Below are 144,179 nucleotides of genomic sequence, written 5' to 3' on the forward strand. Positions count from 1 at the left end.
CTGACCAAACAGTCCATTTTGTGGTGACGTGATGCAGTCATGGATTCTTTGTCTTAACCCTGTATCCTGTCACCTGAAAAAGAAGATGCTTTTTACCCAGTCCTTTTCAAAGGACTCTACCAGGCAGCGACTATTCCAGGAAAGCTGAGGATCAAAACTGGTACATTGGCTCCATTTTTTTCCTTACTAAGCTCCTCCCACTGTGTTAGCTCATCTTCCCATGGAGGGGTGGGCACTAACATCCAAGTGTTTCCTTTTTGCTCAACATCAGCCCCTATCTTGCGAGTGATGGATGATAAAGTTCTATAAATAGGAGACGATGTTGCATCTTGAAGAAAAAGCTGTTTCATATTTTAATTCCTCCGGTGGTACGTTTCTTTCCTTAAAACCCCAGCTCATCAGCTGAAGATATAGCTCTGCGGGCAGAGCGCTTGCCTGGATGAGGAATACAGACAGATAGCAAAGGGAGGGGAGTTAACTGTCACAGTGAAACTTAAAGAGTAATTGGGAATGGCGTAGTCTGTCAAAAGAATGCATGTAATTGCTACAAAAGATAAATATAGAAACAAAAGAATGGGGTTCATTATGACACTTAGTGCAAACACATCGTTGTACTTTGCTCTTATTCATCCACCTTCCCCCTTCTCTAATCTTCCCTCTCTGTTCTGCTGGTCCCCTTCACCCATCTCCACAAGAAGCCCCACTCCCCACCCCCCACCTCCCGCTTCTGCTTTTCAAGGCTTGGTCTGTTAAGAGTCAAATTGCTGTTCCACCTCGGGAGTTATCCAAGTCTGGGATACCCACCCGGTGGCATACCGTGTGTGTTGTGAACCAATGACCAATAGATGGCACTGTTTCTCCCATAGTCAGGAGGCCTTAGCTGAATTCCACCACAGCCCTCGTAAAGACCCTACTGACATGTTTGTAGCTCATTACTGGAGTGTTTGGTCTTCCTGACTCTGTGCTCGGAACACCTGTTCTTCCTGGTGGAAATCTGCAGGGATGTCATCCATGCCATGAAGAGTCAGGGCATGTCTCATCATCTCATAGAAAAATCCCTTACATTCTAGCAAATAGCATGCCACCACCATCACGGCCTCTGCCACCTCAACCTGGAACCTTCTTTCTTAATGGACCACTATGATAATGGAGCTCTTCCTATAGAAAAATACACAAGCTTCTCAGTGCCAGGCTGTTTTAGTCTTCTAGATATTTCCAGACGCTGTCTGAACAACCAGTTTTTCTGTGTCTAGAAATCTAGATCTACTAACCTTGAGGTCACATGATGTTTTGCAGTCCCCTCAGATAGAGGTAAAAGGCAGAAAGAAAGCCATTGGTTCTGTGGGAATCTGGGTTTAAATAAAGGCAATCCCTCCTTCTGGAGAAAGCAGTACCCACCCCCCACACACACACACATACACTCTAATTTCCAAGCTATTCATAATTCACCATGAGCAGCCAGGGTCATTCAGGGACTAACCTTGTTCTTCCCGTAACTGTTCTTAAAAGGATTTCACTACCGGGACACACAGAAATGAAGCCACTGCATAAGGAGGCATTGGTCATTTTGGATTCGTCATTGCACCGGACAGAAAAAGCACAAAGGATGTTGGCTGTGCTGGTTGGAACACTGTCTCCGAGTGCTCAGTGACAGGTATGTCTGTCAAGAGCACAAGTGTCAGCCTTAGTTCCCAGCAGGATCGTAGCTGGGACGAAGACTGCTTTGCAGGTGATTTATTTCGGGAGTGGAAGCCTAGGAACAAAATTGGGAAAGAGGGTAAATTAATCCAAGGAATCACTATTGAGCAGAAGCAACTGTGACAAGCCTTTCAGAAGAGCTGTATGGAATGTGCCCCAAAACTGTCCACCCAACACAACAACAGAAGGGGGCGCCTACGCACCAGCTCCTACCTCCATCAGTCAGACAGAGCAGCCTTTTCTCCCTGCCACTGGTTTTTCTTTAAAGATTTTATTGTGTATACAGTGTTCTGCCTGCATGTATTCCTGCATGCCAGAAGAGGGCACCAGATCTCATTACAGGTGGTTGTGAGCCAACACGTGATGCTTGGAATTGAACTCAGGACCTCTGGAAGAGCAGCCAGTGCTCTTAACCCCTCAACCATCTCTCCAGCCCCTCCTCCTCCTGTTTTAATATTTAAACTTCACAGTCTAAGCCGTTATCCATGGGATGTCGGGTAGAGGAAAATTGAAACTGCTCAGAAATGATGTTCTTGGAATAGGAGTGTTCCTGGCCCTTATCATGAAGAGGAAGAAGGCTCATGTTCATTTTTGGAGGGAGAGTAGCTATATTACATTACATGGGAATATTGGGTACTTGGAGGAATCTTAAATATGGAGTAAGAATGGATGTTGATATTGGGTATCCAAAGAGCATAAGGAATTAGTAAGTTATGTTTTCAAGTTACCTGGGACTCGTTAACACGTTTCCAGTACTGAGGGTATTTCCCACCATTTGAGTCCCACCCCTCTAAGAAAGAAATCAAAGGGCCAGCTTTTCCAACTGCGATTCTAGTGACACGTTGGCCAGCCTCTGGTACATGATCATTTAATCCAGTAGGAGCTTTGTTGGGGAAGCAGACCATGCCTGAACACTGTCCAGGAGAGGGATAGCAGAAGCATCAGACTTCTGAAACCAGCAGCCACAGAATGTGCTCATGGTGTCAGCGGTACAAGCTGAAAGGTGGGCAAGGGGCTGCAGTGGATCCTGACGACAGCTCTCCTGGTCCATGCTTTAGGTGGTACTTCTGCTTGACTAGCTCCCAAGACTCATTTTTCTAATCTTAAGCATCCAGTATGGTTTTTTGTTTGTTTCAATAAACTTGCTTTCTGCTAACTTAGAGTAGATTATGTTGAGGGTTTCTGGGAGGCTTGTCCCACCTATAAGGTCACACTGACCACACTGTAGCTCATCCTTAGAGGACTGCCTCTTAGTTCTTGCCTGGTTTTTGTTGTTGTTGTTTATTTATTTTTAAAACAATCTTATTTTACATACCAATCCCAGTTCCCTCTCCCTCCTCCCACTCCTCCCACCATCTCCCCTCTCCAGCCCCTATCCACTCCTCAGAGAGGGTGAGGCCTCCCATGGGGAGTCAACAAAGACTAGCACATCACTTGAGGCAGGATCAAGGCCCTCACCCCTGTATCTAAGCTGAGCAAGGAATCCCTCCATAGGGAATGGGCTCCAAAGAACCAGTTCATGCACTAGGGAAAAATATTGGTTCTACTGCTAGTGCCCCACAAACTGCCCAAAGCACACAACTGTCACCCACATTCAGAGGGCCTAGTTTGATCCCATACTGGTTCCCCTGCTGTCAGGCCAGAGTCAGTGATCTCCCCACTCGCTCAGGTCAGCTGTTTCTGTGGGTATCCCTGTCATGGTCTTGGCCCCTTTGCTCATAATGGTTGTTTGGGTTTTTTGTTTGTTTGTTTGGTTGGTTGGTTGGTTGGTTTTTTCGAGACAGGGTTTCCCTGTAGTTTCTAGAGCCTGTCCTGGAACTAGCTCTTGTAGACCAGGCTGGCCTCTAACTCAGAGATCCACCTGCCTCTGTCTCCCAAGTCCTGGGATTAAAGGTGTGCGCCACCACCGCCCAGCGGTTGTTTGGTTTTTTTGAGGCAGGGTTTCTCTGTGTAGCCCTGGTTGTCCTGGAACTCTTTGTAGACCAGGCTGGTCTCGAACTCACAGAGATCCGCCCACCTCTGCCTCCCAAGTGCTGGGATTAAAGGCGTGCTCTGTCAGCCAGTGCCGCCTGGGCTTGCTTTGCTTTCTACTTGCAGGTGTCATTCACTGTTGTGTGAAGCCATCTTCCCGGGTTCCGGTTGCAGAAGCCTTACTTACTTTCTTTGGGGGAAAAAAATAAACAATGTATGGTGTAGTTATCTTCATGTATGTGTCTAAGACCCAGCAAGGGACAGATAAGAAATGTGTGTCTTCTCGTTTCTTCATTGACTTGTGTGACATAATATTGATCAGGACAGGCAGCAGTCTGGATCATCTCTGTGTATGTCACAGAAATTAAATCATGGTTTTAGGTTCCACTGGATTGGATTTAATAGAAAATACACACAACTCCAAAGTTTTCTCAATTCTTTCCCCAATATCGATGATATCCTCTAGTTGTAATATTTTTATGCAGCTTTTTCCCCTCCTCCAGAACGTAGCTCTGTGTTCAGCCCACAAACAATAGAACATCTAATGTTTCGTATATTGAGCTAGCTCTTGTTTGAGGTAAATAAATACTCACCTGTGGGTGTGAGAAGGGTGAAAAAGACATGGAAAGTCGTGTTAGGAACAGACAGCTATAGGGGGAGATATGGGCTTCCTGTGTAACCAAAGCTCATTAAGGATTCCAAATAACCCGCACTTAAAGAGCAACTGCTCTCATCGCTATTAGATGATGTGACTGATCAGGGAGCCATGCGTGAGCACCTTTGCACTAAATGTGTAAGGTGCAGTCTTAACAGAGAGACCCTGCTAATTAAGAGATACCAAGTGATCAGAGAGGCTTCCCCTGCAGCTGATAGAAACAGAGGCAGATCCACAGCCAAACATTAGGCAGAGCTCAGGGAATCCTATGGAAGAGTTGGAGGGAAGGATACCACAAGGAAACCCACAGAACCAACTAACCTGAGCGTATAGAGGCGTATAGAACCGACAACCAGGAAGCCTCCATGGGACCAACCTAGGCACTCTGAATAGATGTTACAGTTGTGTAACTTGTCTTCTTGTGGGACTCCTAACAGTGAGAGCAGGGGCTGTCTCTGACTCTGTTGCCTGCTTGTGGGACCCTTTCCTCCTGCTGGATTGCCTCATCCGGCCTAAATAGAAGAGGAGGTGCTAGATTCACTGCAACTCTATATGCCATGGCTGGCTGGTATCTATAAAGGCCTGCCAGTATCTGAAGAGAAACATCGGAGGAGGAGTAAGTGGAGGAGAGAAAGGTGTGGGGAGGAACTGGAAGGAGAGGAGAGAGGAGACAATTTGTTTGGGATATAAAAACAAGCAAGCAAAAAAACCAAACAAACAAACTCAATTAGCTTTCAAAGTATAACCCCCCCCCAAAAAAAAAGAGAAAGGAAGGAATAAAAAAAGAAGGAAGGAAAGAAGGAAAGAAAGAAAGAAAGAAAGAAAGAAAGAAAGAAAGAAAGAAAGGAAGGAAGGAAGGAAGGAAGGAATATCAAGTGAGTGCTTTTATGCATCCTTACGTTTTGCTTGTAAATGTGTATTAACCCTTTCAAATCTCCTATTCATCCAGTCATTCATTTGCTCCTTCATTCATTCAGCTGCCAGGCATTTGCTGAGTAGTCATTTGGCAATGGACCCTGGGATGTTCCTGGGTAAACCAGCCTCTCCTTAGTTGCTGTCATAAGGTTCTCTGAAAGAAAGCCAGGCTGAGGGCTGGTTTAGGTTGAAGAGGAATATTACTAGCTGTGGAAAATGAAGGAATGAAGGTCATTCCATAAAATTTTGACCCAGAGAGAAGGATGGACAGGTCCAGAAAATCCCTGAAGGGTGACAAAGTAACAAAGAAACATGCTTGCATACACACACACCTGCATACACACACGCCTGCATACACACACATGCCTGCATACACACACCTGCATACACACATGCCTGCATACACACACACGCTTGCATACACACATGCTTGCATACACACATACCTGCATACACACATGCCTGCATACACACATGCTTGCATACACACACGCCTGCATACACACATGCATATGTACACACACGCCTGAATACACACATGCCTGCATACACACACGCCTGCATACACACATGCCCGCAAACACACATGCCCGCATACACACATGCCTGCATACACACAAGCCTGCATACATGAAGAGCTCAGCTTTGTCTTTAGGTTAAATTCCAAACATTTATTATGTGAAACAGAATGAAGGGACTTGAAGCCTAATCTCTGAATGCCACAATTATTAAACATTGTCATTCTCCATCAAACCTCTTCCTCAGCCGCTCACTTCTGAAGGATGGAGTGAATGAGAACGGCCACTCCAGGCGAATCTCCCCATCCCCACCCACTTGCACACCCCTCTAGTTGCCCTCTTGTGACTCCTTCCCTCCATCCTTCTACACAGGCTTCACCTTGAAGGAATTTGTTTATTTACCATGGATTAAGCCTAGTACTGGTCTAGTGAGGATGAACACGGAAATGAGAAGAATTTATTTACTGAGCCAAGAGGTTTCTGTCTTTGCTTCCTATGACTCAGACTATATTCCTCGTCTGCCAGCATCTTCTGATGACTGCATTGCACTGAGAATAAAGCCTTGCCAATGTCTTCGACTGGCCCTCCTGCTCTTGCTTCACCCCAAACATTCTTTCATTCATCCTGCCCCTTACTGGCCCTGGGTCTCTGTCCTTGCTTCTCCATCTCGGAGATATTTCTCCCAGATACCTGCCTCGCTCCAAGTCTCTCCTTCAGTGTCTCCTTAGAGAAGCAGTCTGTAGCCTCCCTGTCCAAAGTAACCACTATGTTGCCTTTCGTCCTTGATTTTCCTGGCCACCCTGTGCTCACAGCACACATCTCTACTATGGATGGCCTGCCTGATTATCATCTCCCTTATACGGTCACAAGGCTGCTCTTTGCAATGAAAGCGGCAGCTTTGGTTTGTGCCTTGTTTCCCCTCCCACTTAAATCAGTCTCTGGCACACACTGTGCACTTAATATAGATTTGACGTGAGTGACCCCACAAATGAATAAACATGTGTGGAGCACTGGTCTCTCATTCTGGGACCATGTTCATCTTGGTCCCAGAATGTAGAGACGTCCTCCTTCACACTCAGGCCCAGAGCCTTTTTCATGTTGTTGCCTTGCTCTTAAAGCATCCACAGAAATCTCGACCATGAAGGGAGAAGTGGGCTTCTGAATAACCCAAGTTTGACAAGCAGAGGCCATGAGACAGCAAGTGTTCCCCCAAGTTCAGGAAGGCACACCTCCCCCAGTACTTCAGCCACGCGTTCCCTCATTCCTTCAGCACACAATCTAGCACTTTCTCCACACTCCACTGACCCCTGCCCACTCACCACCAAGTTACTTACTTCTCGTGCTCCACTGCCCGTAACGTGAACAGAAGGGCCCAAGATCCTAAACCAAGTCCCCATTCGCTTTGGCCAAATCCATGGATTCTAATGACACCTGGGAGGAAGGTCTTTCCCCATGGGAACAACCCTCTTACCCTTTGTGACCCTGCAATACATGGAATGATGCAGCAGAGAGCCAGCTGTACCCGCACTGCTAGGGGAAAGCCTGGCATCTCCTGCCACACCCTTTATGGTTATGTAGGTGAATCACACATTCGCAGCTGATTAAATGCAGTCTTACTGTGTTCTTAACCTAGCACATTCTTCCCTGGCTCCCCACGGTAACTGGTTTGTGTTTTACCTGCTTTGCTTTGTTGTTACTCTTTTGGGCAGCCTTGTGCAGACAGGACTGTTCGCCGGTGCCTCTGTGCACCGCATATGGTTCTCCCTCCAGCTCTCCCTCACCAGCTTCTCTTGAAATCCATTCCCCACTGCTGTGAGCACTATTTAAACTGCTGCTTTATTTGGAGGATTCCTTATTTAAGAACTGGTTCATCCCTCGCAGTCGATACTGCATTAATCACGTCTGTTATCTCCTCAGATCACCTTCCACAGTTGGTTTAGTTTCAATTCCCAAGTTCATTTTATCTGAGAAACATGTCGGCACGACAGCGACTTACTGTAGCCACAGCAGAGGCACATAAAGCGGGGGGCTGAGGCTGTGCTGCTGCGCGGGCAGACAGATGCTTGCTCCGATATGTCCACCTCACCGCCCAGCTCACTCCTTTGTAGGCGTTCGACTTATGCTCTGGGTCTCGGTTTTTCCAATTGCCAACAAGGACAACAGTCGTTGCCTCTCTTTACCGCCAAGGCTACTTCAAGGTTTGACTTGTCATGTTTGAGGAAGATTCCCCACCCCCCCACATCACCACACAGTGACCCAACTGCAGAAAGGAAACATATAGCATGAACTGCCCTCCTTAGTATTCAATGTTTAAAAAAAAATCACTTGGAAGATACCTTCATGCTGACAACATCAGATTGCTTTATTTTACTGCTGAGTAACTTAACATGTGATGCTTTGTAAATTAGTTCACATTCAACGTGGATAAAGAGAATGAAAATTGACACTGTCTTCACAATGCGGGGGAGGGGCTCTCTTTAACATGAGACTACTGCCAACATTTCTGGAAAGTACATCAGCTTGTGGACACCTCCTGAGAGGATCAGCGGTGGTGACTGACTTTCAAGGCCACATAGCAAGACAGTCACGAGGCAAGGACTGACTGTAATTCCCCAGCCTCTGAGACGCTAGCCTGTCATTTACTATGAAGCTCAGTAGCCTCTTTTCCCAAATAATTGCTCCCATTTAATAATTTTTTAAAAAGCCATCAGGGATGCTTTCACAGGACAAAATAGGGAGGATTCGACCACTTGGATATTAATCTTCAGGCAGTCCTAGTGACATGGGACTTTCTCGTAATGTGCTATGGGGGGAGTGCCAAGAAGGTAATTAAAATTGCTGTCATACCTTTAGGCGACTACAGACAGACTCCAGAGTCCCCTGAAGGTCAGTCATGTAAAGCGAGCCTGTGCTTATAAAAACAAGCCCGGCATTCTTTGCAGAGTCACGAAGGGCAATGTGGATTCTGGTTTGGAAATACGGTGCCTTGATGAGAACCTACGGAGCAATTACTTCCAGGGGGAGCTGTCAGAATCGCGAGTGGATGAGAATCTATCTAGAAGCACAAAACGCTGATGAGGTCTCATACGGCTGGAGATAGGTTACTGGTGTGTGCAGGGTCTGGGGCACAAACATGGATGCTATGTAGGGAGATACAGAGTCTGTGGGAGGTTGTGAGGCAGGTCTCTTACTAATGCCCAGAGGCAACAGTGAGGAGGACCCTGAGGACCAGAACTTTCTTCTCTACCTCTGTGTTCATCTAACCAGAATGGAGAAAAATCTAACCATTGGTGCGAAAGTGACTCTGGGATCAGTATCTTAAGTACAAGAGTGAGGTCTAATGGTGGCTGCTCCTAGTCTGTTTTCTTCTCTCAGCACCCCGTGGAGAGATGAGAAAACTCAACTGTGTCTTTGGGTGCACTTTAAACACTTAGGTTTAACGGACTGGAGCAGTTTGACAAGGTGAGGTGTAATGTGTTCGGCTTGTAGGGAATGTGTTTGAAGCCCACTAAAGGCATGGCTGAGTGAAGCTCAATTTAGGCATGGCCAAGCTTCTAAAGCAAGTATTTATGTGCTCATCACAGTCAACCTGACAGGCAGGCAAAGCCATAAAGGTCAAAGCAGAAGATATTCTGTGATTTAAGGATGAGCCGCCCTATGCTTCACATCTGGCCTTGATGGTGTGGCACCTGCTCTGTTTTAGGGAACTGTTCAACAGAGAACCCTGACTGACCTAGAGGAACAAGGGTCTAGTGGTACCTCTAGGAATCTTGCAAGGCTCTGTGCACTTTCGAGAATCCCCAGAGGGTGTCACTCCACACGAACACATGAACAGAGCAGAATGCACAGAGGTCCTATATGGACCTAAAGATTCCTTTTGGAGAAACCTGAAGCTGCATCTCATCTAGTCTGCAACAGTCAGGGAGCTCAGAGTCTTGGCTATCTTCACAGTGGCCCGTGCACTTCATAAACATCAGCCCTGCATCACTCAGGAGCTCAATCTCCCAGTTTTAGTAAGCGCTGGGGAAGGGAAAGACTTGGCCAAAGACCGACAGCCTAGCAGGTGGACCTGATGCTGAGGTCACCACCGAGGGGCTTTGCCTCTCCCACTCACAGCCATTTACCCACAATCCTCACAAGTGTTTTCCTTGAGCCTGAAATGAAGTCTTGCTGGTCCCACAAACTGAGCAATGATTAGAGCCAGCTTCTGGAGAACATCTGGAAATGAAGTTCAATAAAGAAAGTGCTGGGACCACCCAGCCACATGCTCAGCCACATGCTCAGGCCCATGGTTTATCAAATTCAGGGCATTCCATCCCGTGTGGCATAGAATTTACAATGAAACTTATTTTATTATCTATTTTTGCCTTTTCTCTTTTTCTTCAAATTATTTTATCTTCCCCATTCCTTTTATTTTTGGAACAAGAACCACAGTTTTTCAGGCTGGGAATGTAGCTCAGTTGGTAGATCGCTTGCCTAGCATATGCAAAGCCCTAGATAGTGATATTTTATTTGTGTTTTAATAAATAAAGCTTGCCTGAAGATCAGAATGCAAAGCTAGCCACACTAGTCAGCCATTGAGGCCAGGCGGTGGTGGTTCACACCTTTAATCCCAGCAGCCACACTAGTTAGCCTTAGAGGCTGGACAGTGGTGGTGTACAACTTTAATCCCAGCACTAGAGAGGAATTTAAGGCGGGATGAGACAGAAACTTACTCTCTTTTCAGTCTGAAGATTTCATAGAGGCTCTTTAGAGGCTTGGCTACTATGCCTCTCTGATCTTTCAGCTTGAACTCCAATATCTGTTTCTACAGATATTTGTGCTACAGCCCTGGGTTCAATCCCTAGTACTTTGCAAACCACACGTGGTGGCATGTGCCGGTAATCCTGTCACTTAGAAGGGTGAGGCAGGAGGATCAGATTTAAAACAAAAGCAACAAAACAGGGGTGGGGGGGGGCTAATTTTTTGTTTTGTTTACTTTTTTTTTCTTTCTTGAGACAGGGTCTCAGCAACCCCAGCTGATCTTTCCAATTTGCCATGTAGCCAAAGATGACCTTGATCCTCCCAAGTGTTGGCCTGCAGTGTGTGCCACCTGTCAACTACCTAGTTCTAAAATCTTACGAAGGACTCATTCTTGGTCATCTTTCCTATCCTTCCCCACGTCCAGCTTACTGGCCAGTCCTGCCAATGCCAGCTCTGAGACATAGCCGCCCACTCCTCTCCGTTTTCCTAGCCATCTCCCTAGTCCAGGCCATTGTCTCATCTCAGTGACATCTCTGCAGACCCCCTCTCTAGCCAATGGAAGTGAGAACACATCCTTCTCCTTTGTTAAGCCCTTTAATTCCTTCCCACTGCCAGAACAAAGTGCTGCATCGACTAATGGCAGCCAGCAAGGCTCTGCTTGCCTAGGGTCCTCAGCTCTGCCACTGCCCCTTTGTTTTCTCTTCTCCAGACCTTTGATCTTCTGTTTCCTACCTGCAGCAATTCACTTAGAGATCCAAAGGAGAACAATGGGAGTCCAAGCATGTGGGCACTGTTCTAACAAGGAGTGCTGAAGGAGGCAAAGAGAACACACACACACACACACAGAGAGAGAGAGAGAGAGAGAGAGAGAGAGAGAGACATACACACACACACACACACAGATACACACACAGATACACACACAGACACATGCACACACACAGATACACAGACACACATAGAGATACAGAGACAGACAGACAGACCCACACACACACAGAGGCAATAAAGATGAAGGGATCTGCGGGGGGGGGGGATGACTCAGTGGGTAAAGACTTTGCTGTGCAGGATGGAGACCCAACTTTGAACCCCAGGTACCCAGACATGGCCTCACACAACTGTAACCCAGCCTTGGAGGACTGAGACAAGCAGATCCCAGGAGCTTAAATGAGCTTCAGGTTCAGGGAGAAACCTCAAGGGAATAGGAAGACAGCAATAAAGGAAAATGTTCAATGCCGTCCTCTGGCCTTTCCTTGCATGCACATGGAGGTGTGTGTCCACGCCCATGCATGTGATATGTACATATGCACGCACAAACACACAAAGAAAGAATCTTAATTTATAGGTAACCAATTTGTTTTCCTTTTACAGGCACTCCAGGCGGACACACTCAGATGGAACAGTTGAGAACAATTAAAAAGCTTGCTTTGAAGGTTTGTGAAAATATAGGTTGCATACAAAGAGGAAATATATTGAATAGCTGTATTCCCAGGATGCAGTTGGGTACCCTAAGCATCTTCAAGCATTTGTGGTTGTTCTGCAGAACAGAGAACTCCCACTCCTTCCGGTCAAAGGACAAAGCCCTGGAGAAATACAAATGCAATTTAAAAGAGCTCTTGGTCAGTATAGCCATTTGCATTCAAAAGAAATTATTTCCGAAGGAACCCTCTCAGAATTCCAATTAGAGATGTAAAATGCCCGCACATAAATGGGAAGGTTTAAATTGAGGTGTAGAATCATATTGAGGTTACTAACTTAATAATGTTTGAGCCATCAAATAAATGTCCCATCCTGCTTTGTTCGTAACACATGCAAGTTATATCCAGGTTAGTTTGGGTTAATAGTCCCTTTAATTATCCTAATGAGCCTTCCTGGCTTGCCAAGCTATATTCTCCTTCCATTTGGCCTCATCATACACTGTCTATTTTTAACAGCTTCCCTAAAATGGGTGTCAAGGGAGTCAGGGGTGTCTAGGGAAGGAGAGTTTATATCTGTGACTCTGAATTCATGCACTGATTCTTCAGAGATTTAAGAGTGCCTCCTGTGCACCAGTCACCAGCAGTGGAGACAAAACAGGAACAAGACAGTTGGCCCCTTGCAAGAGTCTAAAGTCTGGTTAAATGCTGGTTTGCATGCAATCAGCCTGTGGAGAAGAACAGGGGAGGAGAGAGGTTATGGCATCGCAACCTATACAAAGATGGTGTCTAGGAGGGTTGTGATTTGGTTGGTGTTCCCAGCAGGAGGACCAGCCCGAGGCACCTAGAGGCAGCATCCAGGTACTGAGCACCCTGGCACTTGGCCCTCATCACTGTCCTGGGAGCACACGGGCCTTCCGTTACCTGTCCTCAGGACCGCAGGTATCTCTTCAACCCCGTTTAGTTCACCTGTTTCAGACCCTGTTATCGCTCTGATTTCAGTTTCAGCTGGGAGATCCTCAAAAAGGCACCTCCCCACCTCCAGAAATGTCATGTGACCTGTAAGAACGAGGCGAAGGGAAATAAATGCACACTAACCACCTTGAGATGGTCACCCAAGACAACCTTGTGGCAACAGCAGGTTCCCATGCACCCAGCAGAGCTCTTGGCTCATGTTAAGCATTCCAGAAATATTTATTGAAATATTAAATTCATTTTATAGCAGATAGTATGTCTGACAATCTTGACTCTCAAGAGCTCGGGGGTCCAAAGAAAACGGCAGTGTTTCCTCAGAGTGGGTGGTCAAGACTCTAACAAACCAAGTGAACCACAGACAGGACCGTTCAAAAGAGGGGCAACGTGGACCCTTGACTTTCTCCTCCGTGCTTTGGCTAAAGCCTGCTTCGCTAAATGTTATCTCTTTGCGGCAGGTAGATGAGATTTTTTTTTCAGCCTGCAATCTCAGATGCTCTGTAAATCCGCTCATCATTCAGAGACTGGGGCGGGGGTGGGGGAGGTGGGAACCTTTTTGGGTCACTACTAAAAAGACATAAACACAGATAGGCCAATGTCCCTAGACTTTCTAAGGCTAAGACCAGCCCACTGCTGAGGAGTCCCTGACCAAGGCTTGGCTCTCCCCAGGCCTTTGAATCAGCGCTTGGGTTATGGGAGTGTTTGTACCAAGAGCCCCAGTATCTCTGGACACCCTGATACTGCTGGATGGGTACAGATAACCACGCGGTCACCATCTTCTTCCCTTTGCTGTCTCTGGGCTGCCCTTGCGTTCTCCCAGCCTAGGAAGTTCCTCCAGTGACTCTCCCACCCCCAGAGCGGCTGTCTCCTCACTTCAATGAGCACAGCTACCTCTACTTACGGCCCATCAAAATCCCCCGAGGCAAAGAAGTCTCTCCACCGGCACGCAGTGAAAAGCAGGGCAGAGAACGAGCCTAGAATATCAAGACATTTTCATCCCACACACAGTTCTGCTCAGCTATTTCAACTGGTCTTGTTCAAATGCCAGTTAAAGAAATACCCTTAGGAGGTCCCCAAGATGGGGGCCAAATGCCCGATATTGACAACATTTGATAGCTCCCTGGATGGTAAACAGAAGTAAAGGAAATCTTGGCCGAGCTCCTTCCCCATGTTCCCAGCTCCCACAATCAGAAAGCTCTTGCCAGCTTCCGTTTAAATTCTGTCAACTCCCCCAGCTTCCTAGGAAACTGTCTGGTGCGGAAGCCTTTCCACCTTCTGCCTCTGAGAATCTTTCTTCCGCTCTCACCTCAAACCTCTAGGAAGAGTCCCTGAAACTTCAAAGGGAACTCACTCAGACACTGCGCTAGTGGGTAGAATATAGATGTTCAGGAGTCCCGACATCTTCTACGGGAGACCTTTCAAAACAGACTTCAAAGAAAGTGCTCTCCTGCTTTGAGACTTTCCCACATAAGTAATAAATGAAAATAATTGCCCCTTTCTAGATGTGTCTGACTTTATCTAGAGAGACTGGGTCTTTAAATAGGCTGGAGGACTAAGAATGAGCATGGGGCCTCAAGGGGTGCATGAGCCCTCAGGGGAGCATTTGAGGGCCCTCTGGTATCTGCCTCCTCCCAGCAGCCTTCAGGATGGTGTGTGGGCACTGGCGGTTGGAAATAAACTCTATTCTCTTTGGGAGTAACTCCTGTTTTTCTTTTCTAAATACTGAGTTCATTAGGTATTGAGACAGGGTCTCAAGTTAGCCAAACTCACTTTGTAATAGCCAAACAGGATCTTGAATTTCTAATCCTCTGGCCTCTCCCCAAACTCTGGGATTACAGGCATGTGGCAGTGGGCCCAGTTTATGAAGTGATGGGGATTGAACCCAGGTCTTTGAGACGCTAAGCAAGCGCTCTACAACTGAGGTCTATCTTCAGCCACTAAATGGGGGTTTTAGACATTCTTCCAGTGAAATTAAAATGTGAAACAATGCCTCACTGAGGGTGTGGCATTTCCCCCTCTTTATAGAGCCTTCCGATACCTGTCACATGAGATAGGAGCTGGTGCTGAGCTGCAGGGAAAAGCTCAGGCGTCAGTGCCCACCCCTCCCGGGATGATGATTTTAAAAGGGAAAAAAAGTGAAGTAAATGTTTCCATTCTGGCCCTTGGCTTCCCTGGGAGAATCCCTGCCTGCTAGAGCTTTGAGGAGGACCGGGTAAAGTTAACAGCTAGGAAAACGCTCAGCCCACCTGGGTGCTCAAGATCAGTGCTAAGTTAGCTAGCTCAGTTAGTAGCTTAGGAGCAAGTCACATTCTGCCCCTCGACAGACTCGTCAGTCCCAGATGTGCACAGATGTGCATCAGGATCATCTGCTGTTTCTTTTTCTTCCTCTTTTGGTCTTTTTTTTTTTTTTCACTTGTCTTAAAAATCCAAGCGTATGCTCACCTGTAGACCTTGAGTTAACTGTCCTACTGAAGAACTTTCCAGGTGTTTTTGATGTGCAGGTGTGTAAAGTTGAAAGCTCAGGAGGCCAAGGGCCACACGCATCACTGAATGAATACCAGGCAAGTGGCGGAGGCAGGGGGACTTAAATATCGTTGTGAAGTTTAAAACTTGAAATTCAAAAGTTTTGAAAATGGCATCTTATGTCAATAGCAAACATATAATTGCTACGAAAAGATAAATAACAATGACCAGCTTAATCAACATAAAACAAGTAGGCTTCATACAGTTTGGGCTCAGCACTCAGAGGACCCAGACAGAAGGATTACTGCAGGCTGCAGGTTCAAGGCAAGCCTGGGCTACACAGTGAGCCACAAGCCAGACTACAAAGCAAGACCTGACCTAAAAAAAAAAAAAAAAAAAAAAAACCAAATCAAATCAAATCAAATCAACAACAAAAAAATTGAAAACAACGCAGAGTTCTTGTCTGTCCTGTGTCTAGGGAGATTTGTTGACCCAGCTAAAAAGACAGAGAAAAAACACACCTAAAATAACAAGGGGGCAGTCATTTAATGCAGAAACCCAGTTAACATAAAAAGACACAAAGCCAAACAACAGACAAGACTTCAAACGATACTGCATAGTGTTCCAAATCAGTTCTTACTCAACCATTCTATTGTTCTTATGCATTTGAATCCAGTACAAAGACAGCGCGTTGACTTCAATTCATTAAAAGTAATAATAAGGCAAAAGAAGAAGAATCCTCTGGTGACAAGAAACAGCCACAAAGAATGCACAAATATCAGGTGCTGACACAAGACACCATTAGGACACCTTCTGAAGATGCTGCATTAAAATCGAACAAGCCTGATACAGTGACAAGAAAATTATACTCGTTTTGTTACGAATCCTTTTGCAAATAGAAACGACTCTCCGGAGATCGTTATATACAAACTTTCTGAAATAAGTGGAAATTGTACAAATTTTTCCATCGCCGTTCCTCTTTTCTGATGCCTATAAATGTCCCGTGGCATTGCTCCTCCTTTCATATAGTCAAAGCATAAATAGTCATTAAAGCACTTGAACCCACAGTAGTCTTGTCCTCAGGAAGGTTGGGAGGTTCTGCATGATTTTCTATCAATCATTTGGAAAGGGCTGCAGGCAACAGGTTGGAATGTAAAAGACCTCTTTGTGCTTGGAACCCTGGTGTGAGCTGAGTTCCACTCCCTTTAGGAGTGATGGACCCCACTCGGTAGCTGGGCCTTCTCGCTTACAGACAGTTATACTGTGGAGTCCCGGCCAGACTTTAGATGTGCAATCTTGGTCCGGCTAATAAACGGATAAGCAATGCAGAGACCTCCAGCTGCCACAATGAAGCCTAAACTGCACCAGGCGCAGAAGATAGACCAGCTGTAGCCATGCTCCACACCGTGAGGCAGGCTGTAAATTAGCTTCGGGACCCGGTTCAAATCATAGGAGATGCTGGCAGCGTACGTGCAGAGCGAGATGGTGCAGAAAATTCCTGGGAGGAATACAAAGAGGACAGAACGATCAGTTGCGCTTTTACTTGTGTCCAGAAAAACGCCAGACACGGCTCAGTGAAAATCAGATCAGCCCAAATCCAGGAACACCTGGAATTCTATTACTTTTAACGAATTCATTCCGCAAGCATCGACAAATAGAAGGGGAAATTCAGATAATCTGAGCCACTCAGATTTGTTTTGCCTAGTTTAAGTAACAATGCATGTTTCAATTTAGTTTTGTTCTTATTTTTTTAATAGTTTTGTAAAAAAAGAAAAAATCTGGTCTTTGGCCGGATGGTGGTGGCACACACTTTTGATCCCAGCACTTGGGAGGCAGAGACAGGTGAATCTGTGAGTTCAAGGCCAGCCTGGTCTACAGAGCTAGTTCCAGAACTGTTACACAGAGAAACCCTGTCTTGAACGCGCCCCCCCCCCCCAAATGTCTTTGTTTTTGTTTTGGGGGTATGTGTGTGTGTGTGTGTGTGTGTGTGTGTGTGTGTGTACATGTATGAGTGTTATGTGCTGGTATCTATGCATGTGCAGCTATACATGGTGGGCAGAGGATAATTTCAGGTGCTAGTCTTAAGGGCTTCACTTTTCTTGTTTTGTTTTGAAACAGGATCTCTCATCTCTCCTAAGCCTGGAGCTTAACCAAGGTTGGGCTGGGCAGTGAACCTCTGTCTCCCAATCCTGGGGACAACCTCCAGTTCTCAGGAGGTATCTCCCAGGCCATGTGTTTTGGTGGTGGTGGTGTTTGTTTTTATTGAAAAGGGGTTTCATTTAGCCCAGGTTCTTCTTGGAACACACAGAGGATGAACTTGCATGTCTGACCCTTTGCCACGCTCTCTTTGGTGCTGTGATCGCCAGCTTGTACCACCACACTTGGCTTCAGGCAATGCTGGAGACTGAACCCTGGGCTTCCTGCATATGAGGCAAGCATTCCACCAACTGAGCGACATTCCCAGACCTTAAGATTTCTGTTTTTTTTTTTTCCAGGCGGGGGAGGGGGGGGCGAAATCTAACAGTCTTTCAAATCTAACACAATACAGCTGTCATTTCCTTTACTCTATACCAGACCTACATTTTCATAGAGTTGCAACCATTATACAAAGTCATCCTTTCTTTTCTTTTTTGTACACATCAGTTTTATTGTAGCAAGGCAACTTGTGCACTTCAGCATTTAAAATGGATTATTATATTTATCATGTTGCCTGTAAAATTAAATGAATTATTAGAAGTGGCTGTGTTTTTTGTGAAATACGGAATCTATCACACACTAGGCCTTCAACAATTTTTTTAAAAAAATAAAATAAAATAATGAATATTTCCAAATAATATAAATTATGTCTAGGAACAATTTTTTAATAAAATAAAATAATGAATATTTCCAAATAATATAAATTATGTCTTGGAATTGATATAAAAATCTTAGTAAAGGTATCGTGCACATCAATCACGCAAATAATTGTAATTAATTTGAGTGACTAATATATAATAATATTTTACCTTATCTTATCAATCACAGCATTAAGAAGGGGAAGACAGGCAGATAGACTCAGGGCTTACTAGCCAGTCAGCTTAGCTCACTGGGCTAGTAAGGAACACCGTGAAAAAGTACAACTCAGAGATTGTCACCTGAGGTTGTCACCTGACCTCCAAATTTAGGTGCGCGCGTGCGCGCGCACACACACACACACACAACTTATAAATGTATTTCTTAGTGTCCACTTGATAGTCCAAGGATGTAGGTGCTTCCTGCTCCCTGATGGACACTCAGGAATGTTTTACGGAGGGAGAATGGGGCATTTGCAGAGTCTGTGAATTAAAATGAGCAAATGAGAGCAGAAACTGTCATTCAATCAAGTGTCAGAACGTCCAAGCCCCACACAGTCTCTCATCACACCCTGGATTATTGCTGTGGGCAATGGAAGAGGCGTCTATTTGCTGGGAAATGGCTTTCCTATTCTTGGGGATACACGAGACACAGCTTTTAGAACTGAGAAGACAGAGGCAAAAGGAAGCAAAAACTCTTCCCTGTCTTAATCTGCAGCTTTGGAGATCAAGCCACCAGCAGAGAAACCAACTCAGAGCAGGCAGTTCGCGGGGAATAAAGATCACCCTACATCCTAATGGCGTTTCACAAGCTCTAGATGTCTGCTTCCATTTGGATCACCCAAAGGCACATTACCTAAGTCTTTTTCCAAATGTGCACTTGGAAAATAAATAATCCAAAATAAAAGTACTCTGTCTGAGATAATTTGGTATTTCCTGCCTTTTGTCTGGTTTTCTAAGCTCAGAAATAAATGATTTTGTTTTTCTGAAAAGAATAAAGTAGTAATATTGTCTGACTTCTTTCTGCTCTGCCCTGTTTTTTGTTTGTTTGTTTGTTTGTTCTAGAAATGGGGTATCTCTGTGTAGCCCTAGCTGTCCTGGAACTCACTCTGTAGACCAGGCTGGCCTCAAACTCAGAAATCTGCCTATCTATGCCTCTAATTATTGAGACTAAAGGCATATGCAACCACCACCGAGTTCTGCATTGCTTTTTTGTTTATTTGTTTGTTTTTAGCAGCAGACATATCACCCGAGTTGTCCAGTAGGGAAATGTGGATGGAAACCATTCTTTCGTCGAGGAAAAGACCATTTAAAAGAGTATGTCCTGCTTTAGCCAAACCCGGTGAAGAGCAAGTGCCCTTACATCTGCCCACACGACTGCACCGACAACAAAATCTATGTTTGTGAACAACAAGCCCCTAAAGGCATGCTGGTACTTGAACAATAAGGCTGTTGGGGGAAAATTGATCTCTGGAAAATCAACAGGTAAACCGTAATGACCTCTTCCCAGGGAAACAGCTTCACTCTGCACTCAGAAGTCTGCATACAGCTGACTGCCTAAAAGCCAACGTTTTTACAAGCAGCATGATGTTAATGACCTCTGAAAGCTTGAGTTCAAACTCAGTCTTTCCAAGCATCCTTTGATGTAAAACGCACTGGGCTGGGCTGCAAGAAATATTCATTGTAGTCTCAGCTCCGTGTGACCCTGATATTGCCTCGCCTTCCCTCGGGCCTTCGTGTAGAACGGGCTTGCCAACGCAAGTCCCTTATAACGCTCATAATTCTGCTAATCCCAAATAAGACACAGAATAAGTATATTCCCTAAGACCTCTCTGTGACTGTCGTATTATTAGGAAACTAAGCTTTAAAAAAAATGCAGCAGCTTACATTGCTTTCTGAATGAATTCCCTTTGATTTTATCTAAAATGTTGACTTTTCTGAGCACTCTTCCCTCCAAGAACTCCGTGAAGCTGCCTTTGGTGTGACTCATTTTACGATCACACCCTGGGTTCATGCTGAATAAGAAAGGATGCTAATCTGAAAACATGGTCAGGGCAAAGATTTCTCTCGGCCTTGTGTCCTGAATGAGGATGCGTTTCCGGGCCCTTGGTGAGTTCAGACCTCATGGACACTGTGTGGAGGGTATCTAACTGGATTTCTTTTCTTGACCAATATGCCAGGGCCTGAAGTTCCCTACAGCTTAATCTGTGCCCCTCCTGGGAGCAAAAGAGAGACGATTTTGGCATACTTTTTAGCTTCCGCCCTCACTCTTGGATCTAACGTGCCTTGTGTTTCAATTTGGAGTTTAAATGTCCATCAAAGGCTGTGAGTCTATCTTGTTTATCAGTCTGTGTTACATATAATAATAATAATTGTATGTCAGTGGTGGGTCTGAGAAAGAAAGCTGACACATAATTACCCCATGAGCATAAAGTCCGGAGGAAAGCAAAGACGGGAGGGGGGGGGGCAAGAGAGGTTAGAGTTAGCCTCCTTTTCCAGGTCACAGCACCAAATGTTTAATATAATCATAAATAGAGTGGCCAATTGGGGAAAGGCAGGTAATTATGTGTCTGCCTCTTTCCGGAGCCGACCACTCTCTTAATGTATTTCACAGTGAGCATGACTGGGAGACAGTGGGATCTTTGACAGATAGGGACTGGTAGAAGGAAATTAGGTCACAGTGGGGGATCCTTTGGGGGCTATTGGAACCCCATAGGCTTATTCTGGGCCCAAAGCAATGGAGCTAAGAGACCATGGACTGAAAGACTCTGAGACCATGAACTCCAAAACCAAACCAAACCTTTCTTCCTTTTCAATGGAAAAGGGATTTTGTCATAACTACAGAGGCTAACACATCTTACAAATTTGATTGTCCCTTTCTCTGGCTTTTTTTCCCTTTTTTACCTGTGTTTATTTTACCATGGAATACCTCATGCTTCTCCCTGCCACTCAGGTCCATTTTGGGGAAGAGATACTCATCAAACTGATGCAATTTTATCTCCTTGCAGGGCAGGGAGGGCAGGCCCACTGGCCCACTCAGGTGTCCCCTGTCTGCCCTTCCCTCTTCCCACATGCCCCTATGGTCTCCAGCGTTGTCTTCCCTCCTTCTGAAACCTCTTGGGGTTGCTCTAGATGAGACAAAAAAAAATAAACAAAAACAAACAAGGAGAGATGGAGAAGAAGAGCCATTCCATCTGGACCCTCGCATCCTGAGCAAGTCTGCAAGGGACTAGGGCTAGAGACGGTCTTGGTTCCGTGGAAGGGCTTATTCACGGTTGTACAAGGACATGTACTAAGGGAAGACAAACTTTTACAAGATCGTGTAAAAAGAAGCTTGTCACATGCAAGATTTTTTTTTAATCCTCCTGGGTATAGCATCCATTTAATCCCAGTACTTCAGAGGCAAAGGCAGGTGGGTCTCTGTGAGTTCAAGGCCAGCCTGGTCTACATAGTGAGTCTCAGGACAGCCAGGGCTACATAGAGAAACCCTGTCTCAAAACAAACAAACACATAATCCTAAATTTGATCATATCAGAAAAAAAAAACTTGTTTTGAATTACAAAGGCATGCTTACTTCAGCCAGACCCATAGTTAAGGCCAGCTTTCCTAGGAGCTCCATTTTAACCCCTCACATGCCTTACTGTGTTCACATATATGACCTTGATAGAGCTACTGTAGCAATGTACTACAGGTAGAGAGGCAGGGAACTGAACACAGCTGTTTTCTCAGAATTCCAGAGGCTGTGAGTCTAAGTTCAAGGCATTGGTATAATGGCTTGCCTCTGAAACCACCTTCCCTTGGGCACGGCTGCCTTCGCCTCACATCTTCAAAGCTCCCCCTTCTCTAAGACCAGCACCATCTCCACCGGCTTATGACACAACATGTTGCCCTAATTTCATGTGAGGTTTTCTTTAAAGTCCTTGTTTCCAAGTTAAGTCACACTTTGAGATCCTGAGGGCTGGGGAACCAACATATAAATTGTGGAAAATTCAACTTAACCCTAAGTATTGAGTGTGTTGGGTCTGCGAATTGAACAGAATATACTTCTATTTATTTTACAGGTCTTAGCAAGGCTGTGCTGTCTTTTTTTTCCGTTTTTTTTTTTTTTTTTTTTTTTTTCGAGACAGGGTTTCCCTGTAGTTTCTAGAGCCTGTCCTGGAACTAGCTCTTGTAGACCAGGCTGGCCTCGAACTCAGAGATCCGCCTGCCTCTGCCTCCCGAGTGCTGGGATTAAAGGCGTGCGCCACCGCCACCCGGCCGGCTGTGCTGTCTTAATGCACTATATTACCACCTATTTATCATCTATGTCCCAGACCTAGTTCTGCTTAGATGAGAGGTAGCTTTGTATTATCTGGAGGATCACATAGAAGCTCTGGGACCCAAAGCATTCTACCATTTCCTGACGTGCAGTGAAAGCAAAGGTACCTGCTAAATAAAACTGAGCTCTACAATTTGTTGGGAGCTGTGAACCCCAAGATCCTGAATTTCTTGTAAACAACTTGTTTTCCTCTGCTCTGAGACAGCTTGCAGCTGCTCTGAGCATGAGACCTTCAGGAGTTCCTGATGGCAGGGGAATGGTTTCTGGTGCATTTGGCTGGGGCATGGCTATCAGTTAAGGTTCCCTATATAAGCGGCTCTTTTACACAATGAAGGGGGCATTTCTGTTTCAAAGATGACCCATGTCTCTCTGTCTGTGTGTCTTTGTGTGTTTCAATCTCCAGCCCCTTGCCCAGTTCACGAACTGTAGGGTGGCGCATAGGGTGCAGACGGGTGTGGTGCGCCGCAACAATTAGCTGGTTAATACCCTTTTAAGAAGTAATTCATGGGGGCTGATAAGATGACTCAGTGGTTAGGAGCCCTTGCTGGTCTTAGAGGATCAAGGTTTGAATCCCGCCCCCCCCCCCCCCCCCCACATGTTGGCTCACACTATCTGTAACTCCATTTTCAGGTGATCCAGTGCCCTCTTCTGGTCTTCTTGGGCACTGCTTGCACATACTACACAAATTCACATGCAGGCAAAACTACTCAGACACACACAATGCAAATAAATCTTTTTTAAAAAAAAAAAAAACTTAAAAAAAAGTAGTTTGTACCAAACTGTCCCATGAAGGAACTGCCTACTCATCAAGTTACTTCAGATAATACCTCATTCTTGTCAGCAGCGGCCTAATTCATACCAGGTACAAAGAAAGAGAGGTGTTTCTGTATGCAAACATTCAAAAAAAAAAAAAAAAAAAAAACCTAAGGTCTACCTTGAGGATTCATACGGAGAGAGGTTAGCTCTCCCCTCCAGCTTTCCCTTCCCCTTTCTTCTCCCCCAGCAAGCTCATACTTCCAGCCCAGACAGTGGCCCCGGGAGAGCGAGGTCCCCTGTCCTGAGCTTGCTCCTGGCTACGTCTGGGCGTATCTTCAAAGCGTGAATAATTGCCGCTTTCCTGACAACCCACATGTGCAGCTACTTCTCTTATAAAATATTAAAGGGTTTTCTGCCGATATTCTTAATTAGAACACATCATGACATCACAGAAGAGCAGGACTGCAGGGGATATTTTTAGATCAGGACAGCAAATAACTCACGCCACTGTCCCAGATCAGCAGCCCCATTTCTTCCCTAAAACCTCAGAGGTGCCCATGGCCAGCTTGGAAGATGTAATTAGGCTAACCAGGCCCCATTCTTTTTTAATCTCCCTCCTTCGAAGTGCTTAAAAGGCTCAAGAGTAAAAGTTGCTTCCCTATGCTTAGCCTGCTTGATAAACAACCAACTACAACACCCAGAGGCATAAACATCGATTTTCTTTGCCATATGCCTTCAGAAGATAGCCTGCCCTTCATTCTGGTCTTTCTGCCCTTTCAGCAAAAAAAGACTTGCTCCTTTTCACATAGATTAACTCAAAAAGCCTCACCTCTGTCCTCTCAGCTAAATGATGTGGCGGGCCTAGTAGAGGCAGACAAAACTCATAAAAAAATAAGTAAACAAACACAATGTAGAGATCCACAATCTCCAATTCCTTAAAAAAGATCTAATCTTTTTCTGCAATATTGCATCCATTTCCTTTAGAGGCAAAGTCTGCCCTGTCCGTAAGGCTGACAGCCGTCACTGCTCCTGCTTAGTGTGAAAATCCATACATTTTGTTGCAAAAATGTTAATGTATTTGATTTTGCAACAATGCCCCAGACCCTGCTGACATGTTAGATAACACAGAACACGTGTGCCTTTTACGAAAATAAAATATTTAGGTCTTTAATTTTAAAACCCATTTAGTCCCCAGGGTTTCAGGTAATGTATCAAGAGTCTGTGGTTTAGGGTTGGAGTTGATGGGCAGCCTCGATCATTCTAGACTCAGACCCCTTTACTTAGATGTACTGAAGCAAAGGAGGGCCAGGCCAGGGTGGGTGCTGGCTGCTTCTGAGGTTTTGAAGGGGCTACCTGCACTCTGCCCTTTTCTCTACAGTCAGCATGGGGGTGTCACAAGACACACCCACGTGCGCTCTTCCAGAAGGGTTCAGTCTTTGAAGGACAATGGGTACAGTTGATCCTGAGACCTGCACCCAGGGAGGAAAATGGAACACAAGAGCTTTGGGGAAGACAAATCAGGGTGAGGTTTCAGCAGATGAAGGAAGGTGTTTGCCCAGCCCTGAGTCCAAACCTGGAAAGCCACACAATGGAGGAGAAAAATGAATCCCACAAGTTGTTCTCTGGCCTCCACAAGCACAGGGAAGCACACACCACACACACACACACACACACACACACACACACACACACACCCCACACACATACACACACAAATGCAATATAAGACAGATTAAAATTCTATAACAGATTAAAAACTAGACTAAAACCGAAAATATTGAACAAATTAACTCTCCAATGGTAACAATGACAGCTATATTAATTACTACTGTCATCTAATAGAACACTTCATTTACTTGTTTTTGTTTGGTTGGTTTTGCATGTGTCTACATGTATGTGCTTGAGTGCGTGTACACATGTCCATGAAAGTCTTCGGACAACCCTGAGGAACTTTCTCTACCTTCTTTGAGACAAGGACGCTCATTGGCTTGGAGCTCATTGAGCAGGCGTGGCTAGGGCTGGCCAGCTACACCTAGAAACCCTCCAGTCTTCACCTCCCCACCACTGAGATTACAAGCACACACCACCACATCCAGAATTATATTTTAACGTGGGTTCTGAGGATTAAATTGAGGCCCTCATGCTGTTGGGGACTGCAGAGTCACTTTGCTGAGTCAGCAATCTCACCAACCCAGAAGTTTCATTCATTCATCCTTTAATGTGGACAGAGGACTCGTTCACACTGCGTTGAAAACAGGACACTCTAGCAACAGGCAGGCGCTCAAAGCTAGAAAAAGAGGGTCTCGCTGGCTCAGTCCTCTGTGTATGTCACTGTGCCAGAGCGTGTAACTTCAGAGCATGTGATATCATAGGTCTAATGTGACACCCCCAGTCTTTCTCTGGGAACCCATGCAAGGCTGGAGAGTAGGGGTCAGGCATATGGGGTTGCAGCCCAGCTCTCAGATGCAAGCTGATAGTCTGGAAGCAGTCACTACATCCGCAGTTTAACAAGGCTGGTCCTGGGCAGCGTGGTTGAAAGAGGAAGGTTGTTCTATGCCCCTCATTTTAACAGCTCAGCTATCACATCACTGGGGTTCCCACTGAAGGGCCAGCTAATCAGTTCAGGCAGAGAATGAAGATGCCAGTGTATTAGAGGGGGCTAAGTTTAGCATCAAGAATCTGTGGGAGGGCTGCTGTCTAGAGCTGCTGAAGACAGCCTGCTTAATTAAAATCAATTCTTTGATTCTTCATTGCCTGCCACTACCTGAAAAGGGGCTTCAGCCACCTGGATTTAACCACTACCTTGGTGTCCTGGAAGGAATATGGAGGCACTGTTTGTATCAACAAAAAGGAACCTCCCTACATCCTTCTTCAAGTGACAGAAGAACACAGCACCCTGAAAACTGCCAGCCACTTCAAGACACTGGGTTTTCACATTCCTTCCTGGAACAACCATCTCCTTGGCCTCCCCAGAACTGTTAGACCTGGCGTGTGTGGCTTTGTGATTTGTTTCAATAGTAATGGCTGTTTCGTATTCTGAACATCTTTAGTTACTCATGCATAGTAAAGATGGCCTTTAAAATAAATAAATGCTTCTTCAACTTTTGGCATGGGGCCTTTCAAGAGCTTGGGGGAAGCAGCCAGACATTATAATGTATAGCTGCAATAATATAATGTATAGACTCAGAGGACAGCGGGGACAGCTGTGAGTTCAAAGCCAGCAAGTTCCAGGCTATCTAGGGCTACACAGCAAGACTCTATCTGAAGAACAAAGCAGTGCTGAGGGGGAGCGAACGGCACCGCTTTGATGCATTTTGGCTTAGAAGCCAAAAATTTGGGGAGCAGCTAACAAAGAGGAGAGAAAAGGAGGAGATTTTTGCTGACTATGAATCCCCAGCCAAGGTTTAGAAGAATCTTTAAACAATTTGGTCACTTCGTCTGGCCTGCTCATAGACACAGACCCAGAGTCTGGCTTTAAGGGTTCAAATCCTCCTTCCAAACTTAGGAACCAGCTTCAAGCCTTCCTGAATTACATCACTAGATAGCCTTCTAAACCTGGGAGAACTAACTTGGCTTTCTGTTCAGGACTATATAGAGTCCATGGTTTGTCTGGACATTTTGTTGATGGTGTTTATGACAGTCTACAGACAAAGCCACACCACTGCATGGAAAACCAGTAGAATGGAGTAAAAAGGGAGGAGAACTGTTTGTCATGTCAAAGGCCACGAGGTGTGCATGCTAGAAATGAAAGCACCCTTCGTCCGTTGGCTCTGAGAGCAATGCAGAAAAGATGACGTGGAAGTATAGGAAAATACCATGAAGAACCCCCCTGGTTAGTACACTTAGCATATGCTAATAGCGTGGAGATCCAGATAGCGTCAGTCCTGGAGGCATGCTGCTGCCAAAACACAGGTTTGATAAATCACCTATAACAGAGGGAAAGTACTGGGGGAGAAAAATCATGCCATGGTCACTTAAGTACCAAAACCACAGGAGTGGAGATGGTTGTCGTCTAGAGTAGTGTTGGCTCTTCTGCTGGGTCGACTTGGTGAGACCTAATTTGGCATTCTCTCATTAGTCACACGTCACTTTCTGTGAAGGCTGAAAAGAAAACCATTTCTTCTTTGTAGCCACCTTCCGCTAGCCACTGACCCAACTCCCACCTCCCTTTTACACAAAAATGTCTTTCACTTGTTAACCAAAAAACCCTAGCCATGTCTCCACACCCCTTATGCTTTAAGCAAAGCCATCCTTCCATGAAACCTTCTAGCTGTTTCCATCATCTTCACTTCAAATTCAAGGTCTTCTTGTCATTAAGGGATCTCTAACAATTTGGTCTCTCCTTCTCCTATTGCTCAGAACACACTCATCTAATGCTTACCCAGAGTCTGGGGCTGGTGGCTTCCTTAGCCCACAGTTCTCTCCCAACTTCTGGCTTCTCATGAGTCAACCCAGAAATTGTTGCCTCAGTATCACCCAACCAGACCACACGCTGCTCATCTTCCCTGCTTATATTGCTATCACAAATCACTTCTTATGTCTCTCCGCAATAAAGATGGGCAGCGGCATTGCCTGCTAGAGAGGCTGTGTCTCTAAGACCAAGAACACAGGAAGTCCTCCAACAGTAATGCCAAGGTCACCATCTCAGGTCCATGGATGGAGAGGGGACCTTTGCAGCTGCTGACCTTCCTCTCTTTGAGTGATCCTGAGAAAAAGTGGCCCATCTTTGTCGAGAGCCCAAGCCAGAATTCAAGGTATAGAATTAGACCATGAGACAGAAAATACCAGCACCACTGGGGGAAAAGAGGCAATGCACTGTTTCCTCCGAAAGCTGAAGGAGCGTCTTCTGCTTGCTCTCTTCACACCGGTAAAAACATAATTAATAGTGATATGACCACACTGAATCCTGGGCCGCAGAGAGGAAGTCAACAGTGTACAGTATACCTGTCATGAGGAACAGGAGTCCAGCCACGTGTTGGGTCAGGCTTTCTTCCCAGAAGAAGCTGACAGTGGCCACGATGCAGCCACACAGTAGGACAGCCACCGCCATGCCCAGGAAGCCAGCTGTTATTCTTCTTAGATCTAATCTCAAAGCAGAAACAGACCATCAAAATCAGAGTCAGGGTCGGGAAAATGACTGAAAACTACAGGACAGAGAGTTCCATACATTGTGAGAAGAAGCAGACAGGCAGGCGTGGGGTCTGCAGGGTGGAGGATTTGGGGGATTCTCAACCTGGGATGAGTAAACCAATATCACTGTACCCCTCTGTGTCCAGGAACTCAGTTACAGCTACAGAACAGAGGAGGGGACAACCCCAGGATAAACGTGAGTGACAAACAAGATCCGCAGTTAAGTGGGTGAGGAAGATTCAAGAAACACATTCTCAGCCGTCAAAGAACAACCCAGAGGAAGGTCAGCACAGCACAGCAGCTGTTATTAACCTGGCTTCTCCCTCTTTGGAAGGAAGAGCCTAGAAGCCAAGCTTGTACTAAAAGAGGATTTTGTCTGAGCATCCTAGTTGCCAATTAGTTTTGTATTTTTCATTTGTAGCTACTCTGTCTATTTCCGACAAGTGTTTAAGAGAATGTGAGAAGGTGAAGGCACCGTGGAGAAGGAAGCAGAAGCCTATGGTACACAATCGAGACAGCTAGCTGCTCAGAAACACCCTCCCAGCACCGAACACTGATCTCACAAGCGGAGTGCCTGTTTACCAGGCTAAAAAGGGACCATACCCATGGGACAGAGCAACAGTTCACCTATTTGCCCAGGCTAAAAAGAGACTATGCCCACGGGACAAGTCTCCACTGTATGTGTATGCCTAACTGACATCTGTATCGGCTGTTCTCAACCTGTGGGTCACCTCCCATTTGAGGGTTACATATCAGAGATCCTGCATATCAGATATTTACATTATAACTCACAACAGTAGCAACATTATAGTTATAAAATAGCAACAAAAATTTTTTTTTTCCATTGGGGGCCACCACACCATGAGGAACTATATTGAAAGGTGGCAGAATTAGGAAGATGGAGAACCGCTACTCTATATACCAAGGTGTCTTCCACTTGCAACATTCAGGTTGCCTGCCTTCTGGTTATTTTACTTTTACATTGTTTCTTTCTGTCTTTCCTGCTTCTGCTCCTGTCTTTGTTAGGAAAAACACAAACTGAAAAGATGTTTTTCAGTCTCTTACCTAGATGTTTGAAGTCTACCATGCATCTTAAAACCAGTGTTCCCATGAACACACCTAATGCCCTCAAGGCCAGGCAACAAGTCTGAACAAAATACTCTGCAGTAGATCTCCGCACACAGCAAGGTTTCTCTGCTGCTGTGGAAGTATCCCAGAGGCACTATGGGAAGGGAAGACTGGCTACAGTAGCTTCCAATCTTGACCATAGCATCTTAGCCACATGCAGGTTTCCCTATTTCTTGGTTTTTTTGTTTGTTGGTCGGTTGCTTGTTTTTGTTTTTTGCTGTTGTGTTTTAAGACAGGGTGTTTCTGTGTAGCCTTGACTATCCTAGAACTTACTCAGTAGACTAGGCTGGCCTCAAACTCATAGAGATCCACCTTCTTCTGCCTCTTGAGTGCTGGAATTAAAGGTGTGCATCTCCCCTGCCCAGCTAGGTTTCTCCATTTCTTCAAAAGGAGTCCTTATTTCCACCTCGGAGCTTTTACATTTTTTAATCGGAGTTAAAACAGGGCTTTTCCCTCCCTCCAAAGAGAAAATATACATCACAAAATAAGGGGTTATGGAGAATAACAATTTAAATATGCTGAATTTAGCGTTATGGGTACAAAGACTTTGGAGATGGCCGCATGTGTGGAGAGAGGCTAATAATAGCTCAATCATTTGCTACAGCATCCCAAGGCCCTGTGATGTGAAAGACCTGTCTTCTGCAACTACTACAAACCACAAAAGTGAGGCATAACCTACAGCGGCCTGCAGTCAGCTCCAGCCATGGTGGAGTCCTCACTGGGAAACGGGTACAGATCACCAAGCATGGCTTCTTAGACACAGTCAGGCATGCGTGCACTGAAAACATCTTCCTCTTAGAAACTCCCCCAAGGCTGACGCTCAAATCGTTCGTTGCCTTGCTGGGTAAAGAGGTCCAAACTTGGAGAGTTAAAGAGATGAGGTAATTTGCAGAACCCTATATATATTTTTAAAGCCTTCAAGGCTGCTGATAAGGCGTTAGGAAGGAAGACCACTCAGGTGAGACTGGATGGGACTACCATGAAATGCTTATTCAAATTGGCCAGCAAGAAAGAACTTCCGAGAAGACTATTATGCTCTCAGAAAATAAGCCAAGTTTTATCCAATGACTTTTGCTTTTGGTTTTTTTTTTGAGACAGGGTTTCTGTGTAGCCTTGGTCATCCTGGAACTCACTCTATAGACCAGGCAGGTCTTGAACTCAGTGATTCTCCTGCCTCTGCCTCCAAATGCTGGAATTAAAGGCATGTGCCACCACTGCCTAGCTTTTATCCAGTGACTTTCTAAGTCCTAAATTTGAGCCTCCCCATTTGCCATGAGGTTTGGGAGAGCGCTTTTTGCTCTACAGAGAGATTCACTGAGGCAGCGTCCAGAGTGGCTTTCTCCACCAAGCAACATGACCACAGCCCTCTTCACTTGCTCACTGGAAAAGACAGCAACGCTGACTTCTGACTGAGAGCACACTGGGAAGAACTCAGTGCCACCCACCACTAGCCAGCTAGAATCAACAACTTCCGGGTAAATAGCCATCCTTTCCAGTTTCATGTCACATGTTCTTACCTATACTTTCACACTTCCATGACAGTGAAAAAGAGCGGTTCTAAGAGACAATCTTCAGCAAAAATACAATGTTCTGAACTAAACACAGCAGCTAAAATAAACATTATATAAAGAAAAAAATGAGAGCAGTGAAGGTATAATTCCCAGGGTAAGTCCGTATAACCCACTGACTGGGAGGGTGGGGAAATGAGATGGGCTAGGAATATGGCTAGGAAGATGGCTAGGAAGATGGCTCTTGAAGATGATCTGAGCTTGGTTCCCAGCACCCATGTTGCGTGTCTCACAATCGCCTGTAACTCCAGCTTTAGGAAGATCTAGCAGTGTGTCTGGCCTCTAAGGGCCCATAATTAAAAATACAACTTAAAAAATAAGTTTCAGTCACCTGATGTTAGTTAGCAATGCCACTCAGGCAGACAGGCACACAGCCCTGTCATGTAGAGAGCATCATACCTGATTGCTCTCACTCTTGAATTATAAACATGCAGTGTTCACAGCACAGCGAACTGACACTTGGAGTGTCTGACCAAGTTCGGCTAGGACCAGAGGGTACACAGGACAAACAGCTGTCAACCCAAACTTAAGAGGGAGGCGGCATTTTTTTTGGCTGATCCTTCCCCAGAAATACTTACGGAGCAGGTGCCATTCATCTTGCTGGATTGTCTTGGTTAAATTGAAAGGAATGTTTCTTAAGCGGATGGGCTGGGAAAAGTGGTACTTGATAGCTGTGCAGCGCTGTGCAATTCCTTGAAAGAAATAAGAAATGTGATTTGCTAGCCTTTTCATTTGTAATAGAATTCTGGAGTCCAAGGCAGAATAATTTATCCTGAACCAGGGAATGAATGGGAAAAGGGTAAGGAATCTCTTGATTGCTGCCACTAACAGAGGCCACTCGTGGCAGCAAAATACAAAACCTTAAAATAGATTTTAAAACTCACATTCCATTTAAATGCATTTTTATGAGTGTGTATATATACATATATTTAAATATATATGTATATAGATATGATGCCTTTCAATACTAAATAAGTTTGTATGACTTAAATACAAAGCTATTCAGGGGGGGAATGGTTGAAGAAAACTAGCCTAGACTTTTAAATTAACATTTAAATGCCTTTTCTAAATTTGATCCAGTCTCAAACTCTCTATTAAGCTTCATCCCCAAAATTCATTAGTATATGTGTTATTTGGAAACTAGAAGACGTTTTCCCATAGTCAGCTTCTACATGGTGGTTTAGGGCCCAGCTACAATTGCCAAACAAAAGTCTGTTTAGTCCTCCAGCAGCTTGAGTCGTTCCTTAACGTTACAGCCTTGAACTATGGAACTTGAGGAAGACTTTAGTCTTGATGGAAGAGGAATTCCTCTCTTCCCCTCATCGGGTGACATGGCCAGTCTCCCATTTGATATGGTCTTGTGTAGCTATTGGGTTTTCTTCAGCCCTCTTCCTCATCCTCCTACCCAATGCGTTCATTGAATGACTTTATGTGTCTGTTCTCCTAAAGTCTTCTGAATCCTATAAACAGCGTTGTTCTCCTAAAATGCAGCAACAAACAAAACATACTTCCCTCGGTCCCGTCATCATGGCCAGTTGTTTGAGTAAACGCATCTCATTACACTGACTTTAAAAGCAGCATGAGTGCATGACAGCCCTTTAACCCGAGCAGCTGTGCACTGGAGAATCCTCATAGATTACAAATTAATCTCTAGTGGCTAGACACCCAGGAAGAAAACAGAAAAAAAAGAAAGAAATCAGATAGTGAAAGGAGGGCTAATCTTACAGAAATAAACACTGGGGATCTGCCAAACACTAATACTAGATTGGACAAAAGAAATTCCTAGGAAGACACACACTCAAAGGCTAACTCGAGGCAATAGGTAATCTAATCTGACTATATCTATAATAAGAAAAGGAAGGGAGTTTGTAATTAACCTGGTAAAGCATGTCCTGTAAGGAAAAGCCCAAGACAGCTGGGGAGTTTTACCAAATGCTTAAAGAAGAACAGTAATTCTCAGACTCGTAAGTTTTTAAAAAAAAAAAAAAAAAAAGTCAAATGGAAGTGAAGAAAATGCCTCCTAGCTCTTCAGAAACCAAGACATCACAAGAAAGGAAGTTATGTGTGTCTATGTGTGGGTGCAAACATAAGTACATATGTGTTCATGTGTGTGTGAGATCAGAGAACAGCCTTGGGTGAGACTCCTCAGGTACTACCTGCCTTGTTGTCCTTCCCTACTTCCTTCCTTCTGTCTTCACTCCTTCCTTTCCTCCCTCTCTCCCTCCCTCCACCCCTCTCTCATACTCTCTCTCTCTCTGTCTCTCTCTCTCAGACAGGACCTCTTACTGGCCTGAAACTCACTAAGTTGACTAGCTGGACTGACCAGCCAATATACAAGTCTTCAGGGACCAACCTGGTTCCACATTCCAAGTGCTGGGATCTCAACCTGCACCATCCCTGCCTGCACCATCCCACCAATCTCTTTTTTATATTTATTGTAAAACAAACAAACAAAAAGCATGGGTTCTGCAGATCAAAATTGGGTCCTCATACCCTTACCAGTACTTACCATGTGAGTCAACTCCCCAGTCCCAGGAAAATATGTAACATTCTTTAATATTTTTGTATGCAAAATTTCTTCCCAATCCTAGCAATCTCAGCTTGGCAGCATTTTAGAAAGTCATGCATCATGACCAAATGAGATATCTCTCAGGAATACAAATTGGCTTACTTTACAAAATTCAGTTCGTGCAGCATTCCACATATATTGAACAGAATATAGAAATGATCGGATCATCCCAGGCACACCGAAAAACCATTGGACAAAAACCCACTTGAGGGGCTGGGGAGGTGGCTCAGCAGGTCAAAGGCTTGCCCCAAAAGCATGATAAATGATAAGGCAGCTGCTTAACGCCTACATAAATACTGGCTGGGTGCGGTGGCCATCTGCAGTCCCACGTGGGAAGCAGGGAGAGGGCATCCCCAGTACAAGCTGACTAGCTGAACTATTGGAAAAGGCGAGCTCAGGGTTCAAGTGCGGTGTTCTGCCTCGGTGCCTAGAGTGGAGAAGAATTATGACACCCAACATCAACCTTTGGCTTCTACACACACGCACATGCACTAGCACCCACACAGGGAAAGACACACATGTTCCACAGTCCACACACATACACACGCAAGAAGAATCCAACGGATAGTCACCAATGACCCCAGGTATATTTCCACTAGATAGAAAAAGTCTGGAGCACAGAGGCTAAATAATTAGCCTGAGGCCCCAGTACAAGGCAGTAAGCAAGTCTCAATGTGTATGCTGTTAGACAGACTGAATTCTTTAGCTTTTAGAAACTCAGATTCTTTAACTTTTGGAAACTCATGCTAATTCTACAGATTTCTACAGTTGTTATTATTCTAAAATATATGGTTGATTCAGTGTGAAAAATTGATTTTTCCAACTTAGTACCGACATGAACACGTTTGGAGAGAAAGCTGCTTCATGGTGGACGGTTCTGTCTGTGTATCTTCTACACCTGTCTACACATGTTATTAGGAGATTAGACTGGCTATGTGGCTGCATCCCTGGCTTTCCCCACCTGCATCTCTTGGAAGCTGTTTCATGCTGGAGAAAAGGTACAGAATTGAGGGGAAAAATCAATAGTTTTTTCAGACTCACAGAGACTGGCTTTAAAACAACTTCTGCACATAGGAGACCACATGCTTCCTTAAACCACCGCAAACATTCCCAGGACGACCCTCCTCCGCCCTGCGGCAGTAGCAGGCAGGACCCCAGGAGGTGAAGCACAGCAAGAAGGCAGGCAGCTGGGTGCTCTGCTGGGATCAGAAAGGAGGAAAGCACCAGATATGTCATCAGATGCAGTTCCTTCTCCTGGGATGTAAGTCTAAACTTAATCGCCAAGGATGCCGAAGGTGGCATCAGAAGGCAGCAAAGGAAGGGACCAGATCTACAAGCAGCCCTCAAAGGTCTCAAAGGTGATGGGTCTGATGGTGAAGCCCGGACATCCTAAACTTAGTGTACAAGAAAAATGTCCTATGTTCCCAGTGCTCCACTCTTGGGGAAAAAAAAGACTCCAGACTTCGACAGAATTAGAAGAGAAGGTGTGAGCAAAGGCGGGATTAGAGAGCAGCCATAAGACCTCTGAAGTCCTTCTCTTAAGTGCTTTCCACTGCCACAGAACAAAGTCAGATTTGCAGGAGTAAGTATAATTATTAAGGTTTGGCTTCCCACAGCCCGTGCATTACGCTAACAAAAATGGCACAGAAAAGGACCTGCTGGTGCGCAACGGCTCACCAAACCTCTTCCATCGTAAGGCCTAAGGTTAAAACAGGACAGCAGATCGGTACAGCTATTCATGTACAGTCTACATGGAGGAGGATGAAGATAGACATCCCCTGTAGCAAAGGCAAGGAACGATACTGACAAAATCCACAAGGAGGCGTTAGATTCCAGGGCTTCTGAAGCCACACAAGCAAACTCTGAAATCAATCCTGCTTGCTGGTCTTAGAAAGGAGGAATCTGGCGCTCTGCAAAGGGACACAAAAAGCATGAGCTCATAGCACCAGATGGCATCACACAATGAGAGGAAGAAGCATGCAGAGGACTGAAAAGAACAAGTCGTGGTCTATATTTGGCGATTAATTTAGCTTCTTACAGGGCCAAGTAGAGCTACTTTAATGATGCTAAAAACCATAGAATAAGATATATAAATAAATACGTTGTCCTGGGTGAGGAATGGAGCCTTTGACCTAGTGAATTGTTACCGTCTCTAATGCTGACAGGGATGAACTAGTTCCAAGCTGAGTCACAGGGACCCATACCGGAGGTTAAATAAGGGAGAAACATGACAAGCACAAGATGCTATAAAAATCATGGTTAATCAACACTGAGACACTATTTGGGCTTTGAAGCTGGGCAGGACATGGGTTTGAATTACAACTGTGCTAATTTAATTTAGTGAATCATTTAACCTGTGTCTGAATTCCCTCCCCTGTAAAAGTGGCAACGTGACAGCAAATATTTCATAGTGTTATTGCAGGGAAAGCAAAGCCTTGCCCGCGACTTAGCCTAGGCTCTGGGCTAAAGTAAGTACCCCATAAGCGTCCACGCTGGGCCATGAGTCATCTCTCAGCACTTGCTCAGATTCATTAGACAGAACCACTGCCACATACCAGGAGGCTATACCCTAAATGACCATCATAGATTAACCCACGAGTACAAAGAGATAAGCGGAACCCTGTAGGCGTTGGTTCCGCTTTCCTCTCCATCCCTGTCACTGTGATTGCTGAAGAGACTGAGGACAGAGCTCCCTGTCACTCTTCTCTCAGACCTCAGGCCACACGTGTGCCACTGCTGGATTAATCTGCTATGTGATCATTTACAGCGTCTGACTGACTGCTCTTATAGAGGTCCCAAGTTTGATTCCCAGCACCTACATGGTGACCAACAACCATATGTAAACCATCCAGTTCCAGAAGATCTGATGCCCTCTCCTGGCCTCTGAAGGCACCAAGCACACACATGGTGCACAGACATACACACAGGCAAAACATAAAAATAAAAAATGGGTCAAATGGAACTTGAAGATTTCAAAGATTTTTTTTTCCTATTTTGGTATTTTTTTTCTTGAGACAGGGTTTCTCTGTGTAGCCCTGGCTGTCCTAGAGCTTACTCTGTAGACCAGGCTGGCCTCGAGTTCAGAAATCCACCTGCTTCTGCCTCCCATGGGTTGAGATTAAAGGTGTGCATCACCATCGCCCAGCTGATACCTGAGATTTTTTTTCTGCATCTTCCTGCCGTTTATAGTATCATAAAGTTATATTGCTTTTTAAAAAAGGTTTATGCACTTTTATTTATGCGTATGAGTGTTTTTACAGGTGCGTGTCACTACTCAAAGCTTATGTCGCTTTAAATCGGTGGCTGCGAGTGTTTTATTTACCATTATATATGTGTATCTATCTAAAAATAAAGTGATTTGTATATATTCATTACATAGCTTTAATGTTCTTCCAATATGTCGACTTTCAAATTTTGACAAACAAAAGATGAGGAAAATCTCTCCTGGTCCCTCGGTGCATGAGTCTAGCGTTTCCTTGTCCAGCAGAGGTATCACTCCCCAAGAACGTTATGAGTGGCTTCCTCTTGACCCAGATCTCCAGTGCTATCTCACTTACAGTTACCGGGGAATGATTCCTGGAGGCCACCTCTGTCCTTCTTATGAGTATCCCACGGCAGTGCTGTGCCTGTTTTCGTGACCCTCTTATTCCTACACCTCTCACCTTCAATCTGCCCCGACACCCAGCTGGCCCTCCAGGCCCCTGCCTGGGAAGAGATGAAGTGTCCCAGCTCCGTCTCCTCTGCTCGCTCCTTGGGTCTTGACTTCTGCCTTTGTTCTTTCCTGATAGGCCAGGGAGTCAACTTCTGTCCCTGCCTCAACTTCCTTGGGCACAGAGGATATGGCTTCACCGTCAGAATGTGACAGTGTCAACGGCATCAGCAATACCTCCAAAGCCTCAGACTCTCTCTCCGGCAGGTCCGGGCAGTGTGCACTGATCCTAAAGCATCTCAGGACAACTTGGAATTCCGTAGGCAGTCCGTGAACAGAGAGCAAAGGGCTCTGTTTCACACAGGTCCTGTCAGCACACACCCCAGTTTAGAGGGGGAGGTCGACCCTAGGGTCACAAGCTAGGGCAGCAGCTGTGTTTTGATCGGAGAGATTTCTTCTAAGAGCCGAGCGAGTGCTAAGAAGATGAAAGAAACGTTTCCCTCGCCGCTTCCTTTATCAAGTGCGGCCCTAAGTTCAGTGGCTTCTACTGACTTTGAGAGCCTCAGCCAGCTGAAAATACAGTCTGGAGGGCAAACCTTCCCAGCCTGCATACCGAAAGGAAGTACAAGCTGAAGTGGTAAAATCACCATGACCCTGGGGAAATGCAATGCAAGTCCTGTACCATTCAAATTTCCTAATAATCATATTAAAAGGTAAACTGAGGACTTTAACTTTGATATTAACATATAAATATATATAAACATTACACATACATCTACACACAAACACACTCTCACACACACATACACAGGGTCTCATACAGCCCAAGCTCAAGCAGAACTTCTTATGTAGCGGAGGGTGATCTTGAACTTCTGACCCTCCTGTTTCCATCTCCCAAGTGCTGGCATGACCAGCATGATAGATCATGCCTACTTCTACATAGTGCTGGGAATCTGGCCCAGCACTTTGTGACTACTAGGTGAACACCTACCAACTGAAGTCCATTCCCAGCCACATTTAGTATTTTAAACACATAATCAATACTTTGGAAATTTTTCCTTGAAAAACTTTAATGCTATTTTTGGTGAGTAAGTCTTCAGACTCGCTGTGCTTTTACTCTCTACAGTACATCTCCTCCTAGATGGGTTTCATTTTACGTGCTCAGCATCTCGTGTGGCTGAAGGTCATCATAGCCGAGAGAGAAGAGGGGTGCAGAATGGTGAAGTGTTAGAAATTAACTCAGCACAGCAAGTGCCCAAAGAAGAATAACACGATCCTGGGCAAAAGCGAAGGGAGTCCTTTAGTTGGGGTGGCAGGTGGCCACGGGCATGCAGGCTCAGGTCTAAAGCGCCTTTAGTGCTATTACATTGTGTCTACAGTAAAGGCAACAAAAACATGAGCTGGGTGTGGTGGCCGAGGCCTTCCATTCTAGAGTCTGAGCTGGCGGCCAGTCTGGTCTAGTCTGGTCATAGCAGTTTCTAGACCAGCCATGGCTGCACAGTGTGACCCTGTCAAAAACAAACAACAACAAAAACCTACCGTCAACAACAAAATACCAGGGACTCCCAGCTTCTCAGAACCATCATGGTGAGGGACTTGGCGGGCATTTAGGATTTGAGGCTAAAGAGTATATGATTCTGTGTGGCTCATGAGAGATTTCAGGCCTAGCTAATGTTTTCTTCAGCCTGCCTTCTCCGTTCCCTCCTTCTCTCACAGGAGAACAAAAACCACAAGAGTCCTCTCCTTTCTCCCCAGCTCTGAGAAAGCAAGGTGTGTGATAGGGGGCATCCTTAAAGAGGAGGCAGAGCAAAGAACCACCCCCCACCCACTGATTTCTTCTCCTGAGCCTCAGGTGGAACTGAATATAGGTAGCAGCCTAGATGATGCTCAGCCCGAGCTGGCGTGTTTTTCCTTTCCATGCTGAAGACAGGCCAGCAGTCACCACTGGTCACAACACATGGCCCTCAGAGAGGTCAATAAAGTCAAGATGGACACTGTCTGAAAAGTGCCTGGATTCAGCGGTGTTACTGACGTCCGCCTGAACTTAGAGAGTCCTGGACCAGTGGTTCTCAACCTGTGGGTCGCAATCCCTTGGGGTCTCAGATCAGATATTTACATTATGATTCATAATAATAGCAAGATTAGAGTTATGAAATAGCAACGAAATAATTTTATGGCTGGAGGTCAGCACAACTGAAGAACTGCATTAAAAGGTCACAGCATCAGGAAGGTTGAGAACCACTATTCTGGACTGAGGACGACACCAGCATTCGAGCAAATCTAAGCTTTCTTCCTTCTCCAGCTACTGTAAATATCAGTGGGGTTTCTGTTTGTTTGTTTGTTTGTTTCTAAAATACAAGGTTACAACATTATGCTCAAAATACTAGAAGGAGCTGAGGTGTGCATTCAAAACGTGTGTGTGTGTGTAAGCAGTAGCATGTGTATCAACCAGACAGTAGCTTTGAACCAACGGTGACGTCACAGCAAGAAATTCAAACACTCAAGCATGTATTTCCTTATTTGTGCAACAGGTGGTCACCAACATCCCCAGAACTGTCATTAGGACCGAATGAGCCAATAGGCCATGCTTAGTAAAGGTACCTGTCCACGGACTCTCTTTAGAAGGAACACCAGGGTGTGAGCCAGGGACTGCAGCATTTTTTTAAGTTTCATTCCCACTGTAGTGTTTAAGTGAAAATAAGTGGTCAAGTAGCAATCGCTGGATTTTCCCAGCTATGCTTATTATGTAAAATACTGTAACATAGAATTCACTGTCTTCATTGTTTTGTTGAATATATTTAAGATACATAACTTGACATCCATATACAATTGTGAAATAACCACAACCAAGTCATTTAGCATATCCATAAATTCACAGTTACCTGGAGAGTGCGTGTGTGTGTGTGTGTGTATACTGAAAACTTTCAGGATCTACTCTCTCACAAGTATACGCTATAGTACGGTTTCCCAATGTATTTGGCTGTATAAATCCCCACCGAAACCTATTCATTGTGCATGGTAAGTGTCTCATTCTTTTTGATACATCTGTAAGTGGGATTGCTTCCTGGTCTAGATGGTTTGTTGTTAGTGTAGAGAAACAGAATTGATTTTTACTTGTGGATTTTTCTATCCTAAAACATTTTTTGGCAAGTTTTCCTATTTTCTTCCTGATATTGATTTGTAGTTTCGTGTCATTGTGGTTACAAAAGACAACAAAATTTCATTCCCACGTTTTCTCCCTTTGTATGGGTTGCTTTGTGCCGACTGTTTTTCTTTGTTGACAGATGTTTAGTCTGCTTAGCCCCGAATTGCCTGTGTTGCTGGTGTTCAAAGCCCAATCTTACTTTTGTTAAAATTCATTTTATGGCTAAACATGTCACCCACCCAATCCACGCCACAACATATGCCCCTCACACGTGTCTCATTTTCCCTGCTACCAACTCCAAGAGACACAGATCTACTTTCTGTTCCTAGGAATTTGATTTTTGTTTTTTTGTTTGGTTGGTTTTGGTTATTTTGTTTTTGTTTTTGCTTTTTTTTCGTTTTCAAGACAGGGTTTCTCTGTGTAGCTTTGGAGCCTGTCCTGGCACTTGGGCTAACCTCAAACTCACAGAGATCCACCTCCCTCTGCCTCCCAAGTGCTGGGATTAAAGGCGTGTGCCACCACGCCCATCTGGATATGTTAATTCTGGGTTCGACGTGGACGTGGGATCCACATCTGTCCTGCCTGACTTCTTTCGCTTAGCGCATCTCCCAGGTCCATCAGGTTTTTGACAATGGCAAGAGTTCCTTCTTCAGGGCTACATAAATACTCACATCCCACACCCACTCATCTGTTGGTGGACATCCACACCGTCTCTGTATCTCACTATTCCGAACAACTGCAAAAAATATGAGTAAACATCACTTGGAAATCTCAAGTTCTTCTAGGTAAAATAAAGTTTTGAGGGATCTCTGTTGTTTTCCTTCATGGCTGTACCCCAACTTACTTTCCCAATGTTCCCTTTTCTGTGCACCCTTCCCACCGTATGTCTCTTATTTTCAAATGCCATCTTAACAGGCATGACATGCTGCTATCTCGTGGTTTTGACTCCACTTTCCCAAAGGTTGGTTAGACACATTAATCACATTTTCATAATATGCTTGCCTTTTTTTTAATCTTCATTTGCTGCTGAATTTTCTGATTCCATATACATTTGGGATATTAGCATCTCCAGGCATTTGAAAACATTTTCTCCCTTGCCATAGGGAGAAACAAGTCTTTCTCTGTCCTGCCAGCCAGCTCTCAGATAATGACACAGAGACTTATTAATTATAAAAGCTCAGCCTTAGCTTAGGCTTGTTCCTAACTGGTTCTTATAACTTAAATGAACCCATATCTTTTAATCTATATTCTTTTATGTGGCTTGATTACCTTTACTCTGTACTGCCCATCCTGCTTTCTCCACATCTGGCTGGCGACTCCCCCTTTCCTCTTTTCAGAGCCCCCTTTGTCTGGAAGTTCTGCCTATACCTTCTGCCTACATATTGTCCATTTGTTTAGCTTTTTATGAAACCAATCATGCTGACCTATCTTTAAACAGTGTAATTAAATATCTTTCAACAGTTCTGTGCTGTTTTTCTTTGTTGATAGGAGGTGTTCGCTTTTTATTTTTTACTTTTGTTTTTGCCCACATTGCCTTGTTTTTGGTTTCATATCTGAAAAATCACTGCATAGACCAAATATCAAGAAGTTTTATTTTCTTCAGGCAGTTTGCAGTTTGAGATCTTTTTTCTTTGTTTAATTGTATTACTGTTTGCCTACATGTATACTTGTGCACCATGCACCTGCTGTGCCCATGGGGGCTGAAGAAGGTGACAGATCCCATTGAACTGGAGCTGTAGATGTTGTTAGCACAAGTGTGCTGGCAATCAGACCCAGGTCTTATGCAAGAGCAGCCCTGCTCTTCAACACTGAGTCAACTGTCAAGTTTCACAGTTTTGAGGTCTTAACTCTTTAACCTACTTTGAGTTGATTTTTTTCATACAACAAAGGCATTCTATTTTGTTCTTTCACCTATAGGTATCTAGTTACTTTTCTACATTTTTTTCTTATAAAGCATCTTTCCCCCATTTCCATTCTTGGCAGCCTTGTGCAAGGTCAGTTGTACGTATGATTGTAGATTTGTATGTAGGCTCTTTATTCTGCCCCAGTGATCTACGAGCCTGTTTTTATGCTAGGACCAGCCACATAGTCTGATTACTACAGCTTTATAATATAATTTGAAATCAAGAAGTGTGATGTCCCCCCCCCCATCTTTGTTCTTCAGAGTCTCTTGTGGTTCCAAGCTAATGTCGGAACTTCTTTCTACTTCTGTAGAAAGCACTGGAACCTTGACAGGAACTGCATCAATCCTAAAGGTCACTTTTGGGGAATTTGTCAAAATCAATCTTCAAATCCATGAATGTGGGACAAACGTCCATTTTATTTATGCTTTTCAATTTGGTTGATATTTTACAATTTTTAGTGTACGGATATTTTACCTCTTTGGTTAAATTTAATGTTTTCTCATTTTTCATGCAATTGTAAGTGGGGTCTTTTCCTTTTTGCTGTTGCAGATGGTGTAGTTATAGTGCAAAGAATGTGACTGGTTTTTATACACTGATTTTCTACCTTTGGGAGGCAAATTTCCCTCTTTTGCCCTATTATTGATTTCTAATTTCTAACTACTGTGGTTACAAAAGATAATATCATATCAATTTACTGAATTTTCTTAAGATTCGTTGCATAGCTGATTCTGTTACTGGCCCTGGAAGCATCTCTCCTGGTGCTCAGGAAGAATGCCTAGTCTGCTACCATTGGATTAGAAGTTCCATATCTGTCTGTTAGGTCCATTTGGCCTGCAGTGTTGTTCACATCTGCTGCTTCTTCATTGATTTTCTGTCTGGATGATCTGCTCACTGTTGAAAGTGGTATATGCAAGGACCCTACTATTACTGAACAGCTGGCTACCTATTTCCTTCTTTAGTGCTATTGATATTTGCTTTATAAAGTCAGACACTCCAATATCAGGGGTGTGTGTGTGTGTGTGTGTGTGTGCATGTGTGTATTTTTAATTGTTAGGTTCTCTTGAAGAACTGACTCTTCTATCATCAGACAGTGACCTTATTTCTTATGATGCTTTTTTTTCACTGCAGATTATTTTATCTGATAGAAGTACAGAATGTGCAATTGAATGGGATTGAAGGTGCCCTCAAAAGTTAGAGGCAACAGATCACCATGGATCTGGAGTCACTGGTAGCTGTAAGCCATCTGACTTGGATGCTGGGCACCAAACTTCAGCCTCTACAAGAGTAGTGTGTGCTCTTAACCACTGAGCAATCTCTCTAGCCCCAGCTTTAGGGAGTTTCCTGTCATTAATTATTTTTAAATTTATTATTATATTATTTATTATTATTTTATGTGTATGGTTGTCTTGTTTGTATGTATGTATTTCTGTGCACCACTTGTGCACTTGGTGCCTGCCATGTGGCCAGTAGAGGTCATCAGATCCCCTAGAACTAGACTTACAAATGGTTCTGAGCCACCATATTGGTGCTGAGAATTGAACCTGGGTCCTTGGAAAGAGAAGCCAGTGCTCTTAGCCTACTTTGAGTCCACAATCTAGCCCCTGTCATTATTTCTTTAATAAGATTTCTCTTCCTTTCTGCTTTTTCAAAATTGGATTTTCATGGTACAAATCTCATTCTGTTTGATGGAACCCCACATGTCACAGTGGTGTCCTCTGCTTTCTTCTCTTTCCTTTTTCTTTATGTTTTCATGGCTGTAGTTTCAAAATGACATGCGTACGAATGCATGCTATTCTTCCACATGACCTAACGACTATAGGAGCAGCTGTCTAGCCAACTTTTACAGTTCTGCCACTGTATTGTTCTGCTCCAGAATCATGGCTTGTGACTTCGTTAGACTTGTTGTTTGGTTCAGTGCTGTTTTCTTTGCTTAATTGAGCTTGGTTGCCATCCTCATTAGAATTCTTTGTCAGGTAATTCATCAATCTCCATCTAACCAGGGCTAGATCCTGATTATTTATTTTTTTCTTTTTAAAGTATTACCTTTAAATTTGTTCGTGTGTTTCTAAAGCTGTCCCCTCTTCCAGCCTTTATCGATTGGCTTCAGAGAATGGCCTTCACCACTGACAGACTTCAAGATCCTTCAGACCTTCCTGTGGCATCCTCTGCTCTCTCTACTGATTTTCCTCTTAAAGGGAAAGTCCTAGGACTGTTGGCCATTTTTAAATCCCATAACATCAGGCTAATTTATTTTCCCCAGAGAAATGTCTTTTTTTTTTCCTTCCACACGGGATGCTGATTTTTGGTTTACAATGAAGATATCTGATTCTGCCATCTTATTGAGTCATTCTGTCTTGATGACTTTAAGACATGTACCACTCACTAGTGCTGAGAACACGCATATTGCTATACAACCATTGGCACCACACCCTTCTCAGCTTACAAACCGAGATCCCAGCTATTAAACAAACCCTTCCTACCTGTCCCTCCCATATCCCCATGGAAACCTCCACTCTACCTTCTGTTTGCATGTCAATCATTACCATTGGCATTCAAAAGTCAATCATTACATCGCTTATTCTTCACTTGTTCATTTACTCATTAATTCAGCAAAGATTGATTTTGCAAACGCCCTTTACGGCCTGACTTGAGAAGTTGGTACCACAAAGACTAAAAGTTAATGAAACTAAACCAGAAGTGGGAAATGGAGAGGGAGGGGAGGAGGCAAGAAGAGAACAAGAACTCCTACCTCAGGATGACCTGTAAACCCGCGGCTTTAGTAACTTCCCAACATGCAAACAAGAGCGACTGAACAGGAAAAGGCTACATGTTTTAGCCCAGGCTGGCAGTGTTGCACAGAAAGACACCCCAAAGCAGTGTGCCGCGGCTCTTTCCCATGTGTCTTGATAGAATCTTTCTAGCTGAGCTGTATTTTTTGACGTTTGCTTCATTTATGAAATAAAGCCTGCCTAAAACCAAATTGACTAATCACTCCTGTTTCAATGTATGAAAATAAAGTCAAGGGGCAGTCACTCTACTCACATTACAAAAATAATCTATGAATATTTGCTACGGTGAGCGGTGTTCTCTTGTCCCTTTCAGCACCTGATGGGCTACAAGATTTATGACGCGTGTGTCGCAGGTGCATATCAAGACACACAGAAACGGGGAGTCCACTTAAAGCCAGCCTTTGTGATCTAAAGAAAGTCTACCAAACAGGTAGGAGATAGCTCAGTGTGTAAAGTACGGTCAAGAAAGCATGAGGACCTGGATTCAATCCCCAGGATCTACATAAAGAAAAAAAATAACAAGCTTGGCCGTGCTCATCCATCACCTCCAAAGGTGGGAGGCAGAGACAGGAGGCTCCCCATGTCTGGTAAGCTAGCCAATCTAGTCAATCGGCTCTAGCCAATCAGAAGGTCCAAGTTCAGTGAGAGACTCTATCTCAAAGAATAAGATGGACAAGATACTTGGCATTTAACCCTGGTCTCCACATATGCACGTACTTGCTCATACATGTGCAAAATACACACACACACACACACACACACACACACACGGTTATCAAAGGGTATACAGGATAATAAGGTGGAACAAAGACAGTCAACACGTTAACAGGCTCAGTGGTGGTATAAAAGGAATACCTACAAGCATTCCAGAACACAGTAGGATAACCATGGTTAGCAGCAATTAATGATTTCAAAATAGCTAATGGAGAGGATGGTGAATGTCCCTAACACAAGGGCATGATTACCCGAACTGATCACTCCACATTGTACACCTATGTTAAAATGTCACACTGTGCCCTATAAATATGTATTAGGAGTCCATTAAACTATTTTTAAAAGACAGTTTATTGTATAGTTGGTTTATAATCGACAGAAATGTACTCTTGGGCTTTTATGGATTGTTGAAATCAATTTTTAAAAACTACATATAAATTGATTTTAAGCAATATTTTCAATTTTTTTCTAGGCAATATTCAAGTAAAGCTAATATCTGAATTTCTTTTTACTTCTACAGCTTACTCTCTGGTAGAGAGATAGTCTGGCAAAACCCAGGGGAAAAGAAGTAAAGGGATAATAACATTTTACCAGGAGTCTGTCATCAAGATGAGGCCGGATGCCATACCTTCCAATGGCAAGAGCCTGGTGGTTAGGAAGAGGCCAAACCCTGAAACCCGGCAGCAGCAGGAAGCAACAATCAGAGACCCGGCCCTCTGGCTTTGGCGGCCTTTGTTAGTTCCCTATGCTCTGTGCTTCTTCCAAATGATTCCACACACATCTGTAAGTCACTACATCAACCCGCAGCCTGACAAGCACACTTCTGAGCACATTGGAACGGTGACTGCAGGGGTGCAGGAGAATAGCAACCATGCCTTTATTCATTACATAGCACATTACACTCTTCTCGGAGGGCTTTCTCACCAGCCCTGCTACTTCATGTGGCAGACAACCTCCCTCCCACTCTCACAAATAAGGGGGCAAGGCATGGAACACTAGGGACGGCCGCTCATGGCTGCATAACCAAACAGTGATGGTAAGAATTTCCTGAGTGCTTCCTACATGGCAGGCTCCGTGCACGGAGCTCTGTCCCCATTTCTTTGTGACTGGCTCCATTACTACATCTGTTTTAAGGGGGACACTGAGGCTTGGAGAAGTTAGATAACCTGCCCAGTGACTCACTAAAGTTGCCTCTCGGTCACCATAACAAGTTGGTCCTTTCATCTGCCTCCAAGACTGTCTGAGCAGCCGCAACCGGATAAGAATCACTAGGACTGTATCTCCTTGTGATATTAGCCCAGCTAATTCTTCTAAATGGACAGCGCAGAGTAGGCAGACCCACACTGGCTTGCAGCTTTGCTTTTATTGTAACTGTCTATACTCCGGTCCCGTTTTGCTCACAGGCTGTTTCGCGGAGGCTGTCCTCTCTCATGCCGAAGCAGGAAGGGAAAGAACTCAATGAAACCACTGTGCAAAGATACCTTTCCCTGATGGCAGAACAGGTTTTCAAGGTCCTGGGAACCTGACTGGGGCTGAGACCAGTGAGAACAAGAGATGCAGAGATGACTAGGAAGGGAGGGGATGTGGGGAGAAGATGAGGGAAGTACTACTAGCGAGATCACTGCAGGGGCCCGGCACACAAGCTCACATCAGGATAAGACTGGAGAGGGGCAGGTATTCACACCCCAATGTGACAATGGTAAAGAGACACCTCCCAGTCTGGGCAAGTGAAGCAGACATTCCATATGGGAATCTCTGTTTGCATAGGATGGAAACGTGCCATATGACTGGACGCTCTCAAACTGGATAGCCACCCTTCCCATTCTATAATCGCTCACCTATCCACATAACTCAGACAATACAAACAGCCAAGTGCTTGAGCCTAAATAGACTTTTGGTGCAGTTCCAAGGCCAACATGAAGGTGAACTGTGATCTCTTTGTGTTTACCACCTGGCCTTATTACATCTAGTCCTAACAAAGACATACACATCGCCTAATCAAGGGTAAAGAGAGGACACAGGACACGATATATTGGAAATAGTCCAGACCGGTACCTCACCCTACACATTGCATCTCATAGTTTTACACACACACACACACACACACACACACACACACACACCACTGCCTTTCCCTTTACATTTCATCAGAGCGTACCCACACAATGTTCCCGGCATTAATCTTCTATCAAGCAGCATGATGTAGCCAATCAAGCATGGGCGGAAAAAAATGTGCCAATAAGCAGTTTTGCTTAGCATCCCTACGTTAGCTCTTTGAAGGAGAGGATGTTAATAACCAGTCAGTAAGCACAGTTCATCAGGATCGTAAAAGTCAAAAGATTTGCACCCAGCCCCCATCCTCCAATCATTAACAACTCTGCCCCCCCATATCCCCAGCCCAGGCTTCAGCCCCCTCAGCCTGGCTCCCTGCCTCCAGGCGCCTTGCTCTGTTGGCTCCCCTCAGCAGCCAGGCTGCTTGGCACATCAGCATTCCTCTCACTCCCCTCAGCCCAGGGGGAAACATTTCCAGCTGCCGAGTACTTAAAGCATCACCCTCGGCACCATAAGCCTGAGCCTGTGCATAATTGACAAGGAATATGTTGATAAGGAATGGGGACGCTCCAAGTTTCTGAAGGATAAGTAGGTAATTAAAAGAAAAACCTAATTTAAGAAAATTCTAAGGACTTCCCCCCCCCCTTCAAATCTCTCTAGCAACATAGCAACATCCTTTATGGAGTATTCTGTTACCAGATGATTTCTGATTTGAGTCTGTTTGCTTTTCAAAGCCTGGGGCTGGCTAGCCAGTGTTCTAGGGCATCCTACAGGCCTCATGACTCCTAGCAGAGCAGCTCAAGAGCCCTGTGCTGGGAGGGAAGTACTTGCTTCTGTTTCTCCCTCAGGGCTCAGAAGTACCCGAGTTTTCCAAAGACTGAGCATCAGGTGACTTCCTGCTGAAGTTCAACATGGTGCTCTGAGGTGCTCTGGCCAGTGGCTGTACATCCCCGCACCCCAGCCGGCTGTGGACAGACTGTATTTGAGACAATAGGTCTCTGAGCGCACACCCCATTGCGAAGACACAAGTGTGCAAAGGAGAAATTTGTGAATGCTCCGAGCATCCAGCTGTATCACTTGGTAACAGCTGGTTTAAGACCCATAGTGGGGCTGCAGATGTAGCTCAGTTGGTAGAGTGCTTGTCTAGCATACACGAGGCCCTGGGTTCAATCCCCAGCACTGCATCATCTGTATAAAAAATACTGGGTATGAGAGCATAAACCTGTAATCCTAGCACCGGCAGGTGGCAGGAGGAGGATCAGGAGTTCAAGGTCATCCTTGTCTACATAGCAAGTTCAAGACCACCCTGAGCCATAGATATCCAAACTCAAACAATAGGGAGTAGAACAAAACCCACAGTAAACTGGTCAGCTGCCAAAGGTGCAAAGTTGCAGGTGGGCAAACCAACTCGGGCATCTACAAGATGCACACTAGGAAGTCTGTCATTTCTCAAAGCAGAGCCAGGACAGGTTTGCTCCATTCACATTGCCATCTTATCTTGGGTATCTAGGGCTGTAGACAATGGACTGTAGCCCCCTTATATCCTCGCTTGAGACCCCCATCAAAGCAATTCTGAATCTTAATCATAAAACGGCTGATAAGTCAAAGGTCTCCAAGACTCCAGACACTTCATGCTTGTGACCACCTTTAATAGAATCCATTTTGTCTAATCTGACCCGTCTTGTGGCGCCTCCCTTGGGAGTTGAAGCGCTTGTCTAACCTGAGTTATGAACCCTGTGATGTCACCTCTCCAGTGCTTTCAGTCCTGTTCCACATACAAACTGAACATAAACAAACATCAGCTCTCCCTTGAAGAGTCTGCGGCCCAATGAAGGGCACAAGCTTTGTGAAATAAGAGCACAAAGAGATGTAAAATGTCAGCTCTAGCATAAAAGAAAAGTATGCAGGGCTACGGAATCAAAGAACAGGGTACCTGAGTCAGGGGGAATGCAGAAGGCAGTTGGGGCAGGCTAAGGCTCCTGGGATGATAGAGTCAACCCTAAACAAAAAGGGCACACTCGCTCAAGGGCTGCCAATGGGAGAGCAGCTCAGGCCTGGAACAGGAAGGCTTGCAGGCCTGGGGTGAAGAGAACAAGAGGGGCACTGGGAAGATGGAGTGGGATTAAGCGGGGAAGAGTCTGATGTCCAGGTTGAGATGTTGTGGCCCCAGACTGTGAACTGGAAGTCATGATCAGAGCTGATTATTTTTAGCACTTAAGTCAAAGCCATTTCTCTTTAGTCTACGGAGAACGGATTGAGGATGGCCAGCAGCAGCATACGCGATAGAGGTACAAAGAGGGCCACCAGAGAACTGCCAGGAAAGGTTGCCAGTGTGTGTAAGGGGTGCGGGGGCTGGATGCCCTCAGGAGACAGGCAGGTGGCAGAAGGAAGGAGCTTCCAGACAGATGAAATGCCAAGGCGACGTTCAGAGGTAGGAGGTGTTTATACGAACTGACAATCCTGGAGTATTGGGGGGGAGTGAAGCAAAGAGAACTAATAAGCGAGGAGAGAATGTCAGTGGACACCAGACGGAAGATTGCTCCCCCCACGGCCAGACCTCACCCAGGTTAGCAGGACTGACAGAAGACTCTAGATTCAGAGTGATATATCAAATTTATCGAAGAGAGCTGATTCTGTCAGCTGGTGGAAGAGATTCCAGGAGGAGATAAGGGAGTCAGGAAGATGAGCTAACTGGGCAGCAGGGCATCCACACACTAAAACACTACGCGGATAGAAAAAATAGATTAAAACTCTACAATCCCTGTGACTTACTGCTGGTTGTGAGACAGTATATTTCATGTTATCTCAAATATGTGTTTGTATATGTGCATGAAGACAGGATGAAAGCAAATCTTTTAACAGATTTGTATAACTAAGTTAGGGATTATAGATGATTTTTGATCCTTCTTTATGTTTTTTTTTGCAATCCCTACACTGAGCATATATTTATGAATTTAAATCAAAAAAATAAAAATCCAAAGTACATGAAGTCAGCACAGATGATCTTATCAAGCTGATATCAACAATTTATGTTTTGATAGTGCCTGATATTTAATTACTCAAAATTGCAAGCTAGAAGATAAATGCTATCCCCTCTTTGCTCATAGGGAGAAGAAGGAAAAGCAGGGGAGCAAAATGATTCATTTAACATGACACTAAGGGCTGGAGGCAAAGGCAGCCAGGAATTAGGTAGACGCCTGCGCTGTTCAGCTGCTCCAATCCTTTCCACTGAGAAATTATTTGAACAAAACAGATCATGCACAATCCAATAATTAAGATAGCTAAAATAATTAGAAACAGCCCAATAAACTGCATGATTATCAGTCGCAATCAATACAGAAGAAGTCTATCCTGAGCCTTAGAATAAACAAGGCAGGCTATGCTGCTACCTGGACTACAATTCAAGAGTCTTCTGTTTAATTAAGAAAGTGTTTATAGTTCCTTTTCTTTTTGTATGTATATGAGTGTTTTTGATTTGTGTGTGTGTGTGTGTGTGCTCGCCCACACGCACACACGCGTGTGCGTGCATGCACATGCGCACACACATATGGGTGGGTGCATGTGGAGGCCAGAGGTTGAGGCTAAATATTTTCCTCAACTGCTCTCTACTTTTTTGAGACCAGGGTTCTAACTGAGCCTAGGAATCAGCAAGCCCTGGGCACCCTCTTGTCTCTGCCACTCCAATGCTGTATTTGGATTACAGGTACATGCCACCCAGTCTGGGCAAGCACTTCACCCACTGAGCCGTTCCTCCAGCCCAAAGGTAGTGTTTCTCCATTGAGTAGGAAGTGAGCATTAGGAGTTGCCTATCCATCATTGTGGGGTCCTCTTTCCCTTTCCACCTGTCAGCCACAAGGTCAAGAGGGGAAAGAGGAAGAAGGGGCGACAGAAAGTTCTGTACATGGCCAATGAGCACAAATGGAGACAGAGCTCCGGGAGACAGAATTCAGTGAATCAGCTCAATTTTATTCCAGAATATAAAGGATCTGGGAGCCTGGGAACAAACTGTAGTTGTCATCAAATGGCATGCTCCTATCACAAGGCTTAGTATATGGCAGTTGGTCCTATATCAATGCTCCTAGAAAAAGTCTTCTTAGTAGGGATCTGTCCCATGGGTCAAACTAATGATGAATCCGGCATCTGGTTTTAGAGACAGCTTTTAGATAGGCCAGTCCTCTAGGCCCAGAGACATTCTTCAGATAAGGGTTGGTAGAGGCAGGAAATTCTGCTGGAGAGAAGGAGCTCCACATTGCTGAGTTTATTGAGATTAGTAACTAGGTCACGGGTAGGCTGCAGCCTCTGACTGGTCAGTAATGTCTTCCAACACACGATCAGCCACATTGATTGTGTTGAATGAGAGGATGCACAGCTCCAACAAGCTTAGCTACCATGCAAACATGAGCGGCATGGAAGGTTCTAGCTCCCAAATGGCTCGTCTCCTCTCAGCTCTCCCAAATACTTCTCCATCACCCTCATGAACTACAAAACAAAACAACAACAACAACAAAAACACATGGTAGGTGAAGCTACAGCCACAGAGATGACTAGATGCTCCAGACTCCAATGTTCAATTCTTGATGAGCTCCCTTCTCCAGGAAAAGGGTGTGGTCCCAGCAAGCATCATGTCTAACTGCAAGCTGTGTTGCATGTTAGGTATGGGCATGCAAAAAGCAAGAGGAAAATTCTGCAGAAGACTAGCCTTACTTTTTTTTCTTTTAAAACTTTCAGAAAAAGCTTAGCTACCCAATGATATGTTTAATATGACTTCCATATCCTGAAATAACACTCTCAGCTCTGTTGTTGGATGGGTGAGATGAGACCATGAGGGAGCGAAAATGGAGGAGGTAGGAGGATTCCAAAAATTGCCAGATCTGCAGATTAAACAACTGTAAATTAGTCAGCAACAAAATTTATGTTAAAATAGACATAATGTAGTTTGCAAGCTAATAGGGTGGGTTTTGTCTGTAAATAAATGAAAAGTGAATAAACAATTTAAATTCTCTTAATTATTGCAAGGAGCCCTGAGGATCAAAAGAACAAGGAGTTGGAAGGGCTGCACCATGGGTTCCTAATTTAACCTTCGCAGATACCAATTCCCCCTTTACACTTATCTTACCAAGGTGGTGATGAGCAAGCCAAGGCTGTAAACAGGGTGATTATGTGGGATGGCCCACAAATGAGACCTGACCATGCCTGTCAGTCATCTGGACACTAACAGATCCTCTAGGCCTGCCCTTTCCATGGCTTCTTTGTATCCCTTAGGCCTCTCATTGTCCCTCAGATTTGGCTAGATTTCCTCTTTATATCCTCCAGGAAGAAAGCCACAAGCTTCATATCATACGTATGTATGAATCATACATATCATAAGTAACATATGCCTTGATACTTAATACTGTTGTAACACAGAAAAAAATTACCTCCAAAGCTAAGCTTCAGGCAATGGTAAGGAACTCTGTAAGTCTTCACTGGCAGAAGCAACTCCTGAAATGTCACCTGGGACCACACCATAGTAACTTCAGAGGGAATGTCAACTAGCTTTACAATGGCCACTATTTCTTGCCCATTAGAGGAGGAGGACTATAAAGAGGGATAGCCAGAAGTAGACAATAGAAATAAGGAGATCATATTGATCAAAGCAGCCAATATAAAACAAAAAATAATCAGAATAAGCACAATCATTTTTCAAAGCATAGGCTGGGTCATTAAGTCTTTTTTTTTCTGATCCTTTGACTATTTTTTTCCTCATTTTTTAAATTAAAGATTTCCATCTCCTCCCCTCCTCCTTCCCCTTCCCTCCCCTCCCTTTCACCCATACCCCCACTCCCTCCCTCTCCAGGCCAAAGAGCCATCAGGGTTCCCTTCACTATGTTAAGTCCAAAGTCCTCCCAACTCCCCCTAAGTCCAGGAAGGTGAGCAACCAAACTGACAAGGCTCACAGTGAGCTTGTCCATGCTGTAGAGTTCATGCTCATCGCCGTTGTCCTTGGTTTCTCAGTCCTCCTCCACCGTCAGCCACATTCAGAGAGTCCGGTTTGGTCGGATGTTCCATCAGTCCCATTCCAACTGGACTTGGTGGTCTCCCGTTAGTTCTATCCCACCATCTCAATGGATGAATGCACCCCTCACGGTCCTGACTTCCTTGCTCGTGATCTCCCTCCTTTTGCTCCTCATCAGGACCTGGGTCATTAAGTCTTAAGGCCACCAGTCCTCCATAGCCCCACATTCCTGACATTGACCATCATATCACATGATAACCTTGAGTCATTATGCAAAAATCAGATTTAGTGCTTTCTGTTTCAGAAGGCAGAAGCATGAGCAAGGTGCTGAGTAAATCCATCCTTCCAGTGAGATCAAACCAACTTTGATGCACAGAAAGATGCATTTGAGCTATTTGGGGAGCTCACCCTTGACTTCCCAATGCCACAGGTAAAATCCTAGAATGTAAGAGCTTGAAAATGCTTAGAAAGTATGATGCTTGACTCTTCACTGTAAAAATGAGGACCTGGGGCCTAGAGTGCTTTAGATAACTTGCTATTGTCCCAGGACCAAGGTCCAGTTTCTAGTTCCCAGGGTTTCCTCACTCTATTAGAGGCACGCTCTCCACAGTACACCCACAGTAATTGCCAGCACTTCCACCACTATTCTTCCCAAGCACACATGCTTAGTCATAGAACGTGTCTCCTTCCTATCTTTGTAAGAACTATTTTGAATTACGTGAAAGGGTGCTTTGTGGGCTAAGGCACCGTTTCTATTCTACCAGCGATGCATTCTTCATCACACGATCATGACAGGCCATAGTTACCTACTTCATCATCTTCTGTGGGTTTTATATGCTTCCTCCTCTCAAAGAAACAATATTTCCACAGAATGAAAAAAAATCCTAAGAAACATATTCAGAAATCACGAAACAAAGTGAAGACTAACATGTACTCATCATGAATTCAACATGCATGGCTCTTGCCGTCATCCTTCTGGACAGATCTCTCTTCCATGTCCAACATCTTTACATGCAGTTTGGTTAATTTGTTTGGCAAAGATTCATCTGTCTTGATTTAAACAACCCTGAAGTGAGACTTTCAAACGACCATAATACTTGTAACAGGTCAGAGATGAGGAAGTGTGCTCACCATGCACACAGTATGTCTACTGAAGTCACACAGTGCCTCTCTCAGTGAAAACCAGTCAGACCCTGATGCGGCCACTTCAGGATATTGGTTGTCCATCTTGTGTCTGCTTGGGAGGGAAGGATGTAAGAACAAACGAACCAAACAGTGCTGTCAAGTGTCAGGATGAACTGTAGATCAGCAGTTGCCTCTGCTAACTAAAGAAGTTTGCTGTTGCTGGGTGTGTTTTCCATCTACACAAAGAAATGGGTTTGAGCAAAGGGATATACCATGTTCAATTTCTCTAAGTAGGACTTTCAGTGAAATTAACTATTATGCCGATTACAATGTTCGGCAAACTACCTAGAAATATCATTCAAAGAAGAAAGGAAGAAATTGAAATGAATAATCAAGATTCATAATGTGAATTAAAGTTGATCAAATATAACTTCCAGGTATTTAACACATTAGCTATTAGACTCAGAAAGCACACCACTAAAACTCTGGAGCAAAATGAGGCCTAATTGTGGACTTCTCTTTGATTTCACGTAGATTATGCACATGAAATACCCTCAGGCAGCAAAGAAGAAAATCAACCTCAAATTTTCCCTATAGCAATGAAAGACAATGAATTTCTTTCTTTCATCAAAATCTTTTCAAAAGTTCTTCAAAGACATTTGAAATGAACTGGTAAGGCAAATTCTGAATTGTACATACTATGACATTTTCTAAAGTATATTCTCCATTAAAAATACACTCAAATTCCATTGCGTAAAAGCACATGTATCTTACTGATACCAGTCCCTGTGAAATGCACACAGGGAAAAGAAAATAAGATGATTGAATACTTCCGACCCTGTGGCAAACATTGTGGCCGCAAAATGCAAATGTTGAAACATTACAGAAAAAAAAATCCTGATTTCTCCCTTAATTCCATCGTGAAACGAAAAAGGAAATTAGAGAAAAGCATATCACATTGAACAGAGTAAAGCACAGCCACGGGGTGAACAGTTGGAAAAGAGAGAAAGGTCTTTACACTGGCTTGTCCTAACACCTGCTCCTACAGAAAGGCGACCTTTTCACGTCCTGGCACTTTGCCAAGCTGATTAAGCTGTGTTGTCTAGGCATGCTATCCTCACGACAGCAAATGCTGAAAGGGACCTGGACAGGTTCTCCTCACACCCGAGCTCTCTGTCTACAAATGAACTAATCTGGATCCGGAGAGACTCGATGACTTACCCAAGGTCACACGTTCAATTAAGAACACAGTGAAGTAAGGCCCCCAACTCCTTGACTCCTGTCACTTCAATAAACTGCAAAATCAACCTGCTGAAAGATACTCCAGAATCCCACCAAGGCCCCCCGTCTCTTAAAGAGGAAGAAGAGAAGCCCCCCCCCCAACTCACATCTTCACATGGTTCTCCCTAGAAGCCTTCGTAGGACCAGTCTGACAGCAGAAGATAGAAGTTCAATTAAAGATCAGTAAAGGACATCAACCCTGAGGCCTCCGGCAACTACCTCCTGCCTTTCTGCTTTCTGGCTGTGGGAAGCACATAATTTGACTTACAGTAACTTTATTGAAAAGGGAACACTTAATAAGCCCAATACATGAGGACATTATGCATGAACTTGGCAAAATAATGGCACTATATTGTGCTCCTGTGATGTGAAAACCACCTGGCGATCCGTATAAAAGGATAAAGGACCAGTTCCTGGAGGTAGGGACTTCCTGTGGGGAAACACAGCAAGACAGGAAAACCTGAATGGTCTCACAGTCCTTCACTTGAGGATTGGGGGCATTTTGTAAGAAAAAAACATAAAGGTGCTTTCCGCTCATGTTACACCGATATTTTTAATGGCTTGCAAATGTACCATGAATGCCAGCTTTTGTGGTTTCTATGATTTCTACCACAATTATTACTTTTTAAATGCCAAGTACTCTGGCTTCTATTTATTAGTGTCTGATTCTAATCAAGCCTTAGTGTTTTGTCTTTGAAAACACAACAATTTCCCCCTCTCGTGCTTGAAATAGAGCCTCGGGGAGTGGATGAGAAGAAAATGAATCCTGTATGACTGTGATTTAAATCCACCCAACATGATTTTTTTTAAAAGAGTCATTCAATAGAAAGATCTGTATGGTCCAAATAATAAGATAGCTGGTATCTATTCCTCATTTCCAGTTACAGAGAGAGAATGGACAAGGAAGGGCTACCGTACACTGTAAACATCACTATAATGAGGTACAGATAACACAGTAGGGTCCTACTCAATAGTTGCTCATCTTCATTCAAGAACAATATACCTCCCAAACTTCTAGAAGATACCAGAAATTGTGATTAGACCCAAACTTTCTACATATATAATGATTTTTACATACATGTCTAACTATGATAAAGTTTGATCTATGAATTAGATATAGTTAAAATTTAATAATAGCAATCAAAATAATCATAATATACTATAATAAAAGTGGCAGCATAACCATTGCACTTTGGGGTATTATTACATGAAATAAAACACAGGCACTGAGATATTAGGACCAGCTTGATAACACAGAGGTTGCTACATGACCAGCAGGCCAGTAGCATATAATATTGATTCCATTGATCGAGGGGAAGATTCTCAATTCATGGGCATTATAGAGTAAGGAATGCAAGATTTCATCATGTCACTCAGAATGCTTCACAATTAAACTTATGAAGCATTTATTTCTAAAACTTTTGATTTAATAGAGGGATGTGGGGACAGGGGATAAGGGGCAGCGAGAGGGATGTAGAAATTGGCTGTCAAGAAGAACTTGGAAGCCCCAAAATAATACAGGCTTATTGATAAGGCCCTATTACTGAAGACAGTACACAGGTTAGATTCAGGGAAAGAAAAATCAAGCTAAAACTAAGGGACCAACAATGTTACACAGGCTGCTGGCAGTTAAAGGAATCAACTCTCTTACCTGGCTGTGACGTCTATGAACCCCAATTCCGGCCTTCTAGGTAAGATGTGCCATTGATGTAATAGTGGCACAACAGTTACAGAGGTCACCAAGTGTTCCTTGCTTGGCTTTGAACATGCTTCACCAAAGGAAATATCTGTCTAGCATTGCAAACCCAGATGAAAACCCACAAGGCCTCTGGGAAGGGAAACCAAACTGCTGAATTTACACAGCATCCATCTGCTTTCTACAAACAGAGGCTATTCTAAGCTTTAATCAGAGAGGCTTCTCACTGTAGTAAACAGCCCTGGCTACAGAAGATGCTGAGAATAAAGGATGGCTGAGGGATCTGTCCTAAACAAGACATTTAATCACCCTCACAAGGCTCATAGGAACTAACCATAATATAGGGAGAAGTCCTGGAGAATGACCAACACACCCTTAGTGATCACAAACTCTCGGCGCGGCTATGTCAATGTCGCTGGGCACACACAAATCTTCCTAACAGTCAGTTATAGACTGGGAAGGGTCTCATGGGATCCTACCACTTATTAATGATCTACTGGCAACTAACAGATTCTGGGAGAGCTGGGAGCATAGTATCCTGTGTGAGCCCACCAGGCTCTAATAGATAGTTTCAAACCTATGGTCACACATATTGCCCTAGCTAAACTCTGTTGGGCACTAGGCAAAAGAAAAAGTAGTAAGCAAGGGAAAGAAATATGGAAGGAAGGAGAGGAGCTGGGAGGGATGGGGAGAGAAATCAGAGAAGTTTGGAGGGCAGCCACCAGCATGCATCAGATCATATGAAACTGCCACAGAGCAGAATTTATTAATAAAAGCTCAAATTTACTCTTCAAAGCATGAAAGTAGAGCTGAGGATAGGGTCGAGAAGACAGACAGAAAACATAATAGTACTTGAATTTCAAGGAAAAGGCAGACAAGTCCTATATAGAAGGGATAGAATGGGATTTCAGGAAGAACAGGCTATAAAAAGGTGAAAGAGCATGTCTCTTAGTCAAGGTTCTGTTGATGCGAAGATACACCACGACCACAGCAATCTTTCTTTCTTTATTTCTTTTTTTTTTAATTTTATTTTTCAAGACTGGGTTTCTCTGTAGCTTTGGAATCTGTCCCGGAACTAGCTCTTGTAGACCAGGCTGGCCTCAAACTCACAGAGATCCACCTGCCTCTGCCTCCTGGGATTAAAGGCCTATGCCACCACTGCCCAGCATGACCACAGCAGTTTTATAAAGGAAAACATTTAATTGAGGTGGCAGTTTACAGTTTCAGAAGTTTAGTTCACTGTCATCATGGTGGGGAGCATGGCAGCTGGGAATATGGAGATGTACAGACCAATGGTGCTGGAGAAAAAGCTGAGAATTCTACATCTTGATCCAAAGGCAACAGGAAGTGAACTGAGATACTGGATGTGACTTGAGCATATATGAGACCTCAAAGCCAGCCGCCATAGTGGCACACTTCTTCCAACAAGGCCATATCTACATCAACAAAGTCACATCTCCCAATAGTGCCATTCCCAATGAGATAATGGGGACCAATCACATTGAAACTACCACCCCATGTGTAAGGGAACAGCAAATTCTAGTGGAGCCTGACCCTAGTTGCTGTGGAGAAATGCTGGTAATGGAGAAAGATAGCTGGAGCCTTCTGGTTAAAAGCTTGTGTATGACCTCGCAAGAAGTTCAAACCTGTAGCTGTGGGCAACAGGAAATCACCGGTTTGGGAAGCTCTTGTTGTTGGTCACCATTTTAAACTGAAATTTACTGACAGGACATTGTGCAATGCCCTGCTATTTCTAGCACATTTTCATAAACCCAAAAGAAAATTCCACACCCAGTAAGCCATCCCTTCCCCTCTATAGATCTGCCTGGTCTGGTTATTAGGATCACTACAGTGCACGGCTACTACAGTACACGCTTGACTTCCTTCACTGAGCATAAAGTTTATAAAGCCCATAATGTTGAAGCATGTGCCACTATTTCATCCCCCGCCCCCTTTTAACCTCTGCATAATGGTCCATTATATGGGCACATCACGTTTCTTTATCTGGTGATGGGCATGTGGGTTGTTTGCATACTGAGCTGTTATAAAGAGGGCTGCTGTGGTTAAATACAAGTTATTGCTTATGTATCTATGAGCGGAATGACTGGTTTCTTTGGAATCATATGCTTAAGCTTGGGGAGATCTCATCAGAGTCTTTTAGTGAAAGGATAGATATGACGAGATTGCATTTTAAAATGTTGACTGTCCTTAATGTTCAGGAAGTAAGACCTATAGATGGCTTCCCAGAGACTCAGCAAATATATGTTTCTCCTGCCTGCTTACCTGGTCTTCCTACAGCCTTTCCTATCTTTTCCCCTGATAGATGTCCATATTCTCTCTCTCTCTCTCTCTCTCTCTCTCTCTCTCTCTCTCTCTCTCTCTCTCTCTCTCTCTCCTCTCTCTCTCTCTCTCTCTCTCTCTCTCTCCCTTTCTCTCTCCCAATCTCTCTCTCTCCCCCTCTCTCTCTCTCTCTCTCTCTCTCTCTCTCTCTCTCTCTCTCTCTCTCTCTCTCTCTGTGTGTGTGTGTGTGTGTATGTGTGTTTGAACCTACAAGTTGGCATGCACTCCGGTGGTCTAAATATGTGTCCACCTACACACCTCGCGGCTTTACTGCATCTTCTCAGTCCTCTGCACTAAAAAGTCCTGCTAGCTCAACCCATCTGTAACAGTTCGCTTTTGCTTTGTCATCCCTGCTCTGAGCAGACATCAGATGCAAATAAACAGAGCTCTTGGTGCCGGAGGAGGGAAGCAGAGGAGCATGGAATTCCATCAGGAAACACAAAGTTCAGGGCAGCAGCGTGCCATGAGCATTCCTGCAGAGATGACGAGGGCTCATCTCATCTTCTGACACCTTTCCTTCATCCGCCTCCTCCAAACATAGCAACAAACACAGCCAAGAAGTGGTTCCCTCAGCTGCCCTTCTAGGTGTGAAGCTGGCCTAGCTTTGAAATGGAATGGGTTAGTTCTTCAGATTTCAGGTATGTGCCTCTATTGGTGTGCAAGGACACAAGGAGCAGTAGCAGAGGGCCTTGCTTGATTCCCTCCTCACACTTACTATAGGCTTGTCTGAAAGTTGGTGTGATGGTCACTTAGAACTAGCCAGGAGCTGGAGGTGAAATAGAACATCATCCTTGTGCTGTTTTCCTCAGAATCAAGAAATTAAATAAGCCAGGGTGCAGCTTGAACAGGTTTATCAAAGAACCAGCCTGTGAGAAAGTATGCTTGTTCTGAATAGGGATCCCTGTAGGGTTCTTCTGGCAGCTGCTGGACTTTCATTCATTTGGAAAGGTGGAGGGGAGGCAAAGGCTGCACGTCTGGGGAGTGCCTTAATATGGACCACACCAATCTCACGGACATCAGATTTTAACAACGGCACCGTCTAATCTTAGAATCCATTTACAACTCCGAAAATGTGCAATTTTGACCATTTTGCTTCACATTTTAAAAGTACAATTATAAACAAGGCTGCTAGAAACAGCTGTACAACCTGTGGGTCATTCTAGATTAAGAGGAAAAAAAACAGCGTGGATTTTCAGAAGGAAAAAGGCCAGGCCTTCATAGGGGCAGTGTGCGGAGGAAGCATAAACCAGAAGAGCTGAGTTCTGCCGTCTGAATATCCCCACTGTGGCAGCTCCACATTTATGGATACATGTCCTTGTCTAACTTTGAGCAAACCAGGTAACCATGAGCTTCCAGAGAAGATTGATGCCTCTCAGCCCCAGAGGTAGAGCTTGATTAGTCTATGAGAATTAATTATCACTTGTCAGGCGTTGGTTTAGAAACGGTCACAGGACATAATTATGAGCAGTGAGACTTGTGGAAAAGTCTACTGAACATTTTATAAACATTTTATAAGAAGTGGGCCAGGTCGGGCGGTGGTGGCGCACGCCTTTAATCCCAGCACTCAGGAGGCAGGTGGATCCCTGTGAGTTCAAGGCCGGCCTGGTCTACAGAATGAGTTCCAGGACAGTCAGGGTTACACAGAGAAATCTTGTCTTGAAAAACAACAACAACAGCCAAAAAAAGTGAACTAAGAAGGGGTAGGGCCTCTCCTATTGCCTACCTCTTAAACTGTAACCAAGTGCAGAAGTGACTCAGAACAGTTGAGTCCAGACAGGAACCAGGCTGAAGACGAAGCTGGAACTCTTAAAGCCTTCCGGCACCTGTCCTCTGTAATTACCTGGGATGCACAATTCCTCCGGACTATTATGCAAGGTAATGCTTTTTCCTTTTAGGTTAAGCCATTTTTATTTTGGATATTCTGTTATTTGACACTAAAAGATTCGTAGCCAATAAACCTACCCAGAGGAGTGCATAAATGTTTATCAAGTACTGTATTAACTTCTTTTAAAAAAAATTATACCCATAACCCAAATTATAATGTGTCATACCTCATCAGAAGTGCTGCTGTATCTGGCCCTTTGGGAAATAAAAACAACTCCAGAAGAAACTACATATATGGAAAAATAATGGTGTGGGGAGAGAAATGGGCCTGTGGATTTAACTTGCACATGAGACTAGAAGGGAGCTCGCAGCAGAATCGCTTTCTTTAAAACTCGCCCCTGCCACAAATCCAAAAAGGAAACTCCAGGGCCTGTTAGTACAACATACTCAATTGCCACCATAGCAGAAAGAAAACTCTGCACACACATCTATGGGCATGCCTACGAGAGCTGGGGGTCACTCCACTCACGGCCCATCAGACAAATTCACTTCAGTAACTGGCACATTTGGAGGACATGCACAGATGTGACCTTCTATGGTTCCTCCTGTCATTTCCCTTTGAACGTCTCCAAATCAGGTGTTTGGGGACCTGTTCAGAGGAACAACAGGTAATGAGTTATTTATACAGCTGCCACTTTCCTAAATCGGTGGTGGCACCAAGGAACGACTTTAAAGGACTGAAACCCCCACGCCACTGTATCCATCAACTCCCCCACCAGACAACCTCCAGCCCCAGAAAACAGAGTTGGATTAAGCTCCTTTGCCACCTCTTCTGCATAAAATCAAAGGGCCGTCTCCTTCCCAGAGATGCCTTCTGCCTATAACTTAAAGGCAGTTCAGGATTATGCCGATTTGCCTAGTGCACAGACAAGCATTGATAAGGGGTGGGAGGAGTCAGAGGGACTGCAAGTGACCGGCTGGAGTACGCAGAACAAAATCAGGTGGCCAGGGTTTGACCTTCCTTTCAACCTCTTTAACTGGATCTTTGATTCTACCTGCATTTTCCTACTTCCTACCATTTTGAGTTTCTTTGGAAGTGGGTGGGGGGCAAAGCAGGGAAAACAGGGTAGACAGGAAGAGAGATACAAAGAAAGAGAGATACACAGACAGAAACAGAGATAGAGCCATCTCTAGCCCTCATGAGCCCTTGAGAAGGCAACACAACACAACTTGGATCCTCCTCCAGCCGCCTCTAGCTGGATTTCACCTGTTAGCCGCCCAGAGGTGAATGGTAACCTTGTGTCAATTGTTTCCAGCCCCTGAAGAACACGTTTTTTTTTTTTTTTTCAGAGCCCTTCAGGTTAGCAATGGCTGCTACTTTCCCTTTCTTTCATTACTGTCTTCTGTATTTTTCCAGCACATGAGAGCTGGAGCTCTCTCCAACCAGTACTGAACACTAAGCAGAACTTCCCTGCTATGCCAGCCAGATGCTCCGGACTAAATGAGCTGTACGAGGCAGGTCGGAATCAGCCGTTACCCAGCTCAAACCCTCTCCGTGTAGCACAGACTACCCCAGCAGGCCGTAGGGATTTCTGCTCCCCAACCCCTGGAAATTTATCTTGGATCAAACTGTTGCCCTGACGTCCTGTTCATTAACTTCTCAGTCATATGGCAAGTGATCTATTTCACTTGTTCTCAAGAATAACTTCATGAACAGTATTTGCTCAGACTCTATAATCCGAAGTATTACGGTAAACAGCTTTCTACCACAAATTAACCACAACTCAGAGGCCCTTCTCCACTGCTGAGGACATGGTAAGGACAGCAGCCCTCTTAACACAGGACCTACAGCGATGGGCATTCTTTTTAAAAAAAAAAAAAAAAACTAAGAAATCACTTATTTTTTTAAATAGTATTTTTTTCCTGACGGTACTATGTATTGACTCTTGAATGAGGCAAGTACTTACATCTCCCACGTCAGATTAAAAATTCTTTAAACTGGAGCGAAATGAGGTTCCAGCGGAAGAGAGCCCCTCCTGAGATGGCTACGGATATATCCTAAGTACTCCAGGCAGATGCAAGCATCATTGCTGATTTGCAGGTGAGCATCCTGTTACAGAGACAATCAAGCCTTCCAGAATCATCTCAGAATTTCCCACTTCAAGACTTTCTGGAATCTCTTTTCCAGCTGAACTATGTCAGAGACCTTGGAGGAACCAAAAGGCACGGGAACCCTTCAGATTCTTAAGGGGCAAGAGAGATAATTGATATTTTTTTAAATCTATGCACATTTTTTTTTTAAATTCAAGCTCTGAGGAACACCTAGTAAGTAATTCACTGCGTCCTTGGTAATTTAAGAAAGGAGAAAGTAAAATACAGATCTTATGCTTTTCCCTTTCCGCTGCGGGTGCATCCCCTGATGGGCGTCCCCCGTGACATGATTGCTTGATCTACAGTCAGCTGTCTGGCTGACTTGCAGGGAAGGCAAAAGCAGCATGTTGCTCTTCCCAGTACTCTGCTGTGAAAAGAAGCTGTCTGCCTCACCATCTCTGAAGCCGAAGCTCACACTCCAAGAAGTTCGCTTCTATCCTTTTAGTTAAAACTTGCAATAAAGCAGATTAATTACCGCAATCACTTTTAACCACAGGGAAACCCCACAAGCAAGCCAACAAACAAGCGCTATAAATTTTTATCAGATTTGGAAGATAAAGTCTGTTCTCTAGCCATGGTGCCTTTATTTTGATTTTTAGAAACTCTTTACCAAAGGCAATACACAGCTATAGGTAATATCAATACTTGGTGTTTTGTTAAAGATAGTAACTGGGGCTAGGAATGGCTCAGTGGTTAAGAGCTCTTAGGGCTCTTGCAGAGGACCCAGGCTTAGTTCCCAGCACCCGCATCAAGTGGCTCGCAACCTTAGTTTCAGGGGCTCCAACACCCCTGGCCTCTGAAGGCATCTGTACTCATGTACATGTTGCATATAAATGTGTGCTCGCGCATGCGCGCGCGCACACACACACACACACACACACACACACACACACACACACACACTGGAATAAAACCAAATCTCTTGAATCCTAAGGCATACCTACATGGTTAAGATGATCTTTGTCATCAAAATAATGAGCTAATACTTGGCTTCAAAGGAACCATATTTGCTGTTTGCATTCTGCCAATCTTTCAGTGGGTTTGCTTTCAGTTTTCCCCTCCCATCCCACTGGTTGCTATGAGGGGTGAGCTATGGAGAAGATGATCAGATAAAGCCCGATTACTTTTATTCTTTGAAACCAGCAAGCCATACAAGAAAACAAACCAAAGACGTTCACACAGTTTAGATTAACAGAAAGACGGTGGACTTTCTCTGGAAGATCAGGTAGATAAAAGACAGGTGAGCTCAGGGGACGAGGGCACAGACGATCTGAGGTGACAGCTTGCTTGGCAGAGGTCCCAGTATTAACAATCTGCAATAAGAATCTGACATTCAGTCATTACAGGCTGAGAAGCCAGAGTCCACGGCACTGTGGGCATTCACTACGATGGAATGGAGTCTGCGCTTGGTCCTGTTGGGAAAACTCGGAGACCTGCCTCCATCCCATCAATGTCCCCACTCTTCAGGACCTCATGATTAGCAGTTACACAGGGATTCTTTGTGACTCCAGATGCTCCTCCAACCAAAGCTTATGTTGTACAGCAATCAAGAACACTGGCAATTACGAGCAGTCTGCCTGATGGAGTTGAGGGCTCTTTTTTGAGCACTGAAGAAGAAAAATCAGTAGCTAAGCAGGGGCTGGGGGGAGGGCAGTCACAACAAGTTGACAAGTCGGGTATAATTGGATGTGAACTTTCTGTGGCATAGCAAAAAATGCTTCCGTTTTCCCCTCAAGGCCATTGCTAAATGTTATCCATGGGACATAGTGAATGGAAATGTCAGTAGTTCTGGAAATTTTGATCACAGACCACTTAAAACACCATGGACTCTTATGTTTGTAAATGACTTTTCAAAGATATTTCCTGTGTACAAACAGGCAAGAATGAAAGCAAGTCGCTTCTTTGGATGGCAGGGTAGCAAGAATTTAATTCCTGCTCCAGATAACCTTCCTGAGTGTTGGGGACAGAATGTGTTGAAACAGAGTATCACACTCGGGCACGCTCAACCTCCACACATTGTGGGACAAGACGAAACTACAAATCTAGTCATTAAGAGCTGTGCAGGATGAAGTAGCAGTTGTTTAATCAAAAGGGCTCATTTAATACTGTGCCCAACGTCAGAATTGATGTGGAAATAAAATGCATCTTCTCTTCTCCACACAAGATAAATGTGTGTGGTCTAACAGAATCCTGGGAGAGCACGCATAAATTTCAGTCATGATAAGCAAAGCTCTCCTCCCCCTGCCCAGAGGACAGGAGTAGCTGTACTAATGAGCATCAAGAGAAGCCGTTTTCAAAGTGTGTTTGTGGGGAAGGCACTGGGGTAGCCAAGCAAAATTTCTATTTATACCATTTTAATACTATGCCCCTCAATATTTGCTTTTGTCTTTGCTTTATGATGCATGTACTAATATAGCTAGCCCTTGCACACAATTTTAAATGAATAAGAAAAATTATGTTTAGATAAGTATCAAAGTTCATGCTCGAAAACATCTCAGATCCCACTTATCTAGAGATATAAAGGAAGTCTGTTTAAGGTGTGTGTGTGTGTATGTGTGTGTGTGTGTGTGTGTGTGTGTGCGCGCAAGAGTTTATGTGCAGCATGGGTGTGGGTACAGGTGCCTTCAGAGGCCAGAGGGTGTTGGATCCCCTGAAACTGGACTTACACACACACACACACACACACACACACACACGCATGCATGTGTCACATGTATGCTGGTGTTTGCTGAAGCCAAAAGAGGACATTGGCTCCCCTGAAGCTGGAGATATACATGGGTGTATGCAATCCAGTGTGGGTACTGGGAAAGGAAGCTGGGTCCTCTGGAAGAGCGGCGGGTACTCTTGAACACTCAATCCCAACCACAGACTCCCTAAAACTGAGGGATCCCCTCACCAGCATTATCTAAGGCAAGATCTGCAAACATTCTATGTTCTCCTGGGTCAAGGAGGAAAAAGAACGCCAGCCACTCAGCTTCCCTAGGTGGATCTGCCTTTGGGAGATAATTATTCCCGCACACGTGGTACTTTGGTCTACAAATGAGCTGAAAAAAATCATCAATCTATTTCTGCGTCAGTTAGAACTTGGTGGGTCCTGTACAGACTATTAATTTTGTGGAGAATAAGCAACAGGAGGAGCAGATAAATCATCAGCACAGAGCAGAGAAGGCCTAGTAAATTCTTCCCAAAGCTTTCTCTCTCTCTCCTTTTCATCCCGAGAGCAAAATGACAAAGTATTTATGCACCACTCACTGTCTTTGATATCTCTGTTTATCTCATTTGACTGCTTCAAAGACCATTAGGACATATTTCTACTTCAAGTCTCAATTCAGTCCTCATTGATTTTCGCAATTTAACGTGACAAACATAGAATTATAATCTCCCTATCTCTGAAATCCTGTCATTTTTAATTTCATAAAAGCAAAATACTACTCTAAATTTCCTTTTGTTTATTGTAGGCAGAGTATAACACCAAAATTCGATTTACATGGACAGAGTGCATAAATTTTAAAAGTAATGTTGATTGCTCTTAGTGAAAATTCTTAATGAAGAAAATTTAAGTTAAAGCTAATCCAAGAGCTAGAACTCCCAGCAGAGTCCAGGGACCATTTCTAATTCAAAACTGAGTCCTCCACATTCTGCACAATGTATTCACAGGTCTCACGAATACTTATTTATTGAAGAAAATGCTCCCAGGCACGAAAAGAAAGCACATGCGACTTTTCCAAAGGATGCTCCTTGCATCCGCCCTTGCAGCTAAGCACACTATTGCACTTGGACAGGATGCCAGGGCGTCCCTGCAGAGCTCGACACTCCATCACTCTGCGCCGTCCTTCTGTCATTTCCGCACTAGCGCTATCAGCTCTCCCAAAGTGCTCTCCACTCTCAGGTCATCTTCCACAGCCTACTAAGAGTAGCTACTGTGTAATCCTCTAGAAAATACAAACTCGGCTGCTTGAAACGCCTTCTTAAGGAGACGGGGATTTGTCCATTTTGTTCAGCTCCCAGTGTCTCTTCCACGTCTAGCTAATGCCTGACACTTCACCATCTATTTCTTGAGTAAATAAATGGATGGTGGCTAACTGAACAAAGAGCCCATCTTTAGGTCTTCGAGCCCTCCCACATTCCCAGCGACACAGAAGCCCAGAGCATTAAATCCATTCTGTTCAAGTGCCTACTTGGTTTGCTCAACTATTCTACACCTCTCCTCCGATTAGGCAGAAGTGACTCATTTGTATATCCTCAGAGCTAGTCCTTTGACCAGGAAAGCTTTCTTGGAGCCAAAAAAGCAGTGACCAGCTGGAGAGTTGGCTCAGTGTTTAAGGGCACTGGTTGCACTTCCAGGGGACCAGGGTTCCATTCCAACACCCACATGATGGCACATGCCCATCAGTAACTCTAGTTCCAAGGGGTCCAAATTCCTAGTCTGGGACCCACTGGCATTCACATGGTACACAGCCAAATGTATGTACTATGTGTGCAGGCAAAACACCCATACACATAAAATGATCTTTAGAAAACAAAAACCAGACCCACAAAAATACACAAGCAAATAGAGCTTAGAGTGAGGAGCAAAAGAACACCCCAATGTGTCACAACATCTCCTATTATTACCTTCCACATGCAAGCTTTTGGAACGCTTTTAATTGAATTGGAAAGTAAATTAAAGAAATACAAGATAAACTATTTTTTAAATCATCTGATAAGATTTCATGTTTTCCTGACATTAAAATTTGAACATGGATCCCATTCCCCTCAAAAATAAACCCATGTACTTAATGCAATGTTCAGAGATGCAGATCTGGGGAGTTGACTGGATCATTGATGGATTCATAACTTGATGTTGTTATTGCGAGGAAGTGGAAAGTAGGAGGTTGGAGGAATTAACTCAGCTACGATATACTTTTGTGTGCTTTGAAAGGCTGTACCCTTACCCCAGATAAACTCTCTGCTTCCTGGCCACTGTAAAAGGAGCAGCTTTCCACCGTGGTTTTTCTACTTTCCTGTTTTCTAAATGAAACAGAATTAGCCAACCATGGACAATAATAAGTAGCTGGAATAAATCCTCCATTAAGTAAGTTGTTTATCTCAGGCATTTTGCCACAGGAATAGAAGATCGACTAGCACATCAGCTGAGCAAGATGTGCTATAGAGATAGGTTGAGACAGAGAGAACTTGATGCTAGAGAAACACTGTGTACAAACTGCCAGGAATAGCTCATGGCTGGCCTGGAAAAATCAGCACAAGGGTACAATTTTGGACTTTACCTCAGGCTTGGCTTGGCTTGGAGTTTATCTAGTAGAGCACTTGCCTAGCATGCCCTGGATTTTATCCCGGACACTTCATAAAGCAGGTACACATTTGTAATCCCAGTACCTGGGCAGTGAAGGAAGAAAGATTCATCAAGGCAGAAGTTCAAGGTCACCACCTGCAACTTAGTGAGTTGGTGTCCTGCCTGGGATACTATTCGACCTCATATCCAAAAGAAAAGAAGGGAAAGAGAAGGGAGGGAAGGAGAAAGGAAGGGAGGGAGGGAGGGAGGGAGGGAGGGAGGGAGGGAGGGAGGGAGGGAGGGAGCGAGGGAGCGAGGGAGGGAGGGACCGAGGGACGGAGGGAAGGAGGGAGGTAGAAGAGAGAGAGGAAAGAAGAGGAAGAAGAAGAAGAAGAAGAAGAAGAAGAAGAAGAAGAAGAAGAAGAAGAAGAAGAAGAAGAAGAAGAAGAAGAAGAAGAATTCTCCCAAATCTCTGTATCATTGAGATGAATGCTTTCCTGTTTGTGTGATATCTCTTGGGCGGATTAATACTATGGAGTCTACACATACTGATTTTAATCTAATTTGTCACTGTATGTTTCTAACTCTTATACATCAGAAATACTTATAGGGTCTCCAATATAGGGAATATTAACATTTCTAGTGAGAAAATGTTGCCCTCTCTGCATGCTTCACCTACATTCAACCTTTGTCCTGTGTCCACAGGTTAAAAGCTTTATTTACTTTTGTCTCAAAAGTTCACTAAACATACCAGAAAGTTCATAGGCCCCCATTCTAACCCCTTCCTAGTCTCCTATCTGAGTCAACCTGTTAATAATTAAAATGTATAAATGGTTGTAAGACTTATCAGCTCATTTTGAGAGGAAAGTAAGAAGTAGAAGTTGAGTCTCTAGTTAGAGAAATGTTTTCACTACAAGGAATGACATTTTCTAGTGTTTTGTGCTCATTTAGAAAACTCACACCACAGCCACTGGATGTCAGGTGCCAAAACAACAGTAACAGTGTTTGCCTAATATGGATGCTCGGACCATCTGCTCGACACAGGTAAATATGTACGCTTTCCTCTTTCCAGATTAGCCACAGAATCAGAATTGTAATGAAATCTGTGCCTCCCTTCATTTCCCGGAGGTGAAACTGAGCCCGAAGAGTTACTCAAGCAGCCTAATGTGGGTTAGGAGCAAACTATTGCTGAAAGTACCAGAGGCATCTCTGCCCATCCCCCAACAACAATGATCCCACAATGGTGGTGTCATCCTTTGCTGCAAGCTCCTCATTCCCTAATAGTATCGGCTCACTAGTTTCCCAGGAATCCAAACACACATTGTTATTATTAAAACAATGATACATCTCAGATCTAATACATTCTCCAAAGAACAGTCAGCTCATAGACAGGGACAACAAAACCAAAGGCCACATAAGTTTGGACAATTGTGGGAGAAAACACACCCGGATTTAGAGACAAAACCAGTATGGTTCTCCTTATTTTATTACTGGCCAGAATGCCCCAGTGTTCACCACAAAGGTTTAGCAAACAACGATCAATAGTGTAAATGTGAGGTAATTTTTTTTTCAGCTAAAGGATGCATTCGTGTCCAGAACCATCTAATTCATCCACTCAGCAGTGAGTTCTGCTGTGGTGCTGCGTTGGGCAGCCATCTGTCAGGAACTATAAGAGTTGTTAGAACCGTGGTTGGGAGACTGGATCCACCAGCCTCTAATAGCTTCCTCCACTTCGAAGATCATTTGTATCTGGACACTCTAAGAGCTGGGTACCTCAGCTAGCCGGCATATTTCCACAAGGATCCTGGAGCGCCTCATGGGACTTCTCCTGCCGGGGGCGAGACTCTGCCCTGCTGTTTCAGACACTACACTCTATCCAAATCGCAAGCAGTGAAATACTCCAGGCATAGAGAGTGCGTGAAAAATGCAATTCTGCCATTTCCAAAGACAGACTACGCAGCTTAACTTTCTAAATTGCCTTGCCTAAATGAACATTCCGTAGCTGAGCCTCCACAAGCGGCTTTGACAGTTTGTTCATGTGCTGTGCCTCTATCAGGATTAATTATGCAGTGTCTTCATGAGGAGAAATCACATTCAGATGTATGTTGAAACAGAAAGGAAAAGGGTTACTTCTCAAAGGAAGATTACTATATCGAATTGCCCCCCCCCTCCCCAATTGCTGGAGCCCTTCCATATACAGACAGATTTGGATGGCAGTCCCCAGCTGGGCTAGGCATGGGAAGGAGGAAACTGACATGTGTGAGAACCCAAGACTATGCCAGCCAACAAGATGGGGAAGGCCAGCCAGTTATTAACCCCCTCCTTTCTACATACTTCCATGGCAAGTTGTAATTCAATGTAAATCTGTTCACTTGCTTCTGAATTTTTAAGATGGACTGACTTCTGACTCACTTTCGGGAACAGCGAGACCAAGGAAAAGACGTTCTTTTATTTGTTTTGCTTTCCGGAGATAAAAATTCTGTTAAGGTCTGAGCTAGAAGTTAAAGGAAACTCCACAAAAGAGTCTTCTCATATTGAATTTTTTTTTGCATGCATGGGCTTATAAAAAATATTTAAACTATCTGTTTACATACACGAGCTAGGTGTTTCAGATTCCAGAGGAACAAAGTGATGCTATACAATCCAGTCCTTAATGATGAAACAATAAGGACAGCACTACAAAGTGTCACTACGGTAAGAGTGTGGCATACAGAATCTGTGCTCAAGACTACTTTCAAGGACTTGGCCCTTGTCACCCCTCAGCTACTGCCTAGTCCCTGAGGAGGATGGGGTCCCCGGGAAGGTTGAATAATGAATAAAGCGGATATCTTAGCTGCATTCACCAGTGAATTATTGTGTGTAAAGTCCAATTCAAACAGACCCTGAACTTGGGCTGTTAGGAGGGCAGACCTTCTTCGCTCTCCATGAACCCTCCAGGAGAGCGATACCAACCAACACCAGCACAACCCATGAGTAAGACTGCCCCCACCCCCGCGCCGTTCTGGGTTTGCACCAGGTCTGTAACAGAGGGCATTTCTCAAAGGAAAACGCAACTTAACCTAGTTGAGAAAGATTAGTCTTTGTGGCTGTCACCCTCCCTGGAAACAGCGTCAAGAAAAACCACACACACACACACACACACACACACACACACACACACACACACACACACATCCCAAGTCAGGCAGTTACACAGGGGAGAAGGACTTAGGGGAGGAAAAGGGGAGAGAAAACGGACAGGGATAGGGGGTAAAGCGGAGTCCAGAAAATGGTAAAAGAAGGGCAGTATGGAGGAGCAAAGGACGCCAAGAGAAAGGAGAGAGAGTAGCTGAGGATGGAAGGCAAGACAGGCAGCCAGGGAGGGTGAAAAATGCGCGGGGAAGCGGAGCGCGGCGACTCGAGAGGCGGCCGCGGGGACCGGCGCGCCCCTGGGAAGCCCAGGCTGCGCTCCTCGCGCGGAGCCGGGACGCGGGGCGCGCCCGCCGCTCACCTTTCAGGATGAGGGTGTCGATGTCCCGGTCGATGCCCAGGAAGTAGCACTTCCTCCAGAGGCCCGAGTAGGTGGCGAACAGCGGCCGGCCACACTCGGCGTCCAGCCCTCCGAGCCCTAGGAGCGAGCGCCAGGACTCCGGGTCTGCGCGCCCGGGGCCACCGGGGAGAAGTCGGCGCCCCAGGGGAGGCGAGTCCCGCAGCGGCAGGTGCGACAGCGGCATCAGGCGGTTCTTCTGATCCGGGGGGTCGGCGCCCGCGCGGCTGCGCTCGCAGCTCTCCTTGTGGCGCCTGGGGTCGGTCTCGTACCAGTGATCGGTGAAGATGGCCGTGACGAGCAGCCCCAGGGAGCAAAGGCTGAGGCCGAGACTGAGCGCCGTGACGAGCGCCCGCGGCTCCATGGCTTCCCGGCCCGCCGCAGCCGCCGGTGGGCTCGCAGCCGCCGCCAGACACAATGCACTTGGCCTCGGCGCTCCGCCGCGCGCCCTCCCTCCCAGCCACCTGCCCCGCACTCCCTCCCACGGCCGCCCGCCCGCCTCACTCCCCCGCGGGAGCCTCCTCCCGCCCGCCCGCCCGGCCCCGCGCCCTCCCGCGCCGCTCACACTTTCCCGCCGCCCTTCCCCTTACCCGGCTCCCCGCACTCCACCGCCCCCCGCGGCTTACGCCCCTCGTCTCCCTCCCAGCTTCCAGCTCCCGTGGTCCGCCCCCCTCTCCAGACCCCTCTCCCTTCCTTCACCTCTTCTCTCGGTCCTCGCTTAGCTCTCCCGTTCTTTCTCCTCCTATCCCTGTCCCTACTTTCCCCTTACTTTTCTTCAACTCTTCCAGACACTCTTTCCTCACTCCCGCTGGCCCTTTGCGTCCCTGGCTCCTTCTACATATATATATATATATATATATATATATATATATATATATATATATATATATATACCTGCCTTGAATTCCAAGCCTCCCTGCACCTACCCCTGCGCAGACTGCCTCCGGTCCTCTGTCCCTCCCACGACCTTACAAGACATCCACCAACATCAGGCTGGATCTTGCCTCTTGTCCAAATTGATTTTGATCACTGTCTCCGTTTTGCTCCCAAGAGCAAATCCCATCCGATTCCGAGAGCATGGGCATTTTTGACTCCTTAGACTCTTGATCTTAGTGCAGCGAGCCTGACCTCTGAAGGATCCAGCCTCAGAGACCTTGGCAGTTAGCTCGGTAGATGTCCCCTCTCAACAGTTTATGGCAGCTTGAAAGCATCCTCTCTGCTTCAGTACTTCTTTTGCAAGAAGACACCCAGTATCCCTGGAGCCACAGCACCACAGTCAGAGATAATACCCACCCGCTTCATTTCTGCCTGCTCTGAGATGGACTTCTTTTTTGTGGGCTAGCTCCACACCCGAGTGACTGACGGCCGCCTGGATCAATAAGGCCTTGCAGTGGCACCTGCTCTGCCAAGTGATTATTGCCTTTGAATAAAGCAAGCCCCCAGTGATAAATCAAAGTAATGATTTTCTCTTGTGCAAGTTTGTCTGGTGGCCATTAAGGGTCAACAACAAACCAGTGCACCACACCAGTCAACACCTGAGGCTTTCTGTTTTTCCGAGGCTCTCCAGAGTCACAGATGTTTACCCCAAGAATGGCAGGCAGGGAATTATTTTCTAAATGAGGAATCCGTAGGACCTAGGTACTAAGGACTAATGGTGAATGATGCATACATACATACATACACATACATACATACGTATACATATATATATATATATATATATATATATATATATAATCTGCATGGCAAGGTGTCCCACCTATGCCCTTGAGACCTTGTCAGAGATAGAAAACTGTGCTGCACCAGGCCAGGACACCTATCCTTTCGTTCTGATGCCATGAAATATTAATGATCCCAGAGATTATGAGGCATTCATTAGATGCTAAATGTCATTACTCCGTGATTTAATGGGACTTATTAATTAGTGCCCCCCACATCAATTGATAGTAAGGTGATTTATCTGCCTCCTTTGGAATGGCATCTGTAAAGGTGGCAGGGGAAGCTGCTGAGATTCATTTTCATTGCTGCTTGTGCTCAATATCTTCAGGGGATATTTTTCTGTAGACGTGCATGTACCTCTTCTGAGCCATTCAATTCACAGATCCCTTAAGCAAATCTTGGCCACATCAGACCCCCGTTATCTGTTTCTGCTGACCTGCCAATGTGAATTATTGCTTGGATTTTCTCACAGCTTCAGCAAGAACTGTGGTGAGCTCTGGGTCTAATTAAGGGAGACAGAGAATTACAATTTTAGTGTTCTCACAATCCGCTCCCCCTTAACAGGAAACAGGAAGCTCGGCAGAGGCATCTTATCAGGGTTCACACAGAAACGATGGCACCGAGAAGGTTTTCTTTTGTTTATGTTCTATAATATGTGTAAGATCATAGATGTTTCCAGACATACAGAGTCCGTTTAACTGTGAGTCCAAGTGGCATCTGAAATGAACTTAGGGTGCCCTGTGTCTTTATATTCAAAAGAAGTCTCTCAAGATGGCTGTTACAAATCTGGAGAGTCTTAAAGGTTGCCAGCCCTTTAGTGTGTCTTTATCCCTTCATTGTGTCCTCACCGGGGGTACTATAAGACTCAAATACTTAGCCACAATTTTAGTCACATGATCATCATCACAATAATCCTGTCCCCAAGTGACAAAAGACAGCAGAAACCCTTTCCAGTCACTGCTATGGGACTTAAAGGAACATGGTATTCTGCCTCCGGTTCTCTAGGTGGAACTCTTGGATCCCACCCTTCTTAGAACCTAGCGTCATCTGTGGGTTCACTTACGTCTCTGCTTAAGATCAACCCCAGCATATAATCTAAAGGTTACTCAATGATGGATTGCCTTTGACAGTATTTCATAAAAAATGTCACACATTACAAATATGGGCCAGCAGTGTGTAATGAGAATGCTGCCTCTGCTGGTTCTGCATTAACAGCATTGGAGAAAAGTGACATGCGATGCGTATACTGGCTTTGCTACAGCAACTGAACACTGCTTCGTCCACGGTTCCAACATTCCTCTGCTGGATATTTCCAGTGATGAATTATCACCCACCAACCTCTGCTGTTAGAGAGTGAGGAATACAGAGAAGAGAAAGCAGTTCCTATCTTCATGTTGTTTCCAGTCTGGTGGCAAGAAAACAGCCCATGCACAGAACTAAAAGTAAAGACTGTAGCAGAAAAATAGACAAAGTGTTGCAGGAATGTGGACGGTAAAAAGACTAACTGCCTGGGGAAGGGGAAGTCAGGCTGGCTGCAGAGAGACATTTGAGTTAGTTCTCCAAGGATGGATTAAATTTTGCCAAGAAAATAGGATCAGCGATATTAGCATTGCATTCAGTTATAACTCTTTGATTTTATGTCCATCTAGTATGACTGGAAATTTCAGTATTTGTGGACATTGTAAAACAAGTATTTTTCCACATCTTTATGTCATCTAGTTAGACTACGTGGATGGCTTCTTACACTCTGGCTACTTTCAGAGGGATGGGACTGGGAGCCCAGGTCGGAATATAGTTAAAGTGTGGGTGGGCATTCCGGGAGAGCACAAGCATGGCTTACAGAGGGATGGGATTGGGAGCCCAGGTCAGAATATAGTTAGGGTATGAGTGGGCATCCAGGGAGAGCACAAGCTCGGCCCAGCGTTGCTGTGCTGCTCAGCGTTGCTGTGCTGGAACTTCAACTCATTCAAACTTTGCCTTCTTCTCTTGTCTCAGATTTCCCTTTGCTGTCTCCAGATCAAATACCCCAGTGCACCCCTCACCAAACAGCAAGGTCTTGAAGTGACAGACGGAAATCTAGAGAAGTCCCACCTGGGAATTTCAGTGTGTTGCAACATGTACAAACCTCAAGCTTGTACTCCCCCACGTTGTAACTGCCCCTCTCAATCTCTCTTTCCCTCCTGCTGACAATTTATATAAGCCACTCAAATTTGGGATTTCAGAATTTTCCAAGTTGTGAAGATTTTCCTTTGAAGTGATACTTATATCTATTCTTCTGTGTCTGTCCCATTAGCAACAGTCATGCCTCTAGCACCTCACCTCTGGGTTGGCATTACAACCCCCTCCTTGGTCCCCAAGGCTTCAGGATCAACCCTTGCTGTGGTTACCACAGATACCGCTGCCAGATGCATTCTCATCAATGTCTGTCTCTCTCCCCATGCATTGCCCACTGTTTAGGGAAGAGAAAAGAATCCACTCTATTCCTCTGGAGTCCTTCTTTGCTATGGTGAAGCATAGCATTCCCCCTAGCATTTCAATGCCCCAGCTGACATGTTGGCCATGTTTAAATACTTAGAAAACAAAACACTTGCCTTTCTCAAACACATTTGCCATAATATCTGGGTGCCATATGACATTGATCATATGTATCGTTAGAGTCAGAAGTTCTTTACATAGACATTACCTTATTAAAGAGTCTAAACACACACACACACATACACACACACAAACACACACACACCTACCTCCACATATTCCAGTGTTTTATTGACACATCAATGCAAAGATAGCATTGCTGGCCATAAATATTCCGAGACTTTCACCTTTTTGTAATAGTGCCAAGATTCCAAGTACCATCCTTCCTTATTTTTGCACATTTGGATTAAGCCCATGTCATGTAACCAAAACTAGGCACGAACTCTCATAAAAAGAAGGCTTTCTTTTTCCTGGTAATGTCACACATTTTTTTTTCAGTACTTAATGTAAGGATGTAGTCAATTATGTTGTTGATCTACAATATGTCGTTTCTAAAAATACTTGAGGTATGTTCTCTAAGTTTTTCTCTGGAAGCAATTTTATTTTAACTCAAGATATATTAAGCACTTGCAATGTAAGTCTTGGTGCTAGATCTCACTGGATTCTTCCAGGATGAAGGATACACAGTCTATGCATGCCCTCAGGAAGCTAGAGGAGGAAACCAGAAATGGAAGAAGCAAGGAAGAGGGACAAGCTTGGACAAACGATGTCACAGAGGTACAAAGTACAAGAGGAAAATGTAGTCCTGAGACAGAAGTTCCCACTTTCAAGTGGATAAGTCATGTGGCACCAGCACCTTCTCAGGCTCTTGGGAGACAAGAAGTATCTTCTTCTGTGTGAACCAAGTCCCGGACAAACCCAAAGGTCTATTTTAGAAGCAGCACCCACACCATGGTGCTCTTCTGTACCCACACGTGTGGTACGTCATCCCGACAGTGCCATTTTGTCACGGACTAGATGCCCGAAACCACAAAATACCACAAAACCCCTGAAATAGATGGTGCCTGATAAGTTTCTCATCTCACTGACACACAACAGAATGTCACCGTTCTTTTTCACGTTCCTGGATAAGCTGTTTCCTTTTTGGATCCTTTAAGCACATATGGTGGGGGGGGGGGGTGTTCAGAGAAACCCATACTCATGTTAAGTCCCACTCAAAGTGTGATGTGCTAGCAGATGGTGCGTCATTAACTGCCATACCTAAGCGCATTCGCCATCTCATCTGTGTGTGCAGATAACAGAGTTCGAGTCTGTTCTCGTGGGCCATATTTGACAACCAAAGCAAAATTGATATAGCTAAGATGTCCACTGACTCCAATTCACAGCCATCTGTGATGCTGCCCAGATGGACAAGAGCCAGGCTTTCCAAATGCCTACCCATTCTCTTGGACATACAAACCTTCTCTCGGCATTGTATCTATACAAGGACACCAGGACCTGGAGAGCACACATAAGACAGCCTGCCCAACAGCCTGCTCTCTGCCTCTGCACCCCAAGGTAGTCAGTTATTCAACCTCCTAGATCTATAATTCTGAACAACTGGGCTATAAACGTCTACCTCCCCTGATCATCAAATCCTTCCCACTGCTTCCTCTCCCCTATGTCTGTTACAGGAAGAACATCTAATGTAGTTGTGATAGATACAAATTGCTAGGTAACTTATTAGTGACACATTTTCATTGTTCTTATTTCTATTCAAATAAGAGAGGCAACCTGTTATTTTCATTTACTCAATACTGTTTGCAGAGTCCCTACAGGTCAGGGAGAAAGTCTTCTAAACAGGGAAAGCGCAAAGGCCCCAGGGCAGGAGAGAACTTTGTATCACCAAGGAACTGAAAACAGAGCTGTGGCTAGAGAATAGTCAACAAGGGATGGATGAATAGGAGGAGACGACATCGCAGCATTAGTCAAGTTCAGCCAGTCGTGGGGTTTGGATCAAAAGAAAATCTTTAAGAAGTTTTGAGCAGGGAAAGGACATGAATTGATTCATGTTTTTAAATGTCACTCAGACTGCTGTGTGAAGTTGGTCGGGCCTAGGGATGACAAGTATCAGGCAGGGAAACCAGTCAGGGAGCAAGTGTCTAGTCAAGTTAGGTACCATTGGCACATGGGCCAAGGAAGCAACAGATAAAGAGAGAGGAAGGGATGGAGGTCAAACTCGCGGACTCTCTGAGAGTGCAGGGGATGAAGGACAGAAATCAAGGGCCACGCAACTTTTCCAGTGTGGGTTCCCAGTTTGCCAAGAGCTCAGAGGGGAAGACTGGAGGAGAAAAGCACTTGGAGGAAGAAGCAGAGAAGCGTTTTGGACATGTTGACTTTGAGACAGCGCTTAGTGAGCCCAGGGGAAAAGGCAGTTGGATGTGTGAATTTGAGATGAAGAGAAGCAGCCTGGCTGGGGGATGTTGCTTGATGGGAGAATGTTTTCTTGCTGCATGAAAGACCCTGGGTTTGTTCCATAGCAGAGGGAGTGGAGAGGGTTTAGACTAAAGATTTAGATTTAGTGATGTCAACATACAGGTACTAACCATGTATTGACAGTTACATTCATGGGACTAGATGAGATCGCTCAAAGGAGAGGTGGCTTTAAAGGGTGAGAGGTTGAGGTCTAGGCTTTGAGACCCTCAAAAATACAGATATTATAATCTGCTGGCCTGGTCTGTCACCTGGTTACCCTGTCCCTTTAAGAGACAAGCCCTGCCCACTCCCAATCCCCCCCTTCAGCAGAGTCAAGAGGCTGTCCTGCCTCCTATCCAGCCTGCCTCTGTCTCCCCGTGTCTCTCTCTCTCTTTCTTTCTCTCTCTCTCTCTCTCTCTCTCTCTCTCTCTCTCTCTCTCTCTCACACACACACACACACACACGCGCACACGCACACATAATCTCTCTCCCTTCTCCTCCCCCCACCCCAATTCTCTCCTTCCTCCTTCCCTTTCCTCTCCATAACCCACTAAATAACCTCTATACGCAAACTCACTCTGCATGGCGTGTCTGTCTGTCTCTCACCTGCCATGGTCCCCCACCTGCTAAGGAGACCTGCTGAGGCCTTGGGTGACCCACTGGCGCCCCTCGTGGGGCCAGCCTCACTCCCCCATGTCTTTATAAATGATAACAACAGAGCTTCATTAGAAGAGAAGAGTTCAAGTCTCAGGTTCCTGCTCCATGAAGTGAGAATAGGATCCTTCTTAAGGATATTGGAAGAATCTAAAAACAGTTCATGCAAAGCACTTATGGGCATGATAAATGTCAAGGCTGATGCACAGCGAGCGTCTGACATAATTGATGGCTCTTGTTATCATTTCTCATCTCACCAATAATATCTGAAGACTTCTCAGGCCATAATTCTGTGATCAGACCATTACTGTCCCAAGGATTGGACCCTAAAGAAAAGCAGGAAGGTCTGGCATGAAACCCCTAAACACGTAAGTTGCTTGCAGTAGCCATGAGATGATATGCATTCCAAACTGTGAAGACCCATTATGCTCTTTCAATAGCCTGTTTTGTTATGGGCCCATAAAGGGGGTTTAATGCTGTTTCACAAGCAGCAGAAATAAGCTGCTGGGGCATGATTAGGTGTCTCCATCTTCCAAGGTCTTTAGCGTGGGTGAGTTAGAAAGGCCCCTGTGTGGAATGACTGCCCACAGCTGCCTCGTCTTACAAGCACCAATCAAATTACGTGGGTTACAGTAGCTGGACTTTTCCTTTCTTGACTAAGGAATAGAGAAGCTCTCCGAGGACAGGGGACATTAAGTCAGCCTTTAACAGCACCGTACGAAAAGAAACGCCTTCCCTTTTAGAAAGGAGAGGGAGAGAAGGGCAAGGATTCAGGCGCCATCCGGACTCAAAGACGCAACTCCTAGAAGGCAGAAAGCACCGCACCGCTGTGCAAGGGGGCAGACTATACGCTCCGCCTGTGGGAACTGGGTCACCATTCCTGACTCCCCTGCCCAAGATTTGGAGACGGAATCAAACTCAAATTAGTATGAAGGCACAGGCATCCAGCCCCAACCCTGAGAGCAAGGTTGCACCCTGGACAGCTTTTTTTCTCTTCAATTCTTGTCAATTCTTGATTTGAAAAAACCCCTTAAAAAACTGTCCAGCTATTCATTACCTTAGTTATGAATCCCCATCAATAGCTGGATTCTTGGAAGAATAGCTCAGATGCACTCTGTTCTTTACAGCTCTTAGTGTGCCAGGATTTACTCAAGCACCGCGGAGTGTGAGGATCTGATGTGCACTGTGCTTGGAGAACCATGTTGTCCTTCTGGAAGGAGTCACCAGTTGGGCAGCCCTTGGCACACGGTCCTCATGGTCACACCTGCGCCCCTGTAATGAATGGGCTCCACATACCACTGATGGTCACTCAAGGAGAGACACCAATGAAAGCTTGGGGACAATTACCATCTCACCTCCTCCTATGGAATGGAGATGGGCAGGACCTTGTCAGGGTCAGATTTATGAGGCTGATTAAAAGGAAGAGAGGGAATGCTTCTGTGGCCAGAAAGGAATCCAAGTGGGTGGCGTTGATGTATGAGCTCCATCTGCCTAATTTATTTGGTGTCGGCAACCTGCGTGTGATAGAGAGCCTTAGATTATGTCAGTGGCAAGTCAGAGAGAGGGCTGGCAGCGGGGGAGATGTCTCTTAGTGTTTTCCAGCCAAGTCGCCATGTGCCTGAGGAAACCTGTGGAAATCCCAATGTGACAAAAAGTCATCCCTCTAGAAATTCTCACGTTTAGCCAGAAGAAATCCCTAAAGCTTCCACAACGGTTTAGTCACAAATAGAAAAGGTTACTTCCAACTGTTCAGGGAAATTATTTAATTACTCAAGTTCTTTTTTTTTCCCCAAAGATGCCTCGCTAGCCTCATCCTAAAATTTGTGGATAATTATTAGTTTTTTTCATCTCATTTGGTGGCTTACAATTTTCTGTATCAATCACTTTTCCTAAGAAGCTGAAGCCTTTTATTTTCTTCCATCAATAAAATGAAAATTTAAAATGGTCTTCATGGAAATATTAAGTGGACTTATAGGGCTCATTTTACTGTACTTTAAATTATATTTTTATTATTTAAAACAATTTTAAAATTTAAATATATTTTGATCATATTTTCTCCTCACTAAGCCTTTCAGATCCTTTCCCTCTCCCTACCCATCCAACTTTAAGTTTTTCTCAAAAAATAAACAAACAAAAACCCATTACAATAATATATCCCCCCAAACCAAGAAAACAAAGTAAAACCACACCCAAAAGAAAGCAAAAAAAAAAAAAAAACCAAACAAAAAACTGCAAATAAAAGCACACACACACACACACATACACACACGAAATAAGTGGAGTCCAATTATGTGCTGGCAAGCTACTCCTGAACATGAGGCCTATCCTGGAGCGGCTGATATAACCAATATCACGCAATTGGAGAAAACTTATTTTCCTTCTCTTAGCAGGTAGACAGTTCAGTTGTTAACTTTTACCCTACTGACTAGATTTTCATTCATTCATTTACTCATTCATTCACTCATTCAATTATTTTTAACATAAAAATAAAATATAATAAGATAAAAACAAAAACTATCACATAGAAGTTGGACAAAACAGACCAACAGAAGGACAAGAGCCCAAGAGAAGGCACAACAATCAGAGACCCACTCATTTGCACACTCAAATGAACCCCACACAAACACTGAACTGGAAGCCATAACATGCAGGCAGAGGACCTGGTGCAGAACCATACAGGCTGAACTTAAAGGACTCACGTTTAAATGTTGTAATTGATAGCAGTGACAGTAAACCAGATATGGAGTACTCAAAAGGTATTGGCGGGGGGGGGGGGGGGGGGGAGAGTCGTCCTAGACTAGAACCAGGATTGGGATTAACGCCATCTGAGGATCCTGGGATCTGGAAGGAGATTTGGAAAAGAAATTGTTCCCAAGGCAGAGGGAAACAGCACACTAATAGCAAGTTGTACACGATCAAGGCACAGCAGCAATGGACTTCCTGTCTGTTAACCTGTAAGACAGACAAAAGCTGTACCAAGACTCAATGGACCAAGTAACAGGCCCAAGACAGAGCAATTGATGCAGCCATTCTCCAGCCTGATTCAGTGTGGAATTGGGTATATATCTATTTATCTATTTTATATTTTTGAGACAGCCTCTCCTGTTGCCCAGGCTGGCCTTGAGCTCACTGTGTGTCTGAGGATAGCCTTGAAATCTCGATCCTCTTGCCTCTGCCTCCAAAGTGCCGAGATTACTGACATGCCCCACCATAGAGGGTTTAGGTTTGGGCATTTAAAGATCTGCTTGCCTTCTACTTAGGAGAACAGCTATTTCCATAGCTTATCTGACCTTGCCAACCACCTTTGACTATTGCAGTGCGGTATTCGTAGGTTTGCAGGTAATACTTAGCATGTATTGATCATGTGCTATTTGGCAGGAGCTAGTATATTTTATATGTGTTTTCTTTCTTTAATCCTTTTCGCAACTACTAGCAACAGCAGCAATGTTGTTATCCCGGTCTTCCCGGTAAGGAGACTGGAGAAGCACAGAGGTGAACAACTTGCTCAAGTCCTTCTTTACTGACAGAGCCACGATTCCAGTGTGCATGGTGTGACTTCAGGGCCTGCATTTGTTCCCGTCGTTTGTCTACTTCATAGGCAGCTGACAGCTTTTAGCCCTTGATGAAGGAACCATGATGAGAAGTGAGAGATTTCTGGGCAGGTATTGAAGGTAAAACCATAAAGGATTTGCAGTGCAATAGCAAAAGAGAAAGGGAATGGGTGACAGTCTCATCAAGGGACAAAGGGAAGACTGTTGGAAGTTGAAGTGTTGACATTAGGAGCTCAGATGGAGCACACTAAGATTTCTGTTAGCTATGAAGTTAAGCAAGCCATGGGCTATGTAAGTACAGAGTTAAAGGAAGTAGTTCAGGCTAAATATAGAAACTTGGAAGCAAGAGAATCCAAATATAGATGAGGCTTCAGCCATGAGACTGGATGACATCAGCCAGAAAGCAAGCCTTGACAGAGAAGGTCAAGGGCTATGACATGGAAAAGCACTATCTATTGGAGTCTAGGGGAGCACTAGGAGCCAAAGAGACAGGAAAGTGCAGAGTCCTGAGAACAAAGAGTTTCAGACAGGATGGAATTGCCAGCAAAGTCAGTGACTAGCCCAACTAGGCAGGACCTGGGATTTCAGCGTGAGGCTTAGCAATGCAGAAGCCACTGGTGGCTTTAACTGCAAGTCTCAACCATGTTGGGGGTGTGAGCTGGGCTGGAGTAGATCCAAGGAAGAATAGGACAAGAAAGAACAGTGTGTCTAGATCGCCCTTTCAAAGGGTGCTCTTATACATAGGAGGAATAAGTGGGGGTGGGAGGGTGAGGTGGGAATAAGGAAGAGCGTATTTTGTTGAAGCTTGGAGTGTATGTGTGCACTAATGGAAATGATTGATGAAAAAACAATATAGAAAAGAAAGAGAGGTTTGTTTGTTTGTTTGTTTGTTTGTTTTCTGGGCAAAGTAGGTATGTTGGTATGGGACAGAGTCTGACCCAGGTGTTTTCAGGTATTTGACCTGAAAAAAAAATTCCACAGAGATAACAAAGCATTGAGGAGACTTTATTTAAAAAAAAAAAAGCAACCAGATAGAAACCGTTGCAAGACAACAGTGGGGCACATGAATGAATATACTTAAGGATCCAAGGACTGTTATGGGCTTTGTTTTATGGGGTACACAAGAAAGGAGGAGTTTCGGTACTAGGGGTGTAATGAAGTGGCTCTCTATTTTGACTGTCAACTTATGTTACATAAACATTTGTTCACTGTCAATGTCTCTTTTTGAGGCTGGGCGGTGGTGGCATACGCCTTTAATCCCAGCACTCGGGAGACAGAGGCAGGAGGACCTCTGTGAGTTCAAAGCCAGCCTGGTCTACAGAGAGAGTTCCAGGACAGGCTCCAAAGCTACAGAGAAACCCTGTCTCGAAAAAAAAAATATCCTAATTTTAATATGTATACCCTATTACTTACACTCATAAAAATGCTAACAGAGGACTTTTCTTGAGAGTTTACTTAAAGATGAGTTTCCCTTGCACCCCAAACCAGTTCATGCCAGATCTGCCCCTATGGCATCCGTATTCAGGAGTATATATGCATAATACATGCAAATAGTGGTACCCAGTGCATTATTGGAATGTGGGTGTGTGCATAGCCCAAACCAAATGCATCCCATGTTGCTAAACTGTTCCCTATACTCTTACCTCACATGTGGAGACTGAAGGGAAAGGATCTGGTGGTAAGTGGAGAGGCTGTTGTCGCTGTGTACACCACTGTGTACACCACTGTGTACACCACTGTCACCTACAGGAACCCTGGAAAGAGCTGAGGACACAGCAGGAGGGGCAGGGAGACGAGTAGTTGGGATAATTCGGCATGGAGTAAGTTCTTTGCCGATCGTTATTTCTCAGAGGATGGTAATGTGTTAAGAGGACGGGGAAGCCACAAACAGAGGCACCCCTAGCAGTGCTGATGGGTGGCAAGAAAGAAGTGCTTCGGCAAGGGAAAACCATACACATCCAGAGACAGTGATGAGCAGGTACGCTCCTGGGTCAGTGAGCAACTGGTCCAGACAGGATGGAGGACATCTGATGAAGAATCCTGGATGAAATTGCAAGTGTTGATTCAGGCTGCAGGGGATTTAAACACCATCAAGATATTGATCAATGGAGAAAAGGGCCGTAACATCACAGAAGAAAGATGGCAATTAATCTAGCCGTGGCGATGAAGAAAATAGTACCCCCAGAAGCATCCAGGCATGAGCGTTAAGCACAACAACAGCACAGAAGCAAACGAAGAGATGCCGCAGGCATTGTGAATAAGAGAACAACATTGGGGATGTCAATCGAAGGGGAAAGTGTCAAATGGATGTTGGGAGTCTAATGCTTAGGCTAAGACAACTAAAGCAATGATAGATCTCTCTTCGCTAAAAGATAAATTTATATAAATGGATAGGCAAACAAACCAGGTGGGAGAACAGTTTAGAGAAGGTTCTGGTCATTGTCATTGAGGTTTTGAAGGCCGAAGGATGTCTATGCAGAAATGTCCACTGGGTGGTGGCTTCCAGAGGCAGAGGTGGTGAAGAGCCAGGGCTGGCAGTTTGATGTGAAGAGTCAGCAGGGCCACAGGAGCCAAGGGTGTGCAATTTCAAGATGAACGGAAAACATTACAGGAATGTCCAGTGGCCATTAGAAAAGAAACTAAAACAGAAATTAAGTTTTTGGATACTGAGGGGAAAAGAAAACGTGAAGAAAAACTACAAGTAGCACATGTTGATATATTTTTTCTTTATTGAGAACTCTAGCAATGAAGGAAGATGAATCACTTTATAGCTACCAAGGATAGGAAGAGTAAAAGCTAGTTTGTAGATTTTTCTGTCGTTGTGGCTTTGTTTGCTTGTTTCTTTGTTTTGTTTAGCTTTTCTTCCATATTTGAGACTAAACCCAGGCTCTTGTGCTGTGTACACAAACATTCCACCACTGAGCAAAGTCCCATGCTCCCAAAGTTCTCTCAAGGTAGGAGAAACTCATGATCATTTAAAGGAGAGGCCTAAGAAAATGACACCAAACTTACAGAATGACAAATTAAGTTTGTAATTTGAAAAAATAAAAATTAGGTCATTCTATACTATACTATATACTATATGTTATAAGTGTTGCTTGTTTATAAGACTGTTACAAACCGATTTGCTATCCAATCACAGAGTTTTAAAACTATCTATGGAGAGCCATTAGCTCCCAGGGAGATAACTCCCTTCCTAACTCCGGGTTAGGCGTAACCCTGGAGTCTCAGTGAGAATATCAGCTCTGTGACTGTGGTGGAATCCAGCAATAGTCAGCCTCCTCCACAACCCAAGAACATGGTCTCTTACATGGCAGAAGGGATTCTCGCAGGGGTGGTAGTTTGGTCAGTAAAATGCTTGCTGCACAAGAATGGGGATTGGAGTTTGATCTCAGAACCACATGACAATTCTCGCTATGGTGGCACATGTTCGTAGTCCTAGCTTTGGGATGGTAGGGAAAGAAGGAGCCCCAGGGCTGGCCAGCCAGCCAGTCGAGTTGCATCAGTGAGGCCTAGACTATGAGAGATCCCGTCTCAGAACACAAGATGAGCGCTGACTGAGAAACAGCTAAGGATGACCTCTGGGTGTACCCCCACCCCCACCCTGCCATGCAAGACATGAATGTGCTCACACATACGTGAACACATATACACCCATGCATACAATCTAAACGATAAAATTAGAAGTTGACCATTTTGTTGAAATGAGAGTTTATCCTATGCAATCTTATAGCCATAGGATTTTTCCCTGCCACAGTCTAAAGGAAGAAGTGTGGTGGTAGAGAAGGGGACAGAGAGGCACAGTGACACTGACTTTGAAGGAAGAAGCTGGCATGAGCTACAGAACACAGGCTAACCTCCAGAAGGCAGAAGCATGGGAACCATTTCCCCCAGGTCTCCAGAAGGGACGCACCCCAAGAGGACTAAGTGTAGACTTTTTGTCTACAGAGCTATAATACGATGACTTGTCTTAAGTGGCTAAGTTGCTAGTAATTTGCCTTAGCAGCTTTAGAAACAGACCTGGTTGCTAAATTGCTTTTTTTTTTCAGACAGGACCACCCACCCCATCTCACCATGGCCTCCCTTCCTCCCTGACCCCTCTGCGTATTGACTCCCAAGAGATACAAAGATTAAAATCCTGAGCAGAAAGGATATCTGCTCTACTTCACAGCAAGAACGTGACTGGGAGAGATCGCCTATGCTGCCGGAAATCCCTTTCCTCAGGCACAGGACGCCCACTTTGTCACCCAAAGCACTTCTCTGTCTACCGTGCAAGATGGGAAAGCTTTGAGAATTACTGCAGCAGAGTTTCCAGGACAAATTGTTTTGTCTCTAACAGTCACAGGCATGATCTGTGCAGGGAGTTCTTAGGGGGCGTCCAGAAGCCTGAGCTCTTTACAGTATCAAACAAAGATGCCTCTACCTTCCAGCTCACAGAACGCTATCAGAATAGAGTTTCACCTGACATTTACAGAACAGTGTGTGTAGCAATTGCCTTGGTTACTTGAACCCAAGCTGCCAAGACCACAGACGTTGCCTTTGGCTTTCGCTTATGGATGCCACGAAATGACTCAAAGTCTTTTGAGAGTGATATATATGCAGGGAGATCAACACTGAGTGAGCAACTGTATTGTAGAGGGGGAAGGAAGGACATGGGGATTGACAGGTAGAAATAAAAGGGAGTAAGTAAATAAATCCAAAGGGATGTGGAAGACTAGATAGAAAGACTCCACGGGGAAAAATAACAACATCAATGAAAGGAAAGAAGGAAGGGAGGGAGGAAGGGAGGGGTGAGAAAGGAAGGAGGGAGGGAGGAAGGGAGGGAGGGAGCACTTCTACAGTGAGGCGAGCACACAGGACAACTCCCAGAAGCTCACAGGCTAGCTTAGCTCACTCAGCAGACCCATCTCAAGCAAGGACTGATACTCAAAGTTGTCCTCTGACCACCAATGTTGTCTAGCGCACACCACCACCCACACGCATGTGCACACACACAGCAGATACACATATGAAGATAAGCAAAACAACAAAAATAAGCTGGCGGTTGGTTCATGAGGCAGGATGACTTGTTTTGCTCTGACCCACACGGCATACCTGATCATTTAGCATGGTTACTTAGAGACACCATCTACCAGCTAGAATGGCACAGAACCTTCTTTCTACTCTATGGTCAAACCGAGCCTTTACGTGTCAGGCTAAATGATTGTGGTCAGGAGAAAGTGGCTCTCCCTCGCTGTCTCGGACCTCCAGGGTTTCCCACCTGTACCACCCGAGGAGAAGAACCACTTCAGGGTGACAGGGCTGGCAAGGAATGATGTCACGTGTCCTCTCTGGCTCTTTCCAGATGTTCTGCAAGAATGGACTCAGTCCTTGAAGTCGCTTCACAACACAGAGCCTTTTTCCTTCCATGCAACCACGAACAAGTGTGTGCTGGGACAGGGGGCGGGGTTCAAAGTTGGGAATGGGGTGGGTAAGAAGGGTGTTCTTTTTTTTAATGGTGCTAAACTCTTATGCTTAGGAAATTGCTGCTAGGCTGTCTTACAGCTGAAGAACCTGAGACCTAGAAAACCAGTGATTTACCTGGGATTAATGACATCACAGGGAATTGATTCCCTGTCTGAGTGCTTGCTCAGTTCTACCCTAGCTGTGCGTGTCACTGGAGCATATAAACTAGCTCCCCTAAGCCTCAATTACTTCCCTGAAAATGGGGACAATGGGTTCCCCTCACAGGTTTCTTGTCTTGCCAAACATGGAAAGTTCTTGGTAAACTCTGAAAAGGAGAGACAATATATTGGTACTGATATCATTAAACCGATAGACCCAGGGCTGGTGCCAGTGGGCACTTAGACCAGCACTTCTCAATCGGTGTGTTATGACCCCTTTGGTGGTCAAACACGCAGTATCCTGGTGGTTGAGAACCACTGACTTAGACTCACAGTCCCACCCCATCCTAGACGCTAGCGCACATACTAGGAATACACTCCGACGAAATACTGCCCCGATAGCTTCAAGCCACCAGAGCATCGCCCTGGCATTACAGATTTGTCCTTTTCGGCTACTGTGCTATCCCAGGCTTACTCTGAGAAACTTGTTGGAAACACTTTTAAGTTATTTAAACTTCCTTTTCAAATATGTAGCTACGGGAATAGTCCATGTTAATTGCAACCTTAGCATTAGTGCAGAAATACCCCCAAGACCAAGGGAAGGCCCTCTCACCTTCCCCACAGGTAGCTATTGGTCCCCACACACAGCTTGAAAATACATAAGCAGTATGTATGTGTACATATTAGAATATACTTGTGGTGGACGTCTTCACGCTTACAAAGCTGCCGGCTTTTGCCACGGTTACATAATACTCCACTGTAGAAATGCAGCCCTGTTTGTACTTGCCCTCTTAGGCCATTTCCAACTTGTAATTATTTTTGAAGCAGAGTCTCACGCCTCTAGGGTTGGCTTCACACTGGATACAGCTGAGGATGACATTGAACATCTGGCCCTCCCGCCTTCACCTCCGAATGCTGGAGTCACAGGCTTGTGCCACAGCCTCAGACAAATGTGGGTGGTGCTGGGGATCAAATCGAGGGTGTTCTGCATGCCAGGCAAGCACCCTACCACATGAACTATATTCCAGCCCTCCAATTTGTAGTTCTTATATGTGATGTTGTAATTAACCTCATTGCGTATGTACGTGTATAAACACGGGCTTCTTTATGCAAAACTGATGTCAAGTATTCGCTCAGTAGATATAGCCTTCACTCTGAGTAACTTCGTTGACTTCTACTGATCTTTGGTCACCAGCCATGTCTCCACACAGTGGAGCAGTCCTAGGCCACAACTGATGTAGAGCTGAGAGTAGCACTGGCATAGGCTGCTGTATAAACTGGGGAGTGTTACCTAGTGAGCATTCATGTCTTTCCCCCTCACCTCATCAAACCACACATTCTTGCTGACGAGTGGCATCTGCATGTACAAAAAAAAAATTAACTTCCAAGCGCATCAGCCTAGGGTTGCTTTAAATATCCCAAAGAGGTCATGCCACAGTGACTGAGTTTCATAAATAATCCCCTAATGAATGAAAACAAGAAGTCACCTAAACTTCCACTCTGCCAAAAGATCAGGCTAGTCCCCAATGCTCTTGGGGACAGAGAGCATTGATCCCTCGCCAACCAAGCGAGGATCTTACATGCCCAAGGCGAGGTTCTACCCTGGTGTGCTGTTCACAGCTCCAGCCTCTCTCTGTTTCCACGGTCCCAGCCTACGCATCTCAACTCCAACTCCTGGGAAAATGCTGGAACAAATTCCAACTTCCAGAATTGTCTGTAGTTTCAAGAACATACTTTCGAGGGCCCACTTGTACTTACTGAACATTCATGGGCCGACATTTAATGCCTCTGAATTTCTGGACCAACCATAAGTCACCCGCCACATTTGCACTTTTGGCTGAGCTATGGTTTTCCTAAATTGAAACATTTCTTAGGCTCAAAGATCTCCCTGGTGTTCAGAAGCAAAATTGGTTTCCTATAAAAGCTTGGCATCACTATCATTAATTAACAGAGAGCAGAATGCCTCTGTGTGTTTACCTTTGCGAAGAGTACCCATGCAATACACATCTTTCCCAGAGGCAGAGTTTATTCCTATAGACCAGAAATTATGAATGTATTTAAAAATAAATGCACGTCTTTTACCAGCAGGGAAGTTTTAAAGAGCAGACTACACACTTCATCAAAGAACACCAGACATGGGCTGTGAAGACTGAATAGAGACTCTTGGTAGGAGAGAATAAATGATGTTAAATCTTTCACCTAGTCTGAGGTCATTTTTCTATGGTTTGAGTCAACATTCCCAACAATATATGGGTTAATCAGCCAGCCAGTCACTAGCTATTTATTTGCTAGCTGTATATATTTAATCTGATTTGGTGGAGCAGAAGAGTGTGTGTGTATGTGTGTGTGTGTGAGAGAGAGAGAGAGAGAGAGAGACAGAGACAGAGACAGAGACAGAGAGACAGAGAGAGACAGAGAGAGACAGAGAGAGAGATTGATTTTATTGCTAGTTAGAATTTCAAGGATTCATGGAAAGTTAAAGCTAGAACGTGCCTTAGTTAAGGTTTCTATTGCCCTGAAGAGACACCTTAACCACAGCAATTTTTTAAGGGGTCGGGTATTTCGAGACAGCCCTGGCTGTCCTGGAACTCTCTCTGTAAACCAAGCTGGCTTCAAACTCACAGAGATCTGCTTGCCTCTCTCTACCTTATGAGTGCTGGGATTAAAGGCACATGCCACCACTGCCCAGCAAACATGGCAACTCTTATAAGGAAAACATTTAATTGGGGTGGCTCACCTACAGTTTCAGAGGTTCAGTTCATTATCATCATGGCGGGGAGCATGGTGGCTGTGCAGGCAGCTGTGGTGCTGGAGGAGTAGCTGAGAGTCCTACATTGTACGGACAACAGGAAGTCTACTGAGACACTGGGTGGTATGGTGAACACAGGAAACCTCAAAGCCCGCCCCCACAGTGACACACTTCCTCCAACAAGGTCACACCCACTCCAGCAAAGCCACACCTCCTAATAGTGCCTCTCCCTATAAGATTATGGGGGCCAAGCTACCACAGAACTCTTTGCTTTTGTTTTCTTGAGACAGAGTCTCACCACACAGCCCAGGCTGACCTTGAACTCCTTTGCAACCTTCTGAATGCTCACATTATAGATGTGTACTGCTGTGTCCAACTTAAAGGTAGAGACAGGGTTATAGTTCAGTGGTAGAGGGCCTGTCTACATGCCCAGTACTTAGGTGATCCTTAAGAACACACACGTATACGCATACCAAGAAGGAGAGTGGGGGGACTCTACAAAAAGCACTGAAATGTTGCCAAGCTTTTAAAAAGAAATAAACCATGTTCTCTGTGACAACATGGTATTTCAGAAAGATCCAGTCATGGCATATAAGAACTGGCTACTGAAGTAGAAGGTGCCATGAAACTAAAAAAAAAAAAAAAAAAACTCAGAATGATCCACAGATTCAGGATGGCACAAAGAGCAATCTATTGGGGATTTACTGACACAACTGTGTCTTAAGGGGCAGTAATATGGGTAGATCTCCCCACTGCGACACAAGAGAAAAGGGTCCATGTGCTAAGCTAAACAGAGGGGGAACAACTCAATATACCTAGACTTCCAAAACTACTAACACGTCTAGCATTGGGTTGGGTGTCCAAGTTGGCACATCACACTCATGAGTGTAGTCCTGTCAATCTGGATGTCTCCTGTGGATAATCCTGGGAACATTATGTTGCTAAGCCAGGCTCAGAAAGATAAATATGACTTGATCTCATCTTGATGTGGACTCTAAGATCCAGCCCTGTGGTGGTTTGAATGAGAATGTCCTTCATAGGCTTAGCTATTTAAACACTTGGTCCACAGCTGATGGTGCTATTTGGAGGAGGCAGAGGATGTGTGGCCTTGTGGGAGGAAGTATGTCACTGGAGACAGGCTTTACGGGTTTTAAAAACTCCATGCCCTTCCAGTTTGTGCTCTCTGCTTCATGCGTGGGGTTCAAGAGGTGAGTTCTCAGCTTTCTGTTCCTGCGACCGAGCCTGCCACTTGTTGCCATGTCTCTGCTGTGGTGACTACAGTTGACAATATTATGTCACAGCCTTGAAATTTTCTTAAATGTCTCACTGCAAGTAGAGAGAATAGGAAGTGGAAACTCTGTGAGGTGACAGCGATGTTAACAGTTAGGCCGAGGTGATCACGTCATGATGTCTACGTATACCAAAACATCAAGCAGTACACCTGAATGTCTGAAATAGGCACAGTTCCGATTTGTCATCCCTCAGCAAAGCTGGAAAATTAGAATCTCTTCAGATCCCGGCGCTGGAGAGTGAGACTGAAATAAATGTTCTTCGTGGGTTTGTTTTTAGTCGGCGTCATCTGAGTCACGATAGAGCGAAAGCTCTGAAATGTTTTGTAATGTTACCTACATTACCATATGCATTAGATGATTTCAGGCCATAATGTAACTAGGATTGTACTCAGTGGTAGAGTGGTTGCCTAGCATGCACCAGGCCTTGGGTTCAATATACAGAACTGGCAGGGGGAGGAGGGGAGATGGCAATGACTTGGGAGTATGTCCTTGAAGTCTGGAACCTGACTGTATTATTGTTTTGCTTCTCTGACTTTTATAACAAGGTTAGGGAGGTGAGTGATGCTGGTAAACACTGTGTTCAATAAACGCTTGCTGACTTTAATTAGAGATGATCTCCTATGTTCCATGATAGAAAACATCAAACATTTTAATTTAAAAATCCTACTCCGAATCCTTCAGGCTTGTCGCTCACAAGAAGCAGGAGGCACAGTGGGACCAGAGCTGAAGGAAATAGCTTCTTGGCAATCCTCTCTTCTGTCCCCCTTCTGTTGAAAGCGCTGCCAGAGCCAAGCAGAGCAATGCCATGTGTCCTGGGAGCAGCAAGCAACATCAATTTTATTAAACCGAAAATGGAACAGAGTGCAGAGTCCAGCAGGCGGGAGGCTTGCTGGGGTCTTGGCAGCAAAGGACAGACAGAAACAGCCACAGGAGCTGGCTTACAAGCCAGGCCAGCTGCAAACCCGAAGGTCCTGTGTCCAGGCTGACAGGTGCCACTCACTTCTGGTAAATGGATCGCAGGACCTTCAGGATTCACTCCCCGACCTGCCCCGTGTTGGCTCTGTTCCACCTGAACTCTGAACTCCCTGCTCCTTCATGTCAGCCTGCCTCTACCTGCCACCCCTGTCTCCTTTTTCTTTTGAACGACAACCCTACCACTTCACATCTGGGTTGTGACATTTGTCCTTTACTTGGTACCACTTAAATAGCTTCTCTTAAAATACTGAGTGCCCAGGTTCCTCTAGACCGTCTTGGGGACCCACTCTTATGACTGCGTCCATTGGGGAGCCGAGGCATTCTCCTTTGGTGCTTGGATATAGGGGAATCAGACTCACTTTCGGGTTACAATCCTCAAATAATGTAGTGCAATCAGACATAGCCCAGTTTGTGAAAATATAGAGCTTGGCCCAACGGGAGGAACACAGAAGCAGAAGACACACAGGGAAGGTACAATTAAGGTGTCCAGCAGAAGGTTATTGGTTGGTAGTGGGTACTGAAGCCCTGGCAGCCAGGAAGTGCTCGGGAACCATACCAGGCCTAACCTCTGTGCCCATGTCACTAGACGTTGTTGCAAACTAACTCCAAAGGAGAGGCTGCTTTCCTTGCTACCGGGGTTGATCACATAACTGTGGTGGACAAGGAGCTGGAACCCTTTGGAATTTAGCTTTCATGAGAGCTAAATTCAAAAGAAAGGAAGGTGGAGGCCATGGTGATGCGGACACTTCCGGGAGAAGGCCCAGCCGGTGAATCTCTTCTGTACGATGAAGAAAAGTTGCTTTCTTTTTTTCCACTCTCATAGTGTTTTAGAGAACTTTGGGGAAAGAAAAAAATGTTGGCATAGTTAGCAATTTTAGGTTTTCTAAACTAAGCAGAAAATAATTTTGATAACATCTATACATCTCCTCACAAACCGAGATCATTTCTCTACCATGGGAATATACCTGGGTAAAGATAAATAATAACTCCCCCTTTCGGAAGGTCCAAATAGGGCCTCAAACCTTTCAACAGAAACGCCCAGGCCAAAGAGGCCTGTTGATTACAGGGTAACATTTGAACTCATTCACCAAGATCAAAATGTCTCCTCCCAAACGTGTGTCTATAATTTAATCCTCCCCACCATGTAATCTGGTTTGCTATTGTAAATCAATGCAAAATCACGACAGCAAATACTTAAATATATGCTTCAAGCCTGGACAATTGCCCAGAAGTAAAATGCATCCAAAGATCCAATATCCTGACATTTAATAAAAGTTTGAATTATATTTACAGCCTGCTATGATTTAATTTTCCTGAGTTCAATATTTAATAAAACTATAAAAATCTATTACATGTTTCTTGTGCCATTGAGCAAGTACAGCTGACCTGTCTTGTTCTAGTGCCACACTGCAACAGATTAAATCCCAATTTCACCATTAACCAGTTGGGTAACAAATCATTCAATCTATCTGTCCTTCTGGTTTTTTCCTCAGCTAAATAGGGAGCAAAAGAATCTACTTAAGGTGCCTGTTGGGATGATTCACTGACTGAACATAAAGAGCTTGGGCCTCTGCTGGGCCTGCTGGGCTCGGCCTAAATGTGTTAGGCTTAATATCTTTTAAAGGTGGAACTGGTACACTCATGTTATTTTCTTGTCTGTTTATTTTTTTTTCTTTGCTTGCTGGTGTCAAATAACTGTGCCCAAACTCTTTTTAGAGAAGGAGAATTTTCTCAATTTGTGAATTCAACAAGGGCACTATGAGGTCGAGTGAGCCCATATTAGCAGTGATCTATCTTGAATCAAGTATGAGCCCTGTGAAAGTGGCCATTAGGGCACATTTAAACTGTCGTGGGCTTCAGAGCTCCAAAGCTGATAGACTCCCAGAGAACACCAGGACAAAAGGAGAGCTGGTGAACAACATGCTGCTTATGTCTAATCTGCCATTTCTACTGTAAGCCCTATAACACTAAGAAACATGCCTAGAGGCCGTGGACCACCAGGAGACTAGGAGGCAAGTGGTGATGCTGGCTCACTGTTTAAATGAATGGGATAGACTCTGAGCCTTGGCTTGACAAGAGCTGATGATGCAAAACACTCCTGAGACGGAGACAGCTAAATGCAAATACTTTACTTTTTTTTTCCCTCCATTTTTCCCTCCGTAACACTGTTGGGGACAGTTGATTTTCTTCTTGGATTTCTGATGATTTGGGAAGAATGTGGCACAGAAGGCGTAGCTACAATAGCTCCTGCTTATCTGCGGTTTAAGTGTATTTAACCTGCAGGACAGTCCAGGCTAGAGTTATTACCCGCATGCCAGTTTTAAGAGCGATAAAATAATAGAAAATGGAAGAATCGAATTTTTCTAAAATCACATCGCTTCTGACCTGAGGATGTCAGCCTGGGGCCAAGTCTTATCTAACTCAGAAAGCACCACTTTTAACAACTGTACTGCAGTAAACCTGTTTTCTCTAGAGGCTGGGGAGGTGGCTCGGTGAGTTAGGTGTTTGCCGTGTTTGCCATTCAAGCTTAAGGACCTGAGTTTATATTCCCACCACCTATGCAAAAAGACAGATGTGGTGGTGTGGGCCAGGAGGCAGAAACAGGAGCATCCCAGGGGCAAGCAGGCCAACCAGGCAAGTCAAACTGGCAATGGCCAGACTCAGCAGGGAATCTTTTCTCAAAACATAGGGTGGAGAGCAATAGAGGAAGAGACTTGATGCTGACCTCTGGGTGCCGCGTGCACACTCACACACTGGTGCATACCCATGCCTACAGCAGACAATCACAAACATATAAAAGGGTTCACAAAATAACCAATGACAGAATCTTGCCTACTTTATGGTTAAGAAAGCTAAAATGTAAGTCATGTGTGGCATGGTGACACACACCTTTAATCCCAGCACTGTGGAGACAGAGGCAGTCAGATTTTTGAGTTTGAAGCCAGCCTGGTCTACAGAGTTGGTTCCATGACAGCCAGGGCTACATAGAGAAACCCTGTGTCAAACAAAAACCACCCACCTCAGGAACGCAGAGCTATGAAGGGCTTGTCCAAATGCTTCATCAAAGAAAGTCCTGGGACTTGAACTCAGGACTCATCTCTAATAACCCAAGACCATTTCTCCTGAACATGACTGCATCCTATTACCTAAAGCAACAGTTTTCTAACTTTGGTAAATGAGACCTTCCCGACAGAACACTAAAAATGACCTCCTTTGCAGATGTGACTTACTCTTGGTGCACAAGTTCAATCAACGGTCTTGTAATCCAAAAAAAATGTTAACACAGATTAAATCCTGCAGGCTAGTAATCAAAACATCCGTGGTTGAGGTATTTTTCTTTTCGTTTCTTTATCTTTCCATGTTTGTAATTTCCAGTTCTGTCATACTTCCTGATACAGACCCCTTTCTAGGGAATGGGGCTGATGAGGGAAAGAGATAGAGATACAGAGAGAGAGAGAGAGAGAGAGAGAGAGAGAGAGAGAGAGAGAGAGAGAGAGAGTTAAAATCAACCATACCTGCCATTTATTCACCAGATATCTGTCAACTAACAAATGTGGTGGCAAAGTTCCCTGATGAGGTCCAGTATCTTTCCTACAGAGTCACGTGATACAGAATGCAAATCAGATCGCTACAACAATGAAGCTTGTTTGTAGTTTAGAGAGGGAAATCTATTTTTCTACACTTTTTACTGCAGCCATGAGAGGCGTCCCCCAAACCAATCCCCTAAATGGGGCATATTTAAATTTGCAGGCAAGGAGGGCTTGGTTGTTAAAGATGTTATGTCCGATGTTATGCCCAGGGGAAGGAAGCCATGTGCTTTGTCCTGAAGCAGTAGGAATGATGATTTGAGGGTGTCTCCAGAATTAACTTGACTCTATCTATGATGGGATCAAGAATATAAAGGTTATAACTCGTTTGCGATATTTTGTTTTAAGATGAGAGTCCTTGGGTACCATGTCCATACAGAGCTGACTAGAGAAGTGTTTTCCTGGCTCAACCATCCAGAGGTTGCCACCACCATGGTGCAAGGAGCCCATTTACTGTTCAAGTTGACTTTGCTTTTGTAGTCATGAAGGAAGCAAAGACTGCAGAGTCGTATAGGCTTCCAGACAGATTTCAGAAGAGAGCTGGGGAGGCTAATCAATGTGTGGTGGGTTTGGAGTCCCTGTAGAGACTGCTAAAGTAGGCAATGCGTGAAGACTGGGAGTGAATCCTAAGCTGCCAGAGGAGATTCTGGGACACTGGATATGTCAAGATTGTAGGGCATATGCCAAGGCAAACCACAGGTGATGATGGAACTAGCACAAGAGAAGGGGCCATATGGTCTTCAAAGGCAAGGTCATGGGAACGGGGTCGCCCGAACTCTTTGGAGCTGAGCTGATGCTGCTATGGCTCTGGATTCAGACACAGAGCCACAGCATTTATTGTTGTCCCTGTTGGGCTGTATTCTTGTTTTGGTTCCAGCCCTTTCTTTATGCCCCATTTCTCCCTTTGGAAAAAGAACACGTACACTCTGACACTGTATATCTGAAGCAGGTGGCTTTCTTCTTTTAAATTTACAGTGGTTCACAGCTAAGCAAATGCACAGAGCTGCATTTCTAAACAAGACTGGAAATGTTAAGTTTATGGGGACTCGAAAATAGACTAAATATACACATAAAATAAATAAATATAAAGTCAAAGAAAGTGCAGACTTCATAAAGGCTATTTTCCCAAGCCCTCTCAGTCCACAGCTAAGGAAGCTGCACCAAGAGGTTATGGTCCACCACTCTCAGGTCAAATGTAGCTTTGGGGTTCATTGGACTCAAGAGCTCAGATATGCTCTTGTACTCTGTCCTCTTGTGAATTCAGTCAGTTTCTAGAATTGGACTTCCAGAACCAGGCCTCAGGAGCTCCTTTTCAAAATGTATCATCAAAATAAAAATGATATCAAGTAGCCTACACTAACCCCATAGCTTCAGCTTTATATGGACCTCAGAGTGAAATCAGAAGTTATCTCCAAACAGTAAAGGATCGAAGGTTGATGTGCAGAGGATCCTAAAAGGTTTGTCTACCTCTTCAAACTTCTCTGGTTTCACCCCCTTCTCAGGGGTAGGCTTCCTTTAAAAGAGGATTCATGTAAGAACCTTAAAGAGCCATGAGACAGTCCTTTCTTCAGCAAAAGGCTTCTTAGGACATGAAAGTCCCACCCCCACCCCTCTACTTGACATGCATGTTAACGAACAGTGAAGAGTAAGAAGGAAAGGCTGGAGATAATGGGGTCAAAGAGGACTGAGGGGGCAGTGCTTCTCATTTTGTGATCAGAAAGCAAAAGATGTTTCAGGTGCTTCCCTATGAGTTTTCAAGAACTCAATAATTTCAAGTAAGAATCTAGAAACTGTGGTCATTAATAAAGCACTGAGATACACTGAAAACCCTTGAAATGTGAGCAAAAGGAAATAACCACTCAAAGTGCTCAAAACAAATAGAGAAAGACATGCACGCCAATTGCTCAAGATACTCAGAACAAATATACACTCAGCCCCAAGAGTTAGGCAACCATCGCCAGATCTCTGTTGAGAAGGCACCTGCCTCGCCCTGCTGTGAGGAGCAAAGACTAAGCGCAGGTAGTGGAGCAATGGATTGACTAGCTGAACAAACCCCAACCCAACTGGCTGAACACACTGAATTATATTGAAACAACCCATTCGTGTTTTTAAGCTTTATCCTACAACCCAATCAGATATTGTTTTATATGCAAAACACCATCTGACATCCATGCTACATCTCAGATGATGAACAGATTGAGAAAATCCTTAAATACTTCCTACTACAATTTATGTACTTAGCACAACCCAGCTTACGGTGCCGTGTAGTATCTGACCATCCCTATTGTGACTCTCCACCCAGTCTTGCCTTCCCCGTGTCACCTACGTCACCTATCCCTAACTTTTCTCCTACGAGTACCACTCTGTTCCCCCAGCGAAAGGAATGTATACTAAATTATGAACGCACGACAACCTTTCCAGATGGATTTGAATGTTAAAGCTGAAAACTTGCCAACCTCAGTTCAACTTGAACTTGAAGCTGAGAGTAATGGATAAGGGACTTCTTTAAAAAGCATCCACGGTTTTAGATAACAAGTTATTGAAACCAGACGAGATCAGACATTTCCAGAGTAGACTGGCTGCAAAGGAGTTATTGAAAGCAAATCAAACTACTTCAAGATATAAGGGGAGTTGTGGCTCATTCCATTTCCCCCAGAGGTTGTTTGAACTGTTTCTTTATCCATGTGGCAGAATAAGATTGTCCCATGCTGCCGGGTGTGGAGGTAGAATGGCTGTCACTGGGTTTAGAGAGATTCTGATTCGCACAACATGGCTTCCCTTGTGGCCAGGGACATAGACATGACATAACTTAAATAGCAATGCTGTAGTCCTGCCTGTGAGCTGGAAGTGTGGCTGGAGAATATTTTCTAGGGTGGGTGGACATCCTGAAAGAGGTCAATCATCCCTCAGATTCCTTCAATTTGTGCTTTCTAAACATGCCGGTAGGTCCATCAGTCACTCATCTGGGAGTGAGTTGGTGATGGAGCCTGGGAATATCTGTTTTAAGTAAGAGCACCAGGGGCTTCTCATCACGAAGGTCCTGGGTCACCTCATTTAATCAAACTACAAGGGCCACTGGCTACAAAGAAGGACATTTCTGAGTAACACACTCAAGACCCACCTTAATGCACCTTTGCTTCTGAACATCTTTGACTTCAGTCTTCCGCGAGCTGCCTCTCTCTCTCTCAGACTAATAATAACCTGGAATTTTCTATCCTGAGGAATTTCCAGGTCTTGGGAAGCAATTCTGAGAAAGCTGAAAGCTTCCCATGCTTAGGTGGGAATGGTGCTCTGCCCTTTCAGTACAGGGTGTAAAGGGAGGGATATAAAGAAGCAGGCAGCATCCCACATGCATTTCTGTCTTCTTTCCTGGTGATCAAGGTGGCAAGAGCAGCTCTAGTCTTCTAAATTCAACCACCATGAGAGCAGAGGAATTCATTATCTCTCACGTCCATCGTCCCTTCGTCCCCACCTCATCATTCTAAATCCCCTGGGTATCCTAGTCTCACACATCTGATCCTATCAGCTTGGAGATTAGCTCACATTTCCTAGAATATCCCCAGAAAGGTTCAGTGGGACAGCGATGTAAAATACATCAAAGGCTTGGTTTTATAGACTGTCTTATGACTGCAGTATTTCCCTAGGGAAGGCACGCGATACAGGTTTATTTTTACATGGAGACATAACTGAAGGAAGCCACAGATGCAATAAGGGTTGAGATCAAATAGCTGACTAATGATAGCTTCTGAAGCCGTCCCTCCTTGTGTAAGGTAGAGTTAATTGTTTCCCTCAGTGTCTGTGTTGTTGGGGTTATATTTAGAAAATTGTCTCCTGTGCCAGTGTGTTCAAATGTACTTCCCACTTTCTCTTCTATGAGGTTCAGTGTGGCTGGCTTTATGTTGAGGTCTTTGATCCATTTGGACTTGAGTTTTGTGCATGGCAATAGATATGGATCAATTTTCATTCTTATACATGTTGATATCCAGTTATGCCAGCACCATTTGTTAAATGTGCTTTCTTTTTTCCATTTGATATTTTTTGTTTCTTTGCCAAAAAAACAAAAGGTGTTCGAAGGTGTGTGGATTAATATCCGGGTCTTCGATTAACTTCCATTGGTCCTCCTGTCTGTTTTTATGACAATACCAGGCTGTTTTCAGTACTGTAACTTTGTAGTAGAGTTTGAAGTCAGAAATTGTGATGCCTCCAGAAATTCCATTGTATTGAATGGTTTTGGCTATCCTGAAACTGAAAAGCTTCAGTAAAGCAAAGGACATGGTCAACAAGACAAAACAACAGCCTACAGAATGGGAAAATATCTTCACTAACCCCACATCAGACAGAGGTCTGATCTCCAAAATATACAAAGAACTCAAGAAATTGGTCATCAAAAGAACAAATAATCCATTTTTTTTAAAAAATGGAGTACAGACCTAAACAGAGAATTCTCAACAGAGGAATCTAAAGTGGCTGAAAGACACTTAAGGAAATGTTCAACAACCTTAGTCATCAGAGAAATGCAAATCAAAACAACTCTGAGATTCCGTCTTACACCTGCAAGAATGGCCAAGATGAAAAACACAGATGACAACTTATGCTGGAGAGGTTGTGGGGAAAAGGGAACACTTCTGCATTGCTGGTGGGAATGCAAGCTGGAACAACCCCTTTGGATGTCAGTGTGGCAATTTCTCAGAAAATTAGGGAACAACCTTCCTCAAGACCCAGCAATACCACTTTTGTGTATATATCCAAAGGATGCTCAATCATGCCACAAGGACATGTGCTCAACTATGTTCATAGCAGCTTTATTTGTCATAGCCAGAACCTGGGAACAACCTAAATGCCCCTTGAATGAAGAGTGGATACGGAAAATGTGGCACATTTACACAATGGAGTACTACAGAGCAGAAAAAAATAATGACAGCTTGAATTTTTCAGGCAAATGGATGGAGGTAGAAAATATCATTTTGAGTGAGGTAAACCAGACTCAGAAAGACAGTTATCACATGTGCTCACTCATAAGTGGGTTTTAAACATAAATCAAAGAAAACCAGCCTACAAATCACAATCCCAGAGAAACTAGACAACAATGAGAACTTAAGAGAGATATAAATAGATCTAATCTACATGGGAAGTAGAAAAAGACAAGACCTCCTAAGAAAATTTGGAGCATGGGAAACTTGGGAGAGGGTTGAAGGGGAGGGGAGAGGCAGGGAGGGGAGCACAGAAAAATATAGAGCTCAATAAAAATCAATAAAATAAAAAAAGGTAGAGTTAAATTTTAAAAATAAGCGTGCTGCAAAATAATTACAAAAGTCCAATGCAAATATAAGAGATTGCTCTACTCCAGTAAGAACACACACACACAAAAAAAAAAACCCAATCAGGTGATTCTTTGTTATCAAATTGGCAAAGTGAGCCTTAAAAATATTTGTGCATGTGTGTGCATGTATGTGTATATGTGTGTATATACATGCATGTATGTGTGGCATATGAATATGTCCATGTTTGTATAGGTAGGCATACACCTCTGTGTTTGACTGCACACACCTGTTTATGCGAGTGAGCACACACACGTGTGTGTTGTGTTCCTGTGTTTATTTAAAGACTGGAAGTCAGTTTCAGGGCATCTTTTTCCTTAGTTTTTTTGCCTTATTTTTTGACACAAAGTCTTTCACTGAACTTGAGGCTCACAGATTTGCATAGCCAACTGACCAGCAAGCCTCTGGGCTCTTCTGGAATCCATTTCCCCAGCTCTGGGATTAGGTGTGTGACACAGTCCACAGCTTTTTCCACGAGTGCTGGGTTCTGAGCTCAGGTCCTCATACTCATGTGGCAACCACTGAACTGATTGAGACATTTTTGACAGACCGCTTTTGTTCATAAAACGAAGTGATTTTGTTACCAATAACTTATTCCAAAAATATTAACCTAAAATACTGAGGATTTGGCATAAAAATTTTAGGGTGGTTGCTCACAGCAACACTAAATATATTGATAACTGCTTGGAAGGAAGAATGTTCAGCATCAGCAACTGATTGAACAAAGGAAGGTAGGTGCTGGAACACAGACTACACTGTTATTAAAAGCAGTGAGGGAGGGGCTGGTGAGATGACTCGATGGGGAAAGGACCTTGCCACCTGAGATCAACCCCTGGGGACCACACGGTGAAAGGAAGGGATGAATTCCTTTAAGCTGACCTCTGACCTCCTGCGGTAAGCCCACAAGTATTCCACAGTAAATGTACAGCTGACATACGTGTTGGAGTATCCCTGGGAAGTGTACGCACACTCCACCTGGAGAACCCGTTTTTTGCAGACCTCCGGGGACAACTGTCCTTTGGAGAAGTCACTGTCAATTCTGTAGAATCTTGTGAAATCATGGCATTTCTCCCTTCCGTAGAATCCCAGCAGTTTATAAACCTGACTTTTCCTGCAGGGCAAAGGGATACCTTACACACACATACACACGCACACGCACACGCACACGCACGCGCACGCACACACACACACACGCACATGCACACACACGCACATGCACACGCACACGCGCACACACACACACACACACACACACACACGCACGTACATGCGCACATGCGCACACATGCACACACATACACCATGATGCCATGGTGTGAAAGGATTCAGTCAAGTCCTTGTTCTCACAGTCAAAATCTACATAAAATAGTCCCTCACAAACTTTCTTTTTTGACAGCAGTCACTGATAAGAGAGGAGCCTCATACAGGAGGCAATATGTCTGCTCTAACAGCAGACTTGGAAGGTATAATCTACTGGTCTGCTCTAAACAGAATACACATATTCTGTATTAACCCTTCATCTTGCTTTCAACTAACATAAGATCATAGCCCAGGAAATTAACTGTTTATACAGGAAAAAGGCCTGAGTCACTAAAACTAGCTTCAGAGACAAAAATTCTCACCTGGGTGAGCCAGATAGGAAGCTTTAGGGTTCCTCTTGGTTTGTATTTTGAGACAGGGTTCCATGTCGTCCAAGTGGGGTGTGAGTGGGTTGTATGCAAATATCAAACCACTTCATATAAAGAATTTATCCACATATAAAGAATATATATCCACAGTTTGTGGTGTATGTGAGTAGAAGGAGGAACCAACCCACAGAGACAAGGAAAAGCTATATTGACATCACTCCTGGCACAACTTTTTTTTGATACAAGGCTTCTCTACATAGCCCTGGCTGTCATTGAACTCCCTATATAGACAAAGCTGGCCTCGAACTCACAGAGATCCCCTTGCTTCTTCCTCCCCAGTGCTGGAATTAAAGGCTTGCACTTTTCTTCTTCCTCTTTCTCTTCTCCTCCTCCTATTCTTTTCTAACCCACAGCTCTTAAAAGGGGAAGCTTCGTGGCTCTTTCTTTTCATAAAACCTTGACTTTGGTGAGTTGAAAGGAATTGACTGGCAAATAGCCTGGTATTCTCCTTCATGGAAAGAGACAGAGACCAGGGTCATGGAGTTACTGACACATGCACTGAAGACATTGTCAAATCAGGCCTAGAGTGGCTATTTTCATCCACTTGTGAGCACATCAGTAAGCAGAGGACACTTGTCAGCAAAAAGGACAGGGTCACAGCAAAGGGAGAGATGGAGTGAGGCTTTCAGGAGTCTCCACGTCTCTCTACAGTCAAACAAGTCTCTCTGACTCAGGCCGCCTTGCATCCCAGAGAGTAAATATCCAGATATAGTTCTGACTATTGAATGTACAGTGTGGTTACCATAATGAAGAAGTATATATAGGTATACTAGGAATCTGCTGAGAGTAGTTATTAAGTATTCTCAGAAGACACATACACAAACATACATGAAAAGGTGACTCGTGTGGTGATACATGCATTGGTTAGTTCAATAGTGGTAATCATTTTGCCATATGTATATGTATCAGATTAGCATGTTCTATACCTCAGACAGACTGCTTTTATTTGTCAATTCCAGATTAGTGTCCTGGTTATTTATGTGGTTGCTTTTGTCAGCTTGAGGCATGCTCAAGTTCTCTAAGAGGGAACCACAATTGAGAAAATACATTCATAAATTGGCCTGGTGGCACACACATCTTTAATCCCAGCACGTGGGAGGCAGAGATAGGTGGATCTTTATGAGTTTGAGTCCAACCTGGTCTACAGAGCTAGTTCCAGGACAGCCAGGACTACACAGCGAAACCATGTCTTGAAAAACCAAGAAAGAAAGACAGGAAGGGAGGGAGGGAGGGAGGGAGGGAGGGAGGGAGGGAGGGAGGGAGGGGGGAACAGACTGTGGGGAACTCTGATTGATGTGGGAGGGGCTAGCCCACTGTAAGTGGTCTTATCTCTGGACTGATGGTCCTGATTCAAATAAGAAAGCCGACTGAGCAGGCCAGAAAGCAGCATTCCTCCATGGCCTCTACTTCAGTTCCTGCCCCCAGGTTCCTGCCCTGACTTCCCTCAGTGATTGAGAATGACCTGAGAGTTGTGAGCCCAACTACATACTTTCCTCCCTTTGTTGCTTTTGGTTATGGTGTTCTATCATAGCAATAGAAACCTCAGCTAAGACCTAATGATGGTGAGAACCGACAGCTACAAGTTGTCTCTAATCGCTCTTCAAATGGTTACGGCACATATACACATGCATAGACAAGCACATGTGTGTGCGGGGATAGGAGGTACAGTCGGAAAGAGAGAGAGAAAATCAGTAAACAAATGTAAAAACTAAAGAAATAGAGTAGATCAGGAAGACATCCAACATCAACCCCCAAATAGGCACTTGTACTCCCCAACACACATTCATATATACCATACACTTACAAAAAAATCCCTAGCTCTAAAAAAGCTGCAGAGAAACCCTGTCTCGAAAAACCAAAAAAAAAAAAAAAAAAAAAAAAATCCCTAACACATACCTATTACCAATCTACAAAAGAGAATTAACCATAGCTTTTAATTATGCGAACTTCTCGTGACTTAGGTACTCTGGGCAGGCTGAGGTTAAACCCTGCCATGATTTTAGCTTCAGCTCCTGGAGCAACGGTTTCTAAAATATATTATTAGTTCACTTTTTGGCTTCGGTAAGTATAAGAAATAATTTAATCTTTCTTTGATGATTTGTGAGGCACTTCACACCCTTGCAGCGCCTCAGGTCATTATTTAGGACATTCATTTTCATTGTCCTGTCCCAAAGACGCAGGAGTTATAGCATAAGAAATTGCACTGAATTCGTTCCGATCCAAACCGTAGGCTGAGCTCTGTTGAAGGGTTTTATGTTTCTACTAAGTCTTCAGAATGAGTATCTTGTCTCGCCTCGATGGGAACTAAAGAATACCATTCTGATGAATTGAAGGGCACAACTGTGCTCTGGATAGTTACTCGCGATGCCGGACAATGATATCCTTGCCAGGGATGTCACTCTCTCCTCCCATCCCCCTCCACCAGGTATGGAGAACCCCAAAGGATACATCTGTAGGAGTACGTCAGACTTTCATGACTCTAAGAGCTATTTTTACTTTGTCTCTTTTACAAATGGTCCCCCCCTCACACACACTCACAAGCAGCCACCCCCCCCCCCCGCCCACGTCCTCCCCCATCCCCCACTCTGTCTGGACAAGAACTAAGGCAAATTCAAGGCCACTTCCCAAATAAATCAGCTCAAGGCTGCTGCCATGGAGCCGCTACACTCTGTTTGGCTCCAGCTTGCAATGGTTTTACAGAAGATTTCTGCTTTATGGAGTAGTTATTCTCAAGCTGTTCTGAGCCCCTATGAACTATTAGAAATCACGCGAACCATGTCTAGTCTGTTCTCTCTGATTCTCTTCTTTGTTCTCTGCCCTTTCCTTCTTTTCCCCTGTCTCAGACATCCTTATGAGGGAAGAGCATGAAGCCCCCAGAGCCCCAGTCCTTCCCGGTCTCTTATTCAAACATACTGGCCCCATCTATTTTACAGTTAAGTTCTGGGCCTGTCAGGTAGTGGTTCTCAACCTGTGGGCCACAATAAAAAATTCACAAACCTCTATCTCCAAAAATACTATCATTACAATTATAACAGAGGCAAAATTACATGTATGAAGTAGCAACAAAACTAATTTTATGGTTGAGGGGGGGCACCACTACTTGAGGACTTGTATTAAGGGCATGCAGCATTAGGAAGGTTAAGAATCACTGCCATAAGGGAACTTGGTCTTTGTACGTATCTAAGGGTAACACAGCTAGTTACCAAAGGTAATTTAGATCTGAATTTCTGGTGCTTTAAGAATATTCACGTTGGGTCAGAGAGCTGACTCAGCAGTTTAAGGCACATAATATTCTTCCTGAGGATCCAAGTTCTGTTCCCAGCACTTAATGGGTAGCTTGCAACTGCCTATAACTCCAGCTCCAGAGCATCTGATCCCTGCCCTAGCTTCCAGGGCCACCTGGAGTCATCTGCACATATACAGAGAGACACATATATACAGGTAATTAAAAACTAAATCTTAAAATGTATTACAATTTCTTAACTCAGCAATTCTCTTTTAAGAACTCATCCTGAGCAATAATTAAGACTAGACACAAAGGATTGCGGTAGGTGTTCGTCGCGGCACTAAAGAGATTGGCAAATACATAGGGGGAAAATACCCAGCCCAAGTTTGATTGCACAGACTTGAAGCAGACACATACGGTGGAGACCACACCATTCCCTCGAGATATGTTGAGTCTGACCCACTTCCTCTTTGGCCACCAAGAAGGTTAAGATGTGAATGTTTGCCTGTATAAACCTGCAGAAGCACCAATTCCAACAAAAGATAAAAATAAGCCCAACTCATGAAACCTCAAAGAACAAGGGGGATCAGTGGTGTCCAGGAGAAAAATAACACGTGATAATGACAGCTTCAAATAATATAATTGCAACACATCTTAAAATGTAGAAACAAGGTCAAATAAATGTTAATAATATGCTTTCTTTGACCTCATATACTAATATTATGGCTTCAATATACCTTCAATGTAAAAAACACCAGTGACTTCGATTTCTTTTTGCATTTTTTCATACTAAGTCTTCAAAATAGGATATAGATGTGACACTCTTTACCAAACATTTCAGTTAGGACCAGTCGCAATGTAAGGGCTCAACAATGACACATAGGTACTGGGTCCCACTACTGACCCAAACAGAATGCAACTATGGTTTCTTCATGCAGGCTGGGAGATTTTGAAAATCAACAGACCATAACAGCTTTTTCCCCAACATTCTGTCTTAGACATTTCTCCCCAACTAAAGCAACTGATCGGAATCTCGCACCCTCTTCCTGGCTTCAGTGACTCTGTCCTGTTCTCTCCCCTCTTTCTCACTTGCCACTGGGCCCCAGTGCCTGATGGCTTAACTCTTCCACGGCTGCTTCCCTCCTAAGAATGAGCCTTTTGATTACTGGAATAATAAAATTGTCTTACTCACTTCTTAGTAAGTATAGTTCATAGTTCAGCCGGCCCGAGCTCACTTGGGTTTTTTAATGGGGGCCACGTCAGTGTGATCACGAGTGGTCCTCAGCCAGGAACAGATGAGTCCCTCTTCAGATACTCATGTTCTTCACCAAGCAACCAGAACTGCCTGCCGTGAAAATGTCCCTGTTAACCAGCTCACTTATCAGAGCCCCTCTCGGGACATGCGCCAGCCAGCAGCACCGGGGAGAGAAAGGATCTCTGCCTATGGTAAACACCATTCTGTCACTAGAATCCTGAGCACCTTGGGAATGGGAGGGTGCGAGGCCCAGATGCCGAGCAGCACTCCCTCAGTCCCAGTTTTATTATACTTAGCGGAATGGCTGTGATATTCATTGTGCTCTGTTTGCACAGCTTCTCTGTCAACACCAATTATTACTACTTCGTGCTTGTCTGCGACCCACGTGTGCTGCCCCCCAAAGACCATGCCGTGGAATCACATCTTCATGTGAGGGGAGTGGATTTACTCATGTTTGCCTCTGTCCTTCCTTAAAGTCCTTATGAAACTCACGCTTTCAGATCATTTGGTCAGGATGGAGATCACAACCCTTAGTTGTAATATCTGTGCTTTATCTTTGGGAGGCAGACACAGTAGTAGTCAGCTTCATTTTAAGACACAGTTGGATCTGACTGGATAAACCCGCGTCATTACTATATCCACATCAAAGATAAGACTGCATCGCTCAGCATCTCCCCCCAAATGAAGCACAGCTTAATGAAAATCAGAGACAGCCCAGATGCTCCTCAGTCATCCAGATCCACAGAGGCAGCGAGGCAATCTGTTGGCCCCCTGAAGTTCTGTAAATGAAAAAAAAAAAAAAAAAAAAAAAAAAAAAAAAAAAAAAAAAACGGGTCATCCAGGGAGAACATGGACTTGATCGGTGTTTAGTTCGACATCTTTAACCTTGTATGAACCACTCATGGACACCCTGGCTGAAGACCTGATTCACGAGCTCCGGAAATGTCTACTAGTACATAAACATTAAACATTGTCCAAGAAATAGCAATTGTTCTTCTCATCTTTCTCCAGCCGAGTTGGGTCATTCTAACACTGAATGGCTTTTTAATGTGGTTCACACACTCCTCCTCCTGTCTGCCAATATGATAATGTATTATTTGGCTGGTGATTTTTTTCTGATTTGTTTTCTCAACGCAGCAGCCAAAACTGCTACTCCCAGCTTGGCAGAGGTTGAGAATGTCCATCCTTGCTGACTTTTGTGCCTGTATGCTGTCAAAACTCCATGATATTTAAGATTTCAACATTTGTAGCTGCTTTTCGTTTTCTCAGGAAGGGGGGTATCTGCAGCCAAAATTTAATATTTTCCAAGTCTACTCTGTGGGTTAAAAAGTGCCAAACAACGCCAGGTGTGTCAGCTAACACTTGGAAAGTTGGGGCTGGATAATTGTCCCTAGTTGGAAAGTGGGCTACACAGTGAGACCCTCTTTCAAAACCAAACAAAAATGCAAAAAGTATCAAACAGTTCTCAAGGACTCTTTGTCAAGTAGGACAAATGGTGTCTACTCACAACCTAACTCTTTGGAGGTTTTTTGATTTTTTGTTTTTGTTTTTTTTTTTTTGATTCAGGTTAGATTTTTATTGAAGTTCTTATTCTATGAATGACTTGTTTTTCTCCCTGAACATGGCTGACAACGAGGGCTGCTGAGAAACCAAGGACAATGGCACTGAATTTGGCTCCCACTACATATTCTGACTTTGGGGGTGCCTAGCCTGATTGGATGCTCACCTTCCTAGACCTGGATGGAGGGGGGAGGAACATGGACTTCCCATAGGGCAGGGAACCCTCACTGCTCTTCGGACAGGAGAGGGAGGGAGAGTGGAGGGGGGAGGGAGAGGTAAATGGGAGGCGGGAAGGAGGAGGAAATTTTTAATAAAGAAAATAAAAAAAAATTCTTTTGAGAGCAAGCCAGATGTCACAGCAGGTAAAAACACTATCTGCCAAGTTTATGATCATCTGTGAATTTGAATTTTTGAGATAGGGTTTCTCTCTGTAGCCTTGACTGTTCTGGAACTTGTTCTGTAGACTAGGCTGGCCTCAAACTTATACAGATTCATTTGTCTCTGCTTCCCAAATGCTGGGATTAAAGACATGAGCCACCACTGCTCGGCAAGCTTCATAGTCTTAATTCAATCCCCAGCACCCACATGACAACCTAACTCTTTGAAAGGGCATTGTCATTAGGCAAGAGTAGGCGCTCTTGGGTTTGGTGTATACATCAGAATCCTCCGGTCTAGTTTGATCTGCTACGATTATTTCAGAAGAACACCGGAGACTCTGGGACACAGCAGACAAGAGGTCAATGGCATGGACTCTGCCCCAGTGAGCTGTGGCCTTGAACAGTCACTTTGCACCCTGAGTCATGCTAGCTCGTCTGTTAAAACAGGAATCTCAGACAGGTGTTTTCCTCCGCACAAATCTCTAAGAGCCTCCAAGTCCGTGGGATTTGTACGCCCAGCAGGTCACAGATGAAATCAACGACTTGTCTCATTCATGTAGGCAAAACTGTCCGAAGCAATTCTATTGTGATTAATAACACTGAAATTCATGTGAAATGGTTACTGAATCCACAGTGGCATATTGTCACACTACACCTTTACAAGCCATTTGTGCTGTTTGTTTCAATGGCACTCTGCAGAAGCCCAAGGCACGATGATACAGAAATGGGATTCTTACGTTGAAAGAATTGGGAACCCTGTGGTCTAATGGTCTGTAAAATTCCTTAGCAATACAATCCTGTGAATCAATGTTTCTATTTCGACCAGAAGCCCTCCCATGGTCCAGCTCAAAGACGTGGAAGAGAAACAATGGTCTGTGCTGTTGACCAGGAGAAATCGTCAGCTTGCATTGTAGACAACGCCAGCCCCCTCTGGAGATTGTCAGCTTGCATTGTAGACAACGCCAGCCCCCTCTGGAGATCATCAGTTCCCATTGTAGACAACGCCAGCCCCCTCTGGTCCTACTGCACTCTGACTACAGAAGTCCCTGCAGAGGAAAAGAACATTCCAGATGGGGGCTATTACTGTCTCAGAAGGTTTCTTAAGTTACCTTTTGCCCTTCTCTCCCTCTAGGTTCCATTTAACTGTCAAATAACTTCTTACTGGATGTTTCTAAGCTAATAATTTATAACAATTATAGTAGCCAAATAGAGAAAAGCATGGTTCTCTATCATTTGGAACCATGTGTTCCAGTCTCAAACAAGACATGGTTTCAAAACAGGGACATAGAAATATTATGTCTTGGGTGTCCTAATTTTTTGTCATTGTTGTTTTTCAAGACAGAGTTTCTCTGTGTAACCTTGGCTGCCCTGGAACTCGCTCTATAGACAAGGCTGGCCTTGAACTTCAAGAGATCTGACTGTCTCTGTCTCCCTAGTGTTAGGATTAAAGGGTTGAGCCACCACTGTCCAGCTGGGGCCCTAATTTTTTTTCATCTCAAAGTAAGGTTTATACTAATCCTGTGGTAAAAGTTACTTCATGAATAGGAGACTTATACTCATTTGTAAAAGAGACCATGATTCACATAGTAAAAAAAGAACAGAGGAATAATGTGGGGTTTTTTTTTTGTTTTAAATAAAGAGGCAGAGAAGGGGTGGAGAGATAGATCAGTAGGTAGAGGTATTTGCCATGGAAACCTGAAAACATGAGTTCGATCCCCTGAGCCTCCATAAAGTAAAAGGAGAAAAATCAACTCTACAAAAGTCATCCTCTAACTTCCATACATATAACATGGTAAACACACAGTCACACAGACTAAACACACACCACACACACACACACACACACACACACACGAGTAATGATGACAATGATAAATACATTTTTGAAGAAATAAGGATCAGTTTCCTAATCCTGTGAGTTTCTTAAGGATAGACAATTTTCATGTAATTTGTTTATGGTTATTGTTGTCACTCAATAGTTTCTTGAATTAAAAACTTTCCACATTGGAAGGGGAATGTGACCTCCCTTTGACCAATGAAGACAATGACAGTCAGAAACCACAGGCTGTGAGCCAGTGTGGAGAGTATGGAATAAATATTTATCTAAATCCTTTTCTGAGGATTTAGAAAAATTGGAAAATGATCCAACAGAACAACCAGAACTTGTCGCTGAGAAATGACAGACAACTGGTTTTCTGTACCATGAGTGGAAACTCACGTCTTGGGAGCTGGTTGCTTGTGAAGTTAGCAAACGACTGTGAGACATAGAAGGGGTACTCTATAAGGGGAATTACCAAGAGGGATTATCTTCTTAGTCTAAAGATACCAGAAAGAGTAACAGGCAGAACTCTTGAGGTATAGAAAGAGGGAGATGGTTGGATCTAGAAATGCAACTCAGTCAGCAGAGCGCTTGCCTAGCATGCAAAAACCCGAGGCCTGATCCCCAACACTAGGGAGATGTAGTCAAGAGGATTGGAAGTTCAAGGTAATTTTTGATTACATAGTGAGCTCTGGGCTCGCCTCAAAGAGGAGGAGATGGGGGAGGTAGATTAATGTGGTCAAAACAATTACAGAATTATCAAAAAGCTTACATACTGTTTCAAGATAAGAAAAGAAATGTTTTTGAATATATAGCATTCAACCAAATGGTGACAAAGAAAAACTTCAGCCTGAGTTATTTTTTAAAAGAATATTAAACACACAAATTAGCATATTTTTGTGTCCTTTTTGTTTGGTTGTTTTTTGGGGGGGGTTGTTTTGTTTTGTTTTTGTTGTTGTTGTTGTTTGGTTTTTTGTTTGTTTGTTTTTTGTTTTTTTGGTTTTTTTTCGAGACAGGGTTTCTCTGTAGCTTTTGGTGCCTGTCCTGGAACTAGCTCTTGTCGACCAGGCTGGCCTTGAACTCACAGAGATCCGCCTGCCTCTGCCTCCGAGTGCTGGGATTAAAGGCGTGTGCCGCCGCCACCCAGCTTTTAGTGCCCTTTATGTATCTAATGATATTTTAGGCAATTTTAAATTTTCTAATCTCACACAGTTCTGCCAGGTATTTGTGTACAACGCAATCCTGATTTACAGATAAAGACCCCAAAGGTTTGCCCAAGATGACCCAACCAGAGAGCAACCTGGCCCACCTCTGTCTGGGAGGCCTATGATAGGTGTCACATATTCTTCCTCCTAGAATTCGGACAGCAACAGGATGGAGTTACTGAAGAGACAAACTCTTTCACTGTGGAAAGTTTAGAGTCTGCTTCTTCTAAATCCACGAGGAAATCATGACTAGACCCAGAAGAAAGAGAAATGGTCCATTGCTTAAAATATCTGCTAAGATTTGAATACAGCTTATTACTGCCAATGCCATTGTGGAGGTTTAATCCCTTAGTTGGTGGCCGAGAGAGGAAGGTGTTTGGACCCCTGTGGTAGCCCTCACGAATAGGATGGCAGCTTTCTTATGTGACTGTCAGTACACTCTCAGAGGGTATAGGTCAGTCGCTGTACGTCTGTCCTTCCTAAGCAGGCTACTCCAAAGTCTCCCTCTTTTGCAGCCCTCCCCCTGTCCTTCTGTTTTCCTGCCACATTTTGTACAGCACAGAGCACTTGCCAGATGTGGCTGACCATGTCATCTCAGACTTCCTGTCTCCAGAATCTACCGACCCCTTTAAAAATTATCCAAACTCAATCATTCTGTTGTAGCAGAGAGAAACAGCCTAAGCCAGGGTCTTGGTGATTGTTCATGGGGATTTTGTGGTTCTATTTTTTATTTCGTGTTTTAAGCAGGAGAGAAGAAGGCATTCCTAGCATAGGTTGCCACCACTGCAACTTGCTGTTGATAAGATGTTTACAAAATTCTGCAGCAGCAGCTGAGGAGAGCAGCCAGAGGCATGATAGATGAAGCCTGGCGGTCTGCCATAGAGAGGAAGGGAAGAGACGAAGCTTTTGGTAAACTTAATGAAGTCGCAGAGAAGGGGGAGCAAGAGAAATTCACTGGATTTTAAGCAGGGTTGGCTCAGACAAAACAACTCATATTCAGGCAAACCAGACCACAGCATAAAGTTGTGTTATAGTAGGAAGTGTCGGGTGTGTTAGGGGCTGCAAGAAACACAGGAAAATGAGTTTGGGTACTAAGTATCATTTGTATGCTATTTCATAAAATATTTAAAAACCCTGCCAGCAGAGGAAGTGTCTTATTTTTTTAAAAGCAGGATTCAATTAAAGAAACAAAATAAATAATTTTTAAAAAGAATGTCACTTGAGTAATAGGGAAAATGCTAAATTGACAGTCCAGAGACTTAATATACTATTTTAAAGAAAATAATTTGACTTGGCTAATATCCAGTTTCCTTATTAGTTCAAACAACATAATAATATCAGACTCAGGGGAGTTTGTGAACATGAAATGTCACATTTATGAAAACGTCTTCAAAGTGTCCGGTACTAGTCAATCTTGAAAATTCCTGTTCAGTGCCTCCTATGTAGCCTGTCTTAGCTGGGGTTTTATTACTGTGGACAGACACCATGACCACAGCAACTGTTACAAAGGAAGACATTTCACTGGGGCTGGTTTATATAGTTCAGAGGTTTAGTCCATTATCATCACGGTGGGAAGCATGACGATATGCAGGCAGACATGGTGCTGGAGAGGTAGTTGGGAGTTCTACATCTGAATTGACAGGCAGCAGGACGAGAGAGTCTGGCTTGGGCTTCTGAAACCAAGTCCTCCCCAGTGACACAAGGCCTCCAACAAGGCCACACCTCCTCCAACAAGGCCACACCTCCTCCAACAAGGCCACACCTCCTCCAACAAGGCCACACCTCCTCCAACAAGGCCACACCTCCTCCAACAAGGCCACACCTCCTCCAACAAGGCCACACCTCCTCCAACAAGGCCACACCTCCCAAACTGCCACTCTCTATGGACCTATGAAGCTCATTTTCATTCAACCACCACAGAGCTCTTCCAGCTAGAAGTGGCAGATAAAATGGGGAGGTTAGACTAGATTATCATTTAAAATAGTCACATACTGGCTTACATAAATCAGAGCTTTCTCTTTGAAATGACATAAATACATGCGATCATACATAAGGAGTTGAAATGTACCAGAACCCAGAACCCCCATACTCAGAAAGTGGGGAGAAATCAAACTAAGGAGAAAGACAGAGCTACCATGAGATCCCATCCAGGCAGAACTGTCAGCCATAAGAAAACAAAGTGGAACTCCACAGCAATGGAGTAAAAACGGAGAAAGAAATTTTACTCTGCAGGCTCAGCCCTCTCGCACTCCATTAAGTAGGGCAGAGTCACACCTCTCTGCTTTCCTGGCAAGCTGCTTTTAGCTTTATAAAGCGCAAACATCTATCCTCCCCATCCCTGTGAAGGTTTTCCCATGTTGCTCTCAGAGTCTTGTATGTATCTTACACTTCTCTGCCACTTCTAGCTGGTTATTTTGCATGTCTACCCTTGCCCAATAGATTGCTAGATCCTTGAAAGTCGGAACAGCATTTTATTCAACTTTACAGTCCAGCAAACTCAGAATCGGGCTCACCAAAGCAGCTCAGCGCTGCTAGTTTGGTATTAGTTAAGTGATGTTGAAAGCTCAATGCTTTTGTCTAGCTGCTGTTTAGATCAACAAAAGCTTCCAGTGTCAAATGGCATCTGACACCGGTTTTTCTAAAATTTCTCTTAAAATATCTACAAATCTGGAGGAGATAAATTAAAAGGAAAATCTTAAAAACTTACTTTCATTAACCACCTGGCTAATGGAACTGTGCCGAAGAGCACAGTTGACCAAAGCCTTGCATTAGTTTCCTTAATCGGAAGCTGATTAGAAAAGAAGTACAAAGACCATCCCATTTCTCTAAAAACTGTATAGAAGCCTGGAGGACGGATCCAGGATCCGCCACAGCCCTGACACTGGGCAGCTGCCCTTCTTGTCTAACCACTGGTTTCTAGATTGCCAGAATGCTGTTACCTGTCTTCTCCAATTCGAGAGTGTTCGTCGATTCATAAATTTTGAGTATAAGAAGCTGACGCAGATAAAATGAAAACCATAATAAAGGACATAAATTGGGCTGGAGAGATGGCTCAGAGGTTAAGAGCATTGCCTGCTCTTCCAAAGGTCCTGAGTTCAATTCCCAGCAACCACATGGTGGCTCACAACCATCTGTAAGAGGTCTGGTGCCTTCTTCTGGCCTGCAGACATACACACAGACAGAATATTGTATACATAATAAATAAATAAATAAATAAATAAATAAATGACATAAATTTAAAAATCATGAGTTACAAAATTATGCATCATGTATAAGCATTTAAGAAGCCCTCAAACTTTCCAAGAACACACACACAAAGTATATATACCTAAGTGTATTATTTAAAGAAGTTTTAATACAAATATGAAGAAAAACTCTACAAGCGATCTAGACAACTTTAAAAACTAATTGCATATGGGGCTGGAGCAATGACTCAGTGGTTAAAAGTACTTGCTGCTCTTGCAGAGAACCAAGAGTTTAATTCCAAGCACTCAAATGCAACAAGTCACAACTACCTGAGATACCAGCTCCTGGGGAATACAACACCCCTCTTCTGGCATCCAAGGGCATCAGTACACATGCCCCCCTCTCTCTTTCTCTCTCTCTATCTGTGTGTGTGTCTTTCTCTCACACACACTCACATTCACAACACACACAAATAAGTAATAAAATAATTTAATTTTATATCAAATGAGAAAGTCAAGATTTTTCAGACTTTTCCTTGGCTTGTGTTTTCGAGAAAATTTAAACAGGATGCACGGAATTTTAAGGAACAAATTTTGCTTTTGGTCATGGTGTTTATCACCAAAGAAAGCAAACTAGAACCTCCATTACGCAATGGAGCAACAGGGTAACCCCTATCAAAACACCATTTACAAAAGATGACTGCACAAGAGGAATTTGTATTTTGACTGCCCCAGGCTTTGACCTGTGGATGGTTACCCTTAAATTCATTATTCTCCAAGGCGATCTCTGAAATAAATGCTAGAAGGGAGTCCCTCCCCTTGGCATCCTTATCTTCAGCCTTGTTGCTTTCAAAATCCAGAATATTCCATGTTCCCCAGGGTTGGCATGTCTGCAGTCAAGTCAGATTAGGATTCTTTTAAAACCCTGGTCATCTGTTGTGTGAGCATGTTTCTAGAAGTAAACACCACAAATCTTGTCCTGTTTTTGACTATTTATTAAGTTCTTTTTGCCTGTTTGTCCCTTAGAAGCAGGTCTCAATTGAACAACTCCTTCACGGTTCTGGTTGAGGTGTTGAGGCAGACTCAGTCGAGCCTTGTGCCTGGATGAAATTGGTTGGCTCTTCACCTTCACCACCAGCAGGTTCATGGTAGGGTAGTTTGGGGGATAGGCCTAAATGATCGAGTCACAGTCATATCTGCCACCTCTCTCTTCCACCTCCCAGGCTCTGCCAAAACTAACTTCAGCCTAGGTGGGTTATCAGCTTCACAGTTTCATGTGGTGCCTGATTATCTGACCCACAACAGCCATAGATCACTCTTACATGTGAATGGGAAAAAGGTATCTCTTAATGAAGTCACATACGACTTCCTCTCTGCTTTCAGAGGGACCAATTTATACTGAAGCTTTTTCTTTCCTTGAAAGGCATGCAAGAGGCAGACAACATCCTGAAATTTTAATGATTCCTCTAAAGCTCTAATCTCAGCAGGCATCTGATCTAAGTGGAGAGAAACAAGGGGTGACCATTAAAATCACATGTTTCAGAAAGCAAGACAACGATTGTCAACTCTTGTGCCCCTGGTAGGAAAGACTTCATATACCCGGCTTATACCCAGGCAGTTGAAGGTGGGAATATCAGTCTTAAGCAATGGCATATTTCTGGTACCAAATCTATATGGTTTCCCAGTTGTAAAAGACAAAAAACCCCAACTATCTAGATGGGAATTTTAATGAGTTTTGTGACCAGGAAAGTCAAGAGTAGGACTTTAGGCATAGCTGGATCAAGGATCGCAAATAATTAACTATTGTTCATTCTTTTCTCATTCTCTCTTCCTACATCCAGCTGTCTTCGTTATTTTTCAGTTGCTATGAAGAGACACCATGACCAAGGCAGCTTGGGTGAGTCTGTGACCCTCTGATCAGAGAGCACGGCGGCAGGCAGGCACTGGAGCAGCAGATGGGAGCTTATATCTGATCCACAAATACAAAACAGAAGATAGTCAATTGGAAATGGTATGGGATTTTGAAACCTCAAAGCCCACCCCAGTGACACATCTGCTCCAACAAGGCCTTATCTCCTAATCCTTCCCAAACAGTTCCACCAACTGGAAATCAACTAAGGATCAAGCATTCAAACAAATGAGCCTGTGGGTCCATTCTCATTCAAACCACCACACCAGTTATCTGACTATAGTTTCAGTTTCTCTGCATTGCTTTTCTGTCCACTAGTACACCAGCCCTACAGCCCCATGGCTCACATTCCATACACAAGCCCTACAGCCCCATGGCTCACATTCCATACACCAGCCCTACAGCCCCATGGCTCACATTCCATACACCAACCCTACAGCCCCATGGCTCACATTCCATACACCAACCCTACAGCCCCATGGCTCACATTCCATACACCAACCCTACAGCCCCATGGCTCACATTCCATACACCAGCCCTACAGCCCCATGGCTCACATTCCATACACCAGCCCTACAGCCCCATGGCTCACATTCCATACACCAGCCCTACAGCCCCATGGCTCACATTCCATACACCAGCCCTACAGCCCCATGGCTCACATTCCATACACCAGCCCTACAGCCCCATGGCTCACATTCCATACATGGACTTGCATTCAATGGCTTTGATGGCACGATTTGTATACCCACATTTTTGATAAGTCATTTCCGACAGATCATCACAACTAACCAGCCTGGGTTTTTTTTCCCACTTGGGAGTGATAATCACAACAAAACAAAGATAAAAACATACGGAGCAATATAATACTTTTCCGCAATTTTAAGAATTTCTGTATTTTAAAACTTAATCCCAGGCTGAGGCTGCAACTCAGTTGATAGAATGCTTACCTAGCATGCATGAGTTCCTCATTTCAGTCCCTAGTACCACAGAGACCAGGATAATCCTAGCACTAGGGTAGTGGATTGCAAGCTCAAGACAATTTCAGCTACACAGTAAGTTCCAGACTAGCTGGGGCAACATGACACCCTGTCTTAAAAAAGAAAATTAGTGAAAAGGTGGGCATTACCTGAATAACACCCACAATTATCCCCTTACCCCATATTCATATGCACATACATGCAACTTCACACACCCTCACACACACACACACACACACACACACACATCCATTCATACACACACACACAAAGCAACGTACTTCTAAAACAAAGCCATATCATCCATTTGTGATTTTTGTAAATATACACGTTTGTATATACGTTTATACTTATGTGTGTCTATGTGTACACGTACATCCATGTAACGTTCCTCCTTCATTATCTCCTATGACTGCCGTGCTTTTGCTCCCCACCCTATCCCAGAGTACATGGCCTTAATGGGATAGTGGTATGTGAGCTCTTTGGGAGGAGAGAATGAGACAAGTGGAGACTCTGGAAGCACACCTAAATAGTTTCATAGCCAGGAACTATGGGAACCTGTGAGCATTGGATGAGAGAATATTGAAGAGAAGTTCTTGAAGGAAATACTGACCAATGACAGATGCACGCTCAGGAATAAGGGATCAACGGGTTTCATCCGTATTTCTCCTGGGTTTACTAACTGTTACCCCAGTGGCGATGTCACAACAGGCAGACCAACAGGGAGGGGCTCAATGGCAGCTTCAGAGCAAAAGCAGAAGCCTGACACAAACTTTAGAGTATCACTTTGTTTTTAAAATTCATTTAATGATTGTTGTGGCTGGATGTCTCTGTCATTTAGGTTTAGAAACAAGACAAGAACATCCTATTTCATGCATGAAAAGCAATTGGAAGGATCTTGTATAAGTAGGGAAGGGAGCGGGACTCTGAATGGGGGTCTAAGAAAGGGAAGACCGCAATGGAGACTAAGAAGAAACCTCAGGTGAGAAAGGGGGAAAACCTCAGACAGAGCCATCAGAAGACACAGACTTTCTGCAAAACAGAAAGGCCACTCTGCTAAGTGCTGCTAAGAGGATGAATGGTGTCAGGACAAAGAAGTGGCCGTTCCTCTTGATGACGTGTGCTTTCTTGGTTGCCATGCGAACAGGGGTTAAAGGCAGTTTGTTTCCAGGCTTGCTGGAGGAGCAGACCGTGGGGAAGAAGAAGTTGGTAAGGGGAGTGTGGATGGGGGAGGATTCACTGGTGCAGTGGACAGACAGAAAAACTACAGATTCTGGGACCCCAATCCTTGGCCTGGAGAGCTTGTAGCCGGCACAATCAAGGGGGAAAAGTGGCATGCCTTGGAGCCTTGGCTCCAGCTTCCAGCTCTGTGTCTGTTATTTTAGGGAAAAGCAACTCTCCCCCAGCACAGAAGAAGGCAGCAGCCTAACTCTTGTGGTTAACCACTTAAGCAATTGGCCTTGCTGGGTTTTGACAGAACTCTGCAGGAGACCAAGTCCTTTCCTGGAAAATCAGCTTGTACGAGCTCAGTACTGGGAAAACCACCCCTACGTCATCAGTGCTCTGGATAGCAAAAGCCTTAGTGAAGTGTCAGAATTAACTGAAAGGACATTAAAGGTCAGAAATTGCAAAGCATAAAGATGGCTTCCCATGCAGTTCAGTGCAAAGCAAGGCAGAAAAAATGAAGCCTTAGCAAGAAGCAGGTAGAGTCAAGAATGGTGCTTCTGAGCTGAGCTGTCCTAGGGCTGGGGGTATGGTTCAGTTGGTAGAGCACCTATCCAACACGCACAGAGTGTTGGGCTCAATCCCCAGCACCACATAAATCAGGCATGGTGGTGCACACTTATAATCGCAGCATTTGGAAGGTGGAAACCAGACAACAAAAAGTTCAAAGTCATTCTCAGCTACATAGCAAGGTCCAGGCCAGACCAACCTACATGAGATGAGACAGATAGACAGACTGGGAGCAGGGACAGAGGGACAGCAAGAGAATATTCTAGAGCATGCTGGTATGCTGTTCAAAACAACATATTGGAAGGGATCATCAGACAGGTATGGTTGTACCTGCTTTCAATCCCAGCCCTGGGGAGGCAGAGGCAGATGGATCTCTGCTAGTTCGAGGCCAACCTGGTCTACAAAATAAATTCTAGGACAGCCAGAACTATATATACAAAGAGACTCTCTCTCAAAAACAAAATAAAATGAGACAAAACAAAGTGGAATCATCAAGGAAATCAAGTCCCCTGTTTCCATACTGGGGTATAAAATCACGCCATAGAGTTGGAACAGAAGGAAGGGACATGGCTGATAGATCTATAGCTTTGTGGTACAATGATGAAAATGTCCTAAATGATGCTACAGTTTCTCAGTGAAGGGGGGTCCAGAGACCCTCCCACTAAGGGCTCTAAAAGGACCCTACACACCGTATAGGTTCTGCACACGCCAAAGCAAAACTGCTCTCCCTTTGTTCTTCTATAAGTTATGTTGTTTAGTTTGCTGCTTACTTTTCCATACCCCTTTCTAGACTAGAAGCTGTTTGAGATTAGGTGTTTACCTTGTATATGATCGCATATACGTGTGTGTATGAATGTGTGTATACGTGCATATGTATATGTGTATACATGCATATATGTGTATGTTTTAGTGTTTATGCATGTGTATGTATATGTGTATGTTTATATGTGCACATCTGTATGCGTGTTTATGTGTATGCATATGTGTGTATGTGTATATGTTTTTAGTGTATGTATATGTGTATAGGTGCACATGTATATGTCTGTATATGTGAATAAGTACATGTGTGCACATATATGTATGAATATGTGTATGTAGATGTGTATATGTATATGTGTACATGTGTATGTGTGTATATGTGAATATGCATATGTGTCTGTATTTGAATGCACAGCATTCAAAGCTGTACAGATGCTCTGTCATTGTCTCATAAGTGACAGGTAATGGTGCACAGAAGATTAGTTTTCTTCTACTTTTTTTAATATCATCTAAATGTCAACAGCAGGCATATGTTGCTGCAACAGTAGAAGGAACAAATGAGTTTAAAATCCAGAGATTTGTTCAGGTTTAAATTAAAAGTGAAAGTAAAGTATAATAATATTAAATACGTTAGAGCGTGAGTGAGGATAAAAACGTGTTTGAGATGCTAGGGAGGGGATAAAAGTCAGAAAACATAAGAAACATGGGGACCGAAGAAAGAAAATAAATTTTGTATGTTTTCATTAGAAAATTGGTAAAGTGTCTCTCTGATACTCCCCATTCCAGAGACAGCTGGTTCTTCTCATGTAGTGCCAACCTCGCCTCTGAGACATGGTGGCGAAGGTCAGAGTGAACAGATTTGCCCATGTTGTGTGCCTGGTTACCAGGGCTGCTTTCAACTCTGGCGAAGTGGATGCTGTTCCCATCAATGACCCCTCCACTGACCTCAGCTATGTAGTCTACATGCTCAGCAAGACCCACAGCACAGTCATGCCTGAGAATGGGAAACTTGTCATTGACATGAAAGCCATCTCCATCTTCCAGCAGTGAAATCCCGCCAACATAAAATGGGGTGATGCTGGCGCCAAATATGTTGTGGAACTTGCTGATATCTTTACCACCATAGAGAATATCAAGGCCCTCTCAGAAGGGTAGAGCCGAAAGGGCCTTCATCTCTCCCCTTCTGTGGATGTTTTTAATGGATATGGACCACCAGAAATGTGACATCTCACTCAATATTGTCAGCAATGCCTTCTGTACTACCAGCTGCTTAGCCCCCTGTCAAGGTCATCCCTGACAATTTCATCATTTTCAAGGGACTTACGACCACAGTCTATGCTACCACTGACACTCAGAAGGCTGTGAACAGCCTCTGGGCAAGAGTGGTGTGACGGCCATGAGGCTGCCCAGAATATCATCTCCGTGTCTATCTACCCGTGCTACCAAGGCCGTGCGCAGGATTTCACCAAAGTTGAACAAGATGCTCATTGGCATGGCCTTCTATGTTACTATCCCAAATATGTCCATCATGGAGAAAGCTGCCAAGAATGGCAATATCAAGAAAGTGGTGAAACAGGCTCTTGTTGGGGAGGGGTATACTGAATGTCATCCTGGGCTACACTGAGGACCAGGCTGTATCCTGAAACTTTAAACAGTGGCACCCACTCTTCTATCTTTGATACCAAGACCAGCATTGTTCTCAATGACCATCTTGTCAAGTTCATTTACAACAAATTTGGCTACCACAGAGTGATGTGTCTCATGGCCTACATGGCTTCCAAGGAGTAAAATTCCCTGGACCACTGTGACCCCTCACCCCAGCAAGAATGGCAGGCCCTCGGCTGCCAAGGAGTCCCAGTTCCAGGTCAGCCCCTAACACTGAGCATCTCCCTTCTCAGTTCCTGTCCCAGACCTCCAGAAGTACACAAGAAACTTAAGGAAACCATCAATAAGGTTCACTGCACCACCGTCTCCCCAAAATAGAAAGCTGGTGAGGTTAACTGTTATGTCTGGTATTCAGTCTATTTTCCAACAAGGATAGGGTGAAATCCTTGTGTCACAAAGGAAGTTCCCTGAAGGCCTTTTAGACTGCACTTATTGTCTATTGCAAAGTAGTTTAGAGGCTTGAAATAGTGATAAATATTTACTATTTCTCACACCGCTTCTGTGGGTCAAAAACGTAGGCACAGATTAGCTGTGGTTCAGGTGCCAGCCATGGCTGCAGTATCTGCAACTGTCGGGGCTGAGAGTTGGTCGTCTGTTTCCTCGATGCTCAACTGCTGCTGACTATTGACCTCCAGCCCTCACATGTGGCCTCCCCACGGACTGTTTCAGTTCATCCAGACATGGTAAGTGGCCTTCCTCAGGGCGAATGGTCTAAGAGAGGACCGAGCGAAAGCCAGACTACTCTCAGAAGTCACTCACCATTCTTTCTGCAGCAGCTCAATGACTGCATCAGCCCTACTTACAGTGGGAAAGCGTGCATACAGGCCCGATACCAGGAGCAGGGACTGTGTGGGCGTCCAGGGAGCTTGCCGTCTCATGGACACAGGCACACCTGAGGATAGAGCTTCGGTGCCGTTAATTCAAGTGAAGGAAAGAAAAAGTGGATGAGGCACAATAAATGGAGGATGACTTCAGGAGCTAGAGATGTAGGTGTGTGGGTTTAATTCTCAGTTTGTGTATTGATAAGGCATACGATAGCAGCAGTGAAGAAAACCACAGAATTCTAGCTGCATATATTGGAATTAGTAAGAAATGCAAGCTTTGTTTAAGAGAGAGAGAATGAATGAACCAGAATGCATATGTGCGCGTGGGTGCATGTGTGTGTGTGTGTGTGTGTGTGTGTGTGTGCGCGCGCGCATGCACGCGCACACACACACAGGAGGCCAGAGGCCAGCACAGGTGTCATTCCTAGGGCACCATTGATCCTTTTCCTTTTAACATAGATCCTTTTTTTTCTCATTGACCATGAGCTGCATAGACTATATTGGCTAGAAATCAAACCCAATTGATCCACCTACCTCCACCTCCCCAGCCCTGGGTTACAGCATGTGCCACCCTGCCTGGCTTCATTTTTTTAAAAAAAAAAATGTGTTCTGGGGTTCGAACTCAGGTCCTCATGCTTGCAAGACAAGCACAAGCACAATCACTTTACCAATTGAAGTATCCCCCAACCCTCTGCTTTAAAGCAGAGATGGTATTTTTAGAATATAATGGGGAAAGTACACTGGTTATCTCAAAAGAGAAACTCAGCAAAAACTACGCACAAAGAAATAATTGAACAGACTTTGTCTCCATTTCCAAAGACTAGTATTATCAATGGAGACTTATCAAGTACTTTAGAAGTCTGTAAAATATTGAATGGGTTATTTGACAAGTTATTAACTAAAATAAGCAGAGTCCACGTAGTCAAACAGTGCATTACACCTCCCCAGCCCCAATTGCTCAGCTCACAACCTGAATTCAAATGTTTCTCTTGATTCCTCTGGGCTTATATCCTGGAGCCTGTCATGGTTGCCATGGCCAAAATGTCAGGGCAAGATTTCTGAAAGATGGAGAGAAGGCACGAAGGCAAAAGGAAGAGCGAAGTCAAGAAAAGCAAGAGAAGTGGTGGTTATAAATCTCTACACACAGGGAGGCTATGGGTACCCTTGGGACATAACCAACAGGAGGAAGCAGCTCCTTTTCACCTCCTTAGAGAGGTCGCTCTCAGGCTGGGGTACTTGATTATCAGGTGTCCAATGCTTCATTTCCTAGGACATAGGACTTTCGGTACTACAATTTGGATGGACCCGTGCATCTGAGAAACTGAGTTAGCCAGCTCTGAGGACTCCTACTTCCCTCCTCCAGGTATTGAAGCTCAAGTATCCCTGCTGAAATGGATAGATCAAGCCAGTAAAATTAGAGAGCTGAAAACTTTTTTGAGAAAAAAAAAACTGCACCACATTTAAATCCTAAATAAGCCAGAGCAAGAAGCTGTGGAAAATCCTAAATTAAAATTAATATTTGAGGATGATGGGAAATAATGAATCAAGTCAATAAATGGGCAGAAAGGACAGGCAAGTTGTGTCATATTTTTTGAAGAATCAAATATATAATAGTAGCTGTAGTGGTCCTGAGGATCAGAACTGCAGAGTAGCTGAAATACAGTTGTCAACCCATGTGGGGGAAAAAATGACCAGAGAACTGGACTGACAGGAAAAAAAAACACATTATAGAGAAAGAGAAAGGAGGAGTAATAGTAACATATCCTGTAAAACAGTTAATAATTGCATTTGAGCGTTCATGCTATTAAACGTCCTTTGCAAATGAGAGTATAGATTTGCTTGCAAATGGTAACATGGTAAGCATGCTAAACAAACATGACATAGTACTGCTTTTAAAATAACTAGATCATCATATTGCTGTCAGCAATATCCAGAGACATCTCAAGTTTCTAGGAAACTATGGTCTATTAAGAAATATGCAGTGCCTAGTGGATTCCCACAGGTGGGAGTGAGCAATTAATTCACACTCCTCTGTGAATTAAAAGGGATTGATGATGCTGGAGAGTTGGCTCACAGGAGTTCACACTGCTCTTACAGAGGACCAGAGTTCAGGTCCTAGCATCTGTGTCAGATGGCTCGTGACCACCTGTAATTCCAGCTCCGGGGAATCTTACGCCCTCTTCTGGCCTCCATGGGCAACTGCATTCACACTCAAGTATACCCCAGACACAGAAGCATACACACATTTAAAAATAAAAAGCAATTTTAAAAAAAAAAATCAAAGAGATTGGCTTGATAGTTCCAAGTGAGTGTCAGGGTAAATTTTTTGTAGGGTAGAAGCCTCAGACTTCTGATTTTCACGAAGATTCTCTAGTGGAACCCGAGCCTACTTAAACACATCCTTAGCCAAAATAAATGGTCCTCCAGCTCTGGAGCTTGTAACTGTGTCACATCTGTGCTGCCATGACCCACTCCACTCTAGTCCTACCCTCTGTCTAAAGAGTCTGAGAAGTGAAAAGGCTCCAGGAGAAACTAAGTCGGTGTGTGCTTGGATCTGGTGTGCACGACCCTGGGAAATCTGAAATGCATTGAGACCAGCTAATCATCTTCTGCAGCTAACCAAGTGATCACTGATTAAAAATAGCATTGAACGTGAATTGGGCATCTATTTTGGGCCTCATTTTATTTGGAATGCAAATCCTGTTGGAAGCCAGAGCAGCATAAGCAGCAGCTGGAAATCGACTCAGAACGTTCCAGCCAATTCACGTCGAGCCCAGTTGGCAGAATTAATGCCATTCTGCCGTCTCAGCGAAGGAGAGGTGGTTAATTATGCCCCACTGCCCAGCGGTTTCTATTATGGACACATCTGGACTAAAAGGCTCATTGGAAATCGCCAATCTCTCAGCTTCCCGGAGCCTAAATAAAGTTGAGGAGCTGATTTGTGAGGAAGCAAGCCGAGGGAGTGTGAGCAAACAGCTTCACCCATGGGGGCCGGGAAGGCCCTGATGAAAGTCTGCTGGAGTTTCAAAGGGCCTTGCTCGACCCCAGTGCTCGGGCTTCCGTCAGTGCTGTCTACCAGCTCCTAATGCACAGTGTCTGGACAGGTTGTGCTGTAAATAATAAATAAAACACACACATCCATGCCTGCACCTCAGGGCAAGTCAGTTTAGTTTGCCCGGTGCCCTCCACTACCGAAGGCTGTGATGTTTTCATCTTTCCTAAAGGAAAGTAAGGCTGGGACCTTGTCTGGCTTTGAACAAAAAGCCTTTCAAGAAATGTCTATGTCCTGTATCAAGACACACAGCCTTCTGCTCTAAAGAGAACTTTCCTCCAAATGAATGATGGCTGCCTCTTGGCTTGGCAGTGGGAGCCACTCCATGAGGTTGTCTCTGTTGGAGGTGCCATCATTGAGAGGAAAATTAAAACAGACCATCACTCAAACCCGAGGGTGGCTGTGGAAATCCTCCAGGGTTTCAATTTTAGGAGCTGGATCACTTTCTTCTTTCCACTGGTATTTTCTACTATACATATTGAGGAAGTTCTGTTTGGCAATGTAAAAATATATAATGATCAAACCAGAATAGTCAGCCTTCCCGCGCCTTATTTAGGTATTAGTCCTTCGTGTCGGGCAGCTTCAAACTCTTCCAGCTCTTAAAACAGCAACAACAAAACATTATTGTGAACGGTAGTCACTCCACTGTGTTTGGAAGCCTATCATTAACTCTCTCTTTTGTATTGGCCACTACTCAACTCTTTCCTTCTGTGGAATCAACTCTCAGGTCTCACTAGGTGAGAATATGTATTATTTTCCATACCTGGCTTGTTTCACTGAACCCCAAGAAGGTCAAGTCTCCCATCTCCCTCACTCCTACATGTTCCTGAAAGACAAATGGAGTTCTGCCAGTATGGAAGAAGCTCAGACCCTGTAGGACCCTAAAACTGAGGGCCTGGACCAGGATCAGTTGATGTATTCCTTGTCCCCACCCCTGGGGGTGTCTGAAGCCCTAAGAAACCATTCCCTCCCTCTCCATCCTCCCTCAAACTGCCTGATGACTAATATTCATGTCGACTACCTTCCTTTATGTCAAATCCTACATGATTTCCTTAATAAACTACAAATTTGTCTCATGAACATTCATAACTCTGGCCACAGGAGCTGAAGTCAGTGCGGTAGCACAAGGACCCACACACAGGTGCCCTCAATATGTCATGGAGACTGGCCACATGCTTTTCACATCTTTATAGCGTCAGGACACTAAGGAAGAGACTCAAGAGTTACCTGGCCTGGACACAGACAACATTCAGAGGCAAGAACCCTCTGCTCTGGGATCCCAGCCTCAGGAACAGCCTCTCTCTGAGCTGCATGACGTCCCAGAATAGCAAATATGAGCTTCTGGAAGCATCTCTTGCAATAGGTTCCCATGAAAGCAATGTGAGTGTGAAACTTCCCACCAGTTAGAGGTTAACAGGCTAGGGCCAGAGTTGGGGATTGAGATTCTAGGACCCGTTCAATACCAAGCACAAAGACAGAATCTTAAAGGAAGAACCTCGTGGTACGCAAACAGGGTGTCCTTTGGATGCAGAGATTTGCATTCAAACCCCAGGTGGGCTGCAAGAGCCGTCCCAATGTAAAGCTTTCTGCTTTCTGAGCCTTGACTGTCCCGTAAATGGTTGCATAAGAATTACAATGGCCAAGATATGGAGAGGAAAGCAAAAGTGTGTTCAGTGTAACTGTGAGTTATCTTGCTCCCTCCATGGAGGATTCCTTGGTTCTCTTGCCCAATTACAGATTAGAATAGGGGGTATTTATTTATACCTTCTCAACAGAGCTAACTTCCCTTTCCTGGAGACTGGGATGTAATCATCTAGGATGAGACTCAGTCATCCTAATCTAAATATTTTGTTGCTTTATTTTTAATCTAACCCAGATTAATAGCTACTGCCCAAATACATCAAGATAAGTATCGTCTTTGGACTTGAATTTTATCTTACAGTTTAGGCAAATAGCTTACTTCTCTGGGTCTTGATTTATTACTAAAAAGAAGAATGATATTCTGGTTTAATAGGATGTTTAGAATATTTGCTAAGATATGTTTGCAAGGCTCCTAAAATAATAGCTGACAGCTAGTAACTGCTCAACAAATATTCACTTCCTGCACTCTGCTCATTTCTTTTCTTATCATTAGTCAAACACACGTGTGCTAAAATATTGACAATATAAATAAGGATGATAGATAAAAGGTACCATGTCTGTCATCTTTGAAATTAAAGTATTACTAACTACCACCTCCAAAACTGCTTCACCTTATTTTCAGCTATAACATAGGCTTAAATCCTAGAATAGAAGTGGAAATTTTGTTATATAGGTACCCAATTCCTCCTTCCCATGCTCAGGGCAGACATCACTAATCAATTACAACACTCTTTCCTATTGAACTCATATGATGACTCAAAAGTCCTTTACTCCACAGACTCCACTAATAATCATCCATGGCATACATTTAAAGAATTATCCATCCTTATCGTAGATCAAGGGCAACCTCAAGGCTGCAAATGAGGCTAAATTCAGAGTAGACGGGGAGAGTGATTAACCAAAGATGAAAGCAGACCCCGAGGGTGCCACAGTTCCGTGAAATCTGGTCCGTCCTCAGAGAAGAATTTGTGCTTTCTAATGAGTGGAGGGAGAGCTAAGGGTGAGTAAATGCCAGGGCTGAAACCACCCATGGTTTCCAGAAAGGACGAAATTATTTCTCTGACTTCAGAAACAGTGCTGACTGCCCCGGCTTTACGCACCTAAGGTGATGGGCAGACTCTAATGAGCAAGCCCCACGAAGCTCAAGTCAGCCGGTGACTGCAAACTGACATCAGTGCCTGTGTGTTTGTCACAGCTGAGACCTCATGAACGCCAAAGGTGCCTGGGGTCCTCACTTACTGTGCTGGCTGCACCAAGTACGTCTACTGGTCTGCTCCAACTCCTTATTATTGATTATGCCCTTGACGGGCCACAAGCATGCTCACTCTTTACAGTGTAGCGCCTCTGCTGGCCAAGCCCTGGTAATGCTGAGCCGCTAACAGGAGGAGTGGGATATCCTGTTGGGAGCCCTTCGGTGAAAAGATTTTTTTATCTGGATCCTGAAAACTGTAACATCATACTCATCTTTATTTCTTTTCTTTTTCAACATATTTTAGTAATGTCTATAAAAAATACAGCGAGATAAACATTTTGTCTCTGTGAAGATCTCTTTCCTGGCACGGTTCCTTCCCAGCGGCCTTCACCACGCCGGTGGCCATGCTGCGTGTCTCCTCTTCTTCAGCAAACACTGCAGGTTTCTGAGCCAGTCCCTAGCCCTCAGTTTTCTCATTTATGAATCAAATTCATTTTCAATCCACTGCTTGGAGGGAGCACATTTTTTTTTCTGTTTTATGAAGAGAGTTTTTTTGTTCACAATTGGATTATAATGCAGAAAAGTCAGCTTTTCTCGGAGTCAGCTTCTCTTGTGTTGAAGGAGAAACCTGCCCCAGCTTGACTCACCAGTCTCACCAGAATTGTTTTTGACTTGCTCTTGGCAAAAGAGATGGCAGAAAGCAGCATGGCATCAGTTCTGGTACTCTATGTCAGCTTTATTTCTTTTTGTTTGTTTTTTATTTGGTTGGTTGGATTTGGTTTTGGTTTGTTTGCTTGTTGGTTGTTTGTTTTTTTGAGACAGGGTTTCTCTGTAGCTTTGGAGCCTGGATTTGGTTTTTAAAGACAGGTTTGCGCTGTGTAGCCCTGGCTGTCCTCGAATTCACTCTGTAGACCAGGTTGGCCTCAAACTCACAGAGATTCACCTGCCTCTGCCTTCATCGTGCTGGGATTAAGAGTGTGTGCAACCACTGTCTGGTTTATTCCTTATCTTTTAAAGACCTAGCAAATGGATTTTTGTTGTTTGGAGCTTTGGGGGGGTTTGTTTTGTTTTGTCTTTTTTGAGTGTGTTTTTTTTTTTCTTATTTACGGTTTTGTGTAGACATTCAAAACTGGGAGCTAGGAAATAGATGGCCTGCAGATTAGTTTGGAGAGCTAACTTTGTTCAGTTTTTTTTTTTTTGTTTTTCATCTAAAACCTGCCACATTGTCCCTTCACTCCCCTTCCCAACAGTGAGAAGGCAGGACAACAATAGAAATCTCAAGCTGGTGAGGGTCTGGGGCAGGCCACCGAGGCACCTCAGAGACCAGGAGTGCTGGGCCAAAAGCAGGTGAAACAACAGGAAATTGATGGGATGAGAAGTGGTGGGAGGGACAGAGAGGGGGTGGTTGGGAGATGGAGAAAATAAGTAAATATATTGGGAAAAATAAAAGGAACCAAAATCCTCATTCTCAGAGGAGGCATTTAGAAACATTGGAGGAAAATCTAGGAAAAGAAAAAGAAAGAACCACTGAGGGATTGAATTGCAATTGAGGTATTAGGCATGGATTCCTACATTTATTATACGTATGTGTATATGTATTGTAGATTAGTAGTTATAGGTATGTGTGCGTGCATCTGTATGCATATATAAATAAGATAAAACTGCTTGGACCTAATAACAGCACAATGAGAATCCAGATTTTGATTTGCAGATGCTCTCCTTTATTGAAAGGAAGCAGAAACCCTTGCGGCAAATGACTTACTCTGGAGCTGAAACAGGAAATGTACAAATTGAACCCAGGAATATCTTATGACTGCAAGGAAGGAAGCACTCATGGGTGATGAAGGCACAGCAAAAGGCATCAAAAATAATGGTAGTTATGGGTTACAATCTTTGACTAAACTCAGACTCCATATGTCTATTTACGTTAATACAAATAAGTGAATGAGGAAAAAAAAGCTCTCATTTATGGTTCAGTGCCAACTAATAAAAACAGAAGACACAGTGGGAATAAACACTCCTCATTTAGCAAACAGCATAAAGGTGGATGCTTCAGTTTGGGTTCCTGATGCTGTGGAGAGACACCATGGCCATGGCAACCCTTATAAAGGAAAACATTAAATTGGGACTGGCTTACAGTTCAGAGGTTCAGCCCGTTATCATCATGGTGGGACATGGCAGTATGCGGGCTGACATGGTGCTGGAGAAGCAGCTGAGAACTCTACATCTTGCATGTAACAGGAAGTCGGCTCAAAGTCACACTGAGCAAAGCTTGAGCAAAAGAGACCTCAAAGTCCTCCCCCACAGTCACACACTTCCTGCATCAAGGCCACACCCACTTCAACAAAGCCACACCTCCTAATAGTGCCGCTCCCTTTGGGGGCCATTTTCTTTCAAACCACCACAGTGGATGAATCTGAAACTGAAGGCTGAAGCAAAGACTTGGAAATTTGATAAGACACCAGGGATTTCTCTCAGACTATGCTGTAGAAAAAACAACGGGCTGCGTTCTTGCTGCCCAGCTCCTGGCCGCCTGGCTAGCTTATGCCCCGAAATAATTACATGGAAACTATATTCATTTAAATACTGCTTGGCGCATTATCTGTAGCCTCTTATTGGCTAATTTTCACATCTTGCTTTAACCGATATTTAGTAATCTATGTAGCACCATGAGGTGGTGGCTTACCGGGAAGATTCTAACCTGCATCTGTCATGGAGAGGAGAGTCATGGCGACTGCTCATTGCCTACTTCCCAGCATTCTGTTCAGTCTACTCCACCTATATAAATTTCGCCCTATCAAAAAGCCAAGGCAGTTTCTTTATTAACCAATGAAACTAACACATAGACAAATGAAAAAGGGGAAATGATGTATGTGGGTCTTCTTTCTATGTGTTGCTTTCATTGGTTAATTAATAAAGAGACTGCCTTGGCCTTTGATAGGACAGAAAATTAGGTAGGCAGAGTAAACAGAACAGGATGCTGGGTAGAAGGCAGTGGGGCAGACACCATAGCTCTCCTCTCCAAGATGGACTCAGTTTAGAATCTTCCCAATAAGTCACCACCTCGTGGTGCTACACAGATTATTAGAAATGGGTTAATCAAGATGTGAAAGTTAGCCAGTAAGAGGCAAGAAATAATGGGCCAGGCAGTGTTTAAATGAATATAGTTTCAGTGTAATTATTTTGGGTATAGCTAGCCAGGAGCCGGGAGCCGGGCAGCGGGAAGTGGCCCACTGCTCCTCATTACCTCTTTACTACACTATGCCCCCACAAACCATGGGTTAACTGCAGCAGAAATGTAGTATTTTAGGCAGAGAATTCCTAAAAGCATCACCCTGAGCCTCCAGATGTGAGACTCTATGGAGAGAGTATGCCTGTAGACTTACAACCAAGAATGCAAAGTCTTGGTCTGATCATAAAAAAATAAGCTGGGGCAGTGGTGGTACACACCTTTAATTCCAGCCCTTGGGAGGTAGAGGCAGGCAGATCTCTGAGTTCCAGGCCAGTCTTGTCTACAGAGCAAGTTCTAGGACAGCCAGGACTACACAGAGAAATCCTGCCTCAAAAAAGATAAAAGGAAGAAAGAAAAGGAAAGGAAAATAAGCCTGGATCAGAGGTCACTGTGCAAAATATGCAACTAGCTGTCAAGCACAGGCCAAACAGGGATGGATAGAGTAGCTATGGCCACCGGATAAAATTTGAGGAAACAAGACAACCAAAGCACTGTATGTTCTTGGACTGAGGCCTGACACAGAGGAGAAAGGAATTTGGATGACTCTTGGTGAGAAACCAATTCATCCAGTGAACTGAACAGGGCTGCCCACACCTCATCAGGATAATCAGGTTTGGAGAGCCACATGTTGGTGCTGAAGGAAAGAGCACTTGTCTGAGGAATACAGCAAGAATATGGTAGGGGGAGGTGCCATCATGTTTCCCACTCCCACCCAAACAGATCAGAAAAAAAATGCCATTTGCGGCCATTAATAGGGAGACAATGAGCAGGCAACAGAAGACACACAAAATATTAGTGATTGGTGAATTGGTGGACAGATGAGGAAGTGCTTACATTCCATAAGCTTCTAAATAATTTCAAGATGAATTTTAAAAGATCTATTATATAAAATATGTATTCATCTATGCATATATTCTGACACACATCCAGGGAGATGTAAATTAAAACTATAGAAGATTCTCTAACATATCCACAAACACAGCTAAAGTTAGCACCCAATGTTCAAAGGGATGTGGAAGGAGTGAGCCACTCAGACACTGATCATGGGAATGTAAAATGACCTGGCCATATTGGAGAAAGAGCTGACAGTATTATAAAGCTAACATGACCCTATGACTCAGGAATTCCACTCCAACGTTATTTTCCCAAGAAAATTTAAATTGTATATTTACAAAATAGAAGTGTTATCAGAGACACTTTACCAACGGAAGCCAAAGACCAGAAACAAGCCTTCCATCAAAAATAAGCTGAACAAGAGTTACACAATGCAATGCCACCAGATAAGAACAAAGAATTTATAAACAGCAGCAAAGAGGGAATTGCAAAAGCATGTTGTGTGAAGAAAGTGCTATGCAGTAGACACTGTGACTCATTCCTCAGATGTGACATTCACAAATGTGTAGCAACGGGTGGGTTAGGTAGTAGGGACAAAAAAATAGTGGTTGCCTGGAGGGGAGTGATGTGGACATAAGAGACTGCGGGGTCAGAGACAAGAGGGGCCTCCCAGCCATAGTAATGGTCTCTCTTGACAGAAGTTTGAGTCACACAGGTACAGGCATTAATCAAAGCTTACCAAATCTCATGCTGAAGATTTGCATATTTCTATGTGAGCAAAAGAAAAAAAAATTCCCACAAAAGAAAAGAGGGAAAAAATGGGAAACATTAGACAATAAGCTACTTGTGTGCATATTGACCTATTCAGAGGGAGCTGTGCTGTGTCAGCAATTTGTTCTGAAATGCGTTTTACCTTGAGGCGGATCAATGGGCGGTTGGAGAAATTTTAAGCATAGAATACAGATGACAGCTGTTGGGCATTCTGTGTAATTTTTTGGTAATCTTTCTGTATACTTGATAATCCCCATAATAAAGTGTTGAGAAATGTATGTGTATTAAAATCAAAATCTCTTGCTGCTGACCTGCAGTTTGGAGTCACTGAGATAAAAACAGCCAACAGTGAAGTACCTGATGAACCGAGAAACCTGGAAAAAATGCTCCAGGGCATTTTTCCCTAGTGGGTGTCCTAGGAGACATGTGACAACGAAGATTTATGGGTCAGCTCTTCGCATCGTCTTCAGTAAGAGAGATCACTCAGGATGACGACTCCTTGCAGGTTGATGGATAGTACACTACGAGACACCGATCGACCCAAGCGTTTTTCTCTGTCTTCTTCTGAACTGTTAGCAGTTGACCAAGTTGTGTGAGAAGAGCTTTTCTGGATGTCACATCTCTTCGGATCTAGAGCCACGGTAGTCTAACAGAGTGCACCTTGAAATAAAATTCTCTGCTCCTCAGCTAATACATTGCATGGCAGTGCTTACCATATCACATGTAGTATAATGCTACTTGACTTAAGCTTATCATATCCTTGGATATTTCCCCACGTCGATACATAAGTTATACTATCTATAAGAGGGAAATGTTAGTGTAAAGACTGAATTATGCAACCCTTATAAATAATATCGGAGAATGCCTAGCATATAGTAATTACTTAACTTAGATTAGCTATTGTTATTCCTTTGGGAAAATGTTTCATAATCTGTATAATCAATTCCTAGACATGTAGGCTGCTTTATTTTTTACTATAAATAATAAGAAAACGAAGCCACCTTACGGTGTATGTATACTCTTGATTCATGTAATGTTTCTAGCACAAATTCACTGGAGTAAGACTGGGAAGTTGGCATAGTGGGTAAAGGGCTTACCACACAGATGTGAGGACTTGCATCTGGATCCTGAGGATCCATGTAAAACTAGCCATGGTAGCACACACCTGTAATCCCAATACTACGGCAAGAGACAGGAGAGTCCCAGGAAGCTCATGGGTAACTAGTTGGCTACATGAAGCAGTGAACACAAGACCCTGCTTCAAACAAGGTAGAAGAGGACTGACGGCCAAGGTTATCCTCCAAGGTGCATCACAGTAAGAGAACACTTGAACTGACATGCCACACACTAACACCCCACTACCACACACACACACATCATACACACACACATCATATACACAAAAAAAAAAGAAAAAGGGATGGAAGGAAGGGAGGGAGGGAGGGAGAGAAGAAGGGAAAGAGAGAGAGGAAAAAAGTCAGTCCCAGGAGTGGGGCACTAGACCACAGAAAATGTATCCTGTGCCAATCGTCTACCTAGCATCTCCCAGCCCAAGCCCACTCCCCTACACCTTGCTCTGTGTCCCTGGACCTGCATTTCCCAGACTGGCAAGTCAATTAACTTCTTTTCTCTCTGTTTCTGGGATGATATTACCAAATCGAGCTATCAAATGGTAAAACAATTTTGCACTCCCACCAACAGTAACATGAGGATTCTTTCCCTAACTGTGTTAAGAAAAGAGAAAAACATAGCTAACAAGACCCATTAAGACATTGTAAGAAAGGATCCAAATTCCCAAGGCCTGGACCCACCACCCATGGTTTGAATGAAGCATGCCAAGTAAGAATCCTTGTTTCATATTTTTTATTCTCAAAAGTGTACACCCTAGGTTAACAATGTTAGCATTATCCCGGGGTTTGTTTAAAAAAAATAATACAAAATTTCAAAGCCAAGCATGTTGGTGCATGTCCGGTAATCCTATCACATGCGAAACGGAAGCAGAAGGATCCAGATTCCAAGGTCAGTCCCTGGTACAAGAGATCACATCTCAAAACAACCAAAGTCACACCCAAAGCCACAGTCCAGAGGGCAGATTGCCACAGTATCTTCAGAAGATACATTGTAACAGCATCCTCAAAGGATTCAAACCACACTCAAGTCTGAGAAATGCAGCTCTGCATCAGATGATGCAATAGAGGAGCACAGAGCTTTCTGGGATGCAGAAGGCAGTCCCTTTGACCAAAAGGGGAAACGATACTGAATCCTAAGCTTCAATGAACACAATTGAAAGTTTATTTACAATGAGGTAATAAAATACGCATTTGTAGGGGTGGGTAACTGTCTCTGTGTATGTGTGTGCTGTTGGTGTGTCTGTTGCTGTCTGTCTCTCTTTCTGTGTGTGTGTTGTGTATGTGTTGCTGGTGATTGTCGCTGTCTCTGGCTCTGTGTGTGTGTGTGTTTGAGTGTGTGTGTGTTGTGCATGTTACTGGGGATAAAACCCAGGGTGCCATGTTTGTTATAGAAGCACTCCAACACTAAGTTATACCCCTGACCTTTGTCCTTGTGTCTCTAACGGCAACATTTCTTTATTTCTGCTGTGATAAAAAAAATAGATTTTTTTTTTAACATTTTGATGTTTCTACTAGTCATTTTCCTTTTAGCTTAGGTTTTCAGTTTCCAGTAATAAATATTTTTCTTGCATTTGAATTTCAATATGATCAAAATTATTCTGAAATCTAAGCATATCCAAGAACAAGTCAAATACATTTTAAATTTGTAACCATAATATATTGAGCAGCATAATGATACATTTAAATTATTGTTATGCTATAACTTTTCCTTACTGATGAATATAGGCATTCTGTAACCAGAACTATTTCTTCTGCAGGACTTTCTAATGAATTGTGTCAATACTGCATCCTATTTCATCTGAAACAGCCAGAATTCATCAAGACAAGATGAATCAGGTATATTGAGATTTAGTTGGAAATGCATAAAACCAGCAAAATCACAGCAAGATTTAGTGTTCATGCAGCTATTAAAGGTTTCTTAATCTCTGCAAACACAGGAACTCTGGTCGATTCTGTGTTGAGCAATTACCATCAAAACTGTGCAAGTGTGTGCATAATTGTGCATGCTATATTATGAGCATATTCCTAACAGAACATTTCCATATTGTTTGAACATCATTGTGAGCTGAATTATCCATTTATAATTTTATATACCTCATGATTGGAAGTTTCTCGGAGACTAGCTAAGATTTCAAATTTTGTTTCTCTTCCACTCTCTGTAGGTTTCTAGTGCCAAGCATTGTAAGATAAGTTCACATTACGACACCAAGTGTCTTCATGCCATCATACTAGGTAAGTCAGCACAGGGCTGGAGGGGTAACATACATTCCAGGAAGACACAGCCATACTAGAACGGCTAGCAATAGTGTCATTATACATGAAGTGGCATGGGCTACATAAAACTATCACAAGAAACCCCAAATCACGATATCTCTAACTCAGCATCATTAGGTACAGATCCCCAAAATGCTGAAGTCTTTTCTGGGCCACTCTATCCCTGGGGGATTGTGATGATGAAGAAGGGGAGGAGCAAGAAACTGGGTTTTATTGGGCTTTGTCTTTTGCCTTCTGTTTAGTTTTCTTTATGACATGGCCTCGTGGAGTCCCAGATGGCCTCAAGCCTACTCTGTAGCTGAAGATGAACTTCTGAACTTCCTGCCTCAGCCTACCAAGTGCTGGGATTTCAGGCCCGTGCCTGTAATCTGGTTTATGCAATGTTGGGGATCCACCTCAAGGATTTGTGTGTGCATTCTATCAATTGAACTACACCTGCCCCTGCCCAAGACATTGATAAGACCTTCTCAGGGCTCTTCGTATGTGAGGAACCTTGAAGTATAATCTTCACTAATTGTTCAGTCAGTCTGTCCCCACAAAAGAGTTCACGCAATCAAAATGACAGAACAGAGAAATAACCTTTGGAGACCATGTGGTATGGCCTTTCTCTTGCAAAGCTGGGGAAGCTGAGGTTGTGTGACTTCCTTGGGAACCAACAGCTGGTTAATAACAGAGCTGAGACTAGGTTCTCAAATACCTTTTCCAGAATGCTTCTAACCCTGTGCTTTCCCCAAGAGCCTACGACTTTGAGAGCTAAATTTATGTCCAATAAATATCAAAGAAAATAAAATGTGGGAAGTGTCACTCTAGATTTTATTTAGGCAAAGTATCAAATAATACTGTTTATTCTGGAGATCATTTTGATGCTCTCATGAAGTACTTGCTGGTTATTTGTTGACTCTTATACGACCAAGACAAAAATCACATTCTTAAATTGTAATGTATATGTAGATGACATGTTGTTTGATACCAAAATAGTCATTGTCTACCCCAAAGAAGAAAGGATTAGCGGATGCTAATGCCAGCGCTTATGTTAGCCTATTACCAGTGTGGCATGCTGCGCCTCTATTCTGATTTGTGCCTTGAGATACAGATTTCATATCACTCACAAATTACAGTATCTATTCAGTTTTTATAGGCGGCAGTATGTTCCACACTAATATTTCAATTTAATCATTTCTGTCCTGAAGATTTATTTCGTCTAACAACCCGCACATACCATGTAAACAAAACAACTTAGCCATTAGACATCTGGGCCAGAGTGTGTTGGTCCTCCTTTGTAATACAGTCACTTATTGAATGCCAGGCACTATACACAGAAAGAACAGGCAGGAGGCACCAAAGAGATGTTTACAAGGCTGAACTGGTCAAATCTTTTCTGCAGGGAGAGTGGAACAGAGAGAAACTCTCCCCTTCCCTCCCATGAGCAGCTCTGCTTGGCCATGGTTGGGGGGAGTCTCCCATGAGAGATGAAAGAGAAAAGAACCAAGGGTTTCCATTTTTAGGCAATAAAGGTCAAAGAAGATGAAGGCCTTGACTTAGACACTGTTGTCCCTGCTGGTCAAATGTGGCTATGGAATCTCACCAATTCTGAAGAGTCATAGCCATTAGTTTCTTCGTGTCATGTGTCAGGATGAGGGAAAGGCAGACATACCTCCCCGTCCCTTCAAACACCTGCCTTCCCTGAACAAGAGGTCAGAGAAAGCTAAGGAGAAGACGACAAATGTCAAATAAAATGGGTCTTATCCAGAAAAACTTAGATTTTAGATAGACAACCAACATTATTGCTATACAGGCACATCCTCCAACATTGCATGGGATACTCTTAGAATAGTGAAGCTCTTGGTCCCAAACTAAATAAAACTGGACGCTTTGTACTTTCTGACAGCCCTCATTCCACGGGGCATGAACTCACATCTGACTGAGGAACTCAGAATTCCAGACATGGAGAAGAACTCTAAAATCATTCAGTCCGTCAAATTAGATTAATCTATGAGAAGAGCGAGGAGATCCAAAGAATTGCAAGAACAGACCCAAAGTCACGCTGCTGGTTAACAGAAGACAGTGGAATAAAATACATCTCCAGGCTCTTCTTGCAGTGATTTTCCCCTCCCCAGCCCCCTACACTGTCACCTTAAGTCCCTTTTGTCCCTTGGCTCACTAGCTCCCAAATTACTCAAGATTCCCCCAAAGGCAAAAGAATTATTTTTTAATATCTTTTTCCAATGCTTTATGGGCCCTGGCAACACAATCGATGTAGAGGGAGGGACTGGCCATGTGGCTAAATTACCTGGACACCAGCCACCAGTCTCCACTCACACCTTCTGTGCTCCGGGCCTGAGAGCTTCAGTTGTGGCTTTTTGTTGTTTGTTTGGGTTGTTGCTGTTATTGTAGCTCCTGGGAGGCTGGCACCGGCCTTTAGCCAACTGTAAAAATTATCGTCACCCCCAAAGGCTATATAAACTGTAATTTCCCGACTGACACAACTTTGGGGAAGGATCCTGAGGTAATGGGTTCAAGAAAAGCACACCTGAGGCTTGGGGCTGTGCAGAATGTCACCTTGCTCCATAGCCAGCCTTTGGCCAGAGTCGCCTGCAAAGAACCAGATAGACTTTGAAGATTCCCTTTCTCTCGCCTTTCCCCTGCCTCCCTCTTGTGGACAAGCAGGCAAGCAGTTTCGACAGTGGGAATGAAGAGGGGATTAGACCTCCATGGCCACACAGACTGATACCAGATGTCTTCAGCACTTAGAGTGTATATTGAGTCAGTTCTTGACAAACGTGTGAATTGGCCTCTTCAGGGCCTTCTACCCCATCTCACATCTCCTCACACCGTTTTGTTCCTCAGGACCTCTCCCCAACTCCCCCAAACTCTATCTCCACATTTCCTATTTCCTTCTGTTATAACCCAATCAAGATGTCAGGTTCTTGGAGGTCCTTGGCAATGCCTTGCTCTTCTGAGGAACAAGTTGCATTATTTCACTTAGAAGAGACCGTGCCTTCTGAAGCAGGATGCTGGGATGCCGGCTACTGAGGGTGGCATTTATTTAGTGCTTAGTATTTCCTCTTCTACACACTTGCTGCAGGGTTCCTCTCTTGCATCTGCAATCTCCAAGCAGCCAGTGAGTGAGATACTGTGATTTCTGTCCATTTCACCAATGAGGAAGGGAGGTCTGAGATCCTTACATAACGCCGATAAGCTCCAGTGGAAGCGGTGGGACTGGGATTCAGACTCAGGAAGAAGCCCTGACCAGGACTTTCTACACTGATGAAATCTTCTGCCTGTTCAATATGGCAACTATCAGCTACAAGATGCTGCTGAGCATCTGAAATATGACTACTGCAAACAAAGAACCAAAATTTTACTTTTGTATACCTTTAATTTAAAGCCACAGATGACAAGAAGCTACTCTGCTAAACAGAACTTTCTGGAATACAACCCCTGTATTAGTCTAGTTCTCTTTTCTCAGCCTTCTTGATGCTGCACCCCTTTCACAAAGTTCCTCGTGTTGTGCTGACCCCTCAGCCACTTCATAATGGTAATTTTGCTGCTGTTATGAATCATAATGCACATATCTGATATGCAGGATGACTGATACACAAAGGGATCCAAAGGGAACGTGACCCACAGGTTGAGAACCACTGTTCTGGTTTCCTGTGCTCATATCCACCCAGCTGCACATATGCACTCATGTGTAACCTCTTACTATGTCAACCATATGTTTAGTTCCATCATCCACTTAAACTCACTGCACATAAATGTAAGATAGATCCTGACTGGAGAGTTGATAGCTGACATATGCATCCTGTTTGGTTCCATAAAACAAGAGAAAGTGAATTAGTAATATAGACGACCTGGGCTCTTTGCTCAGTAAGTGACAAATCACGTCATTTCATGCAGTCTTCTTTTCCTGTCCCATTCAAGGACAAGTCCATACTCCATTGATGGAGGATTCCCATTGGCTAATAAAGAAACTGCCTGGCCCATTTGATTGGCCAGCCCTTAGGAGAGGCGTAGCATCTGACTAAGCCATCTACCTCACTTCCTTCTTCCTGTTCTGTCTACTCCGCCCACCTAAGGGCTTGCCAATCAAATGGGCCAGGCAGTTTCTTTATTAGCCAATGGGAATCCTCCATCACTCCATGATCTCAAAGACTGCTTCCAGTTTTTCAGCCTGTTGTTGGAAGATGTCCCATAGGACTCCTTCCACCCTCCAAGTGGCACATGGCGAAAACAAGAGCTACAGGTGAGTAGTCTGGCACCACGGTGATTACCTGGAGGAACAGTCAGAAGCATCCCTGATTGTACACATCCAACTCCCCATAATATATAGGGTTCTTTTTTTAGCGCCCTAATCAGAAATTCATTTGCATAATT

At 44.1% G+C, this 144,179-nt stretch overlaps 1 protein-coding gene, 1 non-coding gene and 1 pseudogene across 2 annotated transcripts; 1 reads left to right on the top strand and 2 right to left on the bottom strand.

The window, feature by feature from the left end:
- Window positions 1-15,877: 15,877 nt before the first annotated feature.
- Tmem178a (transmembrane protein 178A) lies at window positions 15,878-73,566 on the bottom strand. The gene is made up of 4 exons (XM_038319205.1): window positions 73,078-73,566; window positions 31,660-31,773; window positions 28,200-28,337; window positions 15,878-16,848 (listed from the first exon to the last, which is right to left on the bottom strand). Exons 1-4 carry the CDS (start codon window positions 73,475-73,477, stop codon window positions 16,607-16,609), a joined length of 894 nt encoding a protein of 297 aa, XP_038175133.1. The 5' UTR covers window positions 73,478-73,566; the 3' UTR covers window positions 15,878-16,606.
- On the top strand, window positions 49,015-49,088 carry Trnaa-agc. The gene has a single exon. It is a non-coding gene; the product is annotated as a tRNA-Ala (tRNA).
- A 58,472-nt stretch (window positions 73,567-132,038) lies between the features above and the next one.
- LOC119807302 lies at window positions 132,039-132,268 on the bottom strand (annotated as a pseudogene).
- Between the last annotated feature and the right edge of the window lie 11,911 nt (window positions 132,269-144,179).

The sequence above is a fragment of the Arvicola amphibius genome, chromosome 2 (assembly GCF_903992535.2).
Source record: "Arvicola amphibius chromosome 2, mArvAmp1.2, whole genome shotgun sequence".
Classification (NCBI taxonomy): domain Eukaryota; kingdom Metazoa; phylum Chordata; class Mammalia; order Rodentia; family Cricetidae; genus Arvicola; species Arvicola amphibius.

What these genes read in the sequence shown, in the direction of transcription:
- Tmem178a (XM_038319205.1), bottom strand. Translation starts at nt 73,477, where the DNA reads ATGGAGCCGCGGGCGCTCGTCACGGCGCTCAGTCTCGGCCTCAGCCTT. An exon ending in AGATGAATGGCACCTGCTCC is followed by an intron (nt 28,338 to 31,659) that starts GTAAGTATTTCT and finishes CTTTGAGATTAG; the next exon opens with ATCTAAGAAGAATAACAGCT. An exon ending in ACTCCTGTTCCTCATGACAG is followed by an intron (nt 16,849 to 28,199) that starts GTATACTGTACA and finishes TATTCCTCCCAG; the next exon opens with GAATTTTCTGCACCATCTCG.